The following is a 144,179-nucleotide window of genomic DNA, read 5'->3' as shown; positions in this document are numbered from 1 at the left end:
GCTATGCATACAAAAATTTGCAAGAACAAATCATTCCCTCTGCTTTAAAAAGTGACCTAGAAATATATTTCGCAAAAAGCATTTCTACATCTCAGAAATAAACTCAGAGAGAAAATCACTTCTTTTAAGAAACTGTCCTTAGAAAATTTAGCAAGAGCTACTTTGTGTGCCCAAATTCTTTAGAAACCATTTATCCAAGCAATAGTTGAAAATAATTATCCAACCACATGCTTACAAAGGAAGGCCAGATTTGTAAGTGAGATGATATCTTTTAAGTCCATATACCTGGAGAAAGCAGACAAGCTTTCAGGCATACAAGCCTTTCCCCAGCTCATTTTTTCTCTGAACTTTATAAGTTGGTATAATAAAAAGAAACCATTTACATCCCAAAACTACCACAGCTACAACACTGATACCAATACTCACAAAGCTGAAGACTGAAAAAGGCACACTACATATGGATGTAAGATGTCAGATAAAAACTCTTATAATGCAGTAGTGAGAAAAAAACCCAAAGATTTACCAGCAAATATTTCTACAAAACTGTGTGTTAAAGTTCTACCTTTAAGATCTTCCTGGTGAGAATGAAAACCTGACAGGGTTTTTTAGGTTTATTTCATTTTTTGACTGCTGATGCTAATAGGAATGTCCTGTTCAAAGCACTTCAATGCCAAAAAAAAAAAAAAAGACAGACACAGGGGTGACTGGATGCTGTAGATTCCTCACAGTTATAAATGAAATACCGGAAAACACATCTGGGAGCCACATTGCTGAAGGCTGAACAAAATGAAGCTAATGATCTGAGAGCCAAAACAGCACTAGAACTGCAGGCAGATAGAGCCCTGAATATGCAGTAAACCAGAAATGTGAAGCATCATGTCTACCTCCAGCATCTGCAGTTGGGAGATTCCAAATTTGCCAGAACTGTTTTCAATATAAATATATCTGATCTTGTTTACTTCTACCAGACATGCAATGAGGGGAGGCAGAAAAATGCTGGAGAAAATTGTAGCTTTGCTTGTCAATATTCTCCCATGTCTTACCCAAGTTAATGCTGAAATAACAACGCTACTTGGGTGCCTGCCTCAGACAAAATAATTACAGGTAACAGGACCAGCTCAATAGCAATCTTCAAACTTGCAGAAGTATGTTATACATGGACTGTGAACAATTCCTACATTTGAGGCATCACAGACCTTTGTTTAGGTATGTCTGGAGAACAAAACCTAACTGACTGCTTGGAAGTGTCACCCAAGGGTTTTCTTTCTCCAGTGGCCTTGTGGACTGCAGAAGGGCTGCTGCTCACTGTGATGCTTATCCACATATGTGTAACTGATGTCAGTGATGGAAGAAATCATCTCTCATTTGTTCTTGGAAAGCATCTTACCTAGGTAAGAGTTTTCTGCTACGGGGGATACTTACTTATACCTTTCTTTTAAAGATCCTGTAAGATTGATTGTTGCTTTCATCTGTGGTCTGTTCTTCCTCAAATCTTCATGTTACCATTTTCACATGTGAACAGAGCCATGAGAGGAAGACACTGAACTCAATCCTGCGGGGCTTCAGCTTGACTGCCCCCTTTGCACAGATATCCTTTGTAGCCCTCAGTGAGGGTCACCCAGCTGTGCCTGCTTGCAGCATTTCCAGAATCACACAAAGAACTGCAGACCCACCGACTGCTCCATCTCAGCAGACCACCAAGGCATCAAGCTGGCTGCCTTCAGTGCCACGGGATGGACGTCAGCTGGTTAATGAAGTAACTCTTGGTTGTATTGTTACTGTCTCAAAAGGGCAGCTGACTTCCCCAATCTCTATCTATAAGGAGTCCTCATGATGCTCCAGGTCTCGCTGGGACAAGGTAGCTGCTCTTCCCGTGCTTGCAGCATGCCACATCTTCTTTGTGCTTTCCAAGGAAATCTCCAGGCATGAGATCAGAGCTTGCTTTGTACTGCTACGTGCAGATTCAATATGGAAACAGTCTGTCTGCCCCAGAACACACAGCACCACAAGCACAGCAGCATCCATGGACAACTGACTTTGACAAGAAGCTGCCAGGTACTGTAAACCTTGAACTTAGTGGAGACTCCTGACACAAAACAAAGCCGCACCGAAACTGTGGAGTGAAGCCCAAGTATATCTACAATTATGAAATAATTAAGGGAAAAATCATTTAGCACAGACTGTGGAAGGGATGGTAAAAACAACTGAGCAGAGAGGTATGGCACTGGTTGAATGCCACCAGGTGCCAAGACAATTTCGTCAATGGCTATTCTGTCTGCAGAGTAAGCTGCTGGTTTTGGGCTTTTGGGCTCTTTTCCTTTTTGAAGTTCCTCTCAGAGGCAATAGGTCCATAGAGCACAGCCTCTCATTTTGTTATGCAGCCTTCCAGAACAATGAGGCCCAACAAACTACATCACTGAAAATAATAAATATCTTTAATTAAAAAAAGATTGTGGGCTTTTTGCTTTTTTTTGCTTTTTTTTTTTAAACCAAATTGCCACTCCCAGGATACTTCAGTCAGCACTCCAGAAATGTAGACAAATTAGAAAACATGAGAAACCAAAGAAAATATTAAGTAGCTGAAAAGGGGGTTCAGCTGGGGAAAAAAATGGAAAGGAGTAACTGTTATGTGTGCAGTTTAGCTGAGCAATGACTAAGGGGACATATGTTAACTGGCTACAAGCATCTGTTAGAAATAAACAGCTAGCAGAGGAATAACAAGTTAAGACAGTAAAAGAGCAACAGCTAGAAATAACAGCAATCCTAAGAAAGGCAAAATTTAGACTAAACATCAATTTTTTTTACCATAATAGGTCCTAGGAAGTAGAATATTCCCAGACACCTGAGTAGAAACACTTTTGCATAGTACACACAGTTTTATCTCCTCTCAGTATAAAGTCAGTCATTATGGAGGACAAAATCTTGCACTGTTAATCTCGGGAACCAGAGAGAGAGTTTCTCTCTGTGAGCATCATCTTCCAGATAAAAGGCCCGATAGTTGCAAGGAATGTTATTGCAGAAATCACTTCAAAAATTTATCTATTGCTTATGTAAGATAAAACCAAAACCAATCAAGTGAAAAAATAAACAAGAAGTAGCCTGTTTATCAGACTGCTAAAGCTGAAGTATTTTTGCACATTTTCTGTCCTCTTTTTTAAGGTAGAGTCTTTTTTTTTTTTTTAACAGAATTAAAACTACAGCCCATTGTACCCCAAATCCCAAGATATTTTAGCAGCACTGACCTGTCTGAAAATTTTCCAGTGTCTCAGGTCCCTTGACCTGGTATCTCTTCTGCAATTGGTTAAGTAAAAACCAGGTGTATATTCTCTAGGGTCATCTCAGTGGATGTATATTTAGGAATGACAATTTCTGGATGATATTCAAACATTCCTCTGGATCCGTGTAATCTTGGCAAACAGCTATAGATGTACATACTGACCTGTATCTCTTCATCTGCTCTGTGTTTTGCTCAGCCCTGTAACCACAGCCAGTATATGGATTTCATCACACAGAGGTGCCAAGTCTCTGCAGAATTAGAAAAGAGGAAAAGTGTGTGATTCATCCTGAAGAAGACCAGATGTAATGTTCCCATTACCTGTTACAGTGAACATATTACCATTTCAAAACTGTCTTGATTTTTAGGGGTTGCATTGGCAGCTTCATAGCTTTTCATTATCATTTAGAAGAATTGCTCTCAAAAAAAGTCTGTTTTCCTGTGGTGGATACACAGGGAAGCGGCCTCGGCAGGTTTCAGCTTGAGCCCACCTTTCAGGTTTACTCTTCATCTGCATTATGGTAAGATTCCCCAAAGGGAGTCTTCATGACTTTGTGAAACATAACCAAAATGCCGTAAAATAAACCCAATTGCTAAACATCAAAGCAGTTCTAGAATGTGTTACACGGAACACAAAGAGAAGTAAATCAAGCTTCTCTCTCTATGTTCAGGCAAGACTTAGGCCAAGGAACAGGGCTGAGTGTTCAAGCTGACTACTAATTTGGTTTATACATCTCCCTGTCTTCATAAAAATCCTTCCTCTGCACCCACTGAGAAGCTTCCCATACTGCCTCTCATGCGCCCAATTTGATATAATTCAGTGATGACAATACTTAGGAATGTTTAAGCAATCTCTTCCATGACAGCATCTTTTATGTAAGCTTACATTTTCCCTTTCCCTTGGCTTGAAAATATGAAATATAGGATACCATCCTTCAGTAGTTGCAGACAAGCCATCTGCTCCCCAAAACACAGCAGCTGAATGCTTCAGTCATTTAAGAACTGCTGATAGTTTATACATAACTTCCGTCAAAATAAATACCCACAAGGAAAAAAAAAAGAGAAATGTGTCTATCCCATTATACACATGCATTTGATACATGATCTAATATCCCATAAAGCTGAGTTCAGTGACTCACTCGAGGAAAAACAAATGAAAATGAAGGGCTCACACAAGCAGTGCAGAAACCCTTTAATCTGTAAGAAATGAAGCTGACAACACATTCAAATCCTGCCACCAGCATTTACAGAGTTACTGTCTGATGTGTTCCACAGACTGGAATCACAGAGTCAAGGTACATGAGCTGGTAAGCATTACATGTTATTTTGCCTGGAATACTGTTTCTTTTGGTACCACTACATATTTGCACTAAACCAAAGATATCAATTTTCTATGAGTTTGTGGGTACACTTGAAAGTGACCTTGTCTGGCACATAGCAAATCTCCACTTTGTTTATATTCATGTTTAACCACTGCTGAGTCCGGGGCCACCAGCTTATCCCTAGGCTGAGATCAAAGAAAAATTGGAGCTCACATCAAAGTTGACCAGAAGCTTGAAACAATCAACACAATGATCTCAGGTAAGAGAGACTATGAGTTCAACAAGCTTCACCTGATGCTTTTACATAGAAAGCCAGGCCATCTGAACAGGCATTTCAGTATTCCATCTCACTGCTGCTTACCACATCATGACACATAAAAAAAGTCTACTAAAAAACCAGAAAGGACTAGAGTCAAAGAATCACAGAATCATTTAGGTTGGAAAAGATCTCTCAGATCATTGATTCTGAAGTCATACAGTTTATGCCCTGTAGTTTCCCAAAGTGAATAAAAAATTTTCTAAGTTTAAACCACATATATCACCTGAAGGAAAAGTGTGTTTGGAGAATGAATAAACCAGAGGTAAGAAAAAACACATGCATTTTCCTTAGCCATTTCATTTTGTGGCTTTTTATATGTGATTAACATGGAACAGTCAGTTGCTTGTTCATTTGGGAGCTGAAAGATATTGGATAGTGTCTGAGAAGGGTGCAAGCCCCCTCAGACTTGCATTACCAGCAGTGGTTAGGACAGGGGACCTGGTAGGAGGGCACAGAGAGCAGGAATTGCAAGGTAAATTTCTGTTTCTAGTGAGGAAAAATTGTTTATATGTGAAGGCTGTCCCCAGGGATACATTTAGACAACAGATAAGTATTCTGTCATGGCTCAGGACAAAAGGAGTTTCTGTTCTGAAACCTCTGGTATGTTCTGGTTGAGGAATTTCAAGTCCACCACAACAATATTTCAGCATTTCTTCCACTCTAATTGAAAGGGTGACAAAAACAAGAAAAGACAACAGTGCAGATGCACACTTTAATTAAGTGTAATTTTAAAAGAAGGTAATGTTGGAACCTTTTCAAAGTTTGGAATGCATTATCATAAACATGTAGTTATGTAAAAACTAGTGTTCAAGGATGTTCTGAAATAATGGCTAAGGCAGTCATCCATGTACTACCTAAAGGCAGTATGGTGACACTGTTTAATATGATGCCTCAACCTCCCCTTTGTTAATAACTTCATTTTCTCATTTTTAAAACACATTTTCCAAATGTTGCTCATCCAAGAAAACATTTCCCATGACAGATAATTGATTTCAGATTCAAAAACAAACAGGAAACCCCAATGGCAACCAGCATATCCACTGAAAAATAAGCCAGTTGTTAAGCTCCAGTATCTCTATTAGACTTGCAGACATCTGCAGTACCACCTTCACGTCCTGGAAGAAGGATATGAAACTTTGAAAGTGGAAGATTTTAAATAACCTGCACCAGAATTTCCTGGCATTTACTACGCTCATGAAAAACTGCTTAAATTTAGCCAACCATCCACCCAGGGAAAGGAAGGACTGGGGGCAAAGGAAGTCCACAAGTGTCTCCTAGTTGGCATCTGGGTAACTTGCAACTGGATTTGGCAGGTTTAGATCATGATTTTTTTTTTTTAAATGAGGGGGGAAAATAGATCAACCAAACCAGCACACCCATCGTCCTCCTGAAGTACATACGAACAAAGCCTACTGTTCCAGGACATTTTTTCAGGCTGTAAAGTCAAGGTCTCAAAAGCAACATGGCATGACAAGGCTGTAGAGCTCAGAGACCAGGAAGGACTTATCCTGCCGGGTGGTCCAAATAATGGCAGTTTTACCCCTTGGACTTGATTGCATTTGCTTGGAAATGGGAAGACACTGACAAGGAGTCCAGTGCTGCAGGCAAGTTATTTAAATCAAACTTTGAAACCCCCAATTTCAAGAGTATCTAAGCACTTACAGATGCTGACTTATGCTCCCTGACATTGCCAGTTATTAGAAACTTCATCCAGCTAGGTGTTTTGGAAAATCCAAACAGACCTTGAAGTACGTTTGAAAACCATGTCTAAATGGGGACCATATTACTATTGCATTAATAATGTGATGACCAGCTTATTAAGGAAAACAACTTTTAACTGCTTTTATTCAACTGGACAAAAACAGTAATAAAATATATGAAAGAGCTAATTTGGCTAAAAAAAAATCATTAAGATTTTCTTATTTGTTCAGTATATTAAAGGTCATTTTTCTGAACAAACAAAACATCTCTTAGACATACTCTGTAAATTTTCAGTCAAGCTTCTATTTCCATTCAAAAGCTGGACCACACATCTCTTTGCAGAGAGCACTATAAAAGATACAAAGAAACAAAAATTAAATATAAAACTATTCTGAGACAACATGGAGCCCAAACTACAAAATATCATATAAAAGGTTCCCAAGAACTTATATAAAGTCATTTCCTAACTTTTCATTTGTTTGTTTGTTAACCTATTAGCTATTTGCAAACCCTAGTAGCATTTCCCTATGGTAACAGAACAAGTGAAAAGAGACTATTGTGTAAAGAAGCATTTCAATGTTAGTTTCTTTCCAGAAACACATGTAAAACATATCTGGATTACTTTAATTTGAACATCCACCAAGCATTATAAACCTTCCCAGTCCAGTTGTAGCCACTTATGCTTCTAAAAATTTTCCTATTGGTAAAATTAGGCCACAAAATACATTTTCACTTAGACAAGAAAAGAATCCAATCTCACTTTGTAGACTTGAAAGGAGAAAAAAAGGTGCATTTGTTCTTCCTCTGCAGCAAGCTGAATATGAGTTGGCAGTGACCTGACAGCCAGGAGGGCCAACCATGTCTAGAGGGCATCAGCATCACCAGCCAGTCGAGAGAGGTAATTGTCCCACTCTGCTCTGCACTGGTGCAGCCTCAGTTTGGGGCACCACAATGTAAGAAAGATATTAAGCTGTCAGAGTGTCCAAAGGAGGGAAATGAAGGTGGTGAAGGGGCCTTGAGAAGAGGCTGAGGTTGCTCGTCATGTTCAGCCTGGAGAAGAGGAGACTGAGGGGAGATCTCATTGCAGCCTACAGCTTCCTCATGAGGGGAAGAGGAGCAGCAGGCACTGATCTCTTCTCTGTGGTGACCAGTGACAGAATCTAAGTGAATGGCCTGAAGTTGTGTCAGGGAAGATTTAGGTTGGGTATTAGAAAAAGGTTCTTCACCCAGAGGGTGTTCAGGCACTGAACAGGCTCCCCAGGAAAGTGGTCACAGCATCAAGCCTGACAGAGTTCAAGAAGCATTTGAACAATGCTCTCAGGGACATGGTGTGACTCTTGGGGATGGTCCTGTGTGGGACTCAGTGGTTCTTGTGGCTTCCTTCCAACTCAGCATATTCTTTGATTCTGTGTGATTCTAATAGCTTCCAATATGCTAGAGATATCCATAACTATCCTGGAGATTAGGGGTAACAGAATCTTTGGAACAGAGAAGGTGGTCTTTTCTCCAAATAACACTTGCATTAGCCAAGAGTATCCACAATTACCTGACTACATTATCTTAACATCTGAGCCAAACCCACTGGTAGCCACTCTACTCTCTTCAGCAAACTTTGGAGGAGTTGCTAAATGAAAAACCAATCCATTCAAGTCCAATTCTTGCATGTGACTTTTTTTCTTCACTTCACTAATAATACAAATTGTCACCTATAGATGATTAACCAGGAGTAGAGAAACTGAGCTCTGGAAAGCTCTCAGTCCTGTTTTTAAAGATACAATATTAAATGTTCCTGTGACAGATGCTGCATTTAGGAGTTCTATGCTGCTGGCTCCACCAACATGTGTATATCCCTCATTTCTGTGGTAGCCACCAACTTCACCAGAGACCTCCAAACGGAGATCTCTTAAACAAGAACGGTCCTTCAGCAGCCCCTACTTGAAATCACAACAAATTATGAATCTAAAAGAGTGATAATTTTACATAAATCTGATTTTGCCTCATCAGATATCTATCAGTGCAAGTAAATTGATAACGTAGGCTCTTCTCTCCTGCAGTAGGGATTTGAGCTGACAGCCCCAGCACAGATTTCCCATCATTGTAACACTTCTTGTTACTATGTAAAGAAGCCAGAACTGCTAATGAAAACTACCTTTTTGTTTTGTTTTTTTTTTTACTATTTTCAATTATCAGAAGATTTGTGAAGGGGTTTTGAAGATGTTGTGCTGATTCCTTGCCTCTGCACTACCTCCCGCATTTGTCTTTTTATTTTGTCTTTCATCTCCTTTCTGATGCCCCACATCCCATCATGCCACACTGCACTGTTTAAATAAACCCCTAAATCTAGCTTTTGTCCAGCACTAATCCTTTTATTTCCTAAATCTTATTTAATCCAAAGGGCTTTCTTTCATCTCTTTAACTGTCAGTTGGGTCACTACTGTTTCCTATCAACAGCTCCTGAAAATCCTGTATGGACTTAAAAAGCTTTCAAGTGTTTCTATGATTCTCATTAGATTCTGCTCTGCCCAACACCTGCTAAAGACCATATTGCTGCTGTTCATGCCTTTCCGCCTCCCCTCTCCCTGACACGGCTCACACTTCGCACAAGCAATAATCACTTTAGAAAGGGTTTCCCCATTTTTTTCTGGAAAACTCCCTGCTCTAGTTCCAGCTAAGACATTAGCAAGACTTGGTTATATATGCATTGTTTACCACAGTGCGGACAAAAAAAGCCGAGTTTTTAGGTAGAAGAGATTAGGGAGAAGGTCATGAGAGAAGCTCTCCCTCGTGCTACGGGGAAGGGGTTTTCAGTTGTTTTTTCACTCTCCATAGGAAAAGGTGTCTGCATTTCTGCCTTGTGCTCCTGCTTCTCCTTTTGATCCCTCACTGGCCAGTAGAGTGAAACTGTATCAACTGTGGGGGGAAGAAAAAGCTTTAAAAAGTCGCTTCCTGTAAGAAGCACCCATTTGCCAACACCCAGCTGGTGTCTGCAAGCAAGGTCCTGCCGTCCCACAGCAAGATATTTCTGCCATGTGAGATACTAAGCAGAAGTTGCAGTCAGAGGACTCCTCCGTTCTCACTCTACCAACTTACAAGCAGGTCACGCATGCCAGCTCTCTGCTCCCAGCCTTCACTGACCCAGAGCAGCTCCTTACCCTCTGCCTTTTCTGCAGATCTCAGAGAAACCATACAAATGCCTCACACATCTTGTGCTCCTTCCACCCTTCCACAGCATGTGTGGCAGCAGAAAAAAACAAAACCCAGAGAAGCCAAAGCCCAGAGCTGGCAAGTGTACAAATACCATTCCATCGAAAGGGAGAGCTGTTATTGCTAGACCATGGTGGGAGGGCAATGCTTATCTTGCCATGCAAACTTCTTCCAGGCGCTCCCTCACCTCCTTCCAACAGCTGTCATTGATTTTATAGAGGCCAAAGATGACCAGCCACTTTTGTATCCAACTGGAAAAATAGTCCAGAACCTCTGATGTCATTTAGCAGTTCAGGTTTAATATAAAATGTGTGAGCTTTATTTCCATTTTTTCCCCTTCAAGCAGTGGCAAGTGTGAATAAAAACACCTGAATCACACCAGGATCAGTGGGTACTTACCAAGCCATGGGCATCCTTGTTTCTTATTGACAGACACCATGGCCAGACAAAAAGATCATTCTGAACCACTATTCAGCAGCATTCTGTGCTGTAGTTGTCAGGCACAGAAGAGCATGCACGGATAACCCTCCACTACCGACCCCAAATGACTGTCTTGGGGGACAGGACAGGGCCAGTGTCAATGTGCAACTCCCCACTTTCTTATCCTGTAAGTACAGAGAGAAGGCTATGCTGGCAGCTGAGCCCCTCTCTCCCTCCCCAGGAGGGTTGGTCCCCACACCTCCACTCTGCAGCCCTGGCAGCTGAAGCCCACAGATGCCAGGGCCTTGCTCCTGCAAAGCCCTGGTGTGCAGGATCACACCCTCACCCTCAGCGAGGGTGAAGCAGCCAGGTTAGTCACTTGAAACATGACAAACAGTTTTCTCAAACTCTAAAGTTAAACTGTGCTCAAAAGGTGAAAGCTACTCTCCATCTCACTTCTGTTTTGCCTGATGTACTTCCAGATTTGCTCCTGGATTCTACCTCATCTTCCTCCCAGCTCCCAAACTCTACCTCCTAAAGCCTACTAAGTTCAGGCATGGGATTTCATGCTGAATGTTGCCACGTGGACTCACTGTATGTAACCAGTTAAACTGGCTGGATGGCTGCTGCAGTCCACAGCTGCTCCAGTTTACACTCAGACGTAAGTTGTTATTTGCTTCCTTTTGCACAACTTAAGCCTTATCTCTCTTCAGACATGCAGGAGCATGTCTGCATCCTTTGCACTACTATATTCATGTCTTAGACAGGGTGGGCCCAAGCGAGTTTAGTCAAACTTTGGAGGCTTTTTTTATGCTGAAATATTGTCTAAGAAGGCAATAGCAGGATGAATGGGAATGTGAAACTAGCATGGGAACACAGTAGCTGTAAATTTATCCTCACTCATCTCTTTCATATAATGTTTATTCAATATCTCTTAATGCTTTTAGTTACATTTTGCTCATTGTGAGTTCTTTATTTTACTCATGTAATAATATTCTAACAAAGTTAACTAAGAGCTACAGAACTCAGGTCTGGATTTTTTAAATATTTTTTAAAACCACAAATGTCTTGCACTGATGGTTAAACCACCTGCCTCAGAATCCAGAATCCAACCCTTCCTCCAACCTGGGTATCAAATACTCCTACCCAGGGGGTTATCTGCCACCCTTGCAACACATTTCTCCAGTGCGGGTGTGATAACAGGACCCAACCCAGCCAACCGTCCCAGAGGCAATTTTCCAGCATGGTTCTGAAAATCACAGTGAACCAGGGATGGCCACAATAACCAGTAGGGACAGGACCATTCATCTTTGGTGGGAGAAGATATGGGTTGCATAGAAATGAGCTGTGCTGTGCCAGTTCCCTTCCATGCCAAACACCTGGCTGAGTGACCAGGGCCTGGCTGTCTCATTTACTCAGCACTGAGAGAAGGAGAAAAGCAGAGCAAAAAGGTTCAGATCTCACTGGTCATTTATAATGCCACTTCATCATCATCTACCAAATAAAACAATTAATAATGAAAGAGGAGTTCTCTCAGAAAAATTAAATCTTTTCCTGTAGTATCTGTGAAGGCAACAGCCAAAGGAAGAAGTAGTCAATGTAGCCAAAATCTCAAATTAAGACACTAGTTTAAAATCAAACTGCCACTTTATAGGGGTGTGACGTAGAGGATGCAGGGTGAGTGTAATGTGAGCATGACAGCTTAAAGCTGGAGAACAAACAGTCCTGCTGCCCCTTGAGCCTGACAGAGGGTCTGCAGAAATACTACTACAAAAGAAAGGCCACATCTAATCTGTGGGGTTGTGGAGGCACATGTTGCTACAAGACAGTCTTGGACTAAAAATCAGTAGCACCTGCACATACTTTGCAGCTGACAGAATCTTGGGGAACCATAGATAAAGCAAATTATTTTAAAATTCATAACTACTTTATCATTTCCAAACTTGTCACTTTAACCTGACAGAATAAAACCTGAAAGAATAGATGTCTGTTAATATTGGGAATGTTGAAATCCTCCTATTTTCTAATGACCTGGCACTCCCAGCAACAAGAGGGACAGCAACACAGTCCATCGGTTCTTCTACATGGAAATCAGTTTTAAGTCAATAAATCTGCCATGTTACATATCTCATAGTCTGCATTTAGCAATCTCCATGTCACATGCACACAAAACTTTCCAATGTACCAGTAAAGTTCCTCACAAGAAGAAGCAAGGGGGCATTTCCCCCTGCATAACAAAACACAAAATGAGCAGAAGTGCTAGCAGTAGGAGGCGTAAGTGGCAACCATCACTTGTCACCTTGGTATTTTTAATCAGGGCTGTGGTAATATTTAAGAAAAAAACACAGAGGAAGCAAACATTACACATAAGGTTCAAAATCTGCCTAAAAATTTCTAACATGTCATGTAATTGCCTAAATGCTTAGGCAAGGTTTCTCTTGCAGGTTTACTACTTCTATCATGGCTTTGGTCCCAAAAACACACAGGCACAAGCAGCACCTAGGCATATTCCACAAATCCTGGCAAGCTGGAGAGAAATATAAAAGAAAATCCCCCAGATCCTCATTTTTCATCTGGCTTCACTTTAGAGTCTTTCATACCCTGAGATCATCCTTCTCCAGGAATTACGTGACTTGCCCTTTACCAAAGAAGTTCACAAATAGTAAATGTGTTTCATAACAGAAAGCTGGAAGGAAAGCAAGATAATTGCTGCTGGGTCTTGAATTTCTTTTTCATTTTTGATGAAAAATTCAAAATTATTTTTCCAACTCGTTTTTGCTGAATTATGAAGAAAAATACCTTAGAGAGTAAACTTGAATCTACTCAAGGAGCTACTTAGCAGTGTCCCCTGGGAATCTGCTTTTGAGGGTTTAGAGGTCCATGAGTGCTGGTCAGTTTTAAAGAACCATCTTTTAAAAACACAGGAGCAGGCAATCCCGTTGTGTCCTAAGTCAAGCAAGTAAAGCAGAGGAGCAGTTTGGCTGAAGAGGGAACTCCGCTTGGAAGGAAAAAGAAATTGTATGTTAGCTCAAAGTGAGGTCAGGCTTCACAGGAAGTTCACAGGTGGTTGATACTCCAAGCCTGTCAGTGTTTGAGAACCATTTGAACAATGCCCTTAATACCACGTTTTAACTTTTGGTGAGCCCTGAAATGGTCAGGCAGTTGGACTAAGATGAGTACTGTAGGTTCCTTCCAGATTAACTATTCTTTCCCTTCCCTCTTTCCCCTCCCCACATCCCCCTTCCCTTTCCTTCTTCTTCCCTTCCCTTTTTCTTCCATTTTCTTTTTCCTACCTGCTCCTTTCCCTACCAGTATATGCTGAGGAAATCTCTGATGACATTTCTTCCTAGCCCTGCACTAGCAGAAGGCCTCAAATACCCATAACCATGTTCCAGCCTAGGTATTGGCTCTGTCACATTGTGGGAAGAAGGCATGTACCTTCTGGTGCGGTGAGAGCTGTGGATCATCTTGATCCAGCACCAGTTTACCAAAAGCAACTGCGAAGTGCAGTTTTTGAAAGTCTTCTGTGTTTATCCAGTTTGACTGGGTTTTCACAGGATGGTAAACCCCACATCTCTGGCACTAGCAAGGCTCAAAGATCAAGCCTTCAGTCTGATCCAGGACATGCTCCTCAATGGTTGCAAATCTTTGGGACATAAGCAATAGGTCTTCGTTAGTGATGGGGTTTTTGGTTAATTTTGGTTTGTTTTTTTTCTCTCAGTAGTCATTTTTAGAAATTTCTGAGCTGTTTCCCATGGAAAAACAAAAGAGCTTGAGAACAACAGTACCCCATCAGAGAGAAGGTCTGTCCCAACACTTTGTCTCCAAATGGGCCAGCCAACTGTCTAAAGGAGAGCATGTGCAGTGCAAGTCTACTATACACTGTGGTGCTTTGTGGTAAATATAACTTTTACTAAAAAAACAAGCTGCAAAAGCTTTCCATTGTAAATGCAACTTCTCTGGTAGAGTTCATAATTACTACTGGTTCCATATTCATCATCAAATTATATGATGAATATAATTCATTCAGCCAAGGAACTGTTGAGTAAAGTTGTCAGCTTGCTGTAGTTATAAAAGAAGAAAAGGAGGAAGGGTAAATAATATCACAGAAATTATTCAAAAATTAACCTCGCTCAAAGAAAATTAAATGTTACCACTCACACCACCAACCAAATCTTTGTGTCTATCTCTTTCCATCTTTTGTGCCATCCTAGATGCAGGGGATGACCATATCATTGATGAGATATCAAAGCAGCCTGATGTAGAATTGCAGCATTTTCTGGGGAGTACAGGACCACTTCACAGCTCCCTGCAAACAGGCTGAATTGCAGCACTGTCTGTTTTGATCAGCCCTCTCTCCCAAAGCATCTGGATGGAGCCTCAGACAAGAGATGCTCAGAAAAGGAGTTGGCTGCTTGCCTTGCTGCAGATGAAGAATTTGAGTGGGGCAGAGGGCACAGAGGGAAGGGAATGCATTATTTCCAGTGGAGGGAGAGATGCAGCCAAAAGATATCCCAAATTTGAAGGAACCTTATTGATATAAAGAGTCAACACATTTACTTGCAAAGGGAGGTAGGAAGGTCTGGGATAAATTGGCTGGGTTTTGAAAGGTCATCTCCAAATCTAGTGGCTAAATCTGGCCAAATTGAGGCATAATTTCTTCTCTTGTGGTGTAGTAATTAACTGAATTTATGGTAAGAGAGTCAAGCTCAAATCAGTCCCAGTCGTCTACCAAGCTTATTCAACACTGTGTGTTCACGGGGACAGAGGGTGCACAGAGGGCGTGAACAGGGCACCTTTGTTGTGCCTGTCAGCCTTTTAAATCCAGTTTGCACAGGTGTAACCAACACAAGGTAAAAAATGTTATGAACTGTTTCCAGTGTCACAGGCAATCAGATTCTGATGTTATAATAAAACCTGGGGACACAGCAAGCAGATGTTAGACTGACCAAGGGGTTCCTATATGAGCGATCAAGCACCAGTTTACCTAGAAGATACAGGTAAGTGGTCAATGTTGTAGGGAGGCTGTAACCCACGTATTAGCATCCCCTGGAGCAGTCTGTTCTCTCCCACATCGTGTAACTGAGGTACAGTCACATGCAATTGCAATGGCATTTAGTGTGTCCTGAGGGTAGACACTGCCCTGGCCAGCATAGACAGGAATCCCTACACTGACTTGGTCAGACCCCATGGTCACGAAGGATGTCTGTGCTTCACCACATGGAGAGAAACAGAAACCTCTTCAGCAAATGTTTTCCTTTTTCAGGAAAGTAGTGGGTTATAGCAACATGTCTCAGCTCTGAGTTAGATCACATGGAAAAGTAGGATAACGTATTCAGCTGCTCTCCCACCTCCTCTTCACAAAGGACAGCAAATTGTCTATTGTTCTTTTTTTTGCTCATCATTTTTTGCTCATCGTGTTTGCCAGAATTTAAGCACCCCCAACATTCAGAAATGGTACTGGAATAATTAGGCAAAGACAAGTCTTTTTGTACAGGAGGTGAAACGAGCTGAAATACCTGCATAAACTTAGCCATTGCACGTACCAAAGGTTCTTCTAAGCTCTGAGAAAGCCAGAAACACGCTGCTTCAGTAGTAGTTCACTGCTCAGTAATCACCCAAACTTGGGGTAGCCAAAAGAGCTAGCCCAGGACAGTTCATGCCCTTGGTCTCTTTCACTCACAGCTTCTTATGTTTACTGTCAAACACTGATAATTACACTATTGCAGACCATTAAGCCTTTGAGGGCACAGAATTAAAATTGTCAAGGCACCAGCTTTTTGTAACTACTCCAGTGCTATGAGAAAGAAGGAGAAACTCCTGAAAAATGAACTTCATGCAAGTGTAAAGTAAAATAAACTGACCCTCTGTGCTTTACAGAGTGTGAGATGCAACTCATGTGACTGCAGCAAAGGGCAGGAGTGAAATCATGTGGTGTGTCCCCGTGACACAACCACAGCTTTAACCAGAGACTCCAACCATGTTCAGTAACAAGATCTGGCAAGCCCTACCCGACCCGCAATGAGGAGCTGGCATCTGCAGCATCACTGGCTCTGAGCACCTGCGAGTGATTACACAGACATTCCTTTTTTCTGCCTAGCAAAGCCTGGAACAGTGAGCCCAACAGTGGATGTGTAAGAAGTGTGTTATGCAGCAAACGGGGTACTGCTTATGAAGAAAGGAGTGTTTATTCCCCCTTGAAGTTGATTTTTGCATAGCAGGCAAACAGGGCCAGATAAAAGGGGCTCAGATATTCCCCTTTGTAGCTCTCACACACACTAAGTCAGGGATAAATGAGCACAACCCTGCCAGTACCTCAGCAAGCAGCAGAAGCACCAGGACTCCAGGTGCCCTCTCCTCCCTGCCATGCACGTACTGGAGGTAGGAAAGTTGTTCTTGGCAGAAATTCAGTGGGTATCTGTGCCTGCAAAGGTCTTCTTTGCAGAAGAGGTGAGAGTGCCCCTGGGAGTCACTCAGGATTCTGGTAAACAGCAAACTTTTGCAACAGAGATTTAGCAGCACCTCAGAGAACTTAAAGCAACTCTATTTCTAAATATTCACTCCAACAAATTCAGTGAAGCTCCTACAGTATTTGCTTTCACGCAGAACAGGGTTGAAGTGGATCCAAGCCAGCTGACACAATCCCACACGTCTCAATTCAGCTGTGGTTTTTGCCAGTGCCACTTCAGTCGCAGACGGCAGTGGAATAATTCCTGTCGGGGCATTCTATTGACACAGATGTCTTACATATTTTTGTCTCCACTGCAGGAGACAGCACTGGGTTAGGCTCTGCAACTGTACACCAACTACAGCTGGTCAGCAGAGCAAAGAAAACCCTACCTGTTTGAAAAAGTCAATTCATTCAAGTCTTGCAGTCATGGTGCCCGAGAGGTCTGTGTAGACCTCTGAAACCTAGTCCTTTTTCATGAAGCCTTTATCTCAGAATCTTGGAAAGGCAGGACAAAAGAGAAAGATAGTCCAGTACTATTACGTAAAAGAAAACACGAGACCAAAAACCAGATCTCCAAGACAGTAAAATCTAGAAGACAACCTTGGGTAGATAAATATGTAAAATATGTAAAATATGCCCCAATAGCTCAGTTTGACACTCTCAGAAAACCACCATTTTCTCAGTCTCCTGGTGCTCCTCCTTCCCCTTGCACCAGCACTTGGCCCCTCTGGCTGCTGGCTGTCCTGGCTCAGCAGAGCAGTCAGGGCACTTTTTGGGGGGACAGCTGGAGGGAGAGTCTGTTTTGCACCAGTTTTGCTCCCTCTTGTAGAAGGGGGGAAGGAATTGTTGAGGGAAGAGATGCAGTAGCCATCAGGGCCAGAGCCATGGCAACAAGCCTCACCTTTAGAAACCAGAGAGAAAATGTTTCTCTTTTGTGTCGCTGCACTTTAACATCACCAGTTTCTGGGTTTTATTTCTCAGGATTGTTCCTTGTTCCCCCCAACAGCCATGTCACAAACTCCATCAAGCTGTTTACAGGGATGGACTGCACAGGACCCTCTCCAGACCTGCAGTCAGCACTGCCTCCTGGCCTTGCTGCACAAACTAAGCAGCTTTGGCAGGATGCTGTCCTACTCCATGGTCCTTTCTTCTGACAACAGTTTTCTTCTCAGGAGCAGATTGTGTTCTAAATTCGAGGAGCAGAAGCAGAGAAGAGTTTAGCTATACAGAGCATGATAAGCTGCATGAGGATCTAAATGTTTTCCAAGATATATGCCAAAGAGTAAGGGAGTGTTCACTCATTCAATATGTGAACGGTGGATGGTCTTAGGTCTCTTAAGCTGAATGAAACTCACAGGTGTAGAATTGTGTAAATGGCAGAAAAAAATCAAAAGCTGAGCTGAATTCTAGCCAAGCAAACCAAGTCTGTGGGGCTTTGTTTTGGGGAAGCCTTAGAAAAGAAAACATAGGGAGGTTTTTCAGAAAAGGTTCTCCCAGAAAGTTTATTACAATTTCAGTTGTCAGTTGGGAAGTCACAACTGAAGCTATGAAAAGGACCTCTATCACACAATCTCAACATTTGTTTTCAAAGTAAAATAGACAAATATTTTCCCCCATCCGCATAAATTAATAGCATATATGTCCTTCAAGAAGAGGGTATGTTTGAGAAGAAAAGCTTTTTTTTTTCATTCATAATCAAGCAATGGAATATTAATAACCTCATAAAAGAGTCTGTTCTGGGTGGGCTCAAGTATCGGACAAAGATTAAGATACATCTTTGCCACAACCAAGACTGCACTTGAGGATTTAAGTTCTGTGTGATTTAGTGCCATAATCCACTTCCACTTCTATCCTTTCCCTCTGAATTACCATTTCCTCCCTTCCAGCTGCACAGCATCCCATCCTCCACATGGCACTTATGGGCCTCCACACAGCAGCCACGAGTCCCTTAATGCTCTCCAGCTCGCTAGGGTTTCACTTACACGCCTCTATCCAAAGAGGGACAGCTGATGGCACTGGCTGCAAAGTGAGGTTTCATGAGCACTTTTTCTGGCCCAAGACTCTTGCCAAAGAAGGCACTGATGCAAGTATGTTCATGGAGCACTCCCCATTTGGAACCCAACTGGGACACTTGCACATGCTACATGAAAGCTGCAGCACTCCCGGTAGTGAAGAGGGTGAGAACATGAGCTATGACAATGCACAGGCCACCGGCTGCAGCACCTCTGCTGGTAGAAGAGCATTCACCCTGTACCCACACCTGCGCCAGGATTTACCTTTCAGCAAACAGATCAGTCCCCACGGCTCACCAAAACTCAGCCACCTGACAGAGCTAGCAGGGCAGGGGTGGGTATGCGCTATCTTTCATCCATCTTTTCTCTTTTCCCTTAATAGAGAAACTTTCTTGACCAAGAATTTCCCAAAACTTGTATGTTTGTACAATTCTGATGCATCCCTCCGCTTGCAGGACATTCAGAGAAAAACTTCAGCACCGATACACATGTACACCTCCTACATTCATTTGCACACATTAATGATCTCTGTGTCTTTACTGCTTTAGAGATTGTACATGAGATATTTGATGCAGACTCCAGCAATACAACTCATGACTTTCCCCATCACGGAAGACTCAAGAAGAAGATTCTGGGTACAGTTCCTGATCTGAAGCCCAGTGAAGTCAACAGACAGACATGCCCTTCTGTGGGGCCCTGAGAAAGGATAAGGCTTTGAAGTTCACTGGGAAGATTATAAAACTCAGTGGGGAAGATGACAAACAAGCAGAAGATTTCCCGTTTGTGGAAAGGGCACTCGATTGGTCATCTCCAACAGTTCCCACGGCAGCAGCATCACAGAGTGAAAAAGGGCAGTCCCTCTGGTAATTAGATCTCAGGCCATTCACATATCCAAGCCAAAACCTTGAATTTCTTTTCATACATTGATAAGGCACACCAAAACCTCAGCAACTGATGTCATCCAAAAAATCCAAACAAACAGAGTGAAATCACAAATGCTGCTGAAGATAGACATGCTCTCCACTTTAAGATCAGAATAATTTTAGGGCACTAGGCAGGTCATGTGGGAACAGCAACAACTAATCAACAATGAAGGTGTCTGATGCTTTAAAACTGTATTATTCCTAACAATATATCTTTTTTTTTTTTTTTCACAGAGAAACAATGCTTTCCTTAGCAAACTGCTTCTTGGTGAGCTTTTACAAAGGAGTGGAAGGAAAGCCACTGGATCACATCCCACCACTCTCTTGGATGGTGCAGAATGACAAGTATTGTGACTCAAGGCTCAGGGTGAGAGAAGGCTTCACAATCTCTTCCTCTCGTAATTCACAGCTTCAGAGAGGTCCTCACCAACTGCTGCTGATCCCACTGCAGGAGCTTTTAGTGCAGCTGAGCACTGGTGACCCCTGAATCCCTCCCCAGAAGTCTCTTCCTCTATAAAAACAAGTTCTTCAGATTAAATAGAAATATTCAAAGAAACAGCAGGACCCAAGAGATAAAAAGCTGGCCTAGCTAAGAGGAGACTAGAAATCTATTCACAAACACGTCAGGTTCCAGAGCAGTTAGTCACACTGGTAAGAACAAAGGCTAGCATAGAAAGTCAAAACTTTCCTGTTGAGCTTGGCTAACCTAAGTTTACACAGATTTATAATTTTAATTTAATTTATGCATGGGTATGAAAGTTTTAAAAAACAGATAGTGTTCAAATGGGCTAAACTACTCTAAGATATTCTTGCTTTTTATTTTCACACATCCCAGCAAATTATTTCATTGTCATGAAACTGTAAAGAAAAAGATGCTACCAAGAGTCAGTATATGAAGTTTTCTAAGATGACATAAAAACATCAAAGCAGTAAAATAAAAGCATTTCTAAGGTTTTAATCGAATTCAAATCAATTTCAGCAGTTGACAGTGAGTTGACAGTGCTCTGCCATGTTAGGATGCAGTGTCATTCTCTACACTCATTTCCTTTCAGATCCAATTCAACAGCAAGATTTTCATACATATAAATGAAGCCTCTACAAGCCCTTCCACCCAGCTCTATACTTCAGGATTATTTCCTGCTGCTTTTCAGCCAACCCACTGCAAATACTGAAGAGGTATGTTTGTTAAGGTTGTATTCAGCGTCCAACAGCTCACACTTCAGAGAAAATTGGTGTCAATGGAAGCAAATTGGAAGACCAGTACTACAACCCACAAAAGACCCACCAGAGCTGTCAGCAGGTGAGGAATCCACTAAAAAGTCAAGATTAATAATTAAATTAATTTTTGCAAGACTTTCAAAGCATAGAGAAGATGTCTGGACCAGTGACAGAACGGAAGAGGAATAATCAAAGGACAAGGTCAATGCAAGGAAAAATGAGCTTCACTGTGAAATGACATCTTAGCCCAGATAAATTGATTTTCTTCTATACATATGAGGTATATTAAATAGCCATCTTAATGGAAAAAGTGGTGTTCTTTGTTACTGAATCATTGAAGAAATTAGAGCATCCTGACATTTTGCAATTAAAAAATAATAATAATCTTGGGGGGAAAATCAAACTAACCAAAGGCATGGTTTAATTTTTCAGCAATTTTAGCCCAGCAGAAAAAAAACAAAATGCATTTTGGCAAGCAGAACAAACAAACCTCTTCAGGGAAGTTTTGTTTCTCAAGTTGTATATCTGTGCATTAAGAATACAGTAACATTATATCAGGGAGCCAAAAGCCAAATTTCATTAATTTCATGAATTTGTGAAGCAGTTGGTGTCTCTACAACCGTCATTTCTCTTTTGTGCCATTATGCCTTGTTGCTCAATTACTGCACTTTCTCATTACTTACTGATAGAGCACTTTAAAAACCCCAAGCGAAACAAATCTCCCAGCTATGAATAAAGGAAGAATTTTCGAAAGATATTAACTGCCCCTCTGCCCCCATCCTGCAGAAACATTATTTAAAGAAACCTAGAGCTGGGACTGGTGGGAAGCCTCCAGTCTTTAGTAGCTTTGTGGTGGGGCCCAGAAACATCAGTCTCAGGACTCAGGTCACGGGTATGGTGGCATGTCCCCTTCCTTATCCTAGCATTATTCTCTCCAATCCATGGCCAAGACAGGCAGGAGCATCAGTTCACATGGCTGGCTGGCTGCTCAGAACACCCAACAACCTCAAAAATCCCCTCTGGTGGAGGTCTTCGATGTAGCCGCAGATTTTTCACACCCCACAAAGGCCCAACAGCCACCTCTGCCCTGCCCCACCTCTGCCCTGATGTGGGTCCCCCTGCAGAACCCGCACTGGTCCCTCCTCTCCCACTCTCCTCATGCAGCGAAGCAGTGAAACAGGGGGAGGCTTGAGTATGGAACAATTGTTTATATCTTTGTGCAGGGGAAATCTGGGATTATTTATGGAAATTCAGATGTTGCTAAATAACAGATGCTTTTCTGAGAAGGAAAACTTTTGTTTTGAAGGGAGGGAGGGTTGGAGGGGCTTATTTTTAAGGTGGTTTAGAAAAGAGCTGAATGTTTACTCCAGAAAATGGAGGAACTTGACTGAAATAAAACAAACATACATTTCATGCAGTACCTACTGTAACTGGACTTTGTGGTACCCCACCAAATCATGACAAAAAACAAGGTCTCCTTCTTCATCACCAAAAAATAGCTAAGACATTATAACAGTTTGGTCTCTGCCCTGTAGAGAAAGCTTGCTCCCTTTCATGCTATTGCTCTGCTAAGCTTGGCAGAAGAAAGGGACACACATATAATAAGCAAAGAATTAAAACTGCACTGAAATCACAAACTTCACATTTAAAACTTACACAATAAAAATGCAGAGTTCAGCAGAACACAGATATCCCAGCTGATTTCTCCAGCTCAGCCATACCAACTTGTCTGCGGCATAAAGAGCACAGCCCTTCTCCAGGTTTGCTCTATAAACATGTATTCCATAGCTCTTATTTTGTCTTTTTGTTCATAATGGTTTCAGACAAATATCTTCCTGTTAAATACTATATTCCACCCTGGTATGATTAAGGCAATTTCATATTTTACTGATTTTACTGTAAATGTCCTCTTTTTTGTATGATATTCCTAAAATCTGGACCCCACAAAAAGCTTCTCTGAAGCATGTGCAATTTTCTCATTTTTAACTTCAACTTTTAACTTAAAATGTTGCTTTTTCTTGTAAATACAATATATTTGACCAAATTATTTCTTGTTGGAAAGTTGCCACTGCAACAAACAGCATACCCAGAATAAACATTAGTAATTCAATTAAGCTGACCTGTGACACTTTAAAGACATTTTAGATGCCCAAATTGCAAGACTAACTTTTATCAAAAGGTTTTCTAGACATACCAGGTAACCTTTGAATTTACAATAAGATTCTCCTTCCACAGTGCAAATGTTTGTACAAAGCCAAGGATGTTTAAGAAGATGGTGCAAGGTGGATCCCAACACGGATCTGCTCTGCAGAATTACACAATGATTTAGTGGGTGTTGGGGATTTAGTAGTCAACTAACAAAACCATGAGCCTAGAACTTGGAAAAGTCCAGTCTAAAAATTCAAGCCTGCTCTGTCACAGACTTCTAGAGTGACAAAATCACATTTAGGACATGTCTACACTGTGAAACGTATCCACAAATGAGCACAGGCCCCAACCATCTCACCTATACTGCAGGACACACTGAAGGCTACCCTGTAGGGTCTCCATACTAAGCCTAGTCACCTGCAGCACTGCACTCTGAGATACTCACACATACAATTCCTGTCCAGCTATGGATGGAAAGCACAAATGGAGTCATAAGTGGGATGACTGGATACTCTTACTCTGCACCAGCATCTTTACTGATTGTTGTCTTATTTCCACACTGCTTTCCTACATGGCTGCAGCAGCAACCTCCAGAAGGCTGAGCCATACGACTCTCATTCCTTATGCCCTTCCAGTTGCCATAGGTTGGGCTGGGTTTAACAGCTTCTTCAGGCATCCCCCAAAGTTTGTTTCCCGTCTGTGAATCTCCTCTGCCTTCCCCTCTGTGAAGCTTTTCTCTCTTCACAGCTACTGTGAGAGTAGATAGATACAGTATTGGATACAAAGCACTAGATCTTCTGGCCATGCATAAGGACCTTTGTAAGGAATCGAGGAGATTTGGGACCCCAGGTGTAGTATCACACTACACCTACTACAATCTACGGAGATTACATTGTTTTTTTTCTCACAGCGCTGTTTTCCTGTGAACTTTTTTCTCTTTTTCAATCCAGCAATTTTCATTAAGTACAAAGGCAGAGAAACAAAATAAAACTTTCAGTGAGATGGCTGAACGTACAAAAGAAAAACCTTCTAAATGAATTTTTTTTATTGTGAAAAAAGGAATTATTTTTTTGAAAGACAGGGGCATGGGTTATGGGGGTGCAGTACAGGAAAGCCTTTCAGTAAGACATCCAGGCTCTCTGTAGATCCAGTTTGTAAAAACACCTCAGTGTCTACTAGTTCAGCACAACTATATCCCCAGTCAGGTGGAAAGCACAGCCCACAACACAGCAGCAGTGAGCAGCATGGCAGAACTGGGCTGCAGGCGAGAGGCAGCCAGCACAGGCACCTCAGTTCTCCCATCCCTCCCATTTCTCCAGGGGTAAAAATCAGGTGACAGTAGGAACCAAGCCATATCAGATACCAGCCTCTTGCTGGCGGGATTTGCACAGGACCACACAGCAAAAATAGGAAGTAAAGGGAATTAGAAAAAAAGAAAAGCCCATGCAATCAATGTCGTTTTCAGACCCAAAATACCCCAACCAGTAGGACTGCTATGCGAATCTTCCAACACAGTACATCAGAAGCCTGTCTAAACCAACTCAGTCATGCTTTTTCATTCTCTGACTTTTTTTTTTTTTTTTTTTTTACAAATCATGATGATCATCACACACCCCATTTAATCTTGTATCACAATCATCGTGTCATTGCCACTCATTCGGCAGTGCAGGACATAACCCATGAAAAAAGGCTAAATTAGTCAGACTTTGTTTCAGTGACTATAGAAGAAACACAATAGGGGAGAAATTCTGCCCAGCATTGCCATCTGTAAAAGTCACAGAGCTGCTTTTAAAAGAAAATATGAATTCAAGAGATCTCTCAGCTATGTTACTCAATGTTTCCACAGAGTGGGTACCACATAAAGGTGCGGGCCTTCATCTGGCAGAGGTGATGTCTTTATAAAGTAAAGAATTGGCTAAATAGTACATAGCATCTGTTAAAACAAAGAAAGACACACGAAACAATAGCACAGACTCCTCCATTCATTCTAAAAAAGTTGAAGCATTAATGCCTCTAAATTCAAACTTTGTCAAAATCCAAAATACACCAAGCTGGTTTTCGACTTAAGCAAGAAGTTAGCAGGTATTAGGTAAAAAAGAGCACACACCAAGCTACTCAAACTGTATTGAGATGGTCGAAGAGCTGTTTTCAGGAATGATTCACATTACAGTGGGATAATAAGTAGATCTTATGGGATTTACAGTTGCTCTCTCTCTTAGCTTTACCCTGACTCATAGCTTCAGTTGAAACCTTCAAAACACTGAAGGTTCTTGAAATATCTGTTGGTTGTAGGAAAACAAATGGTACCCAACTCTTTCAGGCATATTGGTTTCTACCAAAATGTCCTCGTCCCAGAAAATGTTCATTGATTGCAGTAAACATCTTAATTACTAAAATAAAAATAATCTTAAATTAAAATACAATAGGTATGTTAGGAAATCTTAGTAGTAACAAATTACAAACACCAAATCCTGCCAGCTCTTACATATGCACTTCATTGTAAACTCATCAATAACTCCAAATTAAGCACACATAGAAGTGTTGAAAGGATTGGGGCCATCAGAGAGTCATCCTCCAAGTACTGACAACCTAAGTAATGTGCTAGCTTCAACTAGACTGCTCAGAGCTGTAAGACAGGCCTTAGGCATGAGGCAACTGCAGCATCAGCCCCCATTTATGACTGGATACTGACACCCTTACAGCTAAGGTATGTCTACCAAGTTCTGTCCTTGGCACTTACTCTGCAAGCATGCAACTTCACACATATCTTCAAGATTTCAAATTATCTTGATTCTATTAAAGCAAACCACAGATTCAGTCTTCACTCCAGACATGGTTTTTAGTGAACAAGTACTGCATATAGAGACAAGTACTTTCCAACTCATGAGTGATAGGACCTAGCTTCAAAGTAAGTGTTTTACATGTAACTACACACCATTAGTACAAATTACCATTTTTGATACAGATCATTTTAATAAGCAACAAGCAAAAATGTATTGAGTTTAATAGTGTGATGGTACCTTAAATGCAGAACAGTGAATAGTTCTCATCTCCGCAAGCTTATGGTCTAGATGAGAGCAAAGGCAAGTAGAAACCAAGAACAGTTTACAGTGGGAGGAGGAAACAGCTAAATTCATTGAATTCAGAACGAGATATCATATTTAGATTAAGACATCTAATGAAAAGTCAATTGGATTAGTCAGAAAAATATTTGGATTTAAGATGACATATAATTACCCTTTTGCTATAAACCTGTCATGTATACACCAGCCTGAAAAATGGGAATCTCTTAATTGTGCTAAGCTTAAAAATAAGCATTAAAAAATTAAGATTAGGCATTTTAAGATGTTTTTACTTTTAAACTGAGTATGAAGCAATAGTAGACTAGTTTCATATTCTAAAAGTATTTCATTTATTGGCTGTCTTCCCTTAAGTCCACTTAAATATTAAGTCGTTGTATAAAGGGTAGTGTTTTTATTTAGTATACTGCCATGGGGCTGGTGACATGTGTATCTACTTAGGCCAAGATGACATCTTGTATTGTTACAGGATGGGAAAAACTAAACAGACACCCCTTAGATCTTTGTCCCCTACTGTGAGAGAAAAATCCCATAAGAGCCATCAAAGCACAATGTGGGCTTAAAATAGCAAATTAATAATCAAAACTACCCAACACATTCATCTTCAAAATGATCACTGAATGCACAGCCTGCCTCTCCCCACAGAGGCAGAGGAGTGGGGGTTGATGATGATGGAGGGCTTGGAAACATGAATCAAGTGTGAATTTGTCAAGGAAGCGAGCGAGGGTAGGCTGCCCAGTTACAGACCCAAGCGCTTCTTTGTCTGAGTGCTTGTATGAGAACATTTCCGATGAAACTCTACCTATAGAACTAGGATCACGAGAAGAATAATTAGTGGTATTGCACAATAAAGGCAGTTTTGGTAGTTGATAGGAACATAGCATAGCTTTAATGAGTCTTCATCTGCAAGAGGTCCATCCCATGGGAAATACCATTACACTTGTTAACCACATTTTGCAATTCTCTGATTTTCAAGAACATTTGCGACTCAGCTGCTCCCACTGGAAAATAACTTCTGGTTCTTTACATATGGACAGTTTAGTTCCTGTCAGGGAGAGAGGATTTCAAACATCTTCACAATAGTGTCAGAAAATAAGAACAGGCAGATATCCAAGGATCAGAACAGCAGACTTTAAATAAACAATCCCAGTGCACCTTTTCTGTGATCAATAGCGAATTTTCCTCTTTTTTTAACCAATGCTGCCACAGTAGCATTATTATACAAATGACAACTGTGTATCCCATTGAAGAATAAAATTATCAGGAAAATGCATCTCCAACCACAGGATAAGAGTGTATTTCCTAGAACAAAGGGCCCAGTTGTGTAACAAGAGAACTAAAACATGGAATAAATATAGCAGAGTAATCAGACAGAAGAATTTTTAAAGCACAGTGACATTTGCACTTTACCTAGACCCTTCTAGGTGATGCCACTTAGGATGTAACAGCTGTGTGTAACCTTCAGGGCAGTTGTGCTCCCTAAGCCCTATGACCTGATATGTTACACCGAGACAGACAACAAGGAGAGGATAACATCAGAGGACCCATGGTGCTCTCCCAGGAACCAGCTGCAAAAGAGAATGCCAACATACAAATCAACAATGCAACATGGACCCCATGACAGAGATTCACTAAAGCACCATTCAGCCACTCACTAAGGAACCTTACTCATTATCATACATTCAAGGTAATGGAAGAGCTGCAGACTGACAGATTTGCTCCTCTTGCAAGGCATGGTGGGCAAAATATGCTGGAAGTGTAAGGAAATGCAGAAAATGGAGTCTGACGCTTTGGCAGAGCTAAGGTGGGTGTTTAGTTCTTTTTTTGGACTTTGTGAGAGTTAAACACATGGCAGTGATAGGCAGAGCACTGCTAAGTCACAAGGAGCCTTGTGGCCTTGGAGCACGTGCTTGCTGTGTGGAGGTCATTCAGTGATTCTCACCAGCAAGAAGGTCAGAGTGAAGGGCAAGGGGGTAGTAACAGATTTCAAAAGAATAAGGTGAAAGCAACATACTTTTTCCCCCTAAAACTGATGCTGCAGTAACAATCAACTCACCCTGTTTACAGACAGATAAGCACGCTTCACATATATCTGTGAGACACTGTCTTCTCTATGTCTCCCAGCCCTACCTACATATGTCTAAAGCCTAAGTCAGCTTTAGGCTTCTCTTTACATCACATCTCAAAACCATTATGTGCCTGTTCTGAAAAAATAATAAACCCCACAACAAGGAGCCACCCACCCTGTGACCCTTCATGGTTTTCCTAAGGCTCCAAAGTTAATTTCCATCTTACTAAAACATAGTGGCATGCACAAACTCATCCAGCCCTTTAGCCCAAGGACTCCCTCTCTAATCACAAACATCTGGTTCTAAAGCATGTCGGCTGCTACTTTGTACTAAACTTAACAGGTTTGGTAAAGCCCTAAGTGCTATTAAAAACACCCGTACCAGCTTACACACATTTCTTTTTAAAGCCTTTAACTTGAGGCTTTGGTTTTGCTCATAACTTTGCTGTTTGTTTCATACACTTTTGTCGAGAAACCACTCTTCCTGCTCTCAATCCTAAATCTCCACTCTGCTCCTACCCGCTTCCCTAACCTCCAGCTCAGAACATCCCAAAACCTTTCCCACTAGTACCCACTTTTTAGGATCTTGCAATGAAACTAATCCACCCTGCAACCACCTCCAGCTTGGATGTAACTCAGCTAATCAATAATGTGTTTAACATCTTTCCAGCCCATGGAGACAGAAAGAAGAGACAGCATTCCCACATAAATCCAGTCAAGTCCTTGCCAAACCTATTATAAGGTAGTGTGGTATGCTAAATGCATGACAAATTTCTCTCCCACTGTGGAGACCAACAGCCCAAGTCACCACTGCAGTCCTACCTGATGTCATTAGGCAGTTCCCAGCATATCCCTCCACATGTGCCTGCTCCATGTGCAAACCGTTTCAGCCCTACGGAAATAAAACTGCTGACTCCAGTAGGGAACGGGTTATGGTCTTTTTTACTAGGGAAAAAAGAGACTCAGAAAGTCTTAGTAGATATATCACTATAAATGGAGGGTGAAAGGGGATCAAAGGATTTACTGAATGAATCTGTCATGAGATGTAAAGAAGAGAGCACAACAGGAAGCAAATAACTCACAGAGTCGCTAGCAGTGCCTGCAATGGCCCTTGGCACAGAAATCACTCAGAGAGAGTGAAAAAATCTGTAAGGGGCTAGAAGAGAAATAATGTGGATCAGTGCATGGGTGGCAAATGGAAAGATGGAGAGGATTGTTCTCTTACTAGCCAGCTTTGTGAAATTGTTCTGTCATGATCTGGCAACCCACTGTTGGGTCTGGTTGATTGCTATAGCCAAGGTTTCTCAAGAGATTATAGCGACGCTGCTGTAAACAAATGCTTTTCTAATAAAACCCATACAAACAAGCCGTCCACTCACACACTCTCCCTTCCAACAATTGTACACTGTTAAATGGCATGTGAGCTCTGAAAAGCTACCCATATTCAGAAGCAGGCAGTGTTGCTTTGCCTATCCTCTTTCAACCTCATTTTGTGACCTGAAATCAGTTTTACCTGCCCCAGGACAAGTTAGAGCTAACTCCAGTCCAGAGAACTTCTGTTCACGCACACAGGACAATGGCAATTCTCACCACAGGGAGAAGATATCTACAGACACTGGAAATCTAACACAGCAAGAGTAGCACTTTAAGATACTAAGATCTGGTCTTTCTGCTTTGTAGAAATAGTACTGAAGTCATGTAGCTATTCTACATCATTTATTGATTTCGTTAATAAATGTACATTTGTAGCCACATCCTCATCAGACAGCATCAATATAAGGCATTATGCCAGATGACCTAAAATAAAGAAAATGATTATAGCAGTGTTTCTTTAAATGCAAATCTAATTAGGACAGAACAGAAATATACCAGAGAGAGAAAATTCATTTTTATCTTTAGGTCAAAATATTTTCTAGAGTGTTGATACCAAATGTTGAGCTAGTCAGAAGTCTCTTAATAAAAGGCAAATATTAGAGGATTCTTCTGTCAACTTTCTTGTTTAACACATCAATCAACAATCAAAATTTTGCGAGTCCTCAAACACTGCTTGCAGTCTTAGGGGAACAAGGAGTTGTATTCACTCGGACTTTCTTCAGATGTTCAAAAAGGCAAAAGCAACGCCCTGATCTGCAAATAAAGCACAAATATTGTTTGTCATGTGAGATCAGTCAGAAGGTGCCACACAACTGTTGTGTTTGCTTCAACATCAAAATGCATTTTATACCTGGCTCATATCATGGCTTTCAAGATTATACTCTTTCTGTGAACTCCAACAACCTTTAAGCTAGAATTGAGGCATATTTAACTAAACCAGCTGTCTTCCTAAGATACCTATTTAATTCCAGCAATAAATACTTTAGTAAAGTAATAGAGGGCTATATTAAAAGCTAGTAATGATTTATAAGACAGCAGAGCCATAATGACCGAGAAAACAGTCTCAAAAGGGACCTCAGGAGATAATCAAGTTCACCTTCTGTCCCTGAAGATCTCTCGCTGTCATTCCTTACTGACCTTTTTCTGAGCTATTCTTGCTCCAAATTTTAGTCTAGTGCTCTAATATCTACCCTGCACCTTTGTTGCTGCAGCTGTAAAATCTTTGAAGATCATCCTTATTCACCAGAGACCTGGAGAAAAATTACTCCTTTCTGTTTTGCGCTAGTCACTTAAACACTCGAAAACTTTAATCCTAGCTCCTCTCAGTCTCCATTTCCTTAAGCTAAGTAACCTCAGTGTCTGAACTTTTAGTTCCTGTATTATAGTATTTTGTTAGTTCAGTCATTTTTTAATTTTTTTTTTTGAACCCCTGTCATTTTTGTTTAGTTGAAATGCCGCAAACCAGACACAGTACTCCAGCTGAATCCTAACCATTTTGGAACAGAGTAGGAGCTTTCTTCACACATCCTGCAGGCAAAAACTAGTTTACAAATCAAAGTACAAAGACCATCTTTTTTGAAAAAACATGGCAATCACAACTTTCTATTCAAATTGTGACACAAAACAACCCTTAGATACTTTTCAGCAAGAACTGTTCTTCTTTTTGTGTTTATGTAGCTCTTGCTTAACTATACTACCCCAGATTTATAATAGCAACTACTACTGTACTGAATTTGAAACTAATTAATTCAATCCCGTTCCCTCAGGCCATTTCTCTAAGCCCATTCTCCAAGCAATCCCTTGGTTAACCCAATCACTCCTTTACATTCCTACCTCCAGTGAGAACAACAGTTCTACAGACTTATTCATTCAGAAGTAATGGCAGAGATCTCCCAGCAGCAAATCACAGTTATTATGGTGGTTTTAACTACAGTAAGGAAAAAAATAAGCAAAGCACAAATTAAGAAAAATTAACGAGAAGGAAGATAAGAAGCTTATGGGTAGCTAGCCTGCTTCACCAACCTACACTCCTGCTAAATGTCTGATAACATGGAACATGGCATGCTAGGTAGGGAAAGAAGATATTAAATATTCAAGAATAAATGTCATAGACAGAGACAACAGAGGTGGAAAATCTATACCTCTTCAGGAAGAATTAGAAGAGAGGAATCCTATCCATTACAATGAAGAAAAACTTTTTTTTTCTAAATGTCTTGCATATTTTAACCACGAAGCTGTAAAAATCAGGCAATTTAACCGCATAACCTGTTGTCAATATGACCACTCAAGCATGGCAGCTGATAAAGACCTTTATGAGATAACTGTTCTAGTGCATACCTGCACATGGAGAAAGAGCAGAATTAAATTAACCAAATGAATGTTCCAGATCATGTTGAACAAAGACAGAGATTTGAAAGCCATAAGAGGTTTTTTTGGTCTTTTATCATAGCTCAGCTATCATCTGAGCTGGTACTCACAGCCATGTCGGTAAAACTTGAGACACTTACTGTGCAAAAGCATCCAATCCCATGACTCTGAATAGGGTCTTTCTCAGACTCAGTCACTTGACAGGAGGTATCTGTGCAGGACAGGGAATGCCCAAAGCTAAAAGCAAAAAGTCAGGCTCCATCAGCCGTTTTAAACTAGACTAACGGCACATGATCTCATTTTTTGATTCCTCATTGTCCAGATGCAAAGTCCACTTAAATCTCTTCCCATTGCTAGGAATTTCAAGATATCTTTACCTATGGTACCAGCCTATACTCTGGCCTCTCCTTAAGTGTCAAAGTTAACATTTTTCTCTCCTTCATCTGTCCAAACTTCCAGAGATGTAAAAGCTTTCTGATTATTACTGCCTTTACAAGTTTGGTTGAAACTGGCCAATGCATTCAAAGAGGGTGGGAATATTAAAGGAACATAGAGGAGGGCATATGGATCTCCAGACTATCCAGATAACAATTACTCAGGTTTGATGAGTGCTTTTCGAGCTGTGTCAAACTCAACTTCATTGATATCAGCAAGAAGTTTGCTGAAGGATGTCATCTCCCAGGCTCCACAAACAGTGTCTGAATTTGCACAGAATTAGATAGTTTTTAGGCCTTAATTTAATAAATATATGTCTTATGGGAATATTTGATATTGTGGACCTCTCCAAGTCCCCTCCTAAGTCCAGAATACATTTGTCTATTTGTAGTTCCTGGACTGGGGCATTATTCTGCTTTGTGATTCAGTGGGTTTTTTGCCTTTTTTTCCACTAATTCAAAACAAGACATACTAAGTCTAGTTTTTTGGAAAATACTAGGCAGAAAATCTGGTCTATAAGAAAAGAAGAATAATAATTTTGACAGTTAGAGGTTTTTGAACTGCAAAACTTCATCCACAGTTTTAGTACACACTTTGGAGGCAAGACAGACATTAAAGACATGGAAGAAAATGGAAAACCAGGGGTATAAAGATGGGTTTACCAAATGTTGAACTTTTCAGAATAATGGATTCGAATGAATCCATTTTTCTATATCTGGACTTCATTAAAGTTTTTTCTACAGTGTCATACGGGAAAAGACTATGATGTAGAAAATAGGAATTGAATTCAGCAACTGTAAGATGGTAAGAAACTAACTACAGGGAAGGATGTGCTGACAGCAAAACAATTGGTCTGAGAGGGGAGGTTCCCTTGGAGTTCTTCAAGAAACTATATATTTTCGTTGATGCCCCTGACTTAAAAAGCAATGTCAGAATCAAGAGGATAGACAGAGTGTCAAAGAGTGGGTTACCTAAAAAGTGGCTTGTGCACCACCTGTGATGTACATATTTCAGTTGATAATGTGTGGCTTGGCATGCTGCTGGAAGCTGCCAGTGACAGTAAGGGCAGATCCACTGGACCCCTACTACCGAAGATGCTGGCACTTCTTTGGGAGCCACGGGTGGACATGGTGAAGGAATTTCTTAGTTTTTCTCTGTCTGGGCATTGAGAAGAACCAGATGACCTTGAGGCACGGAGCTCTGGAAATCAGTCAGCATTCAGCAGTGCCAAGCATAAGGTCAGGCACTTAGAAATTCCTAAGTTTTTTTTGTCATAGCCTGGGATTTCACTGGTTTGATGAGCAGCAGAAAAAACAATGAGTCAATCCGTAACAGGAGGAGCAAGAACCACACCTATGATGTCACTGCAAAAGAAAAACGTGGCCCTGATATATATGGAGGAAACATTATTTTCCTTTTCAACAGGAATACAGATTTCATTATACAACACTTTCATGAAACCACCTCTGTAATATCATACAGACCCAGTCATGCATGAAAACACAAACTGGAACAGGTGTGGATTCCTAGGCTGGATGAGGCTAAACCAATTTGACGTATACACCCTACAAAAAGAAGGCTTAAAGTAGACATAAATGCTATCTGTAAAAAGCCGCAGGGAACACCAAATGCAGAGACTGATACACTGCAAGACAAAATCAGAATAACAGCAAAAGTTATAAAATAATCATTAATACATCTTAGCTGTAGATTAGAAGTATTTTTCTAAAACAATACTCAAAAATAGTACTCAGACTCTAACCACAAATTTATTAATAACTGATTACAGGATGCAACAGTCTCTGAAAGTCCAACCTAGTCCGGTATTTTTCTGTTCTTCCTAATAAATAGGCAGCCTTGTCTTGTAGCACTGAGAAAATAACTAAAACCAGCATGTTATAAAGCTGACAAATTAGATGGAGTAAGCTGCCAAACTGAGGCCTACCTCAGACCAAATTAATAGGGAAAGTATTGATTTTTTTCTTGCATAGTACAGTATATGTAAGGGAGACATGTAATCTATAAAGTTGGGGTTCTGCATTTCATGCCAAGAATTTTTCTTAAGACCTGCAGGCTTGACTACATAATCACTAATCTTTCAAAGTGACTCACTTCAGTTAGAATTACACACATACTAGGTCAGCCACCTGAATTAATTTTTAAAAAATCCACAAGACATTAATTCAGCATGATCAAGACTCTCTCTGTGAAGCCCCAGTGCTAGGCTCTGCAGGGAGGAATTGTCTGCTTTTTTATTTCAGTTTAAATAAATAAATTTAAAATGCATTCTGTAGTGTCCCCATGGTAAGAAATAACAATTTGCAAAAATTGTGAAGCAGTTGAAATCCACAGCACTTTAGATGAAGCCACATGAGTTCATGTTGTATTCTGGACTAAAATTTGTATTAAAGGACAATTGTAACCAGAAGTTGAAATGTGGAAAAAGTTAAGTGTTTTGTAATAGGGAGTTATTCCCAGAAACAATGATGCTACTCTGGTGATCTACTAATTTTAACAACTTCACTCCTCTTTAGGCAGTCTCCATTTGTTTATTTATAGATCATTCATTTATTAATACTGTTTTCCACCAACTGAAAGACATCTTCCCTATAGAGTCGGAGGGGTGTGCAATGCAAGAATGGGATAGACTGAAGATGGCAAACTATATGTTTTCAGGAATAAAAGTTCATTTGTTGCAAATGCTTTCCTATCCAGCAAAGGCCAGAAGGAATTACTATCAAGCTCTTTAGGAGACTCCAATCCTACAAATAATCACATAGGTTGAAAATTAAACTCTATACAAGGGTTCATTCAAGAACTTGGAAAGTGCCATCTTGTTATCTGCACACACTGGCATCCAGCAAGAGTTGACAACGATTAGGGGAAAATGTACCTCACGGCTTTCATGTTGTTTATGGAGCACATGGCACCATACATCAGTGCCTATACAGTACTTCTGACAGGAAGGTAAGCATCAGGGAAAACAGCTTCTCCCACAGAAGGAAAGATTGTAAACACCTATGGGAAATTTGGACATGACTAGAGAGGAACCAACTGTTGAAGCCCTTCAATACTTTAACGGGTTTATTAGAAAGATGGAGAAGGACATTTTACCATGATCTGCAATGACAGGACAAGAGGTAATGGTTTTAAACCAGAAGAGGGTAGATTTACATTCAATATAAAGAAGAAATTTTTTATTATGAGGATGTTGAGACCCTGGAACCTCTAGCCCAGAGAAGTTGTGAATGCCCCATCCCTGGAAGTGTTAACAATCAGGTTGCATCAGACCTTAGCAAAATGATCAAGTGAACAATGTTCCTACCCACAGTAAGGGGGTTGGACTAAATGATGTTTAAAGGGACTTTCCAACACCAACATTCTGTGACATGGTTCTATAAGTGTTCGACTGAAACATTCAGGTTTCAAAACTAAGAAATTGTATGCCCTTGCTCAGATTGTATTGGAAAATTTAATTTCTCTTACTATAAAGTAAAGGATGCTTAATGAATCTAAAAACCTAGAAAGATTAATTCAGAAAGCAAATCTTACTATAAGTTATTTTCAAGTCTTTGTTTGCTTTTAGAGTTAGAGGGTGGTTTTCCCCCTTTTTTCCTAAATTTAAATGCAAAAAAAAATTTAGCAGAATCTTACTAGTTTAACTTCTACTTAGTTCTGTAGATCTTTCCTATTGAATAAAGAGTCCTAGTTTTGTCATATAAAAGGATACCACCATTATTCTAGCACATATGAAGATCCCATACTCTCCACAGTTAATGTAGCCCATAACTCTGTAAATTAGGGAGGAATGTGAGAACATTTCTATAGAAAGAATTCCTTTCTGAGGTCTCTGCCAAGAAACCCTGAGAAAAGCCAAGCTAGTTTACCTTTACTTTTTCCTGTGGGTATTTTGGTTGTCAGGTAAAACACAGTGTGTGCAGAAGCAGCATGTTTGAACTACAAACAGATAAATCACCCCCATTTGGAGCAGGGATCAAAATCTACTGGTCTATAGACAGTTGCAGTCATCTAATCAAAGTCATGCAGACCTGTGCTCCAAACTGTATTTCAGATTCACCTCAGATCAAATGGTTTCAGATACATTTTGTCAGCTAGGTCTCAAACAAAGGACTCCATGGTCAAAAGTCATGACTATAGCCCTCTTTGAGTCTCTGACCCATTGTATGACTTTAGGCCTAGCTTTTAACATTATTACACTTAGGTCAGCTCAGATGGAAAAGTAGGTAGGAAAACACTTCACTTAAAACCAGATGCTCCAGCTAAGTCAAATTCCACTGAAAAATAAGGGAACATACGCTTTCCTTAAAGCAATCACCACAGTCAATAAAATGTTCTGTGTGGGAATGCAAATATAGTCTCTCACAGAATATAAATCATAGATTATGATTTGTTAAATAAAAAGAAATGACACAAACAGGACATATACAAAAATATAAGGTTCTACAGAACAAAGCTAGCCCTTAAACCTGGATTTTACAAATGTGTGTATATATATATATCTTTAATCACATGAGGCACTTGGAATTCAGTTGTATGTAAAAATAGAAAGTTTTGATATATATATATATATGTCCATAAAGTCTGAAAGCAAGTATTTTCCATGCACTGTAAATTTAATATCAGATTTATTCTATCCTTCCTAGCTGACATATTCACAAAGAAATTAAGCACAAATAGCAGGAAAGTAAATTGCATCATACTTATCTGTAATGTTCAGAGTACAAGTTGATATATCAAACACAGTGCTAATGTTCCTATGCACATCATTCTTTCTCACTGGTTTAAAGCACTCAGCTTACATTTTTCTCCTGCTTATTTCATCTATACATAGGCTTGTGCATCCTTGGCACAGAGATCATTTTCACACATATCAAGGATGTCATTGAGGTACCAAATAAACATAGTCTTCTTAGTGTAGTCTGTGTTTTATCCCGGTCCATGGAAAAAGCAAAGACAAACAGAGATTATGTTTTAAGAGAGTTCATAAGTCTGGGAAAATTCTTTGCTTAAAACTTTTTTTTTCCAAAAAGATGGCAAATCAAGGCAAGATGCTACTTTTTAATCATCACAGGGTATGGAAATAGTGAAACAAGAAACAGTAACTGTTTTTAATTTTGTAGAGGGTTTTGTTGTTCTATTTCTTTAGTAAGTCCCTGCAGGAAACAACCCAGTGAACGTTAAAAACTGCAAGTTCGTTCTGCAACTCTTCAATCTCCTCTCAAGTCTTGCATTTTTGAGCTAGTATTTCAGTGCTGGCCTCATTTCCAGTCTTTACTTCTGTTAAAGCCCAAAGAGTAGTTACATGTTTCACCAAAAGAGAAAAGGAAAAGAAAATGAAAAACTTGATGGGATGTATTTGCATGTAACACACACAGGGCTCCAGTCTTCAGTGCTTTAGTTCTTATCCCCAGTACGGCTGCTGAAGAGTCAATACAATAAAAGTAGGAATATTATAGTATTGTCCACTGGTACCCTATCTAATATGGAGACTAAAAAGAGGAAAAAGTGATTTGCTTTACACACATAGAAAAGCAGCAGCTTCCTTTACATAATGTGATTTCCCCTGTCATCCACAGAGCTTCCTGTCACCAGTTCTGGAAAGGAGAGTCACTACATTTTAATGCTGGGGGACTTCCTTTGCACAGCAGCACCTGTAAACTGGTAACAATTATTCTAAATAATATAGTTAGGGAGGCACAGAAATAAAAATATGCCGGGAAGACTCCACACAGCTTTTGTAGAAGGAAGTCACATCACTATGTTGCTGTAGCTCGTGGAAGGATTCAACAAGTATGGACCAGAGGAGATCAAATGGATCTGATAATTCTGGATTTCCAAAAAGTGTCTCACCAAAGACAGACTGGCAAATGAAATTCAGTATAAACAAATGCATATGCGCTGAACAAATTCTAACTTAAACTTCACTATTGCCCTTTAAAGACAAGATTTTAAGATCACAGTAGCTAATTCCATTCCCCTGACTGTCCTATAGTCACCAAAAAAGCAAATCAAATACCAGAATTTGTTAGGAAAGGAGGAGATATCAAAACAATTGCATTAGTCTATGTGCATATACCTGCTGAATACTGAATACAGTTTTCATTTCACCATCACGAAATGTAAATAACAAAGCTAGAAAAGGGCCACAAAAAGCCAGTCAGGTTTACAAAAAGCATGAAGCAACTTCTGTAGAAAAACTGATTTAAAGGACTAGGACTCTTCATCTCAGAAGGGAGACAAAAGAAGAAAATACAAGTGGAAAGGAGGATATGAGCAAAGACTTCATAATACCCCACAATATAGGAAATAAAAACATCAAAAGAAGTTGCCAGGTTGTAATTTCAAAGCAAATAAAAGAGGGCTATCTTTTAAACCATCAGATGCTTAATATGGGGAATCATTGTCAGACAGCTTTGTGGATGTCGAAGTTTACATTGTTCAAAGACATAATTAGACCAATTCATAAAAGAAAAATCTTTCATGAGCTGTCAGATGTCAAGATACCCATTTCTGGGTCAGGAAACCACCAAACTGCATCTCACTGAAGCTTGAACAGTGCACCAGCAAAGTATCATTCCAAGTTGTTGGGTGGGTAGCAGCCAGCATTGACAGAAGTCAGACCACTGAGCTGTGTGTACGTGAGGAATGGCTGTGCAGCTCCTGCCCGTGGTCTCCCATGGGTCTGCTTCAATAAACGTCAATCCATAAACGTCAGATTGCATCATTTCCCAATACATGACATCAGGGCATAGGGAGGTTTGGGACCCTGTTCTGTCACCAGCCAGGCTGGAATTTGCAATACCAACATCTTGTTCAGTGGGAACAGCAAGGGGGTTTTGCTGCTTTTGGCAGGGCACAGCTCTCCCACCTTTGACTATTTTTTTTATTGTTCTGTGCATCTCCCCACAATCTTTTTTCCACAGGACTGTGCTGACAGGAGCAAAAATGCATTCATTTCACTGACACTTCCCAAAGGAAAGCACGTCCTAAACAACACCATTTTCAGGAGCTTTCTGTGTGAAGGGGTGATAAGATGGCTCCCCAGAGAACGCATGCATGTGTCCCCTCAGTAGCTGTTTTCCCTCCCGCAGAGCACAACTTGTTGGAATTGCACACACAACTCCAAGGACTTTTTTTTACTCCACCCACGCACTACCAGGAGGTTTTTCAGACTTGCAACATGCTGTTTCCAGGGTGACCATCGATCTCAGATTTCAAACATTGCCAGAGCTACATATCCTCTTGCTATTCTCTCCTTTAGGAAAAAGGCATCTGCGAGCCCAATTTTGCCATAAGGAGACTCCACACTACACAATACCACAAGTCTCTAACAAGTCCATTACCTAATGCCTGGGGATTCCTCTTGGTCTTATACCTTATACAGTGCATGCCCACCAAGGAACTATAAAATACTACTAATCCAAAGTGCTTTCTGGTAATTGAGTCTTCAATGTTTAATTCCTTCTTGTCCCCAAAAAACCTTATAAATAAGGGGTTAGGTCTCACTCAGGGTATCTGGGTTTTGTGGGAGGGTCCTTCCAGTATAAGGAGATGTATATTGTTTTTAAACCTCTTTCTGTTGCTTCCCACACCATTACCATTCAGGAAAGCTAAAGAGACTCAAAGAGCAGCCTGCAGGCGAAAGCCTAAATTCATTGCATATGCACTTAAAAGACAAGAGACAGGGACCCAGCAAGTTTTCCAGGGGCTCCAGAGGAGAGAAAGGAAGCGAGCAGGACAAACAGACACAATCACACTACATGCAGTGATATCTGCACATGCTTTGCTGCCTCTCCAGATGGGGAGCCTACAGCCCAGGCACAATATTTCCAGGAAGAGCAAGTCCATGGCAAATCAGTCTTAAACCTCCTGCCAAGCATCCCAGAGACTGCACAGCCTCCAGTTCCTGCTCCCCACCGAGAATGAGACAAGATTAACCTTTTGAGCAATCCGTGCCTGGAAAACAGGGGCAAAATCCCATCCCAAATTGGGTTCTTTTATGAGGTCAGTAAACACAGATCCCTAGTAGCCCATATAGCCCTAAAAATCAGCATCTTCAAAAGGTCTACCTTGACCACTTAGTTAAGGACACAAACTCCTGCTAATGCAAAATACCTTGTTGAATCTCATCCTAAGGACACTGGAGAGAAGAGACAAAAAGCAGTCTTCTTTATGATTCCCTTTTGAACTCACTGCATTATTTCTGGCCTGTACATTAAAACAGATGTCTCATTGATTTCCCAGTCACAAAGAAATCATTCTTTTCTTGTCTTGTGACGGATGTTTCTTCAGATGAACAGCTTTGACTTCAAACAGGATCTTTACCTCATGGAATAACTTTTCCCAAACTGATTTAAAAATATCTATTAGCAAACTAAAGCCAGCCTCGTATTTCTGAAGCAAAGGGGGAGGAGAAATTATCTCTTTTCAAAATTGTGCAGAATATCACCATCATTTGGCATTTTTGTCCCTTAAAGCACTGATCACAATGGAACATAACAGGTGCCTAATTAAGTAGCATTTACTTTTTTTTTTAAAATCTCATTATCAGCCCTGAAAGAGTAAGCCCCAGACGCATCTATGTTTTACTTCAATCACCTCTCCTTCATTAACAAGGAGAAGTTTAACGCACTTTAAGCTTTCTCAAACTACTTTTGTAGGGTTTGCTCATTCTGTATCCCGTGGAAAAACATTAAAGGAGAGAAAACACAGAAGTATATAAATGACATTTTCTACTTTGAAAGTAAAATGTCCTGTGCTGAGGTAAAGGAAAACTGGGGAAATAACTTCGTGATTTACTGAAGTGTAAGAAGGGAAATATTTTATATACCATTTTGGGTTTTGATTTAGAGAGAGGCATAATAACAGAAAGACTAGCTTGGTCTTTTCCACTTAATCCTTGGCCACACAAATCCTTTGTCTCACTTGAACACACTATAAAAGGGGAATAAACCTCTCCCATGGGCTACTTAGTTAAACAGTCTGGTCGTGGGGAAACACTGGATTACAATTTTAACATTGCTCTTGATTTAGCCAGGAGATTTATAGTGTCATTCCCTCCAGCAGATCTTTTATTCTCAAGAGATTACATCAGCGGTAAAGAAAAGAGCAGCTAATACATCTTACAATGAATATGGCATGAATAGCTACATGCACCAATTAACTTCACAGGTTGCTTCTGCCTGAGCAGAGTACACCTGAGCATATGCTTCTTAAGAATATGGTTGCAGTAGCTACTGTTTGCCTGACAGGCAGTACTTTAAAAGGTCTCATACAGAGAGCCAAAAATACAAAAAGTCACCTTCTTAAATCAGCAACAAGCCTGTAAACAACTTTCTCATTAGAAATTTAATTTAGTAGAGGTTACAGGTTTATGATTTAAGAAAAAGGGCAAATATGAGCATTGGACATGCCAAAATTTAGGCACCACAAGGCGTTCTCACATGGATTGCTTATCTTCAACTCAGCTATATTTAATGCCTGCTTGTGTTTTACAGATAATGCAGAGAAATACAGAATAAAAAGTGATCTTTGGGACTGGGATTTCACATAGTAAACTTGGGAGTTTCTGTTCATTTATGCCATTTTCATGTGTGCTAGTCACCACTCTGTTTACATACCTGTGTGTGCAGACCTGCAAAATAAGTACATTACCAAACAAGACAAAAGGGTAATTCAAAGGTCACGACCATAAGTTTTCCTCCCCTGGAAATTTGAAACACCAGAACACAATGAAAAAAATTTCGCTAGTGAAAAAAATTAATCCCCTTAAACATTTTTTAAAACTTACTCTTTGTTGCAAAAATTCTTTTCAAAGAGAAACAGTTTTAAAAATGAAAATGTCAGTCACACAAAAAAAGAGACATTTTCTTTCATGACAAATCTTTTATCAGCAATGGCAGCATATACCTTCTTCTGTTTTTTCTCTGTCTTATCAAAAGACTTTATGGCTTCTGGTGGAGTAATATAGTCCTGTGCCTGCTTTTTATATAGAAACATAGAACATTCTGAGTTGGAAGAGACCCACAAGGATCATCAAGTCAAAGTATGGCACTTCAGCTCACATGTGGATGTAACTATGGGATACTTGCAGCCACAGACCATGATAACAGGGCCTCATAGGTATGACATATAGCACACATTTATGTCCATGACTGCTTATGTGCAAAGGCATGCATAAAAATACCAGAAGACTTGGAGTTCCAGCAGCACAGGCTGCATTATCCCCCAATCCACCCAGCAAACCAGCTATTTTAGGCACTACAGGAGCACGGGTTATGCTCATATACAAAAACAAACATGTGGGGTGACATCCTCTCCACATGAAAAGAGGAGTCTGTAATCTCTGTGGGTGTCAGTTTAGCATAATCCCCACAGAAAGTTTTAGCTTGCTTTAAAATACACAGATGTCATATTTAAGAAGGGCCCATTCATTTCAGGCCCAAAATACATAAACATGCTTTGAGTAATAAAGCAAAAAAGGTACTTTTTGCTGATGTGTTGTGGTTTAGGATTTCTGAGGAGGTGAAGTATGGAGCTCAGTTGTTGTTTTCATTTTCTGAGGGGGTTTTATTATTATTAAGTTTTAATTTAGCTTGGCTCAATCTTTATTTTGCAGGTATGTAAATACAGGGAATCCATTGCCAACAGCTAGAGCAATAATTCTGGTCAAAATGAAACACAGAGCTTTAGGCTACAAATGTAAGACAAAAATCAAAAGATTTAAATGAAATCTGACATGGCAACTCATTAAATTCAAGAATATCCATGATATTTTATTAAACATCAGTTAAGTGCATCTTTAAACAAGATGAATGCAAGTTCAGGAAATGAAACAGTCATTGCCTAAATATTTAATATGCTAAAGGCAAAGGAAACACACCACTGTGTCGGAGGAATCACCTCAGCTAGCCCACAGCCTTATCTTCAAGACCTGACCATTTCAGCATCTCCAGAGGAATTAACCTCCTTTCTAGAAGAAACTATAAAACTGGGTTAAAGATTGGCTGACTGAACTGAATACAATATTTCTGATGAGGCCACATCACTGTGAAGATACCAGAGCATTTAATTGTTTGACATTCTATTTCTTAGGCATTTAATAAGTTTGATTCTGAGTTCTTTTTTTAATATGCTGAATGCAAAGCTTTCACAACAGCACCCAAATATTGGTTTTCAAAATACAAAAAATACACTACTGGGTCAGAGACAAACTCTCAGACTCCAGTCCTGTTTCCAACCACGTTGTGGTGATTCAGTAGAAGATATATGAGACCAACAGCAAATAACTGAGGTGATCTTCCCTCCTCCCATTCTGGAGATCTTCTGTATCTCTGCTGGTTGAGTTGAGTTTAAGATCTTTTTCTGTGGTAATGGGGTTCATTCAGAGTTCCAGATGTTTCTTCTAAAAGAATGTTACTTTTTAGCTTTCCTTGATTTTTATCTGTTATTGACTCAAGTCCATCTGACATTGTCCTGTCACATTCATTGAAATAATTTTGTGCTATTGCATGGTGGGTTTTTGTCTCTTATTGCATATCATTAGTAAATAAGGTAACTTCTGTCCCAGGATATGAATTCACTCCCTTTTTTGGAAATATTTTGCTATAATATTCTTGGAGTTTATCAAGAGGGAAGAAGTATTTCTCAAAACACTTTGTTTCTCACATCATGACTGTCTAAACCTTTTTTGCAGGCTTTTTACTAAGATAAGCAATTAAATTAAATGCATCAACCAACTTTCCTTTATCTGTTATTTTATTTTATTATGATCCAATTTAAGTTTATTAATAGACTGCAAAAACTATGCCATTTACATTCAGGTATATCATGACAGTCTTAATCTTTAATTTCACTTTCAATGTTCCTAATTAAGCAAGAAGAATCATTCAGTGCAGATGTTGCCACTCTATAATTACTCATATTGCCTTTTACCCTTTTAAAAGATACAGATCCAACACAGTAAATAAATTAAAGCATGTTAATTAAAGCAATAAGTATTTTAAAGCAATGTGATCTTTAGATACTTAGCTACTGCCTTAAGCATGTAATGTTAAGAAAAGTCTCTTTTCTTGTATATGTGTAAATAATTAGGACATAGATGACAGTATAGCAGAGGTTTTTCTAAAATAAGTGGTCCCATTCCTGACATTTTGAGAGCCGATATATTTGTATGTTGATCTGCACTACAAGCAGCCCTACTGTTCATCTCACTGCTCAGACCTACATGCATTGAATGGCAATTCAGAACAGATTTCCCCAGTATACCAAATCAAGTCCTGAATCCCAGAGAAAAAAAAGTGGTTAAGAACAGGGAAACTTAAGTTGCTGCAAAAATACATCTGAGTGTGGCCATTCTCCCCAGCCTCTCCTGCTGTAACAGGCTACAAGAAACATGGCTTGTTTTACCATATATCTCGGGACATGGCCACACTTCCTGTCGTCAGAGCTCTGTAAACTGTCTGCAATGTGTGTTCTTCTCATAGGACTCAAGACTGCTACAGAGATTATTTTTATCAATATTATCATAGGCAGTGTATTAATCATAAAGTTACCTCAGAGGTGCTTTAAAGAAAAAGAAGGGGAAAAAAGAACTTAAGAAAGCTTACCAGTTGAGAGGAAGATCAAGTCACAAAATGCCTGTGTTAGAACCACAGATGTTTTGCTCTGCCAAATTTAAAGGACCAGTTTCCAAAAAGTATTCCTTGGGAGCAGTATGACAGCCATTATCCATGGCTACCATATAAATGAAGCAACACGCATCATTTCATGAGAAAAATCAGTAGTGACCGTTTAACTAGAAATGAAAAGACTGCTTTTCTGTGGCTTCTCTTCATTATTCTGCATCTGTTTGTGAACCCCAAGTTGTCCATATATACAGAGCAGCCATAGAGCTCACAGTTACCTCTGAAAAGCCAATATCTTGGTAGCTCATACTTCACTTGCCTTGAACATGAATATGTCTGAGCTTTTTTTCTGTCCTTCCATGCAGCCTGTTTCCCAATTTTTTTTTGGTGTAACACACTTGATACATAACCCAACATAACACATAACCCTGCATGCTCTGGCCAGCTTTTAAAATACTGCAACAGGTGCTAGTCTTCCATGTGTGATAACACCATACTACCACATCTAATCCACTACAGAAGAGCAGATCACTTGGGCCATGGTGTGATCCAAAGAAAAAAACCTAATCCCTCCTCACTTTTCTAGAAGTATGAATGGCACCAGCATTTTCATAAAGCCCCCCAAAGCTGGTAGACCTAAGGCATGGTTACCAGTGAGGCATCTCAGCAGTGATATGCAGAGATCAGCAGACAGTTCTGAAAGACCAAAGGCAAGAATCACAGTTCGAGGTGATTTCTGACAGTCCAACATTCATAGCTACCCAATACCCTCCTCAGAGCAACACGAGATCTCAGCACCATCCAGGAAAAGTAAACCCCTTGTTAATCTAAAGAGGATGGCATGAATGGCCACAGCATCAGTGATATGAAACATAATCCAGGGGACAGGAGAGGGAGTCAGAGCAAAGGCAACTTCTGAGGCTGAGTACTTTTTCAGATGGCAGTGGTAAAACAATCATATGACTGTGGGAGTTTCTTCCAAAGGACACACCATGATGGAATGAGTCCAATATCCATGAGCTCTTTGATCTGAACTGTGAAAATAATTTTTTTATGGGGTTAGATGGTATCTTTGGGAATTCTAGTAGTATTGTCTTTAAATTTCCTTTAGCTGTGCATAACAGATGGGCAACATGTTAGTTTTATTTACAGACAGTCCTCATTCGCAGGACAACAGAGGGGAAAGGGGAACAGCCTGTTTAGCTTTGATGTGAAGGACTTCTCTTGGAAAAAGTTCTGCTGAGAGATTTAGAGAGACTTTTTATTTTAATTGTTTTACATTATCATCTATTCCACATCTCTATTGTTCTCCCCTGGAAAATCTTTATGAAAATTTAAACATTAATCAAAAAGGAAATTAAAACTAAAATTACCTTTAAAATACCGTGAGTTATGCCTTGGCAACTCTACCCTTTTGACCCTGCTATCACTTTGATGAATTTAGCCTATTGTGTTGTGTAGTAAAGTGCTGGATTGCACAAACCACAGCACAGTCTGTCAAGTAGTATAATTACTGGTTTGTTGATGCCTCTATTACCAAAGCCTCTGAGTGTGTTTAGACAATTCCATGTATTGGTTTAAACCAAACTACTGAATAAAAACAACGTCCAGGCAACAACCCCTGTTCATCAGACAGAAGTCTGGAAGTGACTTGGGCCTTGTACTATTTTATGAAGATCTCAGATTCACCTAGATCAATGGGAGAAAAGTTGCAGGGATACTATTTTTCCTTAAGAATAATTGGTTGGGATCTACCATTAGCTGATAATAATCAATTAACACCAATAAACCACTGTTTATACTAACAATCCACTCATTTCACTTGTCTTGGCAAGACAAGTAGCAGTTCAAAACTCCAACCTGAGTAAGGAACCAAAAATCCTTGAGTCCAACAGCCTTAGTGTTAAGTTGCCACACAGAAATCTGTATCAACACCTTCAGCTGCACTCACAAAACAAAGAGCTCAGGCTGGAGAAGAACTTGTCTAATTTGTCTTCCTCTGGCAGACCACCAGACCTGTATGGTTGTGTTGGGTTTGCATGGCAAGGCTTTGATGGCTAAGGCTAAGCCCATCAGCGACAGTGGTAGTGCCTCTGCGATAATGTAGTTAAGAAGAAGAAAAAGCTACCGCACAAGAGAAAATTGCAGGCAGAGAGAGGAGCAAAAATATATATGTGAGAGCAACAACTCTGCAGACACCAAGGTTAGCAAAGAAGGAGGGGGAAGAGGTGTTCTAGGGGCTGGAGCAGATTCCCCTGCAGCCCATGGTGAAGACCGTGGTGAGGCAGGCTGTCTCCCTGCAGCCACAGAGGTCAGTGATGGAGGAGAGACCCACCTACAAACCCACCACAACAGTGTAATCATGGTTTCATGTACCTCAGGTTTCATGTGAATTAGGAAACCTAGAACAAGCTCCCAGCTCTGCCATTGCTCTGCATTGGGACTACTAATGCCATGTCAATGCTTTATCATTCTCATCATCTCTGCTTTAGCTTGATGTTTTGCACTACACCCTCCTACACTAGTAAAATTCTGTCAAAATCTAAATCTAGCAGTAGGCTGCAATTATCATTGGAAAAAATTCTTTTCTAGCGATATAATTTCAGTGTCATCAGAGCTGCCTAAAAAAGAAAATACTTCATTGTTTTATTGCATAAACATCCTTGTAGGTCATGTCTGCCTTGATGAACTTTGTCTATGCCATCAGAGGATGGAAGATGGCAGAGGGAGCCAAAGTGCGTCAGCTCTGCAAACCCACTGCTTCCTGCTTCAACAGCTTAACCGAGCTGTGTCCACACGTCATTCCCCGGGAGCCAGCTGTTTCCCAGAAGGAAAATAGAAAATGTACTGTATCATTGTGGGGCAGCTCCAGCACACTAAATAGAGCCATATACTATCACTCTATAAGCAAAACCTGCTGCTGAGGGGAAAGAAAGGTTATGTTTGGTTTTGAGGTTTTAAAGCTTTTTTTTTTTCCTCTGAACCCAAAGGGATCCAAACCAGAAGTTCCTTCCTGTCTGAAAGAGTTAGGCATAGGACATTTGTGGCCTGATTCTCTTCTCAGCTTAAGTCAGATATACCTCCAGTGAGCTGACAGAGCTACTTCAGATTAAAGCCAGGGCAAGGGAGACAAGAATCTGTGCCACGCTAATGAAGTCATAACAGCAGCAGCCGTCCAGAGCAGAGTCAGCATTTTAAAACCAAAATTATGTTGATCTTTCAGCTGGAACACACAAGATTTTGAAGCTTATTCAAGTACTCTGCACCAAAACATTCAATTTCTTTCCAGCACCATTTTACTGCAGTCAATAACATGGGTCTGTAGCCTGTTGAGGCCAAGAAAAACAGTAATGACTTTACTATCTTTTCTCTGCTTGCCAGTTTTTGACCCAGATGAAAGAGAATACTAAGTAGAATAAGGAACAGCAATAGGTAAAGAACCCTTGTGGATGCCACAAGGTGTAACATTCTCCAAAGCATCCCGACACTTTATGACAAGAGCAACTGTTGTGATGAGAGCCTATGGCATACAAACCACAGAAGTCATTCAGAAGTTTCTACAGTCAGACCACAACCTTTGGGTGACTTGGAAGGTCTAGACTAGAAGGGTTTGGACACTGTAAATTATTTTGAATATTTGCAAAGATGAGGCCTACCATCATGTGCTTCAGCACTTTTTCTTTTTAAAGCTAGTTATCTTCATAGAGAAAAAAAAAAAAGAATCTCAGAATATTCTGCCTGTGATAAATAAACCTCCTTTCTTTGAAAAAAGACAAGTCCAGCCTCCAAGTTTCATCCCTGTAAGTATTTGAGACCCAGCACAAAATCAGGGTTTCTGATTCTAGTTAATCCAGTACAGGTAGACTTTGCTATAGGCCATATGTATATTTTCAGCATACACTGCTTCTTATCTGTTCAGTCTTTACTTTGGCCTTTGAACCTCACTTGTAATTCCCTACTTAGCTCTTGACCTTCTGCACAAGCTTCTGATCTGACCTTTAATAATTTTCTTTCTCCTAATCCTGACCTGCTTGTCTTACATTGCTTAAACCTTATCTCATCTACTGTCCCAGAATGTGTTCTGCAGTTTATAGTCCCTAATCTTGTGGTTAAGCCTCTAAGGACCTTCTTGACCAGACCTTCTGGTGAAGTGCAGCATATTTCCCAGATTATAATTGACTGCAGTACCTTTATCCCACCTGATTCCAGTTTGTCTCTCCTCAGGGGGCCTTGATTACCCATACCCTACTGCGTGCGTTTTACCTCTCAGACCAGTGGAACGTGGCAGAGTCGCTCCTGAGTCTTCTGGGATGACTATCAATATCCAGTCTACTTACAGTTCTAAGCCAACCCATCTCTCCCACATCAGAAATTCTCCCCATTTTGGAGATTTTTTTTTAAGCTGAAATTTTTTGCGCTTCTTTATGCATTCTGTACTTAAGCATTTTCATGTAGATTCAAGTAGAGGCCCTGAACTATCAGTAGATATCCTGGACCCACCTTGAACGCTCAGAGTAAAAGATGTCTTTTTCTGTTTTGTTACAAAAGACATTTCCCACTCTAGCAACAGACAGCATCAGCACAAGGCAGTGCTAACCATTCAAGTTGCACATTACTTTTCCACTCTCATTATATCTTCTCTGATACTTTCCTGTGCTACCGTACCTCTCCTTCTCAATTCCATCCTGATCTTCATAGTCCAACAAGTCTGTTGACCAAGAGAGGATTTTTACAGGTCTCATCTTGCACAGCATATGGGCCCTGTTGCACATCTGAATATTCAGCAATATTACAGAGTGACTGTACACCACCCCAGGCAGTCATGAGGGCATTGCCTTTCCTTTTGTCTGCATCTCCTGAATGGAAGATCCTTATTCTCCACATGAACTACTTTTTCTTGAGCGAAAGAAGCCCAACCCCACCGACAAATGTAGCTCCCTGTCCACACCCAGGCTGGATCTGCTGGCTCTTTCAGTGGCATCAGATAAAGAAGGAGAGATGCTTCCTGCCTGCATGCCCAAGCTTGTTGGAAGCATCCAAGCTGTGGGTGCTATAACACTCCCAAATATCTTAAATTAAGGTTCGGTAAACTGGGTATGGGACTGATGGAAAAGCACCGTCCTCTTCAGTACCACAATCAGCTGAATCAGCTCAAAGCTACTAAAGCAAAATTGGCTTCAGGTGCTGTTGGTTAGGTCATGGTTATTCAGAATAATTTTTCCGTGACAGGGTACTAAAAGACAGGTGTAAAATGATTCTGACTAATATTAGGAAACCAAATAAAAATAAGGCGGATATTATAAATAGATTTTTCTCCAGGCTGCACAAAGGCAGATCTTCATAAGGTCGCAGGTAATTTTGATAAGTTCTAGACCCTGTACTAGATCCTTTCTTTAATCACCTTCTAATATCTGTGAAGCAGAAAGTTTTTGGCCTCTCCAATAAAGGAAATTGGGCTGGGTGGATGTTTGTGAATCTAACAGCAAGAACTTGTGTGATGTTCCTCCTTACCTGCAAAGGATACTCACAGACTGACTTTTTCCTTTCCTTTCTGAAGAAATAATCCAATTTGTATGCAGCACACCAGCACACTGGTGATTCTTTGACTTTCTCCCTCACTTCTCTTCTGACAGCGTCCAAGAAATTAAATAGATGGAGGTTAAATATTTTATTACTTCTATAGCCTTGTTCTGAGATGTTTATAAAGAAGGAAATCAACCTCTTCCTGGATACCAATGAACTGTCAACTTCCTCCAGCCAGCTTCTTTGTAATGGATGAAAAGCCTTTCCCATAGGCAGGCTTATTAACTTTGCTCCAGTCGTAAAAGGTAAAGAAAGCAAAAGGGTTGGATGAGGAGCACACTTCAAATCCTTCTCTTGAACTACTTCTCATATTCACCAGAAACAGGAAGGAGCTCAATATGTGGGGCATGTCTCTGGCTATGTTCACTCTTCTCACTTTTGGGAAGGATTTGAGCAAGGACAAGGCAGGCAGTGTGTCAGAGCTCTCATTGAAGCAAGAGGGCTTAGACAGAACCCTTCCTGCGCATCAAAGTGCCCAGAATAAACTATTCATTGTTCCCAAATATATAAACAAGAGATTTTTGTAATTTTCACCAAAGCCTTTACAACTTCAGTTCTTTCTTTTGCACGTGTATCTGGAAATGCTCTTTACTAAAATATAAATGCCCCGTTTCTCTGTCCCAGCAGGAAACCCGGGACGTCCATTAAGAGCATCGCAGCTTGCCAACACCCTGAAACCCATAACACCGGGTAAAACACCTGGTCTGATGGTTCCTAGGTTAAGTTTTATGCTTTTTAACACACACACACGCACACCATAAACCTGCAAGCAACTACATATTTTCCTCTGCAAGTGTCTGGAGGAGTTCTGTCCTCTCTACCTTAAGGGAGGGTTCGATTTCAATGGTTTTCCAAGCTGAACTGAAATCACAAATCAGGTTTGAACTATCAACCCACCTCTCTCAAATTCTGGGAGGTAAGTTAGTGAAATTCATGCCCAATATCCCATGTCTGAGCCAGGTGGGGATTCATAACCAGCTCAGGTGATACCTTTAGCAGGATTAGGACACCAAGCCCCTCAAGGCTTGAACAAAGAAACAGTTATTGACCAAGAACAGTAAATACACATCTTTCATAATGTGATTTTGAGTTCTTATATATGAGAAATGGTCTGGGAAAAGCCCCTCCTGTACAGTGAATTGGCTCAGTAGCCAAAATAGTGCATAGCAGGGGAATAGAAAAAAGCCAAGTTCAGTGCAGAAGGTAGGAGGTTAAAATTCATCACATCCCTGGGGACTTCAGAGGTGCCTGAAATCTTTCAGGACAAAAGTAGCTGAAGCTTCAGAAAATAAAATAAAAGATAATAGAAGACGAAAATAAAAATAAAAAAAGAAAACATAGAGACAGCCCCAGGGCACAGTGCTGCACCCTTGCAAGGATTCAGGGAAAGAACCCCTTGTGGTTATTTGTCCTGGTGGGTGGCAGTGCTGGGATTTTTGAATTTTGATACTGGGAAAAGAGAAGAGGCAGTTGCAGCAAGAAGGAGATTGGGCCTCACCACACTATGGGGAGGAAAGGGCTAACAGAAGCTCAGGAGGAAAGGGAGCCGTGGGTCTGAGCTTAGGCGAACAATCACTAACATCTCTGGAAAGCAGCCTTGTTGCAAGGGTGATAGGTGCCAAGGGACTGGGAAGAGAAGTGACAGGGTCAAGGGTTGATGGCCTGAGATAGATTTGGTGGCAGGATCTCATGTTAAGAAGCTGGAGAATTTTACACTCATGAAACTCTCTTGTAGGTACAATATTTCCTTCTATTCTCCATTTAGTCCTCTGACTTAAAACATGATTTCCCATGGCATGAGCAGCCCAGGCTCATCAGTTCATGCTGTCAGCAGAGATAACATTTTGTCTGTAGTGCACCCTTGCCCTCCCAGCATGAATCCATAATTTTAGTTCATTTTCATCTTACAGAATTCACTAGTAAAAGATCAGAGCTGCTGCAACTCCTCTTGCTTCCTGGAAAGGAGAATAGAGAAGGAAAGGTAAAAATATCAGGGAACTGTACAACTCTCAGAAGCAGCCTTTCTGTAGCCAGTAAAAGACAACAATCAGTGAGAGGCATTTTGCTTCTCTGTCTGGGGAAGCACAACGCACTAAAAATGGAAATTTTTCCTTGGATTTTTCATCTCTTTTGAGTGGTCCTTCTCTCATCATCTCATCGGCCTGCTCTAAAGGTTTAAGGGGATTAGTGAGTGCTTTATGCTGAGTTTGGAATAACGCCAGGAAGGCTGAAGGAAGCTGAGAACAGCCGTGTCAGACACCCAAATTTCAGGACATTGCTATGCTCCTGTATGTCCCTAGGATTGGTTTCTAGTCCCAAAACAGCAGGGTCAAAAAAAGGGGGACAATAAACATAAGCCCTTGGCACATTGACATGGCAGTCAGGTGCTACTTATATTCTTCTAGTGCAAGGCACTAAACGCTGGATAAACAAAATTCTGTTTATCCAGAAAAAAATAAAATCAATACAAAAGGTAGTATATATCACCTCAAGGGGTTTTCCCCAGCTATGACACTTTGATGTAGTTCTGCAGCGTGTGGTTTTCCTTTGAACCACACCATTCAGAAAGGCTTCTGTGCACTCCCTTTCCAAGCATTTCATGTAGAGTTTCTCCAAATATGCAAACACCAGTCGCAACAGTGCTCATGGAACTAGAGTTCAGATATTTTGGTTCAAAAAAGCTACTCTACCAAGAACGTCAAGCATGGGTAGCTGAGAAAGCATGATTCAGGCTCAAAACAACTCCAAAGTTCCTCAGTGCAGCCCACTCCACCATCGCCTGCTCTGAATTTTGGGCCTGATGCAGCAGTGCACCAAGCATGTGCATTATGATTTTGTTATGTGACAGTTACTGCCTGTTGGCATCAGCACATATTGAGCTGCTTGTCAGAGGCAGGACCTAAGGAGGCAGGAGCTCTTCCCTGACACCCATGGGTGGCTCTCCAGCACAGAGCCATGCCTCGATGAAAGGCTCATTTCTGCTGTCTTTGCCCTCCCACTCCCACTGCCAATGTTGTTTCAGTCTTGCACTTGCATTTCCCGCAGTGATCTCACCCTGACCTTTGACAGGCTCCACACAGTTAATTAAGTTTGTCTAAAGTTGCTTCATTTTCCCTTTCCCCCTCCACTGCAGGATACAGGTCTTCAAGGAAAACAAATTTTATCTTCAGCTGGAAGTCCAGAAGTATTTTTTCATTGACCTAAATTAAACTCCAGATTTGCATTGACATCAGAATTTAGTCCTAGGACTTTCAAGTCATGCCAACTCATAGAAATGGAGAGCACCATACTTAAAAATCCGCTTCCACTCATTATTTTAATTAAACAATATTTATAGTACAGTTGGACACATGTATGTGCATTTTGAGTGAATATTAATATTTAAAATTATGCAATTAAATTAATCATGAAAATAAATTAGATGCCTGTACTCAGGGAGTCAGCAAAAGCAGGGACAGAGAGGATTCCTCCTCTTTTACCTGCTTAAGAGTTGAAATTATATACGTTAATGCTAGAAGGTGGTTCTTGAATTAAAATATCACAGGGCCCTCAAAGGAGAATAAAGAGCTAGGTAAGAATGATTAATGTGCTTTTACACAAAGAATGATACTTTTTATATATCTTTGACCTTCTAAGGTCAAAGGGATTATAGGACTGTTTGAAGTTCAGGAGGAGCTGAGCAAGGAAACAAGAGGGCTTTTCATGGGGTGATGAGAAGCTGTTGCTGACATTTCAAGAGCAGAAAGCCTGTTTTTATTAACTCCTTTCTCAGGTAAAAAATGTTTTTGACAGCAGAAAACAAAACAAGCATACAAATGTGCAAAAAATAATCCAATTTCCTCTGCAAGCACACAGACCTAATCTTGAAGTTCAGCAGATCCAGCAGCACCGGTGTGGCTGATCATGAGGAAGCAGAACAGAAAGACCTATGGAAGGCAGGTCACTGAAGGCAGGATTGCCTGGCCTTACCAGCAGCTAAATTAGCATTGCTCACTGCGCTTTTGGAAATTTATTAGGGCAGCTGTTCAAATTCAGCAGTAGTCACAGCATATGATTATCATAGATTTTTGTGCTTAAACTTCTGAAGCTTAAACAAGATTATGACTTGTAGATTTCTGTCCACAGCTCAATGGGTAAATGAATATCAGGGCAGTTATTTGAGCACGCAAATAATGGCAAACACAACATGTGCAAACTAGAGAAAGGAGTGCAGCATAAGGTCTCTAGGGTAGGTTAGGTTATCTATGCTCAGTGAGTATTTTACGTGCTGAAAATCACTTTTTGCAAGGGGGCAGGGAAAGGATAGGTGAAATTTAATTAATAGTTTTGGCAGCGAGATCTTAGAAAGATGAATGACAGGCCAAAGTGTTTCATTTTATATTTTCAGTATTCTTTCTCTCTCTTGTTTTAAAATGGAATTTTTTCCTTTAAAGTTGTCCCATTAAAGAGTTTTTAAAAAGAGTTTAAAACCTCACAAAGTCAAATGAAAGGTTTTGATCAATACTAAATTATTTTGGTTTTATAATATAATTACATATGAGTATGTGACTTTTGGCATGTACATTAATATTTTGTAAACGTATATACTACATAAAACATAAAGTAAATTATGTGTATCTACTTACTCAGCCATGGTGGTAAAATGTGGAGAGGACTATTTTCTTGTTTATCTTTTCTGAAATATATGGAAATTTTGTATTTTAATGCCACAGGGAAGTCCTGATGGTGAGTCCTTGAAAAACAGGACAAGTAAAAATACAAACACAAACAAGTATTTGTGATTTAGGGTCACCAATATAGGAACAGTCTACTTCAGTGTCCTCAATTCAGCTACCCAAGTGAAAATTCAGTGGAGACCTGGTAAAGAACACTTGATCAGAGCTTGCTTCTCCCTTTTAACTTTTGTCTACATTTTCTGGCGTTTTATAGACAAAATGAAGGTTTCTCACTTTTTCAAAATTATTTTTCATTTTCTAGCTCTAATAAAAAACTGGAATGAAAAATCTCATTTTTCACTCTCTCCCTTTGCTTACCCTCAAGCTATAAATGCTAGTACTTGATGGTTATTCATGCAGCTTGCTCAACTTAAGTAGACTTTCTGAGCATAAGTTGAGACTGCCAGCAAAATTTCTTCATCTGCATATACAAAGCCGCATATACGGCTACCATTTTCTACAAAAATGCAGTAAGAGTTCTTCTCAAGAATGAACTCTTAAAACTGAATTGGAAATAGACTGCAAGCTTCCACAGTTTAAAGGATGAGTAACTTAATTCCATGCAGAGCAATTGGCTTGGTCTCAGCCTTTTTCCTTGTCTGTGTCAGGAAAACACAGGAAGCTTCCATGTTCATGACTATGCCACCATAGAAATGTACAGTTCTGGAAAAGCTATTCAAGCCTAAGCCAGGCCTCTCTCAGCTCATCCTCATAAGTAAAGTAGTTTGAAGTGACTATTTCCTCTTATTCTTCTTTAATATTCTCTCTATAGACACCCAAACACTGAAAGCAACTTCAGCAAAGATTATTTGGTCAAGGGCTTAGACCAAGTACAAAATTATACCTAGAAGATATGGTATCTACCCTATAAAATCTGCTGCTTATGGACCACTCTATTTGTGTTGAGAGAAATGCCATCTATTTTCTTGATTTCTAGAGCTTTCTAAAAGAAAAGCTGAATTTCACCTTAAACAGCCCACTGTTTGCTCTGGTCTTGTACTGTAAATTCACATACGTTCAAGAAGGTTTTTTATTTGGTGTAATATCTGCCATGTAATATATATAGCAAAGGGCAGGCTGGTCAAATTCTCCAAATAATTTTGGCTTGAAGAAAAGTTAAGAAAGCCAGACTCAGGAGAGTATTAGTTGTGGTATACTTTTAACTGCTATTGTAGCAGTGGGAAAACAGCTAGATGTGAGAAAACATGGGTTCCCTTCCTCTGCCAGAGGAGATTTAACCAATGATACTCACCTCCCAAAAGTTCACCTATGATATCAACTCTTTTCATATTCAGGGCAGGGCATCTGTCTCAGTATGTCCTGCTATCTATTTTCACTGGCCATTCACTAACTTAAAAAACAACTGAACTGCAGGTTCCTCACCTTTCAGTTGAGCATCCTACCTGCTGGATGTCTCAGTTCTTAAAAATCTTGTACGGGCTAGAAGAGCTTCAACAGAAGCGACTGAGGGAGCCCCACTAAAACCTGACAGTTTGGATGTTTGCAACAGAGATCTGGCTTAAAATTCACCACTTTCTGCTCCAGGGGCTTGGTAACACAGGAAAAGTGAGCTGTACAGGTTAGAAGTAGTTAAAGGCTGTGCCATGTAAAGAAGGTGTGTGTAAATTCACCCTTCATCTTTACCTCTGCTGTGCTTCAGAACAGGGAGGGGGGAAGGTGCTGTCTTCTGGTCTACTTTTTGTTAAATATTTTTTAAAATCTTCAAGGGAAATAAATAGAAGAGGAGGCGTAGGTAGCCTGCAAGTTGGAACAGTCCTCTGAGCTCATTTCTGTGTTCCAATAAATATTTATACAAAGTTGAAAAGTGACAAAACAGAAGAATTCTCTGGAATAGGTTAAAAGTGTCCAAACCCTCCTCCTCATTTTCCAGTTTTGTGAATCCCTTCATTTCCTTTCCTTTTCTTGCAAATGTTTGGGAAACTAAATGTTTCATTTTGGATTGAACAGAATGTTTCATTCAACAAAAGGTAATTTCGAGTTTTCATCCTTCCTTAGGTAGAAAAAAATGGAAAAAAGTCTAGATTTATTTTAATCCAAACCAAAATCTTGATTTTTTCTTTTTAACCACATCGCCAGAGGAAAAAGAAATCAATTCTTTGCATAGCCTTAGTGATACATTTGATCAGTTGGATCTGCTCCAGACTACAAAAAATTGTAGAAGTCAATATGGTTATTGTAAAGTAGGTGAAAAAGGGAAAGGGAAAAAGAGGAGGGGAGGGGAGAGGCAGGGAAGGGGAGGAGAGAGGAGTGGAGGGGAGGGGAGGGGGAGAGGACAGAAGAGAGAGAAGAGAGGAGAGGGAGAGGATTGTCCCATACAGTTTGCAACAAGGTAAGTCCCACTGACAGCTGCAGTTATTCTGACTTTGAGAAATGTGGAAAGCAAGCAGGCAATTAACAATTCGGATTTGCTCTTCTGTAACATTAACAAAAAGAATTAAAAAGAAAAACCGGCCAAACTTACACTTCAACACTCCCCTGCACGCAAACCAGGTGAGCCTATGCCAATTCTTTGCATTATGTGTGTTGAGACTTGGCTGGTGCTGCATTCCGCAAATAATTCCTCTTCTCTGTGCCTTGAAGACATTTTGGTGTAGGAATTAGAACACTGTCCGACATTTCAATTGAAATAATTACTCAAGACGAGGAAACTCTGAGATGCTTCTATTGTTTCTTGCTTAAGAGGTGTCATTTAAACTTTCAGAGATACGGAGAGAAATTTTGCTTATAAATTAAATGCAGTTCTAAGGAAATCCTGCACCTCACTTGCTTCTCTTGAAGATCCTGAAACTCCCTCTAAGGCCCCCTTATAAGAGTACATTGTTAATAGGTACAGGTAACAGTCTTATTGCACATTCAGGAAAATATTCCTAATAAAACATAAACTACGTGGTCACAAATACTGTGGAGACAAAGGACTGAACAGCATATAAAATTATTCTCTTGCTTGCATAGAACAATCTCCCTTTCCAATGCTTTAATATTAACTAAGCATCTCACCACCTTTTTAGGTGTTTTACCTTACTTTATTAACACATAGGAAAACAGAGGAAAATGTGAGAGATTATCTTTATTTAGACTGTGAAAAAACAGGATTCATGAGAACCGCACATATAAACAAATAGCCTTTTTTAATTACAAATAGCTATTAAGTCTTATTTCTTATGCATGATCATTCTCAGAGAGAATCTGGTCTGGTGCTACAAGACTCTGTGATTTCTAAGTTCTACTGGTTGTTGTGTGTATATGCATTATAACTTTGCTGAGGCAAGTTCTATTCTTTGACTCTAAATGTCTCCCCTGTGGCTCAAACCTTTCCTGTTGCTTTCATGAAAATGAGAAATAGTCCTTGATCACAAAGTTCCCAGGTTTTTCCTCACACTGACAAAAGAGATGGTTGTTAGCCTGCTGGCAAGTGTTTTAAACTATACCAAAGAAATGAGATTCAAGTGAATATTCTCATGTGTTGGGAAGGGGTTTGTTAATCCTCAGTAGAAGAATCAGGGACTCAGTGATGGGAATGTGTAAGAGAGGCCAAGGGCAACAGTGCACCAAACACAGAACTTTGGACAGTTTCCCAACTTTTTCCACCAGTTTTTTCCAACTTTTTCATGACCTCACTTCCCAGTGCACTTCCAGGCTCAAGACCCCACTTCTGACTGCAAGCCCTACTCCTGTAATCAACTTCCTATCAAGCCACCTCTTAAGTACCACGACCTCTTGTTTGTAAACCAGTGTCTGGTAAATTCTCTCGTGATTCCCTCAGCACAGATCCTACCAGAAAACCATGGGGATCTCACACTGCCTGCCCTGTATTTCCTCACACCAGGAATTAAGATATTTCAACTCAAGATTTTGTATTGGAGAACAATTGTCTTGCCATTATGCATCCCTGTCCTTAAAACTATAGAAATAAGAAGTTTAAAGCCTCAAAATACAAGTAGGCCAAGATGTCTCACACTGGCCAGCCTGCTCTCCCAGCCTGTGATTTCTCAGGATTAAAGGGACATTTCCACTGACCACCAAGACCTCCACGTAGGAGGGCAGCCACAGAGAGGGTGTGAAACCACACCTTGCCACAATTTTTTCACAATCACTTCACCCACAATTTGCAGTATTTCTTGTATTACCAATAGAAGGAAGGGGAAACTAAGCCATTCTGGTAAACCTCCCTTCATTTTAATCCTTCCTCATAAAACAGTTCCTCAGCTCCTGACTCTGTGAACATTCATCTCTGGCTTTCTCCCATTTTACCATTGAATTTTGAGAGTTTCTCAGAGGTAGTCTTTAAGGGAGAATACACAGCTAATCATAGAAGAACTAGAGACCCGGGCCATGATTTAGGACTGAAACTTATTCTTAATCAGCCTGACACATGATCTCCTCTTCTTGGTATCTCCTCTTCTGAACTGCCCAAAATCCCACTACGTTTCTATTTGTCAGACTGCAGATGTCACTGCAGATTGGGAGAACCCCACAAGGATCCACATTCAGTTCTACATGGAAAGTCCACACAGGTCAGCTTCAGGTACACTCATGCAGGTACACCAAAGCAACAGAGGGGGAAACATATCCTACAAAATGTTTTTGTTTTAATAACAAATATTTTCTTACAGGTTGTTGGAACATCTGCCACACATTAAAAATACCATCTCTGACTGCAATAACCATATAGGGAACCTTGGATTCAATTGAAAATTTCAGATGCTTGTTCGTAGTAATGCCACATGACTCCCTCTCTCTGACCCTGTCTTTCTGAATGCAGGGGAGATCTTCCCACCTATGCACAAAAGCAAGAAGCATGGATTGATTTTTTTTCCCCCTCCCCTTAGTGAACGTGCTTGCCAGAATGCAAGCCAGGAAATACCAGCTTCCATAGGCACTGGCGCTGTGTGTGGTTCAATGCTGGTGCACCCATCCCTCTGGGGGAACAGATGTTGCCACTGATTCACTTTGCAAGCATGTGAGTCAACGTCTGCATCTGTGACAACTTACAGTAAAGAATTGCGAGCAGCTGCAGAGGAAAAAGCACAGAGTGAAAAGTCAATCAAGATGTAAGGCAAGATACTGCATCAACCCTGAAAACTGACAAATGGAATCCATTTGATTCAAGCTGCAGCAAATCTACCTGAACAGAAGAAAGAAAAAGAAAGAAGACACACTGAGTGTCCCATGCATGATCCACAGTGACTGCTCTCTGATGCCTTACATACTTTCTTTGACATTAAAAGAAAGCTGGAAGGGGTCTGTACGATACTGCAGGACTTCTGATGAATTTCTGACCTGAGTGCTGCAACCACTCCCTGGCCCAGTGAATCACTCAGAGGGTCTTGTTGAGGTGCTGCAGCTTGCCATTTGCAGCCACAAAAAGATCTGGGATGTTGTTCATTGCAGTGAGAGTGTTGATTTAAGTCTGTCTGATGGTCAAATTCCATTTCTACCATTTATTTTGCCTCTTTGATACAATATTGGCACGCTATCAAAACTAAAGGAGGTTGCATCTAATTGGTATGCCATGCCTACCTCACACCATAGGCAAGTGCAGTTCAGCTGACAGCAATGTAATTGAAGTTTATGTGTTGCTTGTTGTTTGTAGAAGGGATTGGAATTCTCTAGGTGAAAAGTATTGCCTACATAAAGAAGAAAAGCCACCTCTGTGCCTACACAGGAAAGTGAATACTGGGGGTGAAAAAAAAGTCTGCAAATATTTGGTCAACTTTGTAAACAAATGTTTCACAGCTGTTTTTTGCTGGTTTATGTTTGCTTTCTCTGGATATTTACGATATTGGGTTTTACTAGTTCAAATGTTTGTAGAAGGGAGACGTGCAAGGTTGCATATTGAGGAAAAACAAATTCTAAATGGGTTTTATCCCCTAACTTGACAATCAGTGGGATTATATTGCTACACAGGTCAGTCACAAAACAGAAACAATTTTACAAGTCGTACGTAAATTAAGCCTGGGATGTGAGAACTTTCTCAAACTTATGAGTAGTATCGGTACACCAAAAGATAGTTATCTTTATAATCTTCAAATAACTTGCAATGATAATTAAACTAATTTAGTCAAAGTCAGGGTTTTCACCAGTCAGAACTCTTTTCTAGCTGTTACCACGACTATAATTATGCAAAGGGAAGCAACATCTTCAAAATTATGTTCTTTATAAATGTTTTGTCTTTTAAACCTATGTGGTTCAGGGACTTCTTCAATTTAAAAGAAGTGATTTGACTACCTGAATAGTTTTTATTTCTTGCGTGGGTAGGACTTTCCCTAATGCATATGCTACTTGTAGCAGCTTAGTAGCTACATGCTAAGCAGATGTTTTTCACTGTTTCTCTTGAGTTCCTGTAACATAGGACTGTCTACAGTGCACAGAACACTTCTGTAGACTTGCACTGTATTTATCCCTTGATTTTATAACTAATACTGCAATTATAAATTACATTTAGCCATACTTCATTTGCTATGAGTAGATTTCTTAAGCTTCACCAAATTTTTCCCAGTTTTTGTCTTCCTATCTACTTCTTTCATCTTGACTAGCCTAAATTATTTGGGGGCCATCTGCTGACTTACTGCCTCTGGGCTCACCATTCTTTCCAAGTTATTAATGTATACATGGAACATTGGCCCTAGTACAAAAACTTGTCAGACCCTGCTCTTAGAATTTTGTAATAATGAAAACTGATCATGGATGGAAATTGACTCCTTCCCACTTTTTCAGTAATAACAACTCTTTGACTTTTAGCCGGTGATGCCTTAATTTTTTAATAACTGCTGTCAAAGGTCTTTCAAAGTCTAAATAAATTTTATTATCTCATTTTTCTTTATCCGCTGAGCACTTTATTAACATACTCAAAGAAGTCCAAGGATTTGTCCAGCACAATTTCCCACTGCAAACACATATTATGATCTTCCACTTTAATTTTATTTCATTAGTTCAAAGCCTTTTGCAAGGTCTGAATGTAAGATTCCTGGCCTGAAACTTCCTGAATCCTCTCTAAACCACTATAATATTTCTTTAAAATGTAAAGAAAGACAAACAAAGAAAACTTTCAAGCAAGACTTTTAGAAAAAAAATATGAAAAGAAAATTTCAGTTAATTTCCCTAGAAGTGTTTCTTTTCATTTTGGATTTAAAAAAATTAAAAGATCCTGCCCTATTTTTCTTGAAAGAAACTCTTTTTATTATTTTTTTATTGCTACTGTTCAGCTAGGTTGGTCTAGTCTAGCTCTCCAGACTGGTACAAAATGATGGTTTCTAAGACAATTACCCCCCTAGAGTACAATCCTTTATGTGGATACGTTCACATAAATATAGGTTTTGTATCAGGAAGCCATCAGTAAGAGAAATAAAACAGTGGGATTTTTAAAGAAAAGATAAAAAAATTGTTGTTGTTATTAGTATGCCACTGCATGATTTCTGCACCTTGAATAGCCTATGCAGTTTTGTTCCTCTGACCCCAGAAAGGATATATTTGAACTGGGGAAGGTTCAGGAAAAGGTCACAAGGATGATCAAAGGTATGGAACAGTTTCCCCACCAGGAATCACTAAATAGAATAGACTGGAGATGAAATGACCGAATAGGGGTACAACAGAGGTCCATAAATCACACATGTGTGTCACAGGGTGAGCAAACTGGGCACAACAGGAGGACTGTCCCCTCAGCGCAGGAACTGGGGAACAGAGTGAACACAGAAGGTAGCAGGTGGAAAACAAGGGAAAGGCGGGAGCTCTTTACGCAATGTGTTATTAAGCTCTGGAGCACTTTGTCTCGGGATGCTGTAGATCCAGCAGTTTCAAAAAGCAACCAGACAAATTCATGAAACAAAGGTTTGCAGGGGACTGTTGCATTTTACAGATGCAACTTCCAGCTCAGGGGATGTTATACCCCAAAGCACTGGCTGGCACACCAGGCAAGTACTGCTCACTAAGCGCTAAGCCCTATTCTTCTTTCATCTTGCCATCCATGGCTCACCAACATCAGAGAAAGGACCCTAGCTTAAGTGGGTGTCTGGTTTGCCATTCCTATATTCCTATTTTCTATCTCTGTTGCTGAAAAGTACTTTCAGTGACAGATTTTTGCTAGCATCTAAACCATCTCATACCCAAGTTACCTGCCAACCCTCTTCTTTTGAGAACACCACCTTGCTTTAGGCAAGTTACATTGGATTATCTTGTCCTCCAGGGTAAAGAAAAGGCATTTAAAAAAAAAAATTCTTGCTCAGAAAACTTCAGAAGTTATGAAGGAAATGGGTAAATATATTTGATTGTCAAGATAAACCATGTTATTTTCAAGCTTGTCTAACTGTAATTAAAAATTCAGGGCTTGTGAACTTTTTGTCTCATTTACTTACATGCAAACATTCCACCATATGTTCAAAAAAGACACTTTTAATTTTATTTATAGACACTGAAAGCAAAAACACCAATGTAGCAACAACAGAACATCCAACAAAAATCTTTGTTGCTAAATTTGACAGGGTCAAGCTACAAATCCTCTGGGCTTACTTAATAAATATTCAGCCTAAAAAGGGTCAGTAACACTTATCCTGGACTGATTCCAAATGTCAGCTTTTCAGAAGGCTCTCAAAATAAGCCTTTCATGCTACTGAGACATCCTGCACTAAAAATTAGCTCTGCTTGGAAAAACATGGGATAACGTGGCCTGCTTGACATGAAGAATTAGATTTTATGGATTTCATTTCTGTAACTGTCACCAAATCATTGTGTAATTCAGTCAGCGGGATGGCAGGCATTTTTTCAATTAAATAGCATTTCCTTCTATCAAAAAATGTGATTTTTGTAAACATAGAGTTTTGATGTTTGTGTTCTTTAAACATTCCCAACTGATTTCTTTTTTTATTGTTTTTTATAAGCTTTGACATTTGCTACTTCAAAAGGACGAGAAAACTCATGATCCTCTCTCTGTTATCTTTGTTTAAGTCTTTCTTTGCACTGAAAAGAAAAAGATCATAAAAAGAGGAAAAAAATACAATCAATATTTTTACCTTTCTATACTCAACTCTGGAAAACTGATGCGACAACAAAGATGTCAACCAAAAATTATTTAAAATGCAACTTACATGATGCATATCTTTTCCATTTAAATAGGCAAAGTACTAAACCTAAATCTGTTTCACTTCACCCATCATACATACAACACTCTAGAGCAGAAAAAGCCAACCAACAATCCTGGCCTTAACCGTAAGCCTTCTTCACCTGGAACTCCCTGCAGTCCTGGGCTCATGGTGCTCTGCATGGTTCATATTTCTTTCCAAAGAGTATGTCCCTTGGGATGCTACCTAACCCTAGGCCAGTCCTTCCTAACACTATGCTGGCATAGGCATGATGTTCTCATGCTAAAAAGTGGCTGGGCTGAGGAGTGGTTGTGTTTTGGCAGATCAGTTCCCTGGTTGGGATCACCAGGTGACCAGAGAGCAGCTTGTGCCAGCCAGAAGCAGCAACTGCTCTCTCAGATGGGAACAAGCATCCAAACCCAGAAAATCCAGCTTGGTTCTCCCAGGACTTGTTTGTTAAAGTACAGATGCTGTCTTCAGGAAGGCTGGACTGAACTTCCCAGCTCCCGCCATGAGGGCAGGTTAGTTCTGGCCCCAGAGATGCCAGCAGCCACACAGGAAGGACAGGCAGCCCCATAGGCCTCCTCAGGAGGGTGCCACGAGGGGACTGTCTGTCTCCCACCAACAGGCACAACTCTGCCCCTTCCACCTCCACATAGCATACTGGTCACTCCATAGCCCAAAATCCCTACAAGTAAAAGCAAACCCATCATTCCATGAGAGCACAGTTGATGCTGGCCTCACTAAATGCTACATGTGCATGTGCTGCGTGCCCAAGTACGTGCTATGTCAGAAATGGTTATGCAAGAAATTGATGAAATTATGCACAATGTTAGGAGCTTCCAGGAGGGAAATAGCAATGTTTACAAATGTATAAGATGATATTTCATCAGAAATAAACTATGTGGATATGGGATCTTGCCTCGTTCTGCATAAAAAGCACATGTGCCACACTGTCGGATCCAATACACTTAGCAAATACAGTCAACAGACCTCACTCAAAATTAATTTAGCCACCTGAGCTACAGAGTGCATGCATAAAAATGTATGGTGTGCCTCATCTCATAGATGATTCCCATAAATATAAGATTATTCAAGAATACAAGCACATGCTAGAATGGAACTTAAATTTTGTCTGTGGTGTCTAACCTGTAGATTAGTATTTGTTAGACACTAATACTTGTTATTATTGATTGGCTCTCTTTTTTAGCTTTTTTTCTTTAATAGCCTGATTCATTTTGCACAGTGGTCCACCATTTCACAGAATAATGTGTCTTTTCTGAAAGGAATCACATGTTAAATTTTTTTCTTTGTTTCTTTTTATTATTGTACCACTATCTTTTTAAACTTCCAATAAAAGCATGACTGGAATAAAAGACAGTTAAATTACATCCACATGGATACTAATAACCAGCCTCTAAAGTCTTAGCCAGTTGCCTAACCAAAACACAAAGCATATGGGAAAGAAGGGGGCCTAAAATTGAAAAACAGCAATTCTGTACTTTGATTGTTTAGTCTGTGTGGTTGAGGGAACATGAGAGTAGGGATAGGAGGGCAAGCATTGGAAGCCTAGTGCAGTTCATTTGGATTCATAATGATGTTAAAGGACCCCCACCTGCATGTGTAGACTAATATGGTATACATTTATGTCTCTGCTCTTCTAAAAGCTTCTATTCATGTTTGTTTCCTCTATATCTGTACATCTAAAAGGTCCAGGACCTGGTCCAACATAATTGCATCCACAACCTTTTGTGGAAGACTGAATAGCCTTACTCCTAGAATCTCAGAAGCTTCACTAAGAGCTCAGAGCAGCTTATAAATTATGATCTTTCCAAGGGCCCAAGTAGGATGCCACAAACTATGCAAAAGAAGATGTACAAAGTGGGAATGGCTGCAAGAGTCCCTCTGCCTCACTGAGCCTATTTGCAAAAGGCAAATGGCACACTGCATTGACACCCAACCTGCCCCACTCTGGAACGCCCACAGAACTAGATCCCTCATGCTTCCCGGTTTGTGGATTTTACTAAGGGACAGTTATAGCTGGAGAACTGTGAAATTTTTCACAACTGCAATTTGCTATTTTTCTACTCTATTTTTCTTTTCCACTCAGGCAGATAAAGTGTAACATGAAGAGATCTGATTTCCAGAGGAGAAGCAGACCTCCACCCACTGCGCTATTCCAGTGCTGCTGTGAGCAGTACATGAGGCAGCCACTCTCTATCAACAGCAGTAAGAAAGAATGGCAATTACAAAGTGTTTTTCCCTGGTAGATCACAAAGGGATTGTTCCAGATGCAGAAATATATCCTCTACTCACCGGGAAACAGAACTGAACAGAATCTGGAATCATTTCAATCTAAGAAGCAAGAATGTCTTGTACACACAACAGTGCTGAGCATCTCAGAGACCTGGGTACCAAGACCTGACTGTAAGACCTGGGACAAATAATGTAGATTATTTTTAAATGCTCACTAATTTTTATTCTTCGGATAGATGTCACATTTTTCTGCATGTTCAGTAAATATTTCTTAAAGATACTTGCTTTCCTTGTAAAAGAAGGACTACGATCCCCAGATCCCCTGTTCTAGCCCCAGGCGCCTTCACTAGGTTCACAGGCAGCATTTTCTGATAAGTAAGGTGAAATTTTTCTCTTGCGTTTAACAGAAGTGGTGAAAAGCTAATAATTTCTTGCTCAAGTGTTTAAAAATGTATTTCACCTTAAAGTAGGGAAACAGCTAAGACAGCTCAGAAAATTATGAGCCACTGGAAACAACAGATTACCATAGAGAACGTTATGCAAACTTAACAACTGCAATTCAGGACAAATCTTTGCTTAAGTTCAACAGATCCTTTAGCTTCAATTTCTGAATGTACGTAATGAGATTTTTTGAGTTGAAATACTTATAAAAACTTATGTGGGTTAATGTTCACTGAATGCAGATACACCCTGCAAAAATTTCTTACAATGCCAGGGCCTTTCCAAACAGATGTTTCATTTTAGTTTTACAAAACCAAGCTGTTTAATCTTGTGACACAATCTACGGTTCAGACATAAAAGGATTTGGCATAGATACATATATATATATGTAAGTATGGATTCGTGTATACATATACACATATATATATATATCTCAACACATCTCAGAACAGATATATTATTTAGGACATACTTTAAGTATCTTAACACTAATATTCATATGCAGAAGAGAAATAGTAACAGGAGAATACAATGCAGTTGGTATGATAAAGTGCACCCCACTCTACTTAACGTGTCTTCAGATACAGCAATTTACTTAGTGTCCTTCACATGCAGATAAATATATTTTTACAAATAGCTTGTAAAATTTTTCTTATTAGCACATCTGTCTAAGTGTTAACTGTCACCAAATCTCTGAGGTGCTACTTCCCTATATTTTTATAATAAAATATGGGTTTGCCTACGAATGTTTTGAATTGACTTTGTTCTGTCAAATGTCTAAAGCTATTTAGCTAAATCATGGTTTCTTCAACTTCAGCAACAAGTGATTGCAGTGTTAATTAAAGCCCTTCCGTTAAACAAGAGGTCAGGTTAGACCAGGGGTCCATTAGTGTTATCATTACAGAGAGAAAAAGGACCCCAAGCACTTACAGCATAAAGTCGAGGTATGAAAAGAGAGTGGAGGTATGAAAGCAGAAGATTCCACTCTTAAAGTCTATGTTACACTGCTGCAATACAGGCAAATTTCCTTGAATTGTCAGTGTGCCCCCATTCCCACTCTCAATACTCATACATTCTTGGAGGCAAGATGCAAAGCCTCCAAAACATTAAAACTTAAGACTTTGAAAATGAACACTTAAAGCCATTTCAGACCCTAAACAGATCTGAACTAGCATCAAGGAGGCATAAAAGTGGGTTAAAGAAACACAGTTGTTCACTTCACATAAAAGATTAAAATGTTGGCATTGTTGTCTAAACCTGACATTTGTACTGAGAATTTTTCATTCCATGTCAAATGTGACAAATTTTAAATGCAGCGCATCACAACTCATGCTCAAGCCTGACCTATTGCCACTTCTGCAACAGAAGTAGTGCTTTTAACTTTTGTATATACAGACAAACACCAACACAACAACAGAGAAAGCTGATAACAGGACCTCCTTTCTCTTGCAAACAAACACCCCAAGAATATGTCTCTGCTGTTCCACCATATTAGACATGATCAAAAATTTATACAACAGCCTCAGGGAACATCCCCTCCTTTCCTTTTTGTGGGAATGAATCTCCTTCCCTATTTGCAAATTATTTTAGAAGCATTTAATTTGTGGATATTTAAATTTTTCATCAGTATACCTTTCAAAGTGAGATTCTGATAAGTTTTGCAAGAAATAAGTATGCCTGGAAGATTTATGATTAAGCCCTCAGAAATTAAATGAAATAACAGCATAATGCTAGTTCATGGCTGAGCTAGTACTGGAACTTGAGAGTCCTGCTTCTGAGTTCTCTGATGTTAGATTGTGCGGATTTGAAAAGATAGACATCTTGGACTCCCAGAGGAAAGTTCTCCAGACGAAATCAATCACTGTCAGAAGTGGGTGAGATTCCACTGAAGTCATGCCAGGGGCAAGTTGAGCAATTCATCTTCAAAGAAGTTCATTGCATCTTATCTCCATGAAGATATTAATGATATTAATGGCACATTTATGCAATGTAAGTTTCAACATGCAAATTATTAAGACATTTCTTTTAGTTGTTTGCACTTGCTTTCAGAGTGAACTATAAAGGGTTTGTCACTAGCTCTACAACCTACCTCACTTCTGTTGAAACGAGAGGTGAAACTCTCACTGACTGCAGGAGAAAAGTTCTGAACTGTATAAATCTAGACAAAACCTGAAACAACAGAGTTGGTGGTACAGGTTTGCTGGAAAATTGGAAAAAAACAACAACAACAACAAACAAGTAAAAGGATAAATATTGTCATTATCACAGAATCAGAGAATGGGAAAGGTTGGAAGGGACAAGACAAGGTTGGAAGGACACAGTGGGTCATCCTGGGTAAGCAAAAAGTAGGTTAATTGCCATCCTTTATTTGAAGATACAATATTCCTGGGATACAAGCTATCTGGCTTATCACACTATGAAGCATCCTCAGTGCTTATATCTAGGGCATTTTGCCAGTGAATAAGGAATGCATAGCTCTTCAGAGCAAACTTCTGTACTGTTAAGATGCCCAAAACCAAGCATAAGCATGTAAAATAAAGTTTGGGGAGTTCATAAACACCTACAGACTCATGTCAGACAGTAACAAGATTGAGTAACAAGAGTTTGGCAATGCCCAACCCTGAAAGCATGTGAGCAATCAAACTGCATTTCTCTCAAGTTCTTGATTTCCCAATCTTGATGTTCAAGTGAGGAGAGAGTCTGAGAGCAGTGGAGCACACTGCAGAGGGCCCTTTGCATCCAACCATTTGTACTCCACTTCCCCTTCTCCTGTATTTCTCAGAGTTGTTAGCCCATAGGAATGTGAACCCTGTTGTGGTGGCATCTCCAGAAAACAGTAACCACAATACTGTCAATGTTCATAAAATACAACTATAAAAATATTCAGTAGCTAGATCAAGACAAACTATGTTTTACACTCTGTGAGGGAAGTGTTAACTCCTATCCACTGCTTGGGTTTTTCTGTGCCCACTATGGAAGAATGAAAGTCCACAAGGCATATTTGAAATGACCTGAGGAATTTGTAGGAACTTCACCCCTTCCTCTTCCTTTCAAACAGCTCCTTTCATCACAGGCAGCTTGCTCCTGTTTCACACACAATAATGGTCAGAAGGAAACTCTTTTCCCCAGACATGCATCAATGTGGAATCATAGACCGCTGCTTTCTCTGACCACATTAGCTTCCAGATCTGGGAGAGCAGAGACCAAAGTGAAAGCAGCAGCAGCAGCTGTCTGCCCCTTGATTCACAATGGAGGCAACCTTTGCAGAAGTCCCCTTTAAAAATATCTCAGGAGTTTACCACACTTGCATGATGAGCAGAGAGCTCTGTGTGTAGACTCTATCACGTCAGACAATGACTACCAAATGTACTTTTTCTTCCTGTAACGTGATAGAGAATACTTCAGTAATTAAAGAGCAGGCTGAAGGGAATATTTTTAGGAACTTGATAGCTTTACAATTGCTGAATTATCTGCCAGGAGTAAGTCGCACACACGTGTGGTTATAATAGGAGTAGCTGCGATTATTCCAATGGGAAAAACAGTTCCACAGGTCACCCGCGCATGGGGTGTTTATTTGTTTGTGCATGTGTCTGGCAGAAAAAGAGCAATGCAAGGGTCACAGCCAGTGGATGGGATAGGGATAAAGGGCTTCTGCACTGCTGTTATCCCTCCCATTGCAGGAAGAAAAGGTACCTCTATGTGCTGTTTGACACAAGTTAATTGCAACTTTGTCCAAACATAAAAGGCAGGACAGGAGGTATGAGGTATGACCAGAGAAGTGACTGTACCTCTGTACTCAGTGCTGGTGAGACTTCATCTTGAATGCTGTGTCCAGTTCTTGGCCCATCACTACAAGAAAAACACTGAGGTGCAGGAGCAAGTCCAGAGAAGGGCAACATAGCTGGTGAAAAGCCTGGAGAATAAATCCTGAGAGGAGTGGCTGAGAGAGCTGGGGTTCATGAGCCTGGAGAAGAGAAGGCTCAGGGAAGACCATGTCACTCTCTACAATTACCTGAAAGGAGGATATAGCAAGTTGGGGATCGGTCTCTTCTCTCAGGCAGTCAGAGACAGTATGAGAGGGCATAAATAGCCTCAACCTGCACCACCAGAGTTTCAAGTTGAACATCAGGAAGAACTTCTTCATGGAAAAGGTTGTTAAGCATTGGAATGGACTGCCCTGAGAGGAGTCACCATCCCTGGAGGTGTTAGAAACAACTCGACATGGCACGTGGTGCCATGGTCTAGTTCACAAGGTAGTGTTTGGTCAAAGGTTGGACTCAATGATCTTAGAGGTCTTTTCCAACCTTAAATGACTCTGTGATTCTGTGATCCTCTGGACACAGAAATCATGCAACTGCTTGGCACTGTTTATGACAGCCAAAGATGCAAAAGGGGACACAGCAGCCCTCTGTTACTCTGAGCAGTTACTCACTAGCTGTTTTCTAGACCTTAAATATCATCAGCCACAGAAAACACAGACCTGTCTTACAACACCATGGCTGTTATATTTCTACTTCTTGTTCCAAGCACAGAAACAGGAGAGGAAAGAAATGAGACAGAATTCATCTGGTCGGTATCTTTCCTTTCCTTCTTCTCTACTCTTTTTATTACCTACAACTGTAATTCAGCCACTGCTCTGAGAAACTTCGAGTTTCTCTCCAGGAAGCTGCTGGTAATATTTTCTAAGCAGATAGCAGTTTCCCTACAAAACCTGGCAGCTTTTAGATAGTCTAGAGAACACCTTACAGCTGCAGACAGAATTGTCTGGGAAGGTTGCAGTTTAATTCAGGTAGTCAGCAAGCTGGTTGGCTGTGTATGGACTTGAAGAGCATATGCATGGATAATGCACTATCCAGACGTTTCATAGATTTTAAGCATATAGAACATAGACAAATTTTATGCCATTCTATCTGTGAGTCAACTCCTACCTTAAGTTACAGTTCATACTGTATAAGCATTGCTTTTAGTTTCCCTAACAGTGGGAAAAAAGAACAAATCTGTGGATAACTTCATGAACCGAGGCCCTGAGAAACCAAGTGGCTTGCACTGTCCTGGCACATCAAACCAGAGCAGAGGCTTGTCCCTGGCCTCGGTTCCACACTGGCTGTCGAGACTATACATGGTAACTTTCCAAGACTTCTTGTTGCTCTTTTTTTTTGTCCTTGCTCCTTATTTTCAAACTACTTGGGAAAACATATGTTTTTTATATTTTTTTGAAGCCAATTGTGCCACTGGTGGCCACAATGACGCCTTCATTATGCCATTGCTGAAAGATGTTGGTTAGCCCCCTTTGGGAATGAGCTTTGATAAAATGGACTCGTGCTTGAACATATGAGTGATTTTGAGAGCAAGGACCCTGAGCCTAAAATTCAGTGAATGTTTTGAACAAAAGTCAGCTTCCTAATGAACAAAGAAAAAATGCTTGCAGCGTGGGTACGTTTGAGATACCTGCAGAATGCCAGGACTGTAATTCAAGATCAAGATTGAAAGAGGCTTCTGTAATATCAGAGTGAGAAAAAAACAACCTTAGCACAAGAATGAGACCAGATACAAGCCAGCCAAAGGGCCACTACAAAAATCCAGGGGTACAGTGAGACAGGGTCATACTTTCAACTTCCGTCTGGTCATCTGTGTATCTAAGGCACATTACAAGAGACCCACCACCAAAAAAAAAAACACTGAACAAAACCGTGAGAGAAAATTTCCCACCTGCTCCCTCAAGGCAACACTCAAGTTCCATCTGGTCCAGCTGGCCACTCAGGTCAGATGCTGTGAGAAGGGCAGGAGGGCTTCCTCCTCTCCTCACTGGGGAATGGCTCCATCTTTAACAGGGCTGCATGGAACAGGTTCAGTTTCCCACTCTTTGTCCCTCCCCTGCTGCAGAACTTTACCAAGTGAAAAAAAGATCACTGGCAGTGATCTGTGAGGGATGGAAATCCCATTTCCCCAAGGATGTTATTAACCTGGAGAAGCATTGGCCCCAAAAGGACTACACCAGAAGAATATAAACTAAGAAAGTAGCTCCCAGGTGCATTAGACGCTACTTGAGACTGTTACACAAGTTTAGCAGGTCATGTTACTCCATTTTTCAGTTTGGAAATGAAATCTGCTTCTTTGGATAGTTTATAAATAATTGCCAGAACTTCCATTTTCTCTAAGAAATTAATCAAAATCAAAGTTTAATTTCACTCGGAGAAAATACAAGCAGTAATGAACAACACTCTATGTATGTTTAAACTTTTCCAGAAGTTTTCTTTTTTCTTCAGTGATGGAAATCATCCTTTCTCTGACTGATTACACAGCACTGCAAAGCGAGATATATGAAGGGCATTTTTGCCCAGACTACAAGAGATTTTCAATCTGCTGGTTTAGCTATGTGAAGCACTTTGCTCTTTTTTAAGTCACAACATCAGAGAGCCACTGTGCAAACAATAGAAGGCATTTATGGAGGCATTTTTACCACACTCATTTCCATGGTATTGGAGTGCCAGGAATGGATGGCAAAGCTGGAGAGGGTTAGGATGGCTGCCCATACATATGTTGGATGAAGAAATACCTTCAGCCCCTGTTTGCTGTGCTTCCAGTTGAATGTCATCAACATACAAGTACTAGCTGCTCCAGCTGGTGTTTTCGACAGCCTCATCCATGGCCTGGTCCAGCCCTTGCTACAGTCAATGGCAAAACCCCCACCAAGCTCACTGGGAGCTGGACTTGGCCCTAAATCTCTGGTTGCAGCAACAGCACCATGAAATTGTTCATGCTTGTAGTAAAGTAATTCTACACAGAGACAATCAAATGACAAGCACATTTTAAATGCTGGAAACAAGTGGAGAAACAAGAAGGAGAGAGCTTATTTTGTGGAAAGCCATTTGCTTTGTGTGAATTATTTACATCTTTCTTTTATTTTCTTGTCTGGGATGGCCCAAGCTCTTCAGGGTCTACTCTGATGTAATTTTATAACTTTATTCCCACCTACTTCTCAAACGATTCTAGGAAAACTGAAAAAAAAACCCCTCCAGATAACAACCTCATCTTTGTGAAACCAGCAAGTCTATTCTAGCAGATGGGCTCCATGTTTGCCTCTGTGCATGCATGTCTCTGTATGTATCTGAAAAGAAGAGGGGGAAAAGAACCTACTTTGACAATGGCCACAATAACTTCATTTTTACTATGCTTGGTCTATATTTTCTATGTTTGTTACCAGGTAACAGGACTTCATTTTATTGTGTCTTAAATAACTACAATAAATTCATTTACAAAATATACTTCTCAGGCTAGTTATCTAGCTAAAAAAAGGAAAAGCAATAAAGGATACACCCCTGCAGCAAACTCTACCATCTCAGAGCCATGGTTTGCAGGAGAGCATTACCAACTAAACCCAGATTCAACATCCTTTAAAACAATCAAAAAATTCCATTGGCTTCAGTATCTGTACCAAAGATCAAATCTCTGGTAGGGGCAAGTGAAATAGTCTGCACAATGTGGGACACAAACACCTAGGAAATATTGCCAAAGGTTCCTTCAATTACTCTTTTAACAAAGAATAAGAAAAATATCAGCAGCTTAAACAACTTACTCTAAATATATAAAACTGATAGAGGAAGTAACAGATAAACCTGCTATACCCCCATAAACTAATCCAAATTAAAAGGAGAAACAAACCAATCACCATTTGTTTTACATCACAAAAAAGATTAACTTCTCCCTCTAGCAGCTGAAGACAAAACAAGTAGCCACATAGTGACTATTTCTATGTATCGGACAGGCTCCAAGCTCATCTTGAAGAGCCTAACTCAAGCTGGATATGTAGGAAAACTTCTCTCCAAATCATCCTTTATTTTGATTACTTTGTCATGGACATTTCACAAACAGAAATCTGACAGATGCTTGCTTCTTTGAGAATTAGCCACTCTGCTCCTTTCCAATAAATCTTTATGCCTCGCTCCTTTGACTTATTCAAAAGAACATATTGCCTTTTTTAAAACATAATGTAGCCATTAGCAAATCATAGCTGTGCTGCCCCATGTCATTCTTCTCCATAGCATAAAGTGGCCCAAATGCTTTCTGCCTCCGTTCTTTCCCATCCCCTCTCTCTTTTAAATATCTTTCACTACCAGATTGGCATTGGCAGACAGCCAACCAGTCAGCACTTTAGCTAGACAAGTGCTATGCTGATATGCCTAGATCTTTGAAGTGTCACACAACAAGTCCAACGAGTTAGTTTTCTTCCTATTTTAATACTTTTTGCAGAGGGCCCCAGTCACAAAATACATTTCCCATCAGGTTCGGGTTTTTTTCAACACAGTTCCTTTCTGCGCAAACTTCTGCTGACAACTTCCTTTTTGAAATGCTTTGACCTCTACGGTATTTTTGAAAATACACTGAGAGATGCCTTTGTAAATGATATTACATTATACCTACATTAAGTATACACCCCAGGAGCCCAAGTTCAGAAAGTCATGGTTGGACTGGTTAATACACTTTTTAATGAGCACTGATGTGACATGCTGCTTAGATCAAAGTGCAAAGAGCTGTTATTTGTCACTGCTTCCCATTACAGCACATTCTGAACACGGGCACAGTAATGAAACAAGTAGGACTGATGATATTTTAAAAAAATATCATACATCAGGCTGAAAAAACCCATATCCTCAAAATAACAAAAATAAGAAAAAAGAATACAAGTAAAAGACAAAGTGTCATTTTTAGCAAGTTGTTTCATGTCTGAGCCCACTGGGTATTGTTTTCATTTTGTTTTATTACCACATCTGAAGCTGCACTGATAGTAAATCACAAGTGGAGCCTAATTTACCAAGTTGTCCAGTGGAGAAGTCACTGCCCTTTCCTCTTATGAAAAGCTGTTTGTGATGCTACCATGGGGGCTGTCACTTCCCAGGGGAGAAACCACGAGCATCTGAGATAACTGACTTTTGGGAGAAATGATTTTTCTCAGGCGATCCTCAGCCTCATCTTTTTGCAGATAATTATGTTCCTTGATCTGCAGATGGTAAAACAGAAAAAGCCTCTCCTTTCAGATGTTGCTGCTTTTATACAATTATACTTTTACACAATTATACTTCAAAACTACTAGCCCTTCATTAGTGCTCACAGTGACACTGGCCTACCTTTTATATTTAGGTAAATAGCAGGTGAACTACATTAAGATACACACATGCCATATTACCTGTATGCCTGCCAAACATGTGAGACTCTTTAGGCTGACTTCTTTCACCAGGTGGGACTCTCTAGCAATAATCTGGTGCTCACAGCCAACAACAGGGCAATCTGCTTTCCCATACACACTGCCTTTCCCTGCTCCTTATAATGGCCATTTGCACACCCCATATTATGTCACTGATAACCCTGACAGGAACTTCTCTTAGGAGAGGCAACTGGCACATGCAGATCTGAAGCACATCATGGGTCCTCATAATTCAGAAACACGGATGCTTGTACTGCATTTTGAGTGAACATTGTTGTTTTTCTTGCTCACTGCATTCACTTACTGAACCTGCAGATGAAGAAAAACTACTTGTGTGTCTCTGCCACTGCAGGATTGTTACAAGTGGCAAAATCAGAATTTTGCCCTGGGTTAGTCCCGACAACAGGCAGGTGTATACACAATGCTTTTTTCCTAATGCGCTGTATCTATGGCATGAATCACCTCCCTTCACACACTCGCCTCACAAACACTTCTGTGGCAACTTCAGGAATGGACTGATGATGAGCAAGCAACGTGGGGTAAGGATATTTCTACAGCCCTATCCAGTGTTAATTAATTATATTCATAGATATCTGTTTCTTGAAGGATGTTGCTTTTCTCTGTCCACTTCTATCCAGGTCACTGAGAGGATATCTGATCACTACAGGCTTGTACAGACCGCCACCAAGTGCTCCGGAAACCACCCTTTCTGGCTTGAAAGACATTTGTGTGAAGACACAAGCGCTGAGAATCCAAGGCACCAGAGCGCTAACTCTGACTCATCACTTATGTGTTTCTGTCTCAGTTTTCTCCCTATGTAAGTGAGGAAGATAAAGTTTATTCTTCCCTCTCAAGAGAGTTGGAAGGAATCAACATTGTTTGTATTTCTTTTTAAGCATGCAGCGTGTAAACACTTTAGCTCAGTTAAGCTGTTCAAAACTCAGTAATGTTGATTTTTCTCAAAATTTCCTCCAATTTGTTACACATTCCTTGCCATAAGGCCCTACAACTGAGCCCACGAGACCAAACACAAGCTGGAAAACAGGATGTCCCTGTCCAGAGGGCATCACTAATGAAAGCCCTGTGCTTAAACTCAGGCACATGAGTCACTCACATGTACATTAAGTACATGAGTGTTTGCATGACCAGGGCCTAAGACTAGAAAAAAGCAAAACTAATCGACAGCCATGGGGAAAAGCGCGCAGGAGAGTGCAGCACCAAAGACATCCTTGACATCCATTTTTAGCTTTTAAAATGCCTGATTTACGCGGAAAGCAGCAACCACACAAAGGTTTCCTTTCGAAAAGAGGACGCACACGAACTTTCTTTCCCTCCAGCTTACGGTCGCGGCGGCAAAGACTCGCTTCTCACGGCTAGGGAAGCGGGATTTCGGCCCCGGGAGCCGCAGCCCCGTCGGCACCTCCCAGCCGACCGCCGCGGAAGGACCAGCCACCTCCGGCCCCCTCTCCCCCGCGCTCTCCAGCGCCCTGCGGGCACATCCCACCCACCGCCCGATCGCACAGCCCTCGGGATGCCCGGTGCCCGCTCCGTCCCGTTCCCTCCAGCAGGTCCCGACCGTCCCTTCCCCCGCGGTGAGAGCACAGCCTGGGGCGCCCGTCGACCCAGCGGCAGAGACACCCCCGCCCCGCCCCGGGAGGAGTCCCCACCTCCCGACCACTCCTCCTCCTCCTGTTGGAAGGGGAAATATGAAGCGGAGCCGTCGCAGCGCTTCGCGGAGAAGAGTGAGGACGCGGCGGTGGAGCGGCGGGCATCCCTGGGCACCGAGCGGCGGCCGAGCCGGAGCCCTGCCGGGTCGGAGGTGGCGGCGTGCGGGGCGGAAGCCCTGAGGAGGGGGAGCGGCGGCGGCGCCCGGCCCCGGAGGGTGCTCGGCGGCCCCCGGCCCCGCCAGCCGCCTGCCCCCCAGCGCCGGGCCGTGGGCTGCCCGCGGCGGCGCTGAGGCGCGGGAGGTGGCGGCGGCCGGAGCGCTGCGAGGCGGGGAGATGTCCGCCCCGTATGGCAGCCTGATGCGGTACCTGTTCCCAGCCCTGCTGCTGCACGGTGAGTGCGGGGCGGCTGCCTGCGGGTCTCGGCCCGTGGGGTGGCCCGAAAAGCCGGCTGGGTTGCGAGGTTGCCCCAAAACCTCGCTGGTGGGGGGCAGAGGGTCGCGAGTGGGTGCGCTTTCCTGTCATGGCCGTGAGCACTGGGTCCCATCTGCTCGGCACGGGGAGCAGACAGGACCTGTCTCCTGACAGAGGAGCGGTCCGTGTGGATGGCGAGGCGGGCAGAGACCTCGGTGGCTCTGCCTGCAGCGCTGTGCTGGCGGGACCCCCGCGCAGCGGAGCGGCGGCCGACCGAGGTGGGTTAAGCCGCGCCTAAGGAGCCCCGCTCCGAAGTGAGTGTCGGCGGATTATGTTGCACGCCTGTGACTGCTTGGATGGAGCAGCTGGTCCGGGCGCCTCACACACAGTTTCTTTACTCGCCTCCGGGCAAGGGCTGGCTCTGCCGAACTCCAGGGAGTTTCGCCGAGACGCCCTGCGGGGTCCGCGTTCCACCGCTTCTTGAGAAGAGATCTTTTGCCATGGAGGTATTATCTGGAAAGCCTCCGGCAGCAGAGTGTGCCAGCCGCCGGGTCTTATGCCCAACTAAAATTGTTTTGCTGCAGAGCACAGAGACTCCGGGTGTTACTGCATACAGTCCCACTTTGACAGTCTCTCAGTTTAGCCCTGGACTGACATCTCTGAAACTGGCAAAATTTTAGTGAGAAAAGTCAGCCTGTTTAAACTTAAAAATTCATCTTGTAAACGATTTTTATACACTTAAATAACCCATCTTTCCAGAAACTCAGTGTTCTTCAAGAGGAACTTTTGAAAAGGAGGCTGTTTAATGAGCTGCTTAGGTATGTCTAACATTTGGCAGCCAGATTTGAAAAATCTGGGTGCGATACCATTCTGAAAGTGTGACTCAAGCTACTCAGTTATAGCATCGTTTTGAAGAGTGTTCCTAATTCTGAAGTCCTTTGTAGCATCCAGCATTCTTCAGTTAAATTTCTTAGGACCCCACGCTTGTAAAAACAGGATTTTTTTTTTTAACTGTTAAAATGCAAGTGACCTACATGGAATCAGTGGGATATCTGTGAGCTGGGGTAAGGATTTCAAAGCTATTCCTGGGGTTGATTTTGTGGGGCAGGGATTCTCTCTCTCTATGTTTGTACAAGTGCTAAGCACACAGATGGTATTTAATAAATAATAAAGAGCATGGGCTTCTGATGGTGTATTTTGTTTTGAGAAAGAAAGAGGAGGAGACTCTGTTCCCCAGGAGGGGATTTTATACCCTTCTCATAGCTCAGCAATGAAATCTGGAGAGCGCAGAAACATGTTTAGCTGATCCAGACCTGACGGGATGCCAGAGGTGTTCTTTAAAACTCTGTGATCTGAGATGTAGAATTTGAAATGGGAGGTTTGAAGTTAGAGGGTAAAGAGAGGAGGTGTAATTACAGGGTTGGACTCTCTGGCTCATCTGCTTGGAATTACAGAGGAGAGCTGAACCCTGGCTGGAGCAGGAAACAAATCAAGGCCAGTGATCAGATCAAAACAGCAGCTGCCAAAAGAGAATGAAGAAGGAAAATCATCTATTTCTTCCATATGCAGTTATATTTCACCAAATAACATAAACCTGAGTTCTTGTAGGAATATATAACTCTCCACCTTGTACATAAAGACAAATACCTTGTTAATGTAGCAGTGCACAGTTTGGATCAGAGTTGCAAGGTTTGGAAACTATCGTGCTCTTACAAACTTGGAAAAATATATCAGTGGCATATAATGCACTGAAATGTAGTGCATGTAAATGTATTTACCCTGTTAGTTTTAACTTGGTCAAGAGCTTTTCTTTCCATGCCTTGGAGTCAATAAAAGCATCCTTGGGTCAGCAGCTAGCCCGAATTGGTAATATGTAAGAATAACCACCAATCCCAGGGAACTGCAGTGTTAAAGCCTCTTTACAGCATGTGATGTTTTCTTTTTTGCATTTCTATTGCATGTGGCAATTTAAGGGTTAAAATTGAGTGAGTGTGGGTGGGTGGTTAAGGATTTTTAGGGCTTAAAGCTTTATAAAGCAAGTTAAAATGTCCTGTAAGGCTAAAGCTTCTGCTTTCATTACATTAAGAAATGCCTTCTTTAACATCACTGAATCAAAATTTGGAAAAACTTGTCCTCATTCGTCAAAAACCTGTATGGTGTCATTAAAAAAAAAAAAAAAAAGGTTTGCAGCTGGAAGTTGTCCATTATCACTGTTTTCTTTGCTTAGACGAAAAGCCACAGAAGTTTCAGATGTCAAACACTAAGATCATTTAGCTCTAGAAAGCCTGATTAATAAGAGCTATATTCAAGTGAATTCAAAACAAATTTGGCTAATTTCTTTTGTAAATGTAAACTTTTTTATTACAAATGCAGATGCTAAAAAGAAACTTTAGTCTATTTCCGATTATGCTACTCTTAGAGTAATGAATTAGAAACTTTAAAACAATTAGGTGATAACATCATGGAAATGGTACTAATAAAGATTATGAAGACAAGACTGACGGGCTTTTCAGAGCAGAACTTTGTGCTTTTAAAAGTTCTCTGGCAATATTGCTTAAGTTAGTTATATAGAAGTGTTTTATTTCAAAACCTTTTCAGGAAAGTAATAAGTAAATACATCAGAAGATATAAATACCCATAGCTATAAAATTAACATATACTGTGCTCTGTGCAAAAGGCATATGTGATCTGTTCCCTCAGTTAAATAATGCATTTCAAAATCTGGAAGACAATAAAGAGAAAGACTTCTAGCATTTGCACAGAGAGTTATAAGATGGACTCAATCTTGTTCCCAGTTTTGTCAGTGTAAACTCTTTCACTCATCTTTGTAGCTTGACCGGGGGCTAAAAGTGGCAAGATGTAGATGTCATCAACAGCAAGGGTAATTTTTTTTGTGTTTTGTAGGGTGTCTGTAGGAAGTAGGCTGCCATGTGATGAGGCCCAAAACTAGCCTCAACCACGCTGAAGGCAAATACCTTTAGCTAGTCAAATCAAGGGTAATATTTTATTATTGAGATGATGCTTTAAGCAAGGCTTATAGAGGGTAGGATTATATGTAGTGAGGATTATTAGCATTGTCTTTGCTCAGGCACAAGTCCCATTGAAGTTAGGGGCAGTTCTGGAATAAATCCCAGTGCCAGGGTGTGGGTGGAAGACAGGGCAGATGTCTTTGACAGATGTTTCTTTCAAAGAGGGCAAGGCCAAACTACCATTGATATTGAACTGCACTGACATCCCAGCACTGCACCCACTCATGTTGGTGGCAGAGTTCCCGCTGCCCTGAAGGGAGGTGAGCTTTAACCCTTCAGGGTTTCATAAACAAGCCCACACTCTAGGCAGTGCTGTTTCACCTTGCGTGGGTAGCAGCAGCCATCCTAAAGAGCTTCAACTAAGCAGACGTTATGGGCTGTGTAACTGGTGCTTGTTTCTCTGATCTCTTCCAAGATGGGGCATTGAGTAAGGACTGAGCTGTAGGGTAACAGGGGACTCTATGCTGGGCCTCTCAAGTTTGGGGGGAGTTAACTTTTAACTGTACCTCCTAAACATGCTTTAGATCTCTCCTCAGAATCTTCCATGCTCTGAAACATTCAAAATTGTGTCTCTTGGGAAGCTTATGTGGAAACTCTGCATGCACAAGAGAGGCAACAGATACATGTGAAAGGAAGTCATTGTCCTGTTTGCTTCCACGGCCATAAAACCCGGCTTTCCTTTCCCAACCCTTTTGTTTGTAGTTGCTAATTTAGGTCCCAGTCCTTCAAGGACTCTTTGAAGTTTCAAGTGCAGGGAAAACACTGGTAAACACAGATCAGGGCTTGGTAACAGGACGTTATATTCTCCATGGCAATTATGTAAGTTTACTGAGCTAAAGGCCTGCCATGGGCATTATCTTACACTACCCCACATCAAGAAAGAGCATAATCCAAATGTCTGTTTATTTAATTGTGCAGGGCAACTGCCCAGATAAGGAGAGCTATAAAGTTAATCCAGCCAATTATTCTTTATCTGTTGTAAGGTTTTTCAAGTTTCAGACAAGTTCTAACTTGAAAAGAGATTGCTGCAGGAATAAAGCATGAATGTTAAAATGTTTCTATCAGAGATGAAGCCATTGCATATTTTGAACTTGTGCTATCACTCAAGGTTTTTTAATTCATAATAAAATTGTGCTTGTCTGTATTTACATTGCTAGAAATTAAAAGAAAAAAAAAAAAGAAAGAAAGAAAGGTGAAGTGGTTCCTGCAGAGCAATCCCAGCCTAAATCCAGGTTTGAATCCTACTTTCAGGTAACATATATTCTCCTATTTAGCAAAGGATGAACCTGCTGAACACCTGGTAGCTTTGAAACTGGTTTGAAGTGCTACACTTGGACATGTTTGAAGCCATGGCTTAGATTCTGGTAGAGGTGTTCATTAAACTGATAAAATCTAAACAGGTTAATATTTAAGATTATTTGCCTTATACTTTAGCAGTCTGGCATAGCTGTGAACAGAATTTGGCCAGGGTATTTAGGCATGAATTAAATTAAAACTATTTGTGTTCGAGCACAACTCTGCTTGAACTCAACGTTATCTTTGTTGCAATTGTATTTGCATACTATTTTGCATACTATTTTAAAGAAAACCTAAACATTTATTCTAGCAGCTTGCAATTTTTTGCAGAAATGTTGGCGGAAAGCTTTGCTGTAACCATTTTTGATACACGTTTGGGTAACGGGCTGCCAACAGATTGCCCTTTTAAGATTTGTATTTTACTCGCGGCTATGTGCAGAAATCTTTGAAGAACTTTGAAGTAACCTATCTTCCCTTAACAATTATTTTTATCTTCAATGGTTGTTCCCACATCAGACAAAGGTTTATAAGCGAACCTGAGAGCCTGAAGCCCTCTGTCTGGTGTGATGCGTGCTCCTATCCGTGTCTTAACCGGAGTGGCAGCTGTACAGACCTCCACTTTCCCACTCAGACGGATGTTGCATTCTTCCCCTGTAAAGTGTGATCTGTGAGGGTCTGGGCAGGGATCCCCAGTGAGCTGTAGCACCTCTCATGCTGTATTCAATTAGTTTAATGCTAAAGCTGTGACCTACACTGCTAGAGCTTGATTTTGAAAGAGAAGCTCATCATAAAATGGTTTTATTTTGCTTTGTTTTTCTACCTGGCATTTCTGATGGATTCTGGAATTTTCCTTTTCCTTTTGGACTTGATCCTTTGTGAAAACAGACACTATGGAGTGGGTGATACAATTGTATGGTCTCTGGTTGTGGTCTAACTAAAATGAGAGCCAACCACAGGCTTCACGAAATTATTGCTGTTGGTCTCGTGCAGAGATTTGTTTGTTTGTTTGTTTGTTTGAAGTCTGTCACACTTTTGAGTAATTTTATGGTGGGTGGATTTTGTTTTTATTTTTTTAACAAGTGGGTAAGATTCCTCCGTAACACACAAAAATTTAAACAGTCAGTCAGAGTCTGAGATATTCTCAGTTGAGTCTGAGATGCTCAGTCATGGACATACTGAAACCTACCATCTGTCAGTGCTGTAGGGAATAGCGGACTTGGATCTCCTTGAATGAAAGTAATGGCTCCAACTATGTTGCAACTGCATCTATGCTCCAAAGTGGGCTTCTAAAGACTCACGAAATCCTTTTCCCAGTTTTGTGAATGCCTGTTTTAGCGCTGAGTCTTCCAGCAGTGTCCCATTTAACATGGCCAAATGGATCTCTTAAAATTAGTGACATCATCCCTGCAGGACCTAATTTTTGCAGAACAAAACCTCATGTGCGCTGCCAAGGATGGAGCAGGAGGACACTGCTCTGCTTCTGAGCACCTGTTGCAAGGAAAAACACAGGAAGATGGTGTTTGGTTTACTGCTCTGTGTGGGAAGCGTATCGCTGGTCTTGTGTTTGATCTGCAGATGGCACAAGAGGAAGTTGTGTCTCCTTTGTATGGTAGTTATATCTACAGACATATGTCAGTAATTACAAAAATGTTGAAATGATTACTTTGTAAGGAAGTAAATTAACTATTTCCTTGCCCTAGCAAGGCAAACATAGCTAAAGGTCACATAGCTGTCTCTTAATTTTACACTGTATTTCATATTCTGATATTTGGGTCCTATTGATGTGATGTTGCTTAGCATTATTGAGAGCAGCCCAGAGGAGAAAGACTTGAGGGTCTTGGTTGATGAGAAGCTCAATATGTCTTGGGAATGTGTGCTTGCAGCCCAGAATGCCAAATGTATCCTGGGCTGCATCAAAAGCAGCATGGCCAGCAGGTTGAGGGAGGTGATTCTGCCCTTCTTCTCTGCTCTGGTGAGACCCCACCTCAAGTACTGTGTCCGGCTCTGGGTTCCCCAACAGAAGAAGGACATGGACCTGTTGGAACGAGTCCAGAGGAGAGCCAAGAAGATAATCAGAGGGTTGAAGCACCTCTCCTATGAACACAGGCTAAGAGAGCTGGGGTTGTTCAGCCTGGAGAAGAGAAGGCCCTGCTCTAGTAGCATGTGTCCCTGCCCATGGTTGGGGGGTTTGGAACTGAATAAACTTTGTCTCTTCCAACTCAAACCATTCTATGATTCTACGTGTGTGTTTTCTACATCTCTCCCTCTGTCTCTGCAACCTTCATTATGTTCTTATGCTGGTCTTGATTACCTAAACTTGTTCTTGCCTTCATTTGTCACAGTTGGATGGACAGAGTCCCAAACAAATACCCCCTTTTCAGGTACAGGTCTCTAGGGCTATTGATGCAAATTTCCCTTCCGTTCACTGGTGGCAGTTTATCATTTGCAAGTTGCAGACAGAACTATGTACATGTAACATGAAGAGCTGGGACACAATTGCTTTTTGAGCTTTATCAAAGAGAAGACACTGTATAATACCACATAAAGTTTGACTCCTTTTCAAAAACTCCTTCTTTTCATTATTTCCTTCAGGGAATAATTGAGAATGTCTAATGTGGTCACTGTGTTTTCTTCTTTGATATGTGCACATATAAGATGCTATCCTCCCACAGAAGGATTTTTACTTGAAGAAATTAAATGCCCAAGTATGCTTACATGAATAAATCATTTCTATTCATGTATTCATGAATCATATGACATGAGCTAGGCAAAATACAACTGCTTAAAAGCAAGTAGTATAATAAATATGCCTTGGAAATAGTCACTTGAACAATTTCAAAACCTCCTCTTGGTGGGAGATTTCAAATACTTAACAACTTCAAGAGGAAATGTAAATTTCCAGTCTTTTCCAGTATGAGAAAATGTGTCTGCAGGAGACATCCTGTTGAAAGTTAGCACTGGTGGCTACAACCTCTACCAGGTACCTTGCAGGCAGTGTCAACTCTGATCCAAAAGATGCTTTGAGTCTGGGTAGTCAAGCAGAGCATCACCCTACCTTGGCCATACCATTTCTGATGCTGCTTTACCATTTCTGGCTGCAGAATGGGAGAAGTTTGGTGCTAACATGAGTGACTCTGCTCAGCAATGTGGAAATACCTGAGAAGCCTTGACTTCCAGAAAGGGAGAAATACTGACCCCCTGAAAATCAAGCTTCTTGGAAGGGCATCTCAGATGACATGCTCAAATATCAAAGCATCCCTAGTATTTATTACCCTTTAGAAAGCAAGGCCATAAATCCCCATTCACATCGAAGAATTGTTTGTAACCTGCAACAAAGCTACCAGATTTTCCAGTAGACTTTGTGAGGTTGTATTCATTAATCTCATTAAATCTTGGAATCATTTGGTGGTGAGCACTGTTTAGATTCAGGTATTTATTGCATTCTTTCTGATTGTTCTTTACCCTGTCTACTGGATAAGTCCTTGCCTCTGTTTAGCTTAGGAATTGCCATTTTTAAATGGTTGACATTTTTAGCAATGCCATTTTCCCAGGTATTACCCAAGTTTCTTCTGGAAGATCTAAGACCTAGCCAACATAATGAATCACTGACACCTGGTTTTTTGTAGGTTTTTTTTTTGAGTAGGAAATGGCAAAGGTTTAAGACAGTGCCTACTTAACACCAAATAATACTGATTTTTTTTTTTGTAAGTTCTGTAGTGATGCTGCACACTGCCCAAGCATGTGCCCAAGTGTTACATGGGGTCTGGGACATAAAGTGTAGGACCCTGTCTTAGGTGGCTTGGCACAGTGTAGGGTTGCACCACACATTGATGATCCCCAACTGTGCAATTTCTGAGCCTGGTCATCTAAAAAGGCACTAGAAAAGGCGGGCATCAATCCCAGACTCTGCCCCTGGGAGCATGTTTCACCAAGACATCCCTTTCCTGAGATGGCTGCCCAAACTTCCCAGGCACTCAACGAACTGCTCCATCCACCCCATATCCATTTTCTAGCCCTCTCTGGTACTCATATTCCTTCTGGCAATGTAACACATTTCCCAACACTTTATGTAAGGTTCATGTTTGTCACCTTTTAACCCCTAGATGTGTGTTTTTCTTTTGATCCATGTTTTCAAACATATCTAAGAGCAGGCTGTGCCTAAAAGAGTAAAGACACATTCCTTTTCAAGCTATGTATTCATTTTGTTCAATTAATATTGCGTAGAGAGCGTGCTGGTGGATTTTGCATGTATACATTACTAGAAACCAAAATTACTGTGTACTGGAGATAAAGTTAGCTTCTGAAATTCTTTTTCCCCTTTAAAATAAAAATAGCACAATCTGCCTTTAATTGACCATCTCAGACATCACAGAGGCTTCCTGTGTGCAGAGGCTTTGCTTTTAATATCTGTTTTCCCTTGACTTTTAAGAGTAGTCTTTATTTGCAAGTTTATTATAGAAGCATTCAAATTAGAGGTGGGCTGAAACCGCAAAGTTTATGTCCGGACCTGGATACAACTTTCTAAGAGTTTGAAGGTCCAGGTTTTTGATTGTTCTGACCAGAGATTACAGAGGTGTCTATAAAATTCATTTTCAGAGCCACATCTCCTGGGTGTGGAAACACAACACTTTGCTCAAGCTCTTTTCCCTAGTGTATTTCGTAAAGCAAATTTATGTAGTGGAATATTAGTGGTCTGACAGAAAGGGAGAGCTTCCTGTAAGTTTTTTTCAGATGAGAAAAATAAATGTAAGCAGTATTTGTCCAGAAACTTAACAACACGAACAAATGTTGTTCAACTCAAGATGTTCACAGTCTTTTTTATCATGTTGAAGCCCTTCTCAGCAGGGTCTAATGATATAATTTACACTTTCTATCACAGGGCTGGGAGAAGGTTCTGCTCTTCTTCACCCAGACAGCAGGTCCCACCCTCGGTCCTTGGAGAAGAGTGCGTGGAGGGCTTTCAAGGAGTCACAGTGTCATCACATGCTGAAACACCTTCACAATGGAGCTCGGATCACTGTGCAGATGCCTCCCAATATTGAGGGCCACTGGGTCTCTACTGGGTAAGGAAAGATAAAACAAGATGCTGGAGATGGGGAAGAGAAGAGGGTGAAGGAGCAGAGAGGGAAGGGTGAATATTCCCACTTTAAGCAGTAGGGGAAATACTTTCTTTAATATGGTGATGCTCTAAATTCCAGATGCTCTCTATATGCTTATGCATAAAAGGAGAAGGAGTAGCATTATGTACATTAGAATAGCATGCTATAAAGCTGTCTTGATGAATCAATTTATAATCTGGATTTTAAACAGCATGCTGTGAAATATCTTTAAATCTCTCTTTGAATAGGAAGAAGCCTACCAACTTGTCAAAGTGAATGCTTATTTAAACATAACATTGTACTGTATTTGTCTACATGCATTAGATCCATTGAATGAGTACTTGTTTCCAGAGCATGTGTCTAGCACAGGTTTTATTAGCAAAAGAAAATTAAGAAGCTGTATTTCGCTAGTTCTATAACTCTTTACACATGATGACTTGTAATTGAGAGAGCCATTTTGCTTCCTGTGTCTCAGCAGACAATACTCACATCCTCATTTGAAGTGACTTGTAGTAGGAAAGACTGGGTTTTTTTTAACAGAGTGTATTTCAGGATGAGAGGAAATGGTTGCACCAGAGAAGGTTTAGATTAGATATTAGGAAAAAGTTCTTCACTGTAAGGGTATTCAGGCACTGGAATAGGCTACTCAGGGAAGTGGGGGAGTCACTGTCTCTGGAAGAGTTCAAAAGGCATGTGAATGTGGCCCTTGGAATGTGGTTTGGTGGTGAACATGGCAGTGCTGGATTAATGGTTGGACTCAATGGTCTTAGAGGTATTTTCCAACCTTAATGATTCTATGAATCTATTTATGTTAAGCAGTGTAGAGGTGACAAGGGGAACAAGTCTGAAGGCACAAAAGGGCTTTCTACAGGAAGTGGAATTTAACTGCTACTTACACTTTCAGAAAAAAAAAGAAGAAAAAACCAAAACAAACAAACAAAAAAACAAAACAAAAAACCAACCAAACAAAAAACCAACAAACAAAAACTAAAAACAAAACAAAAAACCAAACAAAAACAAACAAACAAACAAAAAACCCGCCCTGAATATTGCATGGTCCAAATTCAAGCCAGGTAGAAGTTTTGCATTAACAGTCAGAAGTTTGTGTTAGCTGCCAGCCGTGTTGAATGTTTGAGTGGGAAATCTGAGGACATGATCCTACATGTCCTCAGCAGACCAGAGCTCATAGAACTCACACTGAGAAGCTTCTACTGCAGCTTAGAAGCCAGTTCTTTGTGCTATTCCGTGGACATACAGCACTTCACTTTCTGATGTTATCAGTCTTTCTGCTAAATCTACCATGCAAAAGAGAGGAATAGATGTTTAAAAGTCTGCTACTTTTTTCAGTGAAGAATTGATTCACATGGCGGTCCTAAACAAAAAGAAAAAGCAAAACATGATTTGAAGTATTTAAACCTAGAAGATAAAGCCTTTAGATATGATCACATTAATAACAGCAGAGGGAATTGTTGATTAATCAGCAGGCCACAGATGACTAGTTCCTGTTTATTCCCATTCATGCCGGGGGGCATTAGCACCAAGGTGTCTCTGGGTCTGGGTCTTGTTGCCTGTAGTGTACATGATGTGCCACCTTGCTAAAATTTTGTTTCCACACTTTCTTTCTTTCTTCCCACAGCTGCGAAGTTAGAGCAGGCCCAGAGTTCATCACAAGATCTTACAGGTTCTACCACAATAATACTTTCAAGGCCTACCAGTTCTATTATGGTGGCAATCGCTGCACAAACCCCATCTACACGTTAGTTATACGTGGCAAAATACGCCTCCGGCAGGCGTCCTGGATCATCCGAGGGGGCACTGAAGCTGACTATCAGCTACGCAACATACAGATCATATGCCACAACGAAGCAGTAGCCAAAAGATTAAGTGAGTTGGTGAATCACACATGTCCTGGATTTATCCCAGAAGATAGTCCCTGGGAGCAGGATGTGAGTTACGATTTGCTGAGAGAAGAGAATGGCTGTGAATGCACCAAAGCTCTGAATTTTGCCATGCATGAACTCCAGCTGATCCGTGTGGAGAAGCAGTACCTGCACCACAATTTAGACCACCTTGTGGAGGAGCTGTTCCTCGGAGACATTCACACTGATGCTGCTCAGAGGAGGTACTATCGGCCCTCTAGTTATCAACCTCCCCTTCAAAATGCCAAGGTAAGTGTGTGTGTGTGTGTGTATATATGCCCTCTTTTTGAGATACTGGTGGCAAAGCCCAGATTACTCAGTTCTTCTGAGCAGTGTAACCTAAAATGTAGATGTGCTTATATATAAGCACATATAAGTGGTCTGTTGCAGCCTTACAGATGGTGTAGCCACTTAACAAAAGATCACAGAACTTATTTTGTGAGAATAGTAACTTTGCTGTTGTTTATGTGACTGCATCAAATATGCAAAAAAGTAGTCTGGTGAACTGAGGCCAATAAAGGCCACTCTGAAGATGGAATCAAAAACTTGTAGGCAGAGATGGGAGTGGTTGGCCAGAACCATGGCTGTAGGCTAGCAGCTGAGAAGAAGGTTTCATACAGAGCTGAGAAAGGAGAAGAGGAACATGCATCAGTGGATGCTTGTATAGCTGTGGGCGTGCCAGGGAGAGAGGAAATTGAATTCCATCAGCATATGAAGGTTGGGTGATCCATAACCGGAAGAGGAGAAGAGGAAATTGGAAGGGGCAGCATGAAGGGTAAAAAACTGGTGGGCTGTGCAGGCATACACATTAATGAAATGAAAAACAGGTGAATTTTGAATGGGGCTCTAATTCCATTTGATAGTTCAGTTTTCAGAGGGGCCTCGAAGTGTCCTCCACTTCACTGGGAAGTGATCAACCCGTAGTAAGCTAAATACAACTCAAACAGGAGGAGTAGGCACTGATGGCCTGTAACAGGAAGGCTGTGTATAGATCTTTCCTGGTGACAATTCAAAGGCAGGCAGCAATTGGAACCACATTGCCAGGTACCACTGCTGCCGTCGGTGTGCCCCAGCTGGGTGCTGCCACAGCATCACTTCCAGCTAATGCATTACCACCATTTTTAATCACCTAGTCACGAATGGTCCAAAAATCAGCTACAGCTTATCAGCAATAGCAGGAAACACAACAGGGAAAGGGAGAGTTTTGATGAAAAAGCCTTGGCTTTCCTTTCCATTCAAAACCATGGGTTGTGTCTGCCTCCTCTGAATATCAAATTTTAATACTTCAGGACCTTTTGTGACCTGCCTTTTTTAATTGTTTTATAGCTGTTTTATGGCCTATAAAACAGGTATCATTTTAATCTACAGTCAACTGTGTTTCTGTATGAAAATTGTTGTCATTTCTGTCATTCTTATACTCTCTTCAAATGACCACAGGCAAATTTAAATTTTCTTTTTAAATCTATTTATCTTCCCAAAATAGAGAGTTTCAGCAGCAGCAGATGAACCACAACACAATCCTCATAAAAATTTTGATTTTCTTTAATTAATTAAACAAGCACATCGACTCACTTTACTTATTTGAGAGTGAGGGTTCTTTGCTAAATCTCTTCCTTGAAGGTATCTGCTGATAGAAATTATCAGACACCAGCTATATTGTATCTGTTCTAGAAAATATTGTGCATCTTTTTCTGACCACATGAACAGAGACAAAATCTTGATTTAATTCACTGTAGCTGAGTATTTTTTTCTGGTCTAATCTACTTGTCTTATTACGGGCTGACAGATAACATAGTAAATGCCTACACTTCCACCTTGTAGTAGTTTCATTACAGTCAGAACAGTCCAATATACTCTCAGCCAGCTTTATGAAATTAAGCTTGTTGTCCAGGTCTGCTGTAATTTTAGGACAAACTGGTGATGATTCTCCTGCCTGTCTGTTCTGCTACTGTAACATCTCTTTTTCCCTCTAAAATATAGCCCCTTTAAAATACAATTCTCAAATATAAGGGATCGAATCTTGCATAAGAGGCCTGTTTCTTTGGACAGGTTAGCTAAATAAACAATGAGAGCACTGATACTCTCATTTATGTTCACAAAGCCCAATATTTCAGGCATGATCCAATCCATTCTGACATGAGTGGGTGACACCTCTATGTGGAAGAAGAGAGCAGGTTCAGCCTGCCTGCCTGAGTCACCTTACACACTGTTATCCTGCAGCCCAACATGTCCAGATGGTCCCAAGCACTCCAATCAGGAGAGCCTGCAGTGTGGATCACAGGGGAGGCTTCCATGTCATATATATACAAGAACTGGGGGAAAGGAAAAGTGATTTTTGGTAACCAGCTCTTGGCAAGCCTGAATCATTGAGGCTGAATTTATGACACTGGAAGCCCATTCGTAACAGTACTAATGGTGACAGAAAGTGCTGACACTATAGAAAGCACAGCTTAACTCGGAGTACACCAAAATACATATAGATTCCAGCTCTCCGTGGTGAAACTGAGTAGTTTAATAAATGGGGCCCCCAGGTCCTGACTTGCAGGCTACTGCTCAACTCCGAGTTTGGCCAGTTATGACTTCTGACAAGTTACATTACTTCTTTTTCTCCTGCAGACATTGTCTCCATGGTCTGCTTGGTTCCCACAATGTATGTATAGCATATATACATAATATATATGCAGCATCTGGATTGCTGGGATACCAATCTCAGCTGGAGCCTTCAATGGCAAAAGATGTGTAGGTTTAACACAAGTTTTGAGTGTGCAACAATGCAGCTTCTCTTTATGTTTTCTAGTGGGTCCCTCATGTGCAGATTTGACATGAGATTTCTCTCAAGAGAAGCTGGGCCTGCTGATACTAAGCTTTCAGCATGATATTAACAGCAATATCCCTGAAAAATGAACCTTTGCCTTAGCTGCCATGAAAGATCCCTGGGTCCTGATTTGTACCTAAGCATGAAATTCTCTATACCAGCAGGTTCTCAGCGCAGCTGTCTGACCTAGTGTTTGCCAAGTGGAAGAAGAATAGTAACAGAAGTGCTTTTTTTTTTTAAAAAAAAGGGTCCAGGCAAACATACCGTTGAAAGGTTATAACCCTTCTTTTTTGAACTCTTTTCCTTTTCTAATTGTTGCTCCACTGGGACCCAGCTGAAAATGAGTTTAAATGCTAAATTGAGTTTAAAACTACAAGTCACAGACTCCTCTGGAAACTGGACACCATGAATAAATAGAAACGTTAAATCAACTTGTTTTTTTAAGGTTTCCACAGTCATACCAAGAGGTTGGGGAGGCCAGGAAATTGCCTCTGAAGTGAATCAGGTGTATTGTGTGGAATCTTTCATTTAAGGCTTTTTTCATTTCCTTTTTATTTATTTATGTTTTAGACTTATACAGGCCTGCCTAAAATAAGTTAAGAGGATTCACATTTTGAGTTAAATTTATAGTTAAACCTCTATATAGAAGAAAGTTCCACCCAGCTCAAGAGTTTACACAGCCTGTAAATTGGATGTGGTAGCCACATTCATTACTTGTGTGGTTGAAATGAATGGTAATTAAAAGCAAATGATTGCTGGATATGTTAGGAATGCCAAAGGCCCATGATCAGGACTTTAAACAAATACAGTTGGACCTTATCCAAACTCCTGCAGTGATTTCACCACAGGATGGTAAATCAAAAGGGCTGTCCAAAAACCAGACAGCTTTATGCTGAGCTACAAATCTGAATAAATTCACAGATTACAGTATCTCAAGTGCTCATATAAAATCAGGGAGCTTTTAAAAACATATAATATGTCATTTCTTAAGGCTTTACAAATTCTCTTAGATAAGAGCATACCTTAAACAAATTCCTCTCATAAAATACACGGAAGTTCCTGAGTGCAGATGATGAATAGGTCACTATATAGATTTATCTTAGCCGTTTCCTGACCTGGCTCAAGACATCAGTTAGGACTGACTGATGAATGGAGATGAACATCTTTGATGTCCCTTGGCGTTGCAAGTGTATCAAGTGATTCAAGATATTGCCCATGAAACTTCTTCAGCTAGCATGAAACGGCAGGCTGGGGAAACTGCTTGGCCATCATTATGTATACTACAAAAAATGTTCCCAATTAGGATGACACCAAGGAGGCTGCATGATTAGTTGTAAAATCACAAATGTATACAGGGACTTGTAGCATGAAGAAAGGCTTGAATGCAGTATTTGTTCGCTGTGCGGCACAGATGATGTTTTCAGAGATGTCTGCTCCAAACTACAGAAAATGTGTACAAGAGCAGTTATGGGAGACTTATTTCACATGTAATTGCCTCAGTCATATTGCTTTGTAAACAAAGAACTCCTTGAGCTATTTTATCATTAGCAGAGTAACAGGAAAGATCAGAGCAGGACTATGACGACCGGTCATTCTAGTTAGATCATTGTTTAGGAATAAGGCCAGAGTGGTCTGGAACATCACAAGAAGCCTAGAAAGTGCTAGGGTAACCTTCGCTCTTTGTCATGCTCAAACATTTGCTGGCCACGCTCTTTCAGTAGGACATTTTCCCTTGAAAATGTTATTCCAGTGGATTAGTTGTCTTTTACAGGTTTATTCACCTCTGGGAGCTGACTTCCAGCAGCACTTGGCATTTGCAGATAATACAGATTCAATGTATGGAGACTGGTGTCAGGGCTTTGCTTTAGCCAGGTGGTGAAAGAACAAAGTGTGCAAAGTTTTCTGTGCTTTTCAGAATTTGAGTCTTCATCTCTTTGAAATCCAGTGACTTCATCTATAGGGGAATGTTATGTACTTGAGGAGCTCACGGGGAAATGCAATCATAAGTTAATAAATAGAAGTTCAACATGTGAAGTGCCTCAGAGAAATATGCAAAACATTATCTCAACCAAAAAGTAAAATATTGGCAGACAAAACTCCTTTGTTTGCCTGAGTAGTGCCACTAGACATTTAGATTAAGCCAAGACTTGAAGGGTTCCTTTTGTTCATTATTACTTGAAAAAGGCTCTTGGTTGGGGAAATTGTGAGGGGAAGCAAAGAAAGAATATTTAGAAGAATGTTCAAATGGGTTAATTCCAGGTTTATGAACAGTAACAGTGTGTGTTGTGCCCTGCAGAGATGAGAGAAGCAAACAGCTTCTAGCTGAGGTTGGCCCTTGCCATCCTTGGCAGTGCTGTCGGCTGTGGCCCTGCTCCTTTGAAGCTGCCACATCTGCACTTACCACTGTCTGTTCTGCAACTCCAGTAAAAGCCTGCTCCAACACAAATGCAGTGACACACTGTTAACTATTTAGCGTAGCAAAATAAACCACAGGCCTTCAGATCGACTCAAGATATGTATCTAAACTACTGACACCTTCTTTATGGTTGGAATCTAAGCACAGTTGCTTCATCTTTTTGTAAGAGGGAGAGAGGACTCACTGGTAATATTGCTTCATGGTTCAGGGGCTGTATAAGTTGCTTTTTAAAGGCATAATAAACACATAAGGCAGCTTTATTTGGGAATACTTTGTTCTTGAAGATGGACATTTAAGCTGTCCCTTCGGGTTTTCCAGGAAATATTTTTTGTTAATACTTCATAAAACATTCATGTCACCATAACTTAGTATCATTTTAATGGGATAGATGACATGCAAGCACATTCATCTGAGAAGTCTGGTTTTCTCTTTGTTCTTGTCTTTTTCCCAGGCTAAAGTAGTTTACACCAGAAAAGAACAACTAGAAGACTTTTGCATTTCATGTTGTTTGTGTTTATTTCAGTTTTATGCACGGTTGTGCAACAGAATTAACATCCTAGATCAGACAGTTGTGTAATGGTAGTGCCTCCAGATTCTTTCACTATCTTTCCCTTCATAAGAGCAGTTAATAAAAACCATTCCTCAATATCTTAGAATATATGGTACACATTTGCAGATAAATCTGAGCATATCTCTACCCTCCTTCCTGCTTGCAGCACCTCTGCTCCCCACCAAAAGAAATCCCCATCTGACAACCCTGTAAAGGAGTTACCACTCTCTTTGGCATTTTACTTGCTTCAAGATTTTAATTAAAGTTTTAAATCTTTGTTATTCTTCATTCCATTTGGCAGGCTGAATTATAACTGTGTCAGCTGTGCTTCTCAACTCCCCAGAGCCAGCCTAATGCACATTAGTCAACTCAGCTTCATATGAGGTCATGGAAAGCCTGCAGATTATCACTTTTGCAGTGAAGAGAGTTTGTGGCCTTTTGTTAAAGCATTGTCTTGGTCTGCAGTTATCTGGAATGGTGGAGGCGTGAGCTTAATATTATACTGAGCAATTCATAAAGGTCTCCTTCCTGTGGACTTGACTCCTTGGCACTGTGAAGCAAAGTCATCCAACGTTTTTTGTTGAGCTGGAAGCATTTCCTTGAACTGATGTTCTCCCAAGAGAACATTTCCATTTATACTCATCTTGGGAGCATTCACTTACTGACACTAAAACCTGGTACCCGGTTTTCTTGGGTGGTGAGGTTTAAAGCATCCTAACCAGGCATGCTTCATTCCTGTCCCATCTAGCCCTGCCTGTGAGACATGGTATTTGGGTGGGTGTGCGAGATCAGTGCTAAGCATGGTTTTTCTTTCCCTTCTTCAGTACTTCCCCTGACAGTAATATGTGCATTCACACGGCAGGGGTTTCCTACCTCAGCTTTTGTGACTGTTGGATTCTACAGGATCCCAGGCCACCGGTTAGATCTGTACTGCACACGCAGTTCAAGCCTGAGCCCATGCTTGAGGAAACCCAATGCCTGCTCCCTCACCTCACATTGCCCTACAGCGAGGGTATGATGGGTGCAACATGCCACACCCGGTCATATGCTACATGGCATAGCCAATGCCAGACAAGATGGCCACAGAATCCACCCTAAAAGGGAAGCCCCCAATGCAAGAGCAACCTGACCCTGTGAACAACCAGAGCCTGGGTTTCCTCCCATGGGCTCCACAGCTTGGTCAGGAGCATCTTCCTCAGTGATGGGAGGGTGCAGAAGGGAGCTGGGATGAGTCCTAGAGATTTTGCTGTCCCTTGCTTCTCACCCTACTGTATAGATGCAACCTGTCCTCCTTTTCCAGCCATGAATGAGACCTGCTTCTGGGTTTTGGCTTGACACTGCCATTGATGGTGGGGGGGGAGAGGTGAGTGAGGAGCCCAGTGTCGGCGCAGACAATTGCAAAGAACATGTGCTTTCCATCTTGCTGAGGCAGAGGTGATACCTGAATCTCTTAACCTGGTTATGGAATGGGAACGATGTGTCCACTGTGCAGCAACTCAAGATAAAAGAGGAGAGACAATTTCTCGAATTACTTTGGGAATCTGCTGTGCAATTTCATGCAGGTTTAAAGATGTTGCATGTTTAAAACAAGCTACTACTGAGAAAAGGAACTGGGTTCACCACTTCACAGAATTATCCTCTGCTTTTTTTAGCCCTGGTCAGCTCTGAGCAGCAGTAGTCCTATGTCTGCCCCAACATCAGGCCTCCTAGAACAGCAGCTGCCATATTTTTAGGTGGTTTAGGACCTTACTATACATCGCTACCTTCTATTATTTTTGTCTTTTTGCTGTGTCTAATCTGGTAAAATACCAACTATTTGCAGCTAGAAAAGACAACAGAGAGAGCCTGACAGAAAATGGTCAAAATTCTCCATCATAGGGAGAATAAATATCAAGAAATCCCTAAAAATGCTTTTCTCCTTTTTTCAAAGAGAAACATTTGATTTTCAGAGAAAAATTGAATACCAGAAAACAAAATTTTGCTTCCTATCTCTTTTCCCCCAGACTGCATATACTTAATCAGATCCTTAGCCATACCCTTTTAAGGATAAGAATCTAATTTAAAATATCACATTAATTTTTCAGTCTGTTCTGCTAAGAATGCACTGCGTCTCTCAGACTCTAAGTAGTCTGAACAATGAATCTTCCCTTAAAAAACAGTAAGTTATAGTTGAGATAATGTTAGTTTTCCATTATGTAAATGAGCAAATATCAGAATAGTCATCAATTATAATTCTGCTGGAGAAAGGTTGAGGTGTTTCAGACAAATAGTATTTACAGACACATTTTCAAGATATGAAGGGTAACTAGATATACAGGGGAGAGAGCAAATATGTTTGAACAAGGCGTGCAGTTGAAAAATAGCTAGTTTTTGATCCTCCCCTTTACTATTAGTGCTTGTTTGCTTTGTCCCTAAGTACAACTTGCAGTACATATTGCAGGTCCTTGCCTCAAAATTAAGCATTGATTTCAGTTTCTACTTGAACCCTAAGGAAAGGGCACATTTTCTGTATGTTTGGAAAATGGTTTGGTCCATAGATGTCTTATTCTCTTAAAAACAACATCGAAATACAAAGATATTCAGAGAAAGGTGGAACACCTTCCAAATAGATCTTTCTAGGTGTTATTCAAAGCTCATTTCACCATTGCTCCGAGAGCATCCCAGTTGTATGATAGTTTTTTTGCCTCAGCCATAAAGAACACCATGAATTTATTAGAGGCAAATTAATCGTAGGCAGCCATAGAAATCTATAGAACTTAAGAGAAAATTAAACTATGCTGGGAGGGTTTATGTTTCTGAGTATCCACAGCAATTGGAAAAAAGATCAAGGGAACCTCATCCTTGTTTGCCTTTTTTTATTAGAAACCTCCCTGCTTGGCTTCCAGAGCTCTCTGGCGCTATTACCATTTCAGCTGAGACAGCAGGAGGGAGGGATAAGAAAAAATGTTGGTGGAAATTTTCAGATCACAAGCTAATTTCTCCCCAACTACAAGCACTGAGTTTCCAGCTGGAGATTCAGGCTTGTTTCAGCACACATGGCTTAGTTCAGAAATTGGCTTTAAAGAAACACCCAAGAGGGTGAGGAATTGGGGCACTATGAATTTGGCATTGCAGAGCTGCAAGGAGGCACCCATCATGGGAAGGGATCTTCCAGCCATTTCAGGGGCCAGTCCTTCAAGCAAGACCCCACTATTAAAAATATTGCCTTGTACACCTAAGATAATCAAAACATAGAACAGATGTTCATCCTGTCCGCTGCTCATTTTATTGCTTTTTAGTTTATGTCATGCCCAAATGAGCTTTTTATTAGAGAGTACTTAATCGTGTTTGGACTCAAGTGTCCTCTGTCTGTTCCCTATTTTCTTTGAACGTCTGTTTTTAGAAAATAATCTTTCCCTGAGACACATGGAAAGGGAGTGATTTGCAAAGCCACAGCTAGTGTAATTAAGATCCAAGAGCAGCTGTCCTAAAAAAAGCAAGAGGGATATATACAGTCAATTGTTAAACATAAATTACTCCAAAATTAAGTCGAATTGCCTCATAACAAAACTAGATCTTTCCCTTGTCCATTACTCAGGCAAAAATAATGCTGAGGGAGTTTACACATGGCATATTCTTCTCCTAAGAAGTTTATAACTTTGTGAAAGATAGTATCACAGCAAAAAAAAAAGGTTTTTTTGGGCTTAGATTCAAGTGCTGGTCTCAGCGAACCGATGCATTCAGGGTACGGGCGTATGAGGTGCCTGAGCCAGCCAATGTCTCACTGCTGGGAAGGGTGTAGTTCTGTTTCCTTCCACACTGCCCCAACCTCTCCCTGTCCCACTCCTGGTTTGATGCAAAAAGTGATGGTTCACCTCTGTCCCTTCATTCAGGCACATGATCAGTAAATAGAAGGCCATCAGGCTGGACATTTCTTAATAGCCCAACCGGCCAGACCGTCAGAGCTGGTGCAAAGCCTTCAGAGTTGGAAGGGCTGCACAGAGGTACGTTGGTTCTGGACCGCAGAGGTCAAAGAGCCAGGTGAGCTACAGGAGAGTAACAGAAAGTTAACGTGAACCTTCCTAGAGTTTGCCAAAGGAGTTACCTCTGCTCACAGTGTAATGCCAGACAGTGTAGTTTTATGTTTTGGGAAGTAACCCCTACTTATGCCCTAAGACATAAAACCACCCCTGATAAGGAGAAAGGGGCTGCTTGTGGTTATGAATTGTTTTCCACTGTGGATCTCCATGGGCCTCCACTGCCCACTCTGCCACTGGCCACAAGCAAGGGACTAAGCAGCTGCAGGTGTTACCAGTCAGCATCTTCTGCACTCCCAGTATGATGGAGAAGACATCAAACTATGAGAATATTCCTTCCCAGCATCAGAGCCTTGACTCATAATACCCATGTTTTTTTAATGGCATGGAGAAGAGATGAAACTTTAGAATTGCTGCTAGAAGAACAGCAAAAAGAACTATTATGCTTGATAGTCCTTTCTGGTTAAAAAAAAAAAAAAAAATTTATGTAGTTGCAAACAGGACTGATTACAGATCTTCATCTTGTCCATCCACTAGACCTGAGAAACAGCAGAAGAATCCCATAGCCAAGGGTTGAACAAGAAAGACAACAGGCTGAGTTTCTGTTTGGTTTTCTTCAGATTTTGAACAAGGGCAACAGACATCACTCGTTTTGAGGTTAAATTGCCTTGGCTCAAAAATTGTTTTTGGAGGACAAGCTCCTGAGAAGATGTGAATATAAACCAAACCACCATAGTGCTCTGCCAGAGTCTCCTCTGGGAGGTAATAAAAGCTTTCAAATTAGCTTCAATAGAGGAAGGGCTGTAGCAGAAATTATCTCCTACTATTGACCGATTCAGCTTATATAAACTATGTTTAATTCTATAACACTGTCTTTGTCTTGCTTTCTGGCTTCACTTTATTTGAGTGGGGGAATCACAGCTGTAAAGTTACTGTCATCAGCGCAGTTTATTAGCCCTTAATGTGTTAGAGAGGAGTGACACCAGTCTACCTCATGGCAGGACAGCCACGCTGGAGAAACAAGTGGTTTATAGACACTGGCATCTTCCACAGAGCAATCCCTTGGCCTAGATCTCTCTGGGTGTCCATGCAAAGCAGTGGTGGCATCTTTTGGATGTTGATGTCCAAGAAGAAAAAGCATTATTTCTATTACAATTCAAAAATACTTTTTGAATATAAGTCTGTGCTAACTTCACCAGTTGTGTTAAATTACTCAATTAAATGTTCTTTGTTTTTCACTAAGGTACTAGTAGCCCTTGCACCTGCTTGCGGAATTTAGCTGGAAAAAATGTATCTTAACATTATTTAAAAAGCTCCAAAGTGGGAAAGAAGTGCATCCACTTGAATTGCACGCTGACACATAGTTCCCAGAAGACCATGTGTTTTGGGGTGGAAAAATCCTCTGGAGGTTACCAAGTCCAACATCCTTCCTCTTCAGAGCAGGGCTGTTGGTCAGCGCTGGTTCAGATCAACCAGCTACACCATTTATAGTTATTTTGCACATAGACCATTATTCTACATCCCAGGGATGTAGAACAGTGGACTTTTCATTGATTTCACTTTTGGTGAAAAAACTTTCTGGTGAAAAAACAGACTGTCTGGCCTGGGGTGGGGGCAAATATAATATGTGTAAAAGGGATATATTGTGGAAGTTGTATGTTGATTCTCTGAAGCTACCTATGGTCATATCATATTACTGGAGAAACTCAAGGCACTAATGAAGATTGTGTGAATGTCACCCCTAAAGTGAGCTGTGAGCTGAAGGCAGTGAGTGGAGAAATGGTGACTCCACAGCAGCTCACATGGACTTTAAAGAGCAATGAATATTAGCACTTATATTATGTAGGGATCTCAGAGAGACCGGAAAAAAGAGGGCTGGAAAGGGGCTCAAAGATAAAGTATTTCTATAAATCTCTCTTCCCGATTGCTGCATGGTGAGCTTTAGCTCTTAACTCAATGCACTCTGAACTGCACCTCAGGAAAACACCTCACAGCTTGAACAAGGCAGATGTGAGTAACCCCCCCAGTGCATCCCCCTCTCTCCAGGAAGGATCACGTAGTGCCCTTGAGAGATGAAGGCACAAGCTATCTGTGTGGTCTTTCCCTTTCACTCTGAGTGTACACCTGCTTACAGCTCAGAGGACGCTGCCCCTCCACACATCAGCAGCTGAGTAGAAAGCCTCTACTGTCAAGTCCTGAGATGTAAACAAACGGCACATCACCAACCCAACACAGGCACCAGGAAAACAGAATCACAGAATCATACAATGGTTTGAGTTGGAAGAGGACTTAAAGATCATCTAGTTCCAACCCTCCTGCCATGGATAGGGACACCTTCCACTAGACCAAGGTGGTCAAAGCCCCATCCAAACCGGCCTTGAGCACCTCCAGGGATGAGGAGTCCACGACCTCCCTCGGCGACAACACTGCTTTTATCTTGAGGGGTTGTTCTTCTTAAGCTAATTATTTGCCATCAATAAAATGAGCTAAAAAATTAGTATCCTAATCCTCTATTGGTCTATAAAATTTAATTCAAGGCTTAGCAGAGCAGAGACAAAAGCTAATGGTGCTCTCTCTCTGTTGCCACTGAAAAAGTGCAAAATACAGTTTGAAAACTTAGAGGCCAAACTTTTGCCAACAAGACAAAAACTTTTCAGAAACAGAGTTAGCCTTAGGAACAACCTACAGGTCTCTGTCATTTCTGATGGCAGGAGGCGGAAGCCTCAGTGTGAAATTCCCTCCCTTCCTGCCATGGACTTGGAGCCTGCACGCCCCTAGTAAGACACCCCTTGTGCTCATGGTTAGGGCTGAGGTATTTGATTACTTGAGGCTGCTGCTTGGCCCACAGCAGTGAGCCGTCATGGAGCTCAGCAGGCACCGCAGACCCTGTTCTGGCTGGAAAGGGCAACAAAGCTTTCACCACGTTCAGTGGTAACTGGCCATGTCACACACTTCACAAACTTGCATTAGGGTTCAGAAAAGTTGAAAAACGTTTAAAATCACTGGTTACTGTTCTCCCAGTCTGCCATCCAAAAAGAAAAATGTCCATAGGACACCCATGTTTATCTACAGTAACCAAAGTTAACAACTAAAAAGAAGACAGATGCAAAATAAGAGCTCAGCAAATGTCTTGATTTCTAACACAAGTGTTGCAAAGTCCCTATCATAGTAAATTACTATCTGCCAGCTTCTCGTATGATTTGAAAGGTAAAGTCAGCCTTTTCTAGGTTCTATAAAAAGCTGAACTAATATGTTAATTTCAGATAAACGCAGACAAGGGACTTAATCTCTTAAGTACTCTCCTGCTGTGCAGTCTTACACGTACAAAACCAAAGGTACCACTAACAAGATAAGAAATTACAATCCATTAAAATGTGGGGCTGGTGTCACTTCAGCATGAAGTGGCTGGCCTGATTCATTGCCCTGTATCACAGATAATGCCTAAAAAGGGTTCCTCTCTGCTTTGTTTCAGAACCACGACCGCACGTGCATCGCGTGCAGAATCATCTACCGGTCGGACGAGCACCACCCTCCCATCTTGCCCCCCAAGGCAGATCTGACCATAGGGCTGCACGGGGAGTGGGTGAGCCAGCGCTGCGAGGTGCGACCAGAGGTTCTCTTCCTTACTCGGCACTTCATCTTCCATGACAACAACAACACCTGGGAGGGTCACTACTACCACTACTCTGACCCCATCTGCAAGCACCCCACCTTCACCATCTACGCCAAGGGACGCTACAGCCGGGGAGTCCACTCCTCCAAAGTGATGGGTGGCACAGAGTTTGTGTTTAAAGGTAGAGTGACTTGCTACGCTGGGGGCAGAGGTGGTCAGGTAGTCATGGACCAGAGCAGAGTTTGCTCATAGTGATTTGTTTTCTGATGGTTTCATTATGTGATTTTTAGGAGTTCATAATTTCTTGGGAAGTTTTCAAGCATTGTGTGAATGCCCAGACAAACTATACAGCTGCTAGACATTTCACACCACTGAAGCAATACTCGTTTGAGGCAGAGGTCTTTAAGTGCAGCACAAGAAAATAAGATTTCACGTCACTAAGTCTTGGAGTCCAGTGGCCAGACTTCAAGCATCTAAGAAAAGTGCCTAAGGTTAGATCTATGTCCTAGGACTCTTTCAGCAGAGAGAAAAAAAGGACCTTCAGAAGGCATTTCAGATCTGAAGAAGTATAAATAATTTTCTGTCAAAGATAGATGTAGCAGCACACATATTTTTATATGCTTCCAAGGGGCCCTCAAGCAAGTAAGAGTGTCCCTAAAGACAGCTCTGATTAATCTCACCGGAACAAAGACTAGACATATCTAACCAAAACCCCTCGAGCACTTTGGAAAGCAGCACTCAGTGGTGATGCCACCCAGGTCCCTGCAACTGAGAAGCCTTCCAGTGCAAACAGTCCCACGGCTCCCTGGATAGAAAGAGCTCAGAGGCCTGAACCACTCACACAAACAAACATCTCCAAAATACGACATCCCACCATGGCACCAGCCCCAGCAGAGCCTCTGGAAGCCTCAAGCACTCTGTAGGCTCTTCTCCTACTTATTTCAGTTACCATGTGAGAAGCATAAAGCTTCTTGCATGAGTCTAATTTAGGAAAGCATCTAACTATAAGAAATAATTTACTAATCTGGGATTTTCATAGGAGGCAGGAGATACCCTTGCCTGTCAAACTTTTGTTCTTTAGAGCTGCATATGTAGCAAGTCCTAGCTGAGCTTATGGGGTGAAATCCAGTTTTTGCTTGAATTTCTGGTTTATGCTATGCCAACTTACCTTACAGATCAAGGTCACTAATTTGGTTTTGATAAAACTTGTACATTCAATTTTTACAAATTACCTTTTACACCATATAGAGCAAATAATGTGAACTGTAGAGCCATTGAGTCAAATGTCTGTTTATAAAACCTGAGAATAAAACTCCCAACAAATATTGCTATAAAATGACTTGAAAGAGAATTTGGTGTGTTGGGAGCCATGAGGAGCTTCTGTTTTGGTCAGCACCAATCCATTCAGATCCCCTTTCTTCACATATTCTTGTGTCAAACACACACCAGGAAAAAACTCTATTCAGCTTCTGTTCAGGTCTCTATTCAGGCTCATTCAGTTTGGCTTTTCCCAAGTTTTTTAACTTGGCTGGAAAATAAAAGTTTGTGTGCCTTAAGCTCCTTTGAAATACAGGCAGGTTAGAACTGAAGAAGCTGCAGCACTCCTACATTTGATACTGCAGCTGCAGCCAATGTTTGTATATGAGAAAAAGCATTTCTCTGTAGGTCAGCAATATTTTATAATTCATGCAAAAAAGAAAATATAATATATGATGATAGTGCAGCTGTGATATTTTCCAAGTTCCCTAATTGAAACTAATTATTTCATTAGCTTTACAGGGTAACAGATGTTAAAAAATGATGAAAAATACATGATAAACAGCCCCACTTATGGATTAATACAGATGGTAATAAAACATCAGTAAAGTTTTATTGTTTCCTCTTCTCCCTATCACCTAATATAACCAACCAGGTTTTATCTATAAAGGATTGTCTGGAACCTATGAAAAGCTCTGCTTAATCTCTGCCTGAGATATGTGGCTGTCAGGTTTTTTTCAACTGAGTTGGAGGAGGGGGGTTGTTCTATGCAAAAACCAATTTTTGCACAAAGTCATAGACATGAAGTGATGCAAATAGATTTGCTGGCCACACTTATAATAGGAAAAATTCATTTAAGAATGAACAAGGGGAGACAATTTTGATTTAATGGGCCCCAATCTGCATGTTGGCTTTGCTTTTGTTTTTGTCCCTCTGCTAATAGCTCCCCTCTTCCTCTCTCACAGTGAATCACATGAAGGTCACTCCGATGGATATATCCACAGCCTCGCTGCTCAATGTCTTCAACGGGAACGAGTGCGGAGCACAGGGATCCTGGCAAGTTGGGGTGCAGCAAGATGTCACCCACACGAACGGCTGCATTGCGCTTGGCATCCGCCTACCTCACACCGAGTACGAAATCTTCAAAATGGAGCAGGATGCCCGAGGCAGGTACTTGCTGTACAACGGGCAGAGGCCGAGCGACGGGTCCAGCCCCGACCGACCAGAAAAGAGAGCCACTTCCTACCAGACGCCTCTAATTCAGTGCGCCTCATCAGTACCCAGGTCTGAAGAGTCACCAGAGGAGAATAAAATAAGGCTGTATAGCAGCAGGGCACCGGAAAAATATCCCAGTGCCCCAGCTCTTGCTTTGTTGTTTATTTGTACTGTGTCATATTGGGACATTCTCAGCTAGAAGTGAAAACAACTTATTTTTCGTGACTACAAAGCCAGGATTCCACCAGACTGGGGGTTGTTTTTCTTCCAAAAGAAAGGGACATTTATTTTCTTGATGCACTTGAATGCCTGAGAACTGTTGTTCTTTTCCTTACTTCCCCCTTCCTCCTCGAATCCTGAACGGCACTCGTTTGATGTTTGTGCTTTGAACTTCATCCAGTCTGATCCCTGGCCTGACATGACTGCACAAAAGTAATTGCACTTTAGGACTGCAGACTTCTGGGGGGAGGGAGGGGGTCTCCTTTTATTTTATTTTTCTTTTAACTGCTGGGATGAACATTTATGATCCTGCTTCAGTTGTCTCTGCCATCCTGCCATTGTGGTGCTCTTCTCCCCAACGCCTGGGTTCTCATCAGAATGTAGCTCTGGGGAAGGGCTCGGTGTTGTGCCAGTACTGTGATAGCAGCTTCCCCCTCTGACTTTACAGCTCTGATGTAGATATGTATATAAGGAGGAAACCCACAAAGATTTATCTTGCCATTATCTCACAGCTCATAATACAAAAAGAATCAGCAGATCAACAGCCCTCTGTTCCAAAAGTGATAAATGGTTAACACCTCTAATTAAAAAAAGAAAAAAGAATATTCCAAGTAATTTAAGCTCTTTTTTCCAATCATTAAGTTGTAAAAGTAATCAGTGGTTTAATATTTTCTCATTCAATTTCGTTAGCTATGTAATTGCTTTGAGGCCTCCCTTTGTAACTAGCAAGCAGTTACAACCAAGCCCACTCAAAGCCAGCCAGCAGCAACATTTTTTCTATTGGGTGCACACAGTGCAGGTAAGCTGCCAGTACAAGGCTGCAGGGACAACTTCTGTTTTCATATTCCTGAGGCCTTACTCTGCATACTCTGTGTGCAGTATTGTGTCAGCAAGGTGGACAAAGTAAAGAAGCAGGTGGGATTAATATGTTCTGCAAACCTACTTAGCGGTGTATTTTTAGTGATGTGACCTCGTGTAGGAACAAGGAAAAGAGTTGCAGCAGCAAGCACTCCGTGGCCCTTAGGAGAGCAAGAAAGGAGCTGGAAGCTGACCTGCAGAGGGAGGGACACTGGCCCAGTCTTACCATAGGGAGGGGCAAGAGATGCCCAAATGCAGTCAGTTCCTCCCTTTTCTCCTTGCTGAACTGTCCCAATACATACCACAATTTCATAGAGCTTAAATCAGTATTGTTTGGGGAGGTCTAGGGAGGCATTGCTGGGAAATAGGATAGGCACAGGCCTCAGAGAGCATTCTTCAGCAAGAGCCTGCTGAAGAAACTCAGAAGTTTCCCTCAGTGGCAAATATATCCTTTTGTGCACTGATGTGAATCAGAGCAGACTCTGGAGGCTGTAGGGAGACATTTAAGGCCAGCAAGGAGTTACAAGTTCATAGATGAACCATGCTCCCCTGCTTTAATGGGGAGTGAACCTTGCAGCATTTCGGCGGTGGCTTTTACTTATGTACACATTTTGGTTTGCAGGAGGAGCAGGAACCTGTGTAAGAAACATAAGGAGTAAGGTCATAGCGTTTCTTTACAGTATCAGCAGCTTCTAGCTGCCCCGTTCAGTACTGAGTCGGAAAAAGAGCCTTTAATGAGTTATTTTCAGTATCACAGGAAAAGTATGAATGAAGGTCCTTCAACTTTATATAGTGAGTCTTCACACTATATAAGTGTGCTATAGCAAAAGAATTCCTTGAAAACATGGATGTGAGTTTCCTCAGATCTGGAACAAAATCAGTTCACCTGCTTTTGAGACAGCAGGAGGATGGGGAGAAGGAACAGTATCATAGACTTGCTGCCAGGTCAGATCACATCTTCCATATTTTTTTCCTCAGGCAAATGAAAAGTCACAGAAAACTCTTTAACAGGAATGGAGCTCAGGTTGTTTCAGTGGTCTCCAGAGAAAGTGTTCATCCATCCACCTTCAGCTCCACCTTCAGATCCTCCTTCAGCCTGCTGGAAGGAGCTGAAAGCCAACTCACCATGGTGAATTAAACGCTATGAACAGCTATTCTTGACGGTTTTCTGCTCCACATAGTCAAACCTACTTGAAGAGCCAGCTCTGGATCAGTTGCTGGTCAGGGGGGGTATGAGGAGGACAGTTTTAACTCGGGGGTCAAGAAGGAGAAACAACGTCTCTGAAAGAGTAGCTAGGAACCAGGATGGAGTTTGGTTTTCTCTAGCTAGACTTGAGTTTTGTAGTCAGCATCCAAACGGGTTACTGAGCTATTACAGTCAAACAAGTCCCTTGACCTTTAGTGTTATTTCTGACTTCTGTTTGAGACCTAGCAGCATGAGTGAATTCATGTTAGTTTTCATTAAAGAGGATGGGTATGGCATGATGTTCCTTAGATCACAAAGGAAAGCTTCTTCTACCAATGTTGACCATTCCCAGGTCAGGCAGTGCTATCTCTGAAAAAATATCAATGGCTAGGAGTTGTCAGACCATGTCCATTCCCCGTGCAAGTGCCACACACAACTCAATCCCAGCTGAAATCAGCATGTGCTTGTGATGCAGGACTGAAGCAGACAGCAAAGGAACTGCTCCACAGCATGATCTTCTATATTCATCAGGGAAATCATCTACAGGTTAGCGCTATGTGGTTCCTCTGTAAATTGCCTAATGTCAGAAATATTACATCAGTTTCAAGAGAAAGCTCTGTCTAGTTCTTACCTCCAAAAGCACATTCATGTCTCAGCTGTTTTGAATCACAGACTTGCCTGGGTTTTCCAAGGTTTATGGTTAGACTACATGCAAATGTGACTCAATGTACAAATTGTATAATAAATGATCTTTTTCCCCTGCCATTTAAAGACACTTAAAAAGGAAGTATTTTAAAAGGTCTTCATAATCCTTTACAAGAAATCTGATTGGGGACTCCTGTAGTTTATTTGTAGTGTTGACCAGAAACATAATTTTATCATCTGGGTTCTTAGCCTATGCAGCACCAGCTTCCCTCCATGTGCTTATATATTTTTTTATTTTTATGTTAGCCAGTACAAGTCAAGTTGGTCAAAGCTGTAAGTCTACAGAGTGCATAGTTTATGTGCCAATCCATACTCTCTGTGCCTTGCTTACAGGCACAGAATGAGGAGCTAAAGCTTACCCAATCTTTTGGTTTCATCACACACTAAATTAACTGCTCCACAGTACCACATACATTTGTGACACAATATATTACATTCATTTTATTTCTCCAACCTGACCTCATGTGCTGGCAGCCCTGGCTGCTAAAAGAAGTTAAGCTGGAAATGGTTTAGCAGTGGAAGACCTACAAACTGAGTGATTTGTCCCTTGCTGAAATGCACAAGCTTTAAAAAAATGAAACCATTAATATTGGTATCTTCAGTAATTGCCAGTGTTATCAAGACAGGTGAAAACTTTTCCCTCAGTAATATCCTACTCAAGAAGCTACCTGACAGAAGAAATGGTAACCTGAAGAAACTCTTAGGCCAATTGGTTTAACAGGTTCTATTCAAGAAATAGGACAAAAGGGATCAGAAAAGCCAAAACAAGTGTTCTTACTCTGTTTCTATACCATTTACATATTGTGCCTGCTGCCCTGGGGTAAAATATCATTTCTATTAACAGAAGTCTCTATTTTAAGATATAATGTCTGTCTTGCTTGAGTTGGAGTGTGCTTGCCTAAAGTGTAGGATTTTAAAAGAAAAAAAATCTTTTTATTTTTGTAAAGCTATAGAAGATATTTTTCTTCTCAACTATGTTCCAGATTAAACTGCTGGGGAAGTTTAAGCACTTGTTAAACTATTGATTGAAATAAAAACAAAGTCTAACTGAAAACTTTAAGATTTCTTTGCCTCCTCTACATGTTAGTTTCTTGTTCTGTTGACTTTCTACCTGTAAAAACATGATAGGTGCCTCAGAAAGCAACAGCCAAACCCCATCTGTTGAGTAACTTGTGCACAGAAAAGATAATTTCTTACTATATACACAGGAAAACATTTTTTGTTTCAGACAAAACAGACACGTCTGTCATTAGAAACAGCTCTGATGGATACAGCTGTGATGATTTGGGTTTCACAGCACATCTTCAGGTTCCCTGAATAAAAACCGGGCTGTAAGTGCTCAGTGAGTAACGATGGTGTTGGCTTGCAGGGAGAGGACGGTCAGAGCAGCTGTGTCAGCACAAATGGTACAGTTCTACAGAAACCACGTGTTTTTCATAAATGAGATGTAAATGAACAAACCAGCACTGTTGCTCTGCTATTGCATCTCAGTTGCTTTAAGGGCTATGGCCTGGGGGAAGGAGCACGGAGGGATTTGAAAGGACACTTTTCTTGAAAGAAAAACCTGAAATGAACTGTAAAGGGAAAGCAAGCCACAGGATAACAAAAGCATCTTTCCTGAGTGCTGACAGTTTCACACAGAAAGAGGTGAAATGCAATCAGTGAGCCTTCTACTGCCACCATCAAAAGCTTTATAGTTGACCAGTTTCTGAGTTTTTACAAGTGACTCAGGAGATCCCTGAAAGATGAGCTCTGTTTTCAGGAAGCGTGCCCTAAATTACAAGGTACTCTGAGTGCAGTAGCCACAGCCTGTGAAATGGCCTCCCTTCCACACAAAGCGATGAGTATCGATGAGTCCAGGCAATTTATTGCAAGATTATGCAAGCTTCTACTTGGCATAATTTACTCAGTCCTTACACAACAGGGAAGACCATGTAATAAAAACCAGCACCACTCATTCCGGTTCATTCAAATTCATTAATTTTCCATGATTTTCTCTCTTCCTACAAGTATTTTGTTCCTTCTAGTCTTCTCCCCTAGTGCAATCACTGTTGGGTTTTTTTTCACAGCCATTGCTACCAGCAATAAATAATAATAAAGAACTTCACTTTTGAATCAAGCAGAGACAAACACAGCTTTGAGGAATCAAACCTCAAGTCTCTTAATAGCCAAGGTAGCTATTGGCCTGAGCAATTATTTATCAGGCACCTTCTGCCCATCCATCTTCTTCGCAAGTCTGTTCCAAGGTGTGGAACCAGTCCATCGGATAGATTCTAGCTATGGTACTACCAAACCCTAAGGACAGTAATTAATTCCTCCGTGTCATCCAATGATGGGAACTGCCCATGATCACCACCTCAAAGCAGGCAGGCACAATTCCCAACATCCTCTCCCATGAGAACCACAGTGGTCCTTGTCTGCTGTCATGTGCAAGACAGTCTGTTGGAAAATGAGAAAGAAAGCTGTGCAGGGTAGTGCTGTTTTTGAATAAATAAAAGAAAAAAGTGGGGAGAAAAATTATACGCTTGAAGATGTTGGGCATTGGGTCCCTGCTGAATTCTGCAATTTCACACAGAAAATTAAAACCAGGATCAAACCTACATACTTTCATCCAGAGGACAGATGCTTGCTGTACAGACACATGCATCATGAATTTCTTTAAATAAATGCCCAACTACTGGATCGCTTTACTTTTAGCACCAATCAGAAAAACCACAAAAATAATCAAAATTAGGTATGGGCATCAGCTTTATTAACTGCCCTATACGAGACCCCACCTGGAGTGCTGCATCCAGCTCAGCACAAGAAAGACATGGACGTGTAAGAGCAGGTCAAGAAAAGGGGCAGAAATATGATCAGAGGCTGGAGCACCTCACCTATGAGGAAATGCTGAGAGATTTGGCACTGTTCAGCCTGGCAAAGGTTCCAAGGACACCCTATTGCAGCCTCTCAGCACCTAAAAGGGGCATATAAGAATGATGGGGACAAACTTTTTAGCAAGAACTGTTGTGCTAGGACAAGGAGTAATGGTTTTTAACTGCCAGAGAGTCGATTTAGATTGGGTATTGGGAAGAAATTCTTTATTGTCAGGGTGGTGAGGCACTGGAACAGGTTGCCAAGAGAAGGTGTGGATGTCACATCCCTGGTTCAAGGTCAGGCTGGTTGGGGCTTTGAGCAATCTGATCTGGCGGAATGTGCCCGTGGCAGAGGGGTAGGAACGAGATGATATTTAAGGTCCTTTCCAACCCCAGCCATTCTAGGATTCTCTCTCTAAGGCATTGCAGGAAGCAACTGCATCTTCCAACAAACACGATTAATAGTTTCAGCACTACAAGCAAGAGACCCCCGAGCCCCTAGACACTCCGCCGCAAAGAGGAGCCCCCAGCGCGGGCTCTCGGGGAGGCGGGAGAAGGGACGCGGCCCGTGGGTCCGTCCGGGAGCGGCGAGGGCCGGGGACACAGCTCCATCTGGCGGCTGGAAACTGCCGAACGCCGCCTCTCCTTCCAGCGTCCCCCCGGGCAAAATCCACTGGGGACACGATCATGGGGGAGCCCAAACCCAGCCAGGCCGTGAGGCTCTGTCCCCTTCATCGAGAACAACGAGCAGGAGCAGAGCCCAAGGTAAGGACAGGCTCGTCGTGCTGCCCCTCGGGCTGGTTATAGCGATTAACTCGGAGCGCTTGAGATGGGAGAGCAGCAACTGCGGAGCAAAGTGAGAGGGCGACACACCCACCTGTCACGAAAGGATCATCAGAGCCTGCGTAAATGTACAAGAGACATGGAGCTCCTGGAGTGGGTCCAGTGGAGGGCTACAAAAGGACTGGATCAAAGGACTGAAGCATCTCTCTTAGGAGGAAAGACTGAGGGAGCTGGGACTGTTCAACCTCAATAAGAGAAGACAGTACGAGACCTCATGTGTTTAAAGAGGGAGTGCCAAGAGGATGGAGCCAGGCTCTTCTCAGGGGCTCCAAGCAGTAGGACAAGAGGCAACGGGCAGAAACTGAGGCATAGGAAGTTCCACCTGGGCATGAGGAAGAACTTCTTTACTGTGTGAGTGACTGTGCACTGGAAGAGATTGGCCAGAGAGGTTATGAAGTCTCCCTCACTGGAGATATTCAAGAAGTGACTGGACACAATCCTGTGCCATGTGCTCTGGGATGATCCTGCTTGAGCAGGATTGGACCACTGTGATCCCTTTCAACCTGACCCATTCTGTGATTCTGTAATTGGGCAAATTAACAGAAAATGTGCATGAGTAATGAAGCCAGTTTCTCTATGGAGGCCATGGGTTTAGCATACAGAAAATAAAACATTCATCTGTGGAAGATACTTTACAAATCTTCCCTGAGGGTGAGACTATCACTACAGTTTCATTCCACGTGATGCTCTCTACTTACCAGAGGGGCGCACCATCCACGGGAGTAGTAGTGATGAAAGAAATCACAGGAATTACACTCAGAAAAAAAGTGAAGTTACCCTTGCAAGAGCTAGGAAATGCCAAAAGTTTTGCCCTCCAGCCTTAACTGAAGCCCCTCCTGCATGCCCAGCACCATCCAATCAGGGCAAAAGTTGAACTTACACAGTATGCACTAAAGGAATCCCTTCTCTGCACTCTGTAAAGGATACAGGGGACGTGATTGCACGGTCTAAGTTGTAGCAACCATTTCTGCCTTTTCCATAGAAGGAGAATACCGTTACTAAACTGTAAACCTTGCATTTCCCATTGATCCATATTCTGCATCTGTTCAAAAATGTATATATAGGTGATGGCAACTGAAAATTGTAATGATATATACACACAGTTCATATGAAAGTACTTTATCCAGGGAATTACCAAAAATTTTAATAAGGAGTATCACACACTCACTAAAACTAAGAGCAACATAAACTCTGAAATACACTAAATATGCACTGACTTTTGACAGCTACACTATAATTTCAGAATATATTTAAAATATATTTAAAATTTTTACATTATTTGTTTCACCCAGTTATATGCTTTAGTTTCCATGATTCTAACCAGAACTAGGAGATATCTATGCATATTTAGTGACATGGAACTTACAGAACTTAGAGACTGGGAAGAATCTCTTATAAAAGTAGCTTAATTTCTAAAAATCTAAATTCAAATTTCTTAAATCCAAAATTGCTTTTGCACTGACAGCACAGATCTTTAGACTTCACAAAAGCAGCAGCAATTGCTTCTGAATGTTGGCAGTACACCTTGTGTCAGCATCCTCCTGCCTAAGCCTCCTGTTTCTCTTTCAAGGTCTCAAATTAACACTTGCAGAGGCTGAGTGCATTTCAGATGGGTTTTGGATAGGATGGCTCCCATTTGGCAAGAAGGAAGGAAGTGTTTCTGTACTCAGTCACCTTCAAAATTAGCAATTTGAAATAAATTGAAAAGGATCTGAAAAATCAAAAAATGAAGGAATAAAACAGATAAGAGGCAACTGAAGCGATTACAAACATATCACACTGTGTGGAGTCCCACAGTAACCCAGCCTGCTGTAACCACCATCAGCTCACATACTGGCACACAGGCACCCAAGAAAGATTTGTATTCAGATGTAAATATGGACATGCACAGACACAAACAATGGTTTTGCATAACCCCACTGTCACACCTGCCCACAGGGCAGTCAATGTTTGTGGGGCTCACCCAACGAGCTGCGCCGTGTGCCGGAGGGCTCTGGTCATGTGCTGCTCTTCTCTGCTGCTCCCTCAGAGCAGAGCCAAGGAAAGCAGGAGGTCCCTTCCACACACTGCTGGTTACCTTGCTGAAAACGTTCATGTTTACTTTTGATTGGCTGCTTCATTTCTAAACCTCTAGTTCCACAAATACAATTTCTACATACTGTTAGAAGTGGACTTAGAAATCCACAGTTCACCTTTTAAACAACAAAAAAAAGAAATAAAAGCACTGGTCTACAAGAAGTTTTGAGCTCAGTTATGGTTACTCTGAACATCAAACTTGTCCCATCTGTTTGCAGTCATTGAATTAGCATTTCTGAAGCACCTGAACAGAGCAGATCAGAGAAGTGAGGATATATACATGCAGAGTTATACTTTCTACCAATTTTTAGCATTTTTTACTTGTTACTTAGCAGTTTTCTTGCATCACCCCTTCCCACTTCTCAGTAGATCAAACCCCACTCCCACCTCGACAGGCTCTCCATGAGCTTACACTGGTGACCGCTGTAGCCCCCACAGTGACTGATAACCTGCTCCCTGGTAACCCACTCATCTCTCACCCACATCGCTGACAAGTGCTGGGCAGCTGCTGGGCTATTTCATCTATGCCCATGCTGGCAGCTTGGCAAGGATGCCAGCACTAACTGGTCCAACAGCAGCGAGCAGGACACGTATCTTTCCAGTTCACCATGTAGGCTTGCCCAGGATGAGAGCCTCAATTTAAATGTCTTTCATTTGAGCTCTAATTTTCCCTTTAATTGGAGGTAATTGGTGTCTGTGAAATACACACCTCTCTATCAAATGTGGCTTGAATTAGATTTCAAATCCACACAGGGAGCAGCAGCACAAAGATGCTGCAATCACATAAACCTTGTCTCTGTACATTTTGTCTCCTTTAAGTCAAGTTTTTCCACAAATACACTGACCTTCCTTTGCCATTGTAACCTGTTTCCTGTGGAGGCAGGATGAAGAGATTATTTCACCTAATCAGGAAAGCAATCTGTTCTGATTTTCTTGGAGCTGGGACGTGAAATGAGAGGCCCAAAGGCTAAAATATTTCCAGGTATTACACAAGAAAGTGCAGTCTGAAAGCACTGCCACGAAGCTGAAGGCTGCACTGGAAATCTGAGATTAGACAATCCTGGGCATGAATACAATGGAAATCCTTCTCCTGGCATTCTCTTTACAAGGCCGACCACCATGTTTGAGGCTTTACACCCTAAAACTGGAGAGAAATTCCCATTCCTGGAGAAGGCAGAGCAGTTTCCAGCACAGGTCTGGAAAGAAGGCAGTACATACACTCCTTTCTAACACACCTTTCTATAGTCCTGGGACTACAAAGTCATCACAAAGACACTTCGGAAGCAGTGCATCTTACCCTTCTCATGGCCATCTCTTCCTACCACACTCCTGTTTTCTTCACTTGACACCAGCCACTGAGGTGTGGAACAGGTATTTTGTATTTATGACTTCAACATTTTAAACTAGATGGAGTTGATTAAGGCAATCAGGGAAAAATAACCACTGCACAAGCTCCCACCTTCTAAAAATCACTCACTTCATCATCAAAGCTGCATTTTCTAATACCTGTGATTACAGCTCCAGAGGGTCCTCTATTTGACCCAGGGTTCAAGTTTTGTTTTCTACAGATTTTCTTCCTAAGCCTTTCTAAAACATGGTTCTATAAACTACACAACAATTTAAAGCAATGCCTCTCGACTGTTAAGAAAAAGAGCCCCATCTTTAAGATTCTCATTACTAATATTCCTCAGAACAGCCCTCATACCAGTGCAGAAGTCTACTGCAGTCTGAAAAGCAGTAATAACAGCATTTACTAATTTAGAGTGAAAACACAGCACTGGATTTAACTCTGAGTCAGTCTACTATTACTGGAGCACCTTTACTTGAAGGAGTCGAACATGTGTATGTTTTAAAGAAAAAGAAGTGCTTTGGCTCTTCTGAAGTACTCAGGGAGTAGCTGTCTGTATCATCTGTACCTGGGCTATCAAAGCAGCAATGGAAAAATATTCTTCCACTTCCATGGGTAGAGCAATTGTGGTGGTTTGACCATGGCTGGATGCCAGATGCCCACCAAAGCTGCTCCATCATTCCCCTTGGAGAGAAAATAAAATGAAAGGCTCATGGGTTGAGATACGGGCAGGAAGAGATTGCTCACCAATTACTATCATGGGCAAAACAGATTTTACTTGCAGAAATTAATTTATTGCCAATCAAATCAGAATAGAATAATGAAAAGTAAAATCAAATTTTAAAACACACACACACACCCAGTCCCCCTCTTCTTCTCAGAATTAAGCCTTCTCAGGCTTAATTCTATTCCCAATTTCCTCTCCCTATAAACAGTGCAGGGGGATGGAGAATGGGAGTTGCAATCAGTTCATCACACATAGACTCTGCTACTCCTTCCTCCTCAGGGGAAGGACTCCTCACACTCTTCCCCTGTTCCAGCATGGGGTCCCTCCCACGGGAGACAGTCCTTCACGAACTTCTCCAATGTAAGTTCTTCCCACGGGCTGCAATTCTTCACGAACTGCTCCAGCATGGGTCCCTTCCATAGGGTGCAGTCCTCCAGGAACAGACTGCTACAACATGGATTCCTCACGGGGTCACAAGTCCTGCCAGAAAACCTTCTCCAGCATCGGCTCCTCTCCATGGGTCCACAGGTCCTGCCAGAAGCCTGCTCCAGAGCAGGTTTCCCACTGGGTTACAGCCTCCTTCAGGCATCTACTTGGTCCAGTGTGGGGTCCTCCACAGGCTGCAGGTGGATCTCTGCTCCACCATGGCCCTCCATGGGCTGCAGGGGCACAGCTGCCTCACCATGGCCTTCACCATGGGCTGCAGGGGAATTCCTGCTCCAGTGCCTGGAGCACCTCATCCCCCTCCTTCTTCACTGATCCTGGTCTCTGCAGAGTTGTTACTCACATATTCTCATTCTGCAGTTGCAATTTGCTCTTCTGCAGTAGCTTTTTCCCCTTCTTAACCATGTTTTATCCCAGAGGTGTGTGTTACCACCAGTGCCAATGGGCTCAGCCTTGGGTCTGTCTTGGAGCTGGCTGGCATTGGCTGTGTTGGACAAAGGGGAAGCTTCTGGCAGCTTCTCAGACAAGCCACCCTGGTAGTCCCCCCGCTACCAAAACCTTGCCACAGAAATCCAGTACAGCAATATACACCCCCACTAGCAGACTACCTGTACAGTTTTAGGACTGTTTGCTTTCTTTTACAGTGAACAGCACTGGCTCCACAGAATTTTTTTGGAACAGACACTCACTTCCAGGACTATAAAAGCAACACACCCAAATGTTTAGGATATTTGCCCCCCCCCCCCCTTACTGTCTTAGGCCAAGGTCAGGCATTATAATCCCAGTGAGCACATTCCACTGTTAAACACCTAACAGCTACATTTTCTGTCTGTTCAACACTCAGCTTCAGGGACAGACAAGGCAACAGCTAGGCCTTTAGGAAGGTGTTTTAAAAGACTATGAAAGATTTCTAAGCAGCACTAAGCAGCATTTTTGAAATACAACAACAACAAAAAAAAACCAACCAAACCTTGGACAAGGCCCAAGGAAGGCTTGATGAGAAACAGGACAGTGTGTGCTTAAACTGCCCCTTCCCAAAAATTTGCCTCAACACTTGTACCTCAGTCTCCTCATCTCTAAAGCCAGGAAAACCCATCCTCAGCAAGGCAGACTGAGACACTCACAAGGATTGCGATTTAACTACTGCCAGTTCTGAGAACAGCTTAGACACTGATCCCTAGTGATAATCTCTCTGAACTCACCTATGCACGTGAACCTGCACCAGCATTAGTAAAAACTTTCAATAATATCCTGAAATAATTATTCCCAGACTGTGGCAGTTTGTTGTTCGGTTGGCTGGTTTTTCTTCTTGCAGAACTTGGATAAGCAGTCTAATTTAAAAAAAAAAAAAAAAGTAAAACAACTTACAAGGCTTTTTTTCTTATAAACAGATTTTAAAGGTAACTATTTCAGCCACCTTTCAATTAGTTTCATTTATTTCACATGTCTGAGTTCAGACTACTAAGCTGTAATTATAGCTGTCTGTCTCACACCTCTATGCCTGGTTACCGCAACACCCTTTAAATCTTTTCTAAAGAAGAAGGAGAAGATCAGCATTCCACCAACTGCCAGCAACAGAGCAGCTATGGTATAAACAGGGATTCAATACCCTGCTGGCAGCGTTGTGAACATTACATAAAGTGGTACCAAGTTTTAAATAAAACAGCACTGTAATGTGGTGAGAGATGTTTATACCACTTATAGTTACAACATAATGTGTAGGGGATGAAACAATAACTTCATCCAAAGCAGTTTCCAGACCCAGTTCACCACACACACATAAACCCTTATCCTAGCAAACGAGGCACAGGCACTGACCTTCCCACCACCTGGCAGTAATGACAAAGCCAGATAAAAGATACAAATTAATTGTTTCGCCTTTGCACAAGACCTCATTTCGACACAGCCCTTTGTCACATAAAGGGCAACTCAATGGAGGTGACGACACCATCGCTACCTCTGCTTATGGAGCCCTGGCAGAATCAGCAATTCTTCTTGAACATACATCCACATGTATTCACATCTTGAACATACAACACACGTTCAAAAAGATAAACAGACCAACCTCAATCATACCCTTGGTTACACTTATTTGAACACCCCTGTGAAAGACATTCAGACAGGAAATAACCTGTCTCATTTTACCATCATTAGTTTGTCCTTCTCACAGGAGCTCAAACCCTTGTGAAAACTGACTCCTGCATTTAGCTCCCCCTCTTGGTCCAACATTCCAATGTGCCACCGCTCTAAAGCTGCCACAGCAGCTCAGGATCAGCAAAGACAGCCTTGCTGGCAGCAGTGGTGACTGCTACACACAGATGGGCCTTCCAGGACATCCCCCACAAAGCCATTGCACAGGAACCAGAATAAAAGGCAAAGCACTATTACATTCACAGCAATGTGGCTAAAAAGACAAGTTACAGAATTTCAATCCTGCCTGTAAACATGCAGAGCAGAGCATTTCAGTATTGTACTAAGTATTTCTTAGGGTTGCTCTGTAACTGCGTAGCTCCCATTCCATCTTTTGCCACAGACTGAAGGAAGTGTTTGCTCCGCCAAGTCAGATCATACATAAATATCTAGCGACTCCTAACAGGAAAAATAAAACTCTTCGTCAAGATGATTCCTATAAATCTGACAGACCCATCAGTATCCTCAGTGTTGCCTGGATCCAGGCACCTGCTCTTCACTCCAACACTGAATCTTCATCCAAGGCAGCTTCATGCCATTTCTCAGCAGTACCTCAGAGCAGAGCAGTTACACTGTCCACAAGGTGGACAAGATACACCTATTCATTATCAGCAGTCCGCAGAATGTAGTCAGGAAGAAGTCCCAAAATAAAAAGGACACTACTACATTTTTCATAGTTTATTAACATTTCAACTTTTAATAACTTTGAAGAAGGCCTGAAAGATAAGTTTTGCTTATTGACTTTGTCTTTTCCCCTTTGGCAAAATATCACCTTTCAACTCCTCCCTCCACCCTCCCTCCTCCCAGGAGGATAATGAAGTTCCAAGCTAGTGTTTGGTTGCTTCTTATAAGTGAATTGGCTTCAAACACAGCAGCAGAAACATGCAAGCCTGGGCAATAGTGTTTGTCAACAGCTTTTAGAGAATTAGTAGAAACGCACAAATAACTTGTGCACTGATACAAATAACTTTTTCTTAAATGAACTTTATATATATGTATATTTTTAATTGGGTTAAATTTGGTGCCCAGAATTACTACAGAAGCAGAATCTTCTAGTTAACTAGGCTTGTTTTTTCCCCCTGAACCATACTACTCTTTTTTAAAGTGCTATATTCATAAAAACTTTAAAATACTACTTTGATACTGTATACTTGTTCTATCTTGCCCTTTTGAGAAATCAGAAGAGCAACCTGCAACATGTATTTAACTGAAGTTACACATTTACCCTCACATGACTTTATGGGCATCATCATCTGCTCATTTCACTAGGAGCAGTGGAGAGACTGTATTTCCCTGTGCTTACATACACAAGTAAGCAGGCAGACAAAGCAAGAAGTTCTAACCATTTCAGGAACAAAGACAAACAATTTAATCCATATTACATAATTCACTGAATACAGTTGATCTCATCCAAAGTGACTCCTGAGAGCAAAATAGTTTTAGCATTACATTTTATATACAGCTATGAAGGGATTACGGGAAACCAGGACAGTCTCCTTATACCATTACTGAGTACACTGGTTACGAGACCGCTGTACACTTTGAAGACATGACCAAGTTTTACCACCAACTCTTTTGTTATTTATGGAAAAAGCTGTTTCATTCTGATTTTATCATTATTTTTACCTTATTTCTGCTGCCAGATACCAAAACCTGAGTCACTAAGCAATGACTTCTTTTTTCTGCTTCAAAGTCCTCTAAGTGCTAGCACCCTTGAAAACCTCCATACAACATGCTGTAAACATTTTTTAAGATCTCCCAGAGGGTTTTGTTTAGTTTTTCTCCCTTCAGCGCAGAAATGACTGCTCTGTCTGAAGCAAACTACATCCTGCGCAATATTGCTTTCGTTATTTTCCACGTAATCACTTTGGAACAGGCTAAGAAAGTTTGATGTGGCAATGTTCTGTTAGAGAAAAAAAAAAAAAATCAGGAGAAATACACCATTCTGAACCAGTGGAACCAAAACAATCAAGACCTTAACATAGTTTTTTCCAGTCACTGGGGTGGAAGGAGACTTGAATGCAGACACTGGAACAAGTAATTGGAAACATCAGTGCTTGCATGCTTAAGTGAAAAGATAAGCAGTATTTTCATTTTCTCCATCATCTTCCTTGTACATGTGCAAGATTTTATAAAAAAATGTTTATCACAGAGAGCAATGACAGAACATGATGTAATTATTGTTTTCTTTTTTTTAAAAAAAAGCACTAAAAATCAAAGGCAACCAAGATAACGTACATCACTTCCAGAACATTTTTCTCAGCTACATAAGGTGTGCATATACCAAGGTCTAACACACTTAGCTGCACCACATCAAGTCAAGCTGTCCAAGAGCATACAGAATTTTGCTTACAGGAGTATACCCCTTCCACAGTTTTTCAAGTTTACAAGTAATTCCCTGTACTGGATTATGCTTACTCAGAAGTACAGATAATATTTTGTTTCAATACTACTGTTTGTTTTTATGACATATTCAGAGATGAGGCAAGACATAAGACTAAGTGCAGGGAAGCATTTCAGACCCCAAAAACGCATTCTTTAAAACTTAGCTATACACAGTTAACACAGGTAGGTCTGCCAAGAGTTGCATAAAAATGATTTTTATTTCTCAAAGGTGAGCAACTGAGGCTCACTCAGCAAATATCAACTCTTCTGCATCATGGAATTCACTATGGGTGTCTGAATGATTCAACTTGCATTTCTGAATATCGGCTCAAACAGAATTACAAACCCGGTAAATTAGTATATGTGAATTAAGTACCCTTAAGAAATCAAAGAATAATACTGACTCCTGGAAGACACCCAGAAGATCCAAAGATGGAACAGAAGGTTGATTATTACGCTCCTGCACAATCCAAGCAAATTGTTAATATACTAAAAGCGTTCATGTCTGGTATTTGTACCTGCTGGATATCCAAATTATTCTGTTCCAAAACAAGTTTGATTGCCATCCTCTCTGTAGCTGAAAGCAGCCAGAAAACAGCCTAAACAAATGGAATGGAAACTTTTTTTTTCTTTCCCAAGCTTCAATTACAACAGTCTAAGCCAGAGACTTAAGCAAATAAACTTCAAAATAGCCATTTGTTACAAGTAGCAAATTACCATGAACAATGAACTTGTTAGGAATCCCTTCTAAAAGTACGACACACACAAACAGGCTACCCAGCAGAAAAATCTGTTAACAATTTTATTTCTTTTGTCATGTTAAATATTATGGGACAGGATTGTAAGGATGAAGAACTCTCAACAATGCCTCACAAGGAATAAGAAAGAAATTCTGCCATGATATTAGCAAAGTAAGGTAAGGAGAAAATTTACACAGTAAGAGGCACCATTTCCCCCAGAATACCTCTTGTATTCATATTCCTGAATGAGTGGGATTAGCAATCTAATAAATCATTTGTCAAGAGGTAACAGCAACAGATAAAATTTTAAAGGATTATTAAAATAACATTTACAAGACTCTGAACAATTTTTGAATTCTTATTAAAACCACAGAAAGAAAGAACAATTCTTTATTTACGAATTTTCATAAAGGACTGACTGTGCAACTGGTACCTGCTATTGATGACTTAATGTACAATTTTGTCCAGCAGCCGAAGAGTTTGTCTTTTTCAGATTGTGTTTTCTAACCGTGCGAGATCATTAAAGGCAAAGCCTGTTATGATGCTGTACACAAAAAGGGCCACTTGGGCCATACTACCCATGATGTGGTAGGTAAACAAACCTTTTTCTGGCCAAGAGAAAACAAAAAAACAAAACAAAACAAAACAAAACCAAAAAAAAAAAAAAAAAAAACCAAGGAAGCTGCACTTTTGCATGCTTCTCTCACTCATTCTTTCTACAAGATGAACTTCCCTAGAAAGAATCCAATGAAAATGGCTGCAATTACAACAAGAAGTGAAGGAAGAGAATTAGAGCCATTATCTCTGAGGGCCAAAGCTGTGGGTGATCCAGATTTATCCGAGTGCGCTACCTTTCTGAGCCTCAAGCCTTCATCCTGAGGGGGAGGAGAAAATACAGATAGAAAAAAAGTATAAATACATCTTCTAACAATACTAAAAACTGAACTAAAAGGCTAAATTTACTGGTGAATATTTAAATGAAGTAAAAAAAAAACAAAAACACCACACTGAAATCCAAAACATGGACATAGAAAACCATAATATTTCAAATAAGAACAGGTAATCCACTAGTCGCTCTCCATGTTCTGGTTAAAAAAGATTCAGAAAATCTTGACAGGCACAATGAAGTATTTTGCTTTCATTTACTATGTGTCAAAATTAAACAGCAGTAATTCCTTATCGTTAAGAAGAAACATCTGCTTTGTGTAAACTTCATCAGAAATGCAGGTGTGGAGACATCATTAATGCATGGTTCTTTAAAAGGCTATCATGGCCAATAAAATTGTTAGAACTGTTCCAAAAGCAAATATATAGAAAAGTCCCATAAAGTCATGTATTGACTAGTTACAGGTTACTGAAATGACACCTTTACATAAAGGTACTGGAAAGCAGTGTTTGCTTACCTCTGACCAGCAACTGTTCTTGTTCACTATTAATTCGTAATACAAAATGTTACTGCTCTGGATCTCATTTACTCACTCTTAATGAAAAATAATGCACTTTAAATAAAAGCTACTAATGCACTATTTTTGATTTAGACTTAAAGTAACTAAGACCACCTTAAACAGGACAGTTGCATTTAAGAAGAAAGTTATGTAGCTTCAGTGTCTCATCCATGACAATCGCAAAGTCTCAATCACTGACAAGTTCAAAATACACAGTTTATACAGGACAGTAAAATTATATTACAAATCAATCTTGACATTCTAACAGTTTTATCTACTTGCTGAAATACACATCTTTTGGCCTAATTACAAATTAGACCTTTCAACCAAGGGGAGTGAAGTCACTTCAATGTAAACACGGAAGCAGAACTCACCCTCAGGTGCCGATTTTCATCTGTCAGCTTCATAATCTCTGCTTGAAGTCTTTTGCACTCCTCCACCAGCTTCCTTGTTTCAGTATCATTAAGTGAAACACTATGTGGTTTTGGCATCGGTCCATCCTGCTTAGATGTATTCAGTACTGGGGCGGATTTGCTTGCATCTATATCATTCTACAAATATTAAGAATGACTTGAGAATTTTACTTCCTAGAGAAAAATCATCCACAGCTTAAAACTAAAACAATGAAGCTACTACTACAGTTCAATGAAGTTTATATTTACAGTAATCTGAACAGACAGTTCTGTTATCAGTTCAATTCTGATTAGCTCAAATATTAAAAAGCAAGAGAAGATTGCACTGTTTACATCTGGTACTACACACTACTGAGACAAAAATTAATACTTCAGCTGCTTAACACTGACCCAAAAGGCATCCAAAAGAGAGCACAAAATACACCAAACAGCATTTGAACTTGAGGGGGAAAAATAAAATGAAGAAAGCAATCCTGCAATAGTAAGAAACAAAACAAAGTAAAAACAAAACAGATCTTCTCACAAACTCCTATGAATTACGTATGACACAAATGTTTTGCACTTACAGCACCTTTTAGTGAGGGAATATAGAGTATTGAACAAACATGAAATTTAAATCTCACAGCATCTGAGATACACATTAGTAACTTTGAATACTTGTGAAAAGTCACATAAAAAGCTGTGAAATAGCAAAAAATAAAATTAAAATTTAGTTCCCACAGCTCTCCTCAAAAACACAGAATCATAGGATGGTTTGGGTTGGAAGGGACCTTAAAGATCATCTAGTTCCAACCCGCCTGCCATGGGCAAGGACACTTTCCTCTAGTCAGGTTGCACAAAGCCCCATTCAGCCTGGCCTTGAGCACTTCCAGGCACGAGGCAACCACAGCTTCTCTGGACAACCTGTTCCAGAACCTCTCTACCTTCTGAGTAAAGAATTTCCTCCAAACATCTAATCCAAATCTCTCCTCTTTCAGTTTAAAACTGTTCCCCCCTTGTCCTATCACTATCTGTCTGTGTTAAAAGTCACTCTCCTTTTTTTACATAAGCCCCCTTTAAGTACTGGAAGGTTGCAATGAGGTCTCCCTGAAGCCTTTTCTTTCCCAGGCTGAACAACAGCAGCTCCCTTATCCCATCTTCCTAGGAGGGCCCCAGCCCTCTGATCATCTTCACAGCCCTCCTCTGGACCCTCTACAACAGGTTCACATCTTTCCTGTGCCGAGGTCCCCAGAGCCGGACTCAGGACTTCAGGTGAAGTCTCACAGGGTCTTGGTCTTTACCAGGTCCATGTTCCTTGAGATTATGAACTCAGCCAGGGCATGGTCACTACAGCCCAGGCTGCTCCAACCTTAACTTCTTTAATGAGCTCATCCACACTGGTGAAAAACAGGTCCAGCAATGCTTCTCTCCCCTGTTTCATTTGTCTAGTACCTGGATCATGGTTTTACATGCATGCATTCATGCTATTTACCCCTATACATGCCTTACAAACTATCATAAACTCTGGACAGTACTAAAAAAAAATCTCAAAGCCATAAAGGCAGTAAGGTTGCTAACAGAAATCCTACTTAAGCACTCTCATTCATGATGTTAAAAGCAGCATCAAAAAAACCCACCTCCCACCCCCCATCCCGAAAAAGGATATACAGTATTAAGATTCTGTAAATCAGAATTTCAAATATGAGGGTAAAAAATATGTTAATGCTTAAGAATTTAGTCATATTCTGCAAAACTCCTAGGCAACTGAGAGTTAACTATTATTCCAAATATCAGGCAACACAAAACAGACATCTTCAGTCTATATACAATTAAACTGTCATCTCCTACACAACCAGAATAGATTTTGTCTGAAGGCAAGAGCATGAAAGAGGCAATAGGCTTTTTTTTTGTCTGATTATTTGTCTTTACCACTACCTTATAAAAATGCACTTAGGATTCCCAAAGCATGCATTAATTCCTAATCGGTACTTTCTTCTCTAATTCAACTGAATTAGAAACAGTATTTTTAAAATTGAAAATAATTTAATACTTTATAAAGAAAACAATGCAATTTGCTTTTCACGGTATGCAGTATCGAAGATTTTCTTTTTTTTTCTTTTTTTTTTTTTTTTTGAAGTCTGACAGCAAATCAATAATAAAAGTAAAAAAAGAATACTAATTTCTGGCACTGGTCTCCATTACTGGAGTTTTTTGAGATGTGGTTGGACAGCATGCTCCCTTTCAGAGAAAAAGTTGAACCAGATGGTATTTCAAGGTCCCTTTAAAACTGGGCTGCTCTATGATTCTATGAATCCTTAAAAAGTCATATACTGAACACCCCTCCTGTCTAATTTAGTACAAATTCCTTCGATCCATTTAATCATTAAATCAAACAGGTTAAAAAAACCCTCAAATTTCTGTGGGATCCTACCAGTCAGTGTACGGTAATTTCTTACCCCTTACTTACCAGTTTATCATTTTCGTTGGGCATTTCAAACACACATCTCAATTTGGAGTCCATTAACTCATCAGGTTTTGCTTCTTTCCACTAAGACAAAAATTAATAGAGTTACTTAACTTGTCAGACTCATGCAAACATCTGAACAGTTCATAAGCTTGCTCTTAGTACCTGCCTCCTCTACAGCTGGATACTATCCTTACCCTAGCTGCAACTTTCAAACTTGCTTAAGAACTATGCTTTTTGTTCACATTGATTACTGTGAAGCAACAAAAGCCAGAAACGGTTATTCAAGTCTGGAAATTAAAGGGAGTAAACTGAATGTAAAGATGAATCCATCAGAGGTTTGTATGGGACAGGGAGGGGACAGTGCAGCAGTTTCTTTAACACACAATGAGAAACAAGTACCACCTGAGTCAGTTTGAGAAGGAAGTTCTATTACGCCTCAGTAAATGTATTTCTTATATTCCATCTTGGAAGCACCAATTTTAAACAAAAGACTGAAAGACACTTTTTAGTGACTCTATATTTCTTCCACAGTAAATTTCTTTAGTTCTTCATATTTTAGATTTTAACCACTTCCTCCTTTTACTGCATATTACATAACAATTTGGGCCTAGAGAATTTTTCAAAGCTGTTTATAAAAAACATTTTAAATTCCAATGCTTATCAATATAGTTAAATAACTGCAATATGCTAGAATTTCTCTGCTCAACTGACAATCACCTTTCAAAGCATACGTCATGTAGTTTCCTTAAATCTTTAGGCTCAGAGACTAATCTGAAGTCTGCAGTAATTTTTCTAATAGGTCCTCTACAGTTACCTTGGAACTGTAGGTGTTACAGACTCGAACATTCAGGTTTTTCATAGCATCCTTCCTATAATTTTTTTCTTCTTTTTTTTCCAGTGGCATTAATTGCACAGTAACGTAGAACTACAATTACCGATTTTCTGCAAGATCTGTTTCTCAGCATTCTATACTTGAACACACTAAGAAAGCAGTTATTTGAAAGGTATTTCTAAAGTTGATTTTTACATCCTCACCAAACAGCTATGCTTCATTTACCACACATAACCAAGAGCTATTACAGCATATTAAGAAAAACTAAACCAGACCAACAAGGAAGACAGATGCTAATTTTCTAGCTACGTATCTCAAAAGCTTCACAAAATCTAAAAGGTTTTCCACTGTTTTCAGTGAAGAGTGATGCCACAGTACTCTCTCCCTTCATAGAAGGGGACAGAGCCTAAACCTGAAAGCTCTAGTGGTCTTCAGTGATTTGTAAAACCTCATCTTTATTCTTTGTTTCCCCTCTCCTTCTCTGCCTTGAGAGAACATCAAACGTACTTGTGTAAACCCAGACATTCCTTACAACAGTTTATAGAGACAGAAGCATCGTTGACCTCCATCTTAAAATACACACTTACGGGAGTCCACATGCACCCTAAAAGGCTTTTTCTGACAACTGAAGGCTTCATTCCCATTGCAGCCAGCCAGTAATGTCAGAAACAGCTGCTCTACTTCTGAAGCAAAAAGCACAAACCTTTTTTCCGAATCAGACCAACCCTGCCTAAGAACTGAATCTACAACACGTTCTATTAAAAAACAGAACATGTTTTCTATCATTTATGTCCTCTTTAGTCACTTGGTATCTTGCAGAAAGACACATCTTAGTCTTGAAATGTTTTAATTCATTATAATCCCATTCAACATTTCACTAAAACACTTTTCATACCAAATGCACCCATTTCATACAGCTTCAGGCTTGTTGTTCAAATATACTCTTGATTCCTTCAAATACAATCTGTTTATCCCCTTTAAATTAGCTGCATATAAGGTACAACATGTACATATTTTCACACTGAACTGACCTGACTGTACCTTAGATTCACTACTATTTCCATTCAATAACTTCACTAGGCGAGTTCTAAGAACTGACCTTGTATTTCATATTAAAAACCCTGAATAACATATGAAGTCACCCTTGTTCAGAGAAAACCCAGTTCTTCTCCAAAAAGAAACTGCAGAAACATGAATCATTTACAGCTAAGCCTAGATTTTTAAGAAAAAAAATACACAAGTTATTTTACTCCATTTTTACTTACCACTGCCTCCATATCTGTAATATTTGGTGGTGCATAGGTTGTTTGTACCATAAACTTGTGTTTACTCTTCTCATTTGGGTCATAGTCAAAAGGCTGCAGCATTACTGTTCCAAAGAAAAAATAAAGCATAAAACTGTGATTCTTCAGCTAATCCCTGTAGCAACCATGCTATCCACTTTAGATTTGCTCTTCACTGAACAACCACTGAAAGTTAAAATGCAAAGGCAATGTTGAAAATAGAGCAGACATACACTGTAGCAACAGGTGCTGAGAGGTCAGAGTCTGGTGTAGTTGACATAATTATTTCTCTAATTACTATAGCTAAAAGACATTTCATATACAAATATGAACAAATAGGTCCCATGAGTGAGACAAAAGAAAAATTACACCTAAATATGAGTCTGTAGGTACACTTGCAACTTGGTCTACCAGAGGATGAGGGCTCAGTGAACTGAAAAGATTAATTATTTGGCAGTGTATGTACACTTGTCTTCCACAGAATGGGAATTCCAGTTCAGTGTATCTTCACACAAAATTAAAAGAGAAGTTGAAGCGGTTTCAGAAAAATATTAAAAAAATTACATGGACTCCTGTGCTAGGTATCTATACGTGTACCTATTTTACAGCAATGAAAAAACTGTAGCAGCAACACTGATATAGCTAGAAGAACACAGATGCAGAACGAAGAACAGTAACAAGTAACAGTAATAAGATGTGAAAGAAGAAGAGTAACATGCTATATTATGAAAAGAAAAATCAACAACAAGAAATTGCTGTTAGCAAGGTAACAACAAGCAATACATGATGTGATAAATAGTAAATTTAGGCATCAAGGTAAAGAAAAACAGGTCTTATCAAATTAGTGTTTTTGGGAAAAAATGAATACACATGGCTGAAGAAGGTTACTTAGTGATTCACAACTGAATGATAAAAAAATGTCCGTGGACTTCCTTAAAATGACTAAAATCACATCTCCCACAATGAAATTAAAAACTGACTTGGCTCTGAATCAGCATGATGCATTAAACAGGCTGAAGACAGCTAACACTATCTCAACATTTAGTTTTGAACATAAGAGTTTCAGCCCACAGTATCCTATAGTTATTTCTCTCTGCACAACAATGTGAGAGAAATCTATTTTTAATTATATGAAAGATGACTCAGCACTGAAAACATTCACTTGAGACACTGATGAGATAAAGTGGGTCACTAGAAAAATAATCTGTGGATTTAGTTTACCAAGTGATCCGAAAGAAATTATATGCTTAAAAACAAAAAGATGAAGCTGACACTTTGGGGAAGAGAACTCAATTCTGAAAAGCACTGTGGAGTCACTATAACTAAACAACTGCACTTGAAAGCATTTTGGGGTCACTGTAGCTGAATAACTGCATGAGAATCCAGTAACACAGAAATAGGCATATCAAAGATTAGGCAAACTGAAAAGTCGAGCAGTATGACACTGTTTCCCTTTATTGGTGATCCTGAAGCTGAAATATTGTTTACAGCTCCACTACTGACTCATGTAAAAAGCCAAAATATTTAAAGCATTAAAAGGATGATTTGTAACTATGAAAACACACAGGATGGAATCCTTCAGTCTATTCAAATCTCTGAAGGGAAAGTCTATCAAGATTGTGAAGTATGACGACCCATTGGAAAGATCTCGGACACCAGATCAAACAGACAGCTAGGACAAAATGGCTGTTAAGTCATAGCTGGAAATAAAGCAGGTTTTTTGACTGTATCTTAAACCAATTCTCAGTAAAATGATCTTTCATCCACAGGATGCTGGACCTCTTGCCTGTGATCTCTACAACCTAGCCTACAGGATCTCTACAAGACCATAGCCTATAAAAAGGGAATTCCCCTCTCTCCAAGCTGGGAAATATGGCAGGTTCAGAGAAATAAAAAGTTTCTCACCTAATACTGGTTTTAGAATCCCCTTTTTCTAGAGATTCTATCTCAACATCATCAGTAGAATGACCTACGAAAATCATTTGCCAAATCAGAAGACTGATATCTAGTCTTTTCCCATTTTCTTGACAATGTCCACTCCCACATTATTAAGACCTCATCTTCTGGACTTACAGTCCACTACAGGATTACTATTAGACATCCAGTTATCAAAATCAGTTATCAAAACTGTCAGTATGAAGTATGTAAACCAAACCCACATGGAGGTTCATGCAAAAAAAAAAAAAGATAACACTGCCTGGCTTCAGGGTTACCCTCTGCTGAAAAGTACAACTTCTTTTTTTTGACCCCCTCACCAAAAAAAACCAAACCAAACCAAAATCCAACCAAAATAAAAATACCACCCACCAGGATAAGGAGAATGTCTCTATAGTGAAATGTACTAGATTTTTCAAATGGAAGGGCTACAAACTGTTCCACATATCCAAACCAACAGAAACTCTTTATTTTTTAAAAGCAATTTAATTATTGCCCCTTAGCACAAACTACTGTGATAAATGGAAGAATTATGAAACAATAGAGTTCAGGGACCAATACTACAGTCAAAAATACTAGCCTACAATTGTACATGAATTTTTTTTAAATTCAATGAACTATGAAATGTTATACTTTAAACAGATCAGAGCAGCCAAGCAATGCTCTACTTCAAGATTCACGAACATAGCAGTCTGAAGCAAAGGTACTGTTAATGTCACTGCCCATTTCCAACTTTCTTTTCTGCCTTTCAGAGAGCCACAGATAAATGTGACAAATGGCAAGTATTTCTATATGGAGCATTTTTTACCATATCATTGCAGCTCTACATCAGGTTGCCATCACATAATGAAGGGAAACAGCTCTACTTTTAAACTAACTTTTAAAAAAACCTGATATCTTCAAACAGTCTTGAAGATCAAGCATTACAGAACTTTTATTAAAGGCCTTAAAAGCATGTAATCTAAAACTGCATATATTTGTTTTTACCAGAAACAATTACAGATGATCCTGGGTCAATAATTCCACTGTTGGGCCTCACACAGTATCGGCGAGGTGCTGTGGTCTTCACTTTGAAGCATACTTTTCTATCTGATGGATTTCGTAGTTTAAGATTTGTAGTTACTACATCTGTAAAGGGACCTGAAAAAAAAAAAAAGTGGTTCCTTTTTAAATATACACGTATCTCTGGAAAAGAAATCTGTTTATACAGTACAACTAACTCTTAAAATATAACTTGATGCCAACAAACTTCTAAAAGCGAGTTAAACCATGCATCTGGTGGGCACATACACTGTGTGACATGCAAAGCATGCTCTGTCACCTTAGTTATAATAATGTTCATGACAGCAGTGAACACGTGACTCTGACAGAAGTAATTTATATATATGCTAATTTTACCAAATCATTCTTAACATCTGGAATACCTAGAAGGTAAAGGTCATATACAAAAGTAAATTTTTCTGAATTTTTCTTTAGGAGTAGAAGCAACACATCCTTTGGAATTCTTTCAACTGTTTAAAGAAAGAAAACACTGATACTGAAATATAATAACTGCTCTTGAGATTTCAACTTCTGTAGGCTTCTGAGCTCCTATAAAGTTGACAGAACAAGGCATCAACCTCATCTTTTAAACTCAAAATAAGCAAGAGAGATGATACTCTGCTTATGAATATATTCTAACTGATCCATAAAAAAGCAAGTTGCAGTTGCTGTATTTACGTATTCCGTGCAGTGTACTCTCTAAACTGAGTTTATGTTAAACCAGCAGGATAGGAATTCCCTCCAAGACTGGATGGAACAAGAGGCATCATTTCAATGTCAAGCTGCAAAAGCACATCTTCCAACAGGGATCACCTCCTCCATGCAACGCCACTCAGTAATAGCACAAAATGTAAGTAAGGCTCACAGCATTCTGAGTTGTGTTAATCTCCCTTATGCTCGTGTCATCTGAAGGCAAGAGATTGCACAGGCTCTAGAAGAATGTAACTTAGAAAATGGTATTTCATACGAACATGAAATATATTCAAAAATATTTCATGTGTACATTAACTTTTGAGAACCTTTACAGTTGTTTAAAATTACACACTAAATTACTACTACTAAATAATTTTCATCAGTATTGAAAACATTACAACTTTTCTATTAAAAAACTACGAAGAAAGCAACCTTTAGATTAAATTCAATGAAAAATATGTGATATGAATAAGTGCTAATGTACAACAAAACCACTAATTGCATGAGACAAAGGAAGTCAATTTTTTTCCACAGAAGTCAACATCTTATTCCACAGAGGTGTTTGCACTACTTGAAAGGAAATAGCTCTGGCTACTATCAGAGATGCTACTACACTAGAGGGCTCACTGATGTCTTCGTTTCTATACCTCATTCCAAATCCTTGATTTTGAGACAGTGATAAACAGATGCTTAACACAAAACATCAAGATACAAATCAATAAAGAACTAAAAAGATAATTACTGAGAACCAGAATACTGAGATGTAGATGAAGATACATGTGAGATAGGTTTAAATTTAATGAGGCTCTTTTGAGAAAACAGGAATTGGTACTACTTGTCTGAAACTTCACTTTAATCTGACTTTATATGGTGGATGAAAAAACCCTCTCAAGTCCAAGCAAATTTGACACAGCCCCCAAGAGGAAGATTTACAAAACTACTTCAAAGTTTCCTGCCACTTGTGTCTTGATGGTTCTTGAAGGATCCAGTTGCCTTTACTTACAGAGTGTGACTTAAAACAGCTCCCATCACCCACACCACAAACTGAACTAAAATCAGGCGGCTGAACACTCTAAATCTAAGACTGGTGATACACTCATAAAACACCAAACATTTATGTTTTTGAAGCTACACACACATTTTTGAGGAAGTTATTTTGGGAGTTTTACTAACAGCCACCTGGGCTATTAGCCATCTAATAACCACTGCTCTTGCAGTGCCTAGAGGTAAAGAGCACCTTGAATACGGCTTTCAGTGATGCAGGTTGCTTTTTTTTAATTGCAACTCTAGGCAACCTGAGAAGCTCTGCTTCTCAATCTTCACAACTACTTCTACTAAGGATATTTTGCACAAAAGAAAAAAGGCAGAGTTCAAAGGCTCATTTTGAAAGGCACAGTGATGGAGAAAAGAAGCTATACTATTCAAAAACAGCTTGTTTCAAGACAAAGCAGCTATGAATTTATAAACTGATGATAAACTGGTTTTTAAGCCAAAATAAAAGATGTTATGTTTCTTTTGAGACATGAAAGGTCTCCTCATGCCTGCCTTTTTAAAGTGTGTAATAATGAGATAGGATTCAAAATACTCTTCAGATTATTCTGATATTTACCGTCAGCTTTAATACCTCAGATAATTGGAAGAAATCTGCTTTTCTTCCCTAGGTACATGAGTGCAGTGGCCTCCTTTGCATTTCCTGGATACTTCACAAAAGAGAAAGCTTTTAGCTCAGGGACATTTTTTAGCATCAGACATCTCTTTCAGAGGGGACTGAAATCTCTTCCAAGGTCTAGAGCACCCTTCTGACAGCTTTACCTTTCACCTGCTTTCTAAAAGCTTTAATAAAAAAAGCTGTTTAAAGTCTCTCAAGACCTCAACCATCAGATTTAATCAATAGGTGGTAACAAACTGCTGTACAAAAGGAAAAGATGACTGAATTTCACTGCTCCTGCAGAACCCAGCTGTTTTGGTAGTTTAGTGGCATACTGACAGCGTGAATTGGAGCACGGACAGGTGGGAGCAGGAGGATGGTAAATTAGAAAAAAAAAATCTATTACCATTCAGAGGAGCCACACAATCTAAATTAGCATGACATATCCTTCGAAAAAGAAACTGTGCAACACCTGAAGAGGATTCTGGAGTTCGCAATCACACAAACATAAATACCACTACCTCTAGGGGAGTGGGGAAATAAAGTACAAACTGGAACTAACAGCCTAAGTGCAAAACCCTTATTCATGACCATTGCTAGAGAAAAAAAAAGGGCAGGATGGGGAGAGAATCAGGAAGAAGAAATGTTTTGGATCACACCACACAGACTGCATCTAAACAAGGAAAAGAACAAGCGAAATGGATACGGACATTCTGCACATGCACCAAAATGGACAAATGCACGCCCACTTCATCTCAGAAAACATTCAGCTATACTAGGACAGCATTATAATCTCAAAAATAGCATCTCACCTGCTGTTTGCATGACACCTGGGCCAAAACAGGTTTTTATTTAAGCACTTAAACCTCAGACAGGCTCATGTCTAACTGTACACACCATACAAAAGCTTAAGACTTTCCTTCATCCTGTATTTGTACAACTTAATACAACAGACTTCTGGATCCAAAACTAGGGTTTTTAGAAGCTGTGGTAATTCAACTAACCAAATCCTCAAGCTATACAGATGATAAACTATGATGTCTAATGACAGGAGATCATTGCTTTATAAACCTGTACTTTCAATCTAACAACCTCTGCCAGTTACAGTTACTTTAAAAGGGACAGGGAGTTCAGCAACTTCCTTAGTAGTGTAAATTCAAGACACCAATTACATCATCTTCCTGGAATAAAAACTGTGAGAGTGCCAGGTTATTCCAACCATTTTGAATAGAACACTGGCAATCCATGCCACAAGTTTTCCTGTTATCTTGACTTAGAAAGGAATGAGAGACAACTGCCTACTCACACTCAGAAATACCGGACATCTCCAAAAACGTTATGTGCTGAATTTCTACTTCAGCAATCTTGCAGTGCAGTTACTGCAACATTACTGCCAGGGTTGCCTCTGGCAACTACACATCTTGGACTACAGCAACTAGTGGGCAGGAAGAAATGCCACAGATTCTGCAGAGTCAGTTTCCACTGCTGAAACACAGCACCAAGCTTCCCAGCTTGCCACAAACTTGCCAGTTATGCTGCAGCAAAACCAAAATACTACATATTACTGGATAGGTAGGACCTTTACAGAGATCTGTTTAATCAACAGTGTCATTTTTTCTCTTCAAATTAATGTGTCCACTGTCTCAGCTCCAAAACTCATCCTTCTACCATCTGAGATGGTCAAACACTAGGAGAAAAATGATGTGAATATGCCTTTCTAGAGCAGGAAGGAAGACCTTAGACAAACCTCCTTAGGCTGTGGTCCCCTTGGGTAAAGTGAGAGACCAATGTCAGGATCTCTAGTTGTGGGCACTACAGAGCAAACAAAGCACTTCTGAGAACCACGCAGGTTTAGTTAGCAAGAAGTTCCATTTAAAATTAGCAAGGCTTTCATAATGTACACACAGAGTCTGTCTTAAAATATCACCTCTACCTAAAACTGGATAAGAAGAAATCATAATTTTATCAAATTACATAAAATCTTTCATAATTAGAAGGCAGATCACTTGTACAGAGTTGCACAAAAATGAGCATGTATTATTAAACAAAATTAACAGCACTTTACAAAACAGCTTAAGTGTTAAGCATATTGCCCTCTTCAATTTAAGACATTGAACTGTAGTTGTTACAAAAGCCAACACCTAAGCTGACTCCCAGAAAGCACTCTATTTTATGCACTGAATTAAAGTTTATTTAAGCTGTAAACTGACACGGTAAAGTGATATATTCAGCCACATCTAAAAACAATATAAGTACACATTAAAAAGTACACAGACTGGCAAAAGGAATCCAAACTCCTTAAAATGTGTAAGATACAGTATTAACTTCAATTGGGATTATATGCTTTAAGTGGAATGCTGTTTTTTCACAACTGCTGCATCACCTTTGAAATCCCAAGAGCCCTTGAAATATAGAGAACACTTCAAGGCACCTTTACCAAAACAAACTTCAGGCAAGGTAGTTTTCTTTCAGTGCACAATAAAGTCAGGCTGGGCAGACAAAGAAACATCATTTTACTGCACTTGACAGTTTGAGCCCTAATGAATGAGAAATGAGTTCAAGCAAGCAGGATAAAAACTAGCAGTACTACTGTAAATCCAAAAAGACAAATTTTGAGAACAAGTTAACTGACTTTTAGGATAGACCTGGTAAGAACAGAGTTAAGGTCTCCGTCAGCTCGCTCTGCCGAAATCAAAAGTAACAATGGAATAAAGAAAAGTTAAATTAAGATGGCCTCATGTAATCTATATTTTTATATAGTATATTTGTATGATGTAATAAGGAATTTTTTAATTAGGCCAAAATTTAATTGTTTTTCTTTCCTATCATTTGACATAGCAATCACAATGATTGAGATTGGAAGGGACCTCTGGAGGTCATCTGGGACCTGCTCAAGCAGGGACACCCAGAGTCAGTTGCCCAGAACCACGTCCAGGAGGCTTTTGAATATCTCCAAGGACAGAGACTCCACAGCCTCCCTAGACAACCTGTGCCTGTGCTGGGTCATCATTACAGTAAAAAAGTGTTTTCTGATGTTCAGAGATAACCTCCTGTGTTTCAAGTTGTGCCTATTGCCTCTGGTCCCACCACTGGGTACCACTGAAAAGACCCTGGCACTCTCCTCTTTGCACCCTCCCCTCAGGTATTCACCAATAAGATCCTCCCCAGCCTTCACTTTTCCAGGCAGAGCAGTCCCAGCTCTCTCAGCCTTTCCTCACAGGAGAGATGCTCCAGTCCATCATCTTTGTGGCCCTTTGCTGCACTCTCTTCAGTATGTCCAATGTCTCTGTTGTAGTAGGGAGCCCAGAAATGGAGCCAGCACTCGAGCTGTGGCCTCACCAGTGCTGAGCAGAGGAGAAGGATCACCTCCCTCAACCTGCTGGCAACACTCCTAATGCAGTCCAGGATACCATGGCCTTCTTTGCAGCAAGGGCACATCACCAGTTTACCATCAACTCAGTGTCCACCAAGACTCCCAGGGCCTTTTCTGCAAAGCTGCTTCTCCAATTGGTCAAATCCCAGCCTGCACTGCCCAGGGATTGCTCCTTCCCAGTTGCAGGACTCTGCACTTCTTTTGGAACTTCAAAAGGTTCCTGTCAGCCTGTTTCTCCATCCACCAGCTCCCTCAGCACTTGTGCGTGCATTCCATCAAGGTCCATGGACTCATTAGGTCCAGTTTGCTTAAGTATTCCTTGACCTGATCATCTTCCACCAAAGGTACTGAAGGAAAGACATCTAAAAATGAGAAATATTTGTGTTCTGTGGCAAGTCAAAACTACCTGGACTATCAGATAAGAAAATTATTCTTAAAATATACACGAAGCACTTAATTGCTCAAAATTTAATTTTATAGGCTTTCTGAAAAAAGCATAGATGACACAGCCAACACAAAAGAAATTGAGTAGAATGTTATTTCCATAAATTAGTTTTAAGAAATTAATATTCAGACTTCTGTGAATAAAACCTGAAGAGAACACATAACATGCATTGCCAATGAACATAAATAACTCCTTCCTCTTGAAATACCAAAACCATGACCATTCAAATACCTTCTCCAACTGGAAGAAAAATCCCAACTCTAACAAATCACCTACATTACAATTATTCATGGTCTATGAAGCATAAGGGCTTAAGTTTCATGGATTAATACTTCAACATGGGTCTGAATGATCAGAAATAATCAGCGTATGAGGTGCAAGATTAATAACACCTACAAATAACCATAGCTTTCAGGAAGATATTCATACATTAGAACAGTATTACAGAATCTTTAATTACTTTTTCTACCCTGGCACTTGAGAAACAGTTAGTTTTATCATCAACTTGCATGTAACATTTAGAATGCAAAAGGGGCTTTATAGGAAAGCTGACACACCTCAATGTCCACAATTCCTGAAGGCTGATTCTAGGCTAGCACTGTTTACCAGGGGTAACATCAGATTTTATCTGAGCACCCCACAATGACATGCTGTCAGCATCCATGCTGATGCTGTGTCTATCAGAGACTTTTCTTTCTAAAAAACGCTGAGACAATGCCCATTTTTGAATCCTAAAATAGCGCATCTCCCTCTGTCAAAGGGGCAGAGGCTCCATACTGCTACACAGCTTATTAGAGGTGCTTGTGCAGATGCTGGCAGAATGCTTTACTGGAAGCTGGTACAAGAGAAATGGGAGCTGAAACCTTCTGCTTGCCATTTGGACAGAGAAATGACAAAAATACAATACAGTGGCATTTCAAAGCAGACAAAATAATTACTTTTCTTACATTTTCTTTCTGGATCAAAACTTATTCATTCCAGCTTGTTACCAAAATGTTGTTAGTAGCTAATAAACCACAGTAAAAATGCAATAAGCATCTATCTCAAGGGTAAAGTACAGCCACATATCATTACCAGGGAATTCCGGTAAAGAGAACATTATCTGCTTTGTATATTAGATAAAATACAGGCTAAATGGAGATTGTCCTGCATTTAAATATGAACAACTGTTTCTTTAGCCTTAACAACAAAACACCAGATTTAGTAAGATGGTATAACATGGAATAACTTCATACAAAGATATTACTGCTGGTACTAAGCTTAAGCTTTAAAATCTAGCAGACTAGGCCCAATTTAGTCATAAATGTCAATTCTTCATACTTTTCCAATTGAAAGAGTACTATTACTAAAGAAATGTCATGTTACTAACACCAAAGGCATGTTTGTTACCTAACCTTCATAAAATGGTGAATTCTTTACTTGTTATTTATTTTTATCTGGTTACATTGTTCTTTCTGCCACACATTAAGAGCCTACTTAAACTGGTAGCTCTTAATTCTACTAGGATAAAGTTTTCCTAGATTTCTGAAAGCCAAGTACAAGTACATCCTACAGTCACTCAGGAAAACAAACACCTGCTTCAAATAAATGTTACATTTAGTCAGTCTTGTTGATCAGACACCAGCACAAACTCCATTCCCTTACCAACTTCAGAACTGAGTACTGAGCTGAGCTAAAGCAGCCACGCTTCCCAGGATCAGTCAGCTCACTTCTACAGAAACAGCTCAAGTTCCAGCTTGAGGTGTAACTTGGAACGTGTCTAACAGATGGTCGGTGGACATTCGAATTAAAAACCAGCTTCTACTTTCATTGGTCTGCTACATTTAGTGGCCACATTAGCATCATAGTGTTAATATGTCAAACATGTAAATCAACATCATGCCCCATGAACTATAATTACTAAGTTTACTTCACATAAGGAGCAGTTACTCCTACATATATGATTTTTAAATTCACAAACATCCCTTTTTACAAGGACAAGACATTAAACACATATCTCAGTCAAGCTATTCTAATGTCTTGGAACGTAACATGACATACCTGCTCTAGCTTAAGCACATAATTAGGTACCACTGCTGTCCTACCAAACTTTCAAGAACATTGTAAAGTCATGACCTAGGAGAAGCCTTCAGAAGTCCACATGAAACTAAATATTTTGTAAGATGGTATCTGATGAATTTAAAGCTATTTTTGCCCATATGATTTTCAGAAGGTTGGTTCAGACTGATTTGAAATTCAACCAGTTTCTAATGATCTAAATACAGTCATAGCCACTTGAAGCCAATTCATTTTTATACCAATCCTATCCTTTAGCCTACAGAGATTTTCTTTTCCCCGGTGCTTACCTCTTCTGATGTATTTCTGGACAGCAATCAGACCCCCTTTCAATCTTCATTTTGCTAAGATTAACAAGCCAAAGCTATTATACTTCACTTATGTTAATAAAGTTTTCTTTGCACCATTCCCATTTGGGTTCATTTTATGTGACTAGGAGTTGCCAGAGATGCATTCAGATAAAGCTTCATCAATGCCACAAACCTTGACATTAATACTTCCCTCACTACAAAATTACAGTCTCATATTTGTCCCATTTCATGACTTGTCACACTCACAATAAACCTATGATTAAGTCCTAGTGTCTAGTTTTACTCCTTTTTCATCACTTCTATGCAAAATGTTCTATTATTAGCACACATCAAATGCACATTTTCTTTTTGTGTTCATCACATCTCCTAACTCTGCATTTCCAATGAGCTCTACCACCACAGTCCCACCCACACCAAGGTCATTAGTGAAAATACTAAACCAAGTTCAAACACAACACTGGTCCATCATTTAGAAAGGTCCTATTATGCTTCCAACAGCCCAACTGCTGTGCTGCAACTTATTTTATAGTTTGTCCCTTCTCCACCTTATGTTTTTCGACTAAGCTTTTTTACCTGCAACTTAACTAGTACTTTTGCAGATACCTGCGTATCAAATAATCAGTATTTATATTATGGAACAGACTCTCCTGGAAGATATGTCAAAATGTAGGGAAGACAGGGAATTAGAGGCAGCCAACATGGATTTACCACGGGCAAATCATGCCTGACTAATCTAGTGGCCTTCCATGGTGGACACATCAATGGACGAGGCAACAGCTACAGATGTCACCCACCTGGACATCCAGATGGTCTTTGATACAGTCCCCTACAACATTCTTACCCCTAAATTGGGAAGCCACGGGTTTGATGCATGGACTGTTAGATGGACAAGGAATTGTCTGGGTGGTCGTGTCCAAAGACTTCCAGTCAATGCCTGAACGTGCAAGTGAAAACCAGTAACGAGTGGCATCCCTCAGGGATGCATACTGGGACCAATACTATTCAGTATTTTATCATTATATCACTATATAATGATATATCATTCACTGACAGTGGGATCGAGTGCACCCTCAGCAAGTTTGCAGGTGACACCAACTGAGTGCTGCAGTTGATTCACTTGAGGGAAGGGATGCCATCCAGAGGGACCTTGGTGGGCTTGTAGGGTGGGCCCTCGGGAACCTCATAAGGTTCAACAAGGCCAAGTACAAGGTCCTGCACTTCGATCAGGGCAATCTCCAATTTCAGTATAGACTGGGAGACAAATGGATTGATAGTAGCCCTGTAGAGAAGGATTTGGGGATACTGGGGGATAGGAGCTGGCCCTGTGCACTTGCAGCCCACAAATGTACCCTGGGTTGCATGAATAGATGCAGGGTCAGCTGGTAGAGGGAGGTGATTTTTCCCCTCTCCTCCCTTCTCATGAGACCCCACTTGGAGTACCGTGTACAGCTCTGAGACTCCCACTACAAGATAGACACGGAACTATTGGGTGTGGAACCAGAGGAGGGCCACAAAGATGGTCAGAGGACTGGAGTACCTCTATTATGACAAAAGGCTAAGACAGTTGGGGTTGTTCAGCCTGAAGAACTCCTTGGGGAGACCTTACAACAGCCTTCCAGTACCTAAAGGAGGCTACAAAAGAGCTGGAATGGAACTTTACTTTTTTACAAGGGCATATAGCGACAGGGCAAACGGTAATGGCTTTAAAGTGAAAGAGAGTAAGCCTAGATTGGATATGGGGAAGAAAGTCTTCACTACGAGTGGTGAGGCTCTGGAAGGCGTTGCCCAGAGGAGCTGCTGATGTCCCATCCACGAAGTGTTCAAGGCCAGGCTGGATAGTGCCCTGAGCAAACTGATGGCAGTGAGGGGAGCTGGACTAAAGGATCTTTAAAGATCCCTTCCAACCCAAACCATTCTATGGCATTATGAAATAATGTGATGGCATCCAGTAAATCCGGAGGTAAACCAGGTTTTGTTCAGGAGATGCACAGAGAAGAGATGAAGATAACAGAGACACAGACAGAGGAGAAGGTCTTAGATCAGACTGACACATTCTACCTGGGACACTCATGCTGCATTTTATTCCACATTCCATTTACCTCCATGTCTTTAACTATTCTCTCCTGTAAGGCTTTACATACTATTGAGGTCAGATCAATTCTAGCATTTAAGTGTCAGATTGAGATTCTATGTCAAGTAAAACCACATTTTGAGAAACAAAGGAGGGGAAAATTCTGATTTGACTATATGTTTCTTTTTTTATTTTTATTTTCTTCCTTATTCATGTTATTAAACACATGAAGTCTTATATCAGGATGGTATTCCGCAAACTATCTTAACTTATAAGTGAAATGGAACAGAAAATATTTAATTTACATAATCATTTATTTCTAAACACTTTCAAATCATAAAATAAAATATGACATTTACATTGCCAAATAATTCACAATTGCCATGAATTAACTGTATAAAATACCAAACAACACTAAAAGGCAAGACAAGCTACAGACCAAGATCACTGTGCACCAGATAAAAGTCTTACTACCTTAAGAAAAACAAAGTTACTAAAATTCTAACTCATGTTTCTGCATTTTTATTTTCAACAACAGCACATCAGGAATTATCCTAGCAGAGTCATTTTGCTGAATTTTTTTTTAATGAAATCAGCTTACACTTACTTATCGGGCTCATCTGACAGTACGAGCCTTGTAAACTGATAACTGCCAAAAAATGTAATACTTATCTAATTACTCAGGGTGTTTTTTTCCAACTTTAAATGCAGCAAGTTCTCTTCAGGAGTCTTTTCCTACTTAAATTCATGGCTTATAAGAGGAGCATGTAATAACCCTTTAATGATGGTCACAAAGGTCTGGTTAACAAACATCTCCCATAGACAAAGTTGGTCAGAGAGTAAAACGTTCACACACCACAGTCAAGCCAAAACAGGAACAATTTATAACACCACACTGGACAGTCAGTGCACTAAATATTCAGACCTATTAAATTATGCATAAAATAGCTCCTCTCAATCATCATAAGTTTCTACTTCTCAACCTGGCCCTGAACAAAAGTACACTGTTCATGCATAATACAGTATTTTTTTTATACTATTACTAATTATATCTTACAGTGATCTAGAACACTTGGTTAAGCTATCAACAAGCAGCATGAGTAGGCACTTTACACTAAATACAATGTAAAGGTGAAGCTTTTATACCAATAATCATTGGTACACATTAGAAGTACAAGATGGTGAGATTCGGACTGTGTTTCACTGTTTAGTGAAGCAATGGCAATATTAAGTAAAACAACATCCTATAAATTGCAGGTAAAGGACAAAACTTCCAAATCTTCACTACTGTATACCCCTATCACCACAGGAAATTGTTTCATTATTGAATGTTAAAACAAATAACAAACTAGTTCTGCCAAAATATAATCTAACACCTATAATACACACGACTTCACAGATCAATAGAACTCCCTTTTTCCAAGGCAGATTTAAATGCAGCCTAACACAATGGTAGAGACAACTGTATTAATATAATACCACCTCATAAGCAACACCAGGTAAAAAACATTATCTTCCTTTCTCTTCCTCAACACATTCCCACAAATCATTTTGTGCTTCAATCTTCATTAATATATATAATTTAAAAAATGAAGATACTAAGAAATATTACAGTTGAGCCATGACACAATGGATAGAAGTACAGATATATAAGAAGAGCAAACAATGCAAGGAATCACCCTTGGATTTAAAAAAGAAAAAAAAGTCAAATACTACACATTGAATACTGAGTTATTCTATGGGATGTTCAATCTTTGCCACTACGCAACACTCAGCCAGCAAAAATAATAACTCATGTGGAATCATTTCAAAGTATCAGAAAGCCACAACTATATTAGTAATCACTTACAACCAGTTTTTCTCCTCTGCACTCCCACTGTTTAGTCTCAAAAATTCTCTTAAATGAAGACACCAGAAAATTGACATCGCAATCACCATTTTTTTAACCTATCTTAGAAAACAGGGACATCACAAATTTACTGACACTTTGAAGAGAGTGAAAACAGGCATAAAATCTGACATAATCAAGACACACACAAGTAAAGCAGTAAGAT

At 40.5% G+C, this 144,179-nt stretch overlaps 2 protein-coding genes across 2 annotated transcripts; one reads left to right on the top strand and one right to left on the bottom strand.

Annotated features, from left to right (window-relative positions):
• Window positions 1–78,199: 78,199 nt before the first annotated feature.
• Window positions 78,200–109,537, top strand: APCDD1 (APC down-regulated 1). Its single transcript, XM_027651013.1, has 5 exons — window positions 78,200–78,313; window positions 87,538–87,721; window positions 89,394–89,925; window positions 102,946–103,267; window positions 105,309–109,537. The coding sequence occupies exons 1-5, from the start codon at window positions 78,256–78,258 to the stop codon at window positions 105,755–105,757; spliced, it is 1,545 nt and encodes a 514-aa protein (XP_027506814.1). The 5' UTR covers window positions 78,200–78,255; the 3' UTR covers window positions 105,758–109,537.
• A 10,817-nt stretch (window positions 109,538–120,354) lies between these two features.
• Window positions 120,355–138,433, bottom strand: VAPA (VAMP associated protein A). The gene is made up of 6 exons (XM_027650821.1): window positions 138,295–138,433; window positions 131,476–131,673; window positions 128,536–128,639; window positions 126,439–126,519; window positions 123,954–124,130; window positions 120,355–123,009 (listed from the first exon to the last, which is right to left on the bottom strand). Exons 1-6 carry the CDS (start codon window positions 138,431–138,433, stop codon window positions 122,851–122,853), a joined length of 858 nt encoding a protein of 285 aa, XP_027506622.1. The 3' UTR covers window positions 120,355–122,850.
• Between the last annotated feature and the right edge of the window lie 5,746 nt (window positions 138,434–144,179).

Source organism: Corapipo altera, unplaced genomic scaffold (assembly GCF_003945725.1).
Source record: "Corapipo altera isolate COAL_440 unplaced genomic scaffold, ASM394572v1 24, whole genome shotgun sequence".
Classification (NCBI taxonomy): Eukaryota; Metazoa; Chordata; class Aves; order Passeriformes; family Pipridae; genus Corapipo; species Corapipo altera.
The sequence above is the reverse complement of the archived record's forward strand: the minus strand, read 5'-3'. Positions and strand labels throughout refer to the sequence as shown.

Coding starts and splice junctions, on each gene's coding strand:
- APCDD1 (XM_027651013.1), top strand. CDS start 78,256: ATGTCCGCCCCGTATGGCAGCCTGATGCGGTACCTGTTCCCAGCCCTG. Junction 87,722..89,393: donor GGCCACTGGGTCTCTACTGG/GTAAGGAAAGAT, acceptor TTCTTCCCACAG/CTGCGAAGTTAGAGCAGGCC. Junction 103,268..105,308: donor CACAGAGTTTGTGTTTAAAG/GTAGAGTGACTT, acceptor CCTCTCTCACAG/TGAATCACATGAAGGTCACT.
- VAPA (XM_027650821.1), bottom strand. CDS start 138,433: ATGCGCTATTTTAGGATTCAAAAATGGGCATTGTCTCAGCGTTTTTTA. Junction 128,640..131,475: donor ATCATCTGTAATTGTTTCTG/GTAAAAACAAAT, acceptor TCTTTGGAACAG/TAATGCTGCAGCCTTTTGAC. Junction 126,520..128,535: donor TTACAGATATGGAGGCAGTG/GTAAGTAAAAAT, acceptor TTTTTGTCTTAG/TGGAAAGAAGCAAAACCTGA.